This window comes from Megalops cyprinoides, chromosome 7, assembly GCF_013368585.1.
Source record: "Megalops cyprinoides isolate fMegCyp1 chromosome 7, fMegCyp1.pri, whole genome shotgun sequence".
Classification (NCBI taxonomy): domain Eukaryota; kingdom Metazoa; phylum Chordata; class Actinopteri; order Elopiformes; family Megalopidae; genus Megalops; species Megalops cyprinoides.
The window spans coordinates 32,189,292-32,322,630 of NC_050589.1; the positions used below are offsets into that span (position 1 = coordinate 32,189,292).

At 45.9% G+C, this 133,339-nt stretch overlaps 4 protein-coding genes across 6 annotated transcripts; 3 read left to right on the plus strand and 1 right to left on the minus strand.

The window, feature by feature from the left end:
* Positions 1 to 8,369: 8,369 nt before the first annotated feature.
* Positions 8,370 to 53,286, plus strand: itga5 (integrin, alpha 5 (fibronectin receptor, alpha polypeptide)). Its single transcript, XM_036533344.1, has 30 exons — positions 8,370 to 8,800; positions 23,519 to 23,649; positions 27,317 to 27,417; positions 28,359 to 28,482; positions 28,672 to 28,733; positions 28,863 to 28,908; positions 29,010 to 29,135; positions 29,368 to 29,412; positions 29,661 to 29,704; positions 30,052 to 30,108; positions 30,720 to 30,772; positions 31,301 to 31,509; positions 31,808 to 31,999; positions 32,594 to 32,639; positions 33,314 to 33,427; positions 35,712 to 35,767; positions 36,109 to 36,260; positions 36,357 to 36,494; positions 39,728 to 39,795; positions 41,795 to 41,945; positions 42,325 to 42,417; positions 44,012 to 44,091; positions 44,570 to 44,650; positions 44,896 to 45,001; positions 45,296 to 45,454; positions 46,805 to 46,912; positions 49,583 to 49,696; positions 50,732 to 50,833; positions 51,252 to 51,374; positions 51,733 to 53,286. The coding sequence occupies exons 1-30, from the start codon at positions 8,592 to 8,594 to the stop codon at positions 51,814 to 51,816; spliced, it is 3,174 nt and encodes a 1,057-aa protein (XP_036389237.1). The 5' UTR covers positions 8,370 to 8,591; the 3' UTR covers positions 51,817 to 53,286.
* Positions 53,287 to 59,206: 5,920 nt separating this feature from the next.
* Positions 59,207 to 95,247, minus strand: rapgef3 (Rap guanine nucleotide exchange factor (GEF) 3). 3 transcript variants are annotated; one of them, XM_036532962.1, is made up of 28 exons: positions 95,162 to 95,247; positions 90,982 to 91,067; positions 82,902 to 82,946; positions 75,246 to 75,352; positions 74,472 to 74,593; positions 73,880 to 74,057; positions 73,294 to 73,378; positions 73,122 to 73,182; positions 72,143 to 72,219; positions 71,633 to 71,779; positions 71,321 to 71,433; positions 70,947 to 71,035; positions 69,849 to 69,927; positions 68,841 to 68,991; positions 68,328 to 68,410; positions 67,757 to 67,787; positions 67,129 to 67,207; positions 66,735 to 66,872; positions 66,209 to 66,306; positions 65,697 to 65,822; positions 64,527 to 64,708; positions 63,750 to 63,840; positions 62,985 to 63,035; positions 62,587 to 62,674; positions 61,743 to 61,807; positions 61,294 to 61,348; positions 60,885 to 60,956; positions 59,207 to 60,612 (listed from the first exon to the last, which is right to left on the minus strand). In XM_036532962.1, exons 2-28 carry the CDS (start codon positions 91,051 to 91,053, stop codon positions 60,494 to 60,496), a joined length of 2,604 nt encoding a protein of 867 aa, XP_036388855.1. In that variant the 5' UTR covers positions 91,054 to 91,067; positions 95,162 to 95,247; the 3' UTR covers positions 59,207 to 60,493. The 3 variants fall into 3 exon arrangements, with proteins under 3 accessions (XP_036388855.1, XP_036388854.1, XP_036388853.1); XM_036532961.1 differs by lacking the exon at positions 95,162 to 95,247 and adding an exon at positions 92,272 to 92,502; XM_036532960.1 differs by lacking the exons at positions 90,982 to 91,067; positions 95,162 to 95,247 and adding an exon at positions 88,107 to 88,425.
* Positions 95,248 to 97,350: 2,103 nt separating this feature from the next.
* On the plus strand, positions 97,351 to 102,361 carry slc48a1a (solute carrier family 48 member 1a). Its single transcript, XM_036533933.1, has 3 exons — positions 97,351 to 97,813; positions 100,185 to 100,352; positions 101,996 to 102,361. Exons 1-3 carry the CDS (start codon positions 97,684 to 97,686, stop codon positions 102,130 to 102,132), a joined length of 435 nt encoding a protein of 144 aa, XP_036389826.1. The 5' UTR covers positions 97,351 to 97,683; the 3' UTR covers positions 102,133 to 102,361.
* A 16,345-nt stretch (positions 102,362 to 118,706) lies between these two features.
* LOC118781207 (twist-related protein 2-like) lies at positions 118,707 to 119,533 on the plus strand. The gene has a single exon (XM_036534138.1). The coding sequence runs from the start codon at positions 118,961 to 118,963 to the stop codon at positions 119,531 to 119,533; it is 573 nt and encodes a 190-aa protein (XP_036390031.1). The 5' UTR covers positions 118,707 to 118,960.
* Positions 119,534 to 133,339: the final 13,806 nt, after the last annotated feature.

Consider the following 133,339-nt stretch of genomic DNA (forward strand, 5'->3'; position numbering starts at 1 on the left):
GAACAGGTCGGGTGAACAGAGCCCTAGGCTGTCAGTGAAGTATAAATACGTACATAAAAATGTGGACACATCTGAGTGGTTCATTAGGAATGTCAGTCCATTGCTGTTAATAATTGTCAGCTTTTAAAAATATTAATACCTGACATTTACTTAAACAGACATTGGGATGTTGGGTATGTCATATACAGCATACCTCACTCCTGTACAGCAGCAAGAGTCAGGCCCTTTTTGGGGTTCGCTACAGAAATAGCCACAATGATTCAAAGGTCTGACTCATCAGGAACATTAACATCTGTGCCATCTAACTTCATGCAGAATATGGACACAGTCTCCTATGGCCACACAATAAATGTCCAAACCGTTTCCACCCTCTGTGTCATTCTATCTCCTCTCTTTTTCTCCTGTGTGTTACCTTATTGAAAATGTTCAGGTATCCCAAATTATGTATCTCACCATTGCGTACATGCACACACACACATACATGCACACACATGCATATACACACACATACACACACACACACAAACACATACATGCACACACACACCATCATGTACTTTGCACGTCACGATGATTTCCTCAAATCAGTGAGTCACTGATGACACATGATGGAGTTCATGAAGCCTCATGAGGCTTGGTCTGGTGTGTCAGAATTTAATTATCAGCCCCTTTCCTCATCAGCAGATTCACAGATCCGTCTGACACAGCCTGACCCGCGCTGTGCAGAAGCCAGTACAAGTCTTCGACGCACACACTGTCTGCAAGTCTCTCTGCAAGTGTAGCTGAATGCAGGCGCACGGGTAGGCGTGTAAAAGTCTGCTGCGGAAGATGACATCACCCCCCTGGAGTCAGAATAAGCACGGCTATTTACAATGGCCATTTCCCGTAGCTTGGGGGCCTCGGTGTTGTGCGGCATGTACAGCCGGGTCGCGGGTCAGAACCCGAAGCAGACCTTTCCTGCTGCAGGAAAGACATGCCAGTGCCGGGCTGCTGGTGGCTCAATGCGGCGTGGCCCTGGCAGCATCTGGTGCCGGCATGCGTCCGCACGCCCATAAACCTCGGCACGGTTCAACCCTCCCCGCTGCCCCGGGGCCTGGGGACCCACGCTGGCCCGCGCGGAGAATGCCAAACTGCTCACGGAGTTTACAGCTCCGCTCTTTTACAGCCTCTTCAAGAGAGCTGCGCCGACGGATGTGCGTAAATGCACATGTACAATGCGTGTGTGTGTTCGTGGCGGTTTTAACGAGGTGCCCCGACGCAGAACAGTTTGGATCATCTTTCTGGCATGCAAAGTCCAGCGGAAGACAGCTCGTGTTCTGCTGTGCAGTAAAAGCATTTTTGGGAGATACAGCACTGTGCAGGTGCTGTTCCTTTATTAGTGCATCCACCTTCCTGGCAGCACTCACCCCCAGGGGTGATGCTTACCCTCAGTAACAGCCTGTCATGCAGCCCCAAAAAAAGCTGCTGGGAACATGGGGACCAATCAATAACGGTGATAATGACGGCCACTGCAGGGTCAATGTGTTATTTTTCATAGGATTTTGTAGGCGGGTGATTGTCATTCACACTCTATGCACGATTACATGTTTAAAATTCTTTTATATCCCCCTGTTCACTTCCCAGACCCCTGTGTTAGTACACATACGTGTTTACAGAATCAAATTCAACCTTTTAAATGATACTGAGTTCACTCAAAATAAGGTGATGGCAAGAGCTGTGTGATTACAGTTACTGGTAAGAAGGCTTGTCTCATTGTCCACCTACATTGAACTGTGATGACGTCAGCAGCAATCTTCTCTGCAAACACCCTTCATTTTCCTCTACGGTGACCTGAACAGTGAGAAGCTTCCCTTCCGCAATAATAATCTGCTTCTTATCTTCTTTTCTTATTGCCAGAAAATGCCTCCCACAAAACTGGAAACGCAAAACCAACACCTCCATCAACCCTTGGCATCAAATAATGATTTATTATGTGCACATGGAAAAAATCACTATGACAGCTCGCCAACACCTGTCTGAATTCTATGAAACTTGGGACTTGGAACTTGTTGATACTTTTTTTTAAACAAAAAGCCCAATATTATAGTTCACTCTTGGGAAAAAAGGAAAGGTTTTGCTACTCTATTAAAAAAAATTCTTGGTACGTCCCAAATTGAACCTAAATATAACATGACTGGACACAGATATCTGGTATCCGTCAGGTTTTTTTTTTTTTTTTTTTTTAGCAAAAAGAAAAATGAATAACAGAATGAAAAGGAACAGAAAAAAAAACTGCCAGAGGAAGGTTTGGATGTGAAAGTCTTCTCTTTGTGACTTTTATTCAGTTTACTTACAGCAGGCTGGATAATTTATATATGTAAAAAAAACCTAGTGAAAAATCTGATAGGGAGACATTGGCAATGCAAGGAAAGGGAACACAAGATGTCTTTAACTGGGGTTAACAGCCAGGGCACAGGCGGAGGCACTGTAGCATTTCATTGGTGGTCATTAATTTAACGAGTCAGGGAGAGAGAAGCAGTGGCAATCAACCTCACCTTCCTCTAAAGAGACAGGGGTGTTGCCACTTTCACAACAGTGGAATTTTCAAAAATGCAAATAGATATGTTTTAGCTACGGGGGGGGGGGGGGGGGGGGGAACTGTAGCTTCATGTTTGAACGGTTTATATAGATAAAAAATACTGAATACAATTTCAGAAGACTAACAGATTTCGTCAATACAAATGTTAGAAAAGGAAGGCTTGTCTGTTCGGCCGTGGCCCAGCTTTAGCAGGCCAGAAACCTGCCCCTCTCCTTAATAACTAATGAATGGTCTAGCTCACAATGTCAGCATCTGTCTGGAGCAATCAGCAACACATCCCCACCCTTCCTCCTAAGACATGGAAAGGGTGAAACAGAAAAGAATAAGAAAGATGATTTCAAAGGAAAGAGAGAGAGAGTGAGCAGCCAGAAACAGGAGGTGCAGTCCAGTCTTTACATTGGAGGAATTTCCTGTCTGTAAGATGTATATCACTGTAGTAGAGGAAAAGAAGAGGGGAGTGAGACAGTCAGGAGAAAAAAGCAGAGAATTTGGCCAACCTGTGTGTGCGTGTGTGTGTGTGTGTGTGTGTGTGTGTGCGTGTTTATGTATGTATGTATGTGTGAGTGTGTGTACATGTGTGTGTGTGTTTGTGTTTATGTGTGTGTGTGTGTACGTATATGTGTGCGTGTTTGTGTATGTATGTGTGTGTGAGTGTGTGTGCATGTGTTTGTGTTTATGTGTGTGTGTGTATGTATGTGTGTGCACGTTTGTGTATGTATGTGTGAGTGTGTGTGCATGTGTGTGTGTGTGTTTGTGTTTATGTGTGTGTGTGTACGTATGTGTGTGCACGTTTGTGTATGTATGTGTGTGTGTGTGTGGGGAGGGTGTAAAAGGTAAGAGGGGAGTGGATAGGTGAGAGCTTAGGTCAAGGCCTGCATTTATCCTTACATACTCTTAGATTGACCCCCCATCTTGGACACAGAGCAAAGTAAAATGTCCTCTTATCCATTGTGCACATTGCTTAAAACTGTTGCAGCAGTGTGCCATTATCCGTCTAGTTACTACAACTGTTTGCTATCTGTTCCGCATTGTCTGTGCACAAAAGCAGAGGAACAAACAGGCAGCATGAGCTGGCTTTGCCTTTGGATGATTTCCTCGTGTGCACAGCCCATGCTGCTTGTTGTGTTCTTGTTTACTGGCTTATATTGAAGAAGTCTTTGCTCTGAGAGTTGAAAGCCTTGGGGTGGGAAAAGAGGGGGTGGTGGCTGCCTCATGTCTGATGCTTATCAGAGACACACTCCACCCATCCCCCCCCTGGTGTGCAGGCACTGCTTGTCTGTCTTAGCTGTGTATTTATAAAGCAAGGAACAACAGCGGCTTTTTTCCAAGGGTGGGGAAATAACCAGTGAATTAACAGTGAGGATAGCACACACGATTTCATGCCCTCCTTCTGAGCTCTGTCACGGATCATGTTTATGAGCATGAAAATTCGAATGTAAAGGGTTAAGTATGCATGGAATATTCCACCATTCCTCCGGCAGGTTTTCTGCAATTACTGTAACTTTTCAAATGTTAGACAGAGGAAATTTAAATGCTTAGTTAATGTTGTGAATTCCTGGAGGACACCGTTTCAAATCCAAATTTAGAAAAAATTGAGCATAAAGACTTTGAACAACCATTATGTTTCCGCTGGATGGTAGTGTACTGTGTAATGTGAAATGCAAGCCATTGAATCATATGGGACTAACATAAAATGATTTTTCGTTGTGAAGTACACAAATATCCATAGTAAAGCTAAACAAGTGCTTGACATTATGCGGATGGGATTCCGGGATGGCTATTATTATGCGGCTCCAGCATATAGAAAGCAAGAGCCTGCTTAAATTTCCCTTCTGCAATGCAGTTGTCTCGATTGCGATCTGAATGGGGTATATGCATCCCTGTGTGTGATCTGTGTTTTAAAAAAAGAGCCCAGCTGTTTGGAACGCTCCAAAGAGGACCTCAGAACACTTGCAATGTTTTGTTGAGCTCTTAGCTGGTTTCCATGACTGCGCTTTGGTGATGTCACAGTTCCTCTGCCCTCTTTTTTCTTTTTTTTTTTTGAAAATACTCCTCACAGATTGGGTGGAGTCCTACAGGGACGCGGAGGTTCCAAAAAAGCCAAAGAGGCGATCCACGGACGTTGTTATGGCAAACAAATATCTGCAACAAAGTGGCAGGTGTGTCAATGATGTATCAAAATGGAAAACAGCTGGTAGTTCTTAGAATGCTTACTTCATCTGCAAGGGGGTCTGCCGTATGGGAGCGTTGCGCGTTGGGCTCCTAAACAAAGGGCAGCTCTTATCACTTGTTTGTAATTATTTGTGCTGACTTGTGCCAAGACGATGACTCAAAAACACGGACAGCAACAGATCTTGAAAGCACAGCCGAGCTGAACATCTGTGCTTGAGGTGAAACTCTGGGAATCACGGGGTGATGGATGGATGCCATACCCAGCTTGTAATTAAAAAAGAACCCCATTTATGTGCCATGTTTGTATTGGGCAGCTGATTTATCGTGGTTTGGCGTGTTTTAGCGCTATGAAAAAGTATCTTGTGCTTTCCGGTGTAAGAGTTCCTTGTAGATAGAACCCCCCTCGAGACATGGGACTGAGTCAGCCCCCTGTGGCTTGTGATCAGAGATCTTACCAGGGCGTGATGACTGATCTCCCCACATTTGTCTCTGTCTAGTCAAGCAAAGACTGGCCACGAGCATTAGAAGGCCCTGCTTTTCCACAGGGGAAATACAGAGGTATGCATATTGCAGTAAAACACTCAGACATGCTTCAATTAGGCCTCTGACTCATCTGCTGGTACACTCAGCAACAATGCCTCCTGTGGAGTGGAATGCATCTTGCATTGCCCTGTCATTTTGATACTGCAATTGAAAGATTATGAAATAAACCGCATATATTTGTGAGGGAGGCAGCGATGTGGGCTGCGGGGGGTTGGGAGGGTTGCAATGGGGAGGATGTTGTTGTGTCTGTCCAAATTTCAGATTTGGACTTGTCACAGACTTATTCATTGGGATATTAACTGCCAAAGTCAACAGAAAGCATGTACACAGGCACGCATGCACACACACACACACACACACACACACACATACACACACACACACAAAAGCAGGGTTGATTTGCAACACTGCAACAGCTGGAATCTGTAGGGATCTGTAGCCCTAGACAATTTCAGCTGTAAAATAACCTCCGTGAGTATCAGCTGCAAATATTAAGCTGACAATTATCACCAGTATCCATTACAGTTTCCTCACACAAGAGTGTTAAAAAAGCGGCCCAGCCGCCGCGGACAAGGCCTGGCTTATGCTCCGAGCGGGCCATGATGGTACTCTACGCACCACATCAGACCCTCTCCAAGGCAATGACTATTTTAAGTCTCTGCTTTGGTCTCCGGAGCACCAGAGGTAGCCTTTCAAGGACAAAAGCAGCAACTCCTTTTAGATGAATGCCTCTCTGAACCCCTACTCAGTGGACGTGTTTATGGAAATCGCCCCCCCCCAGCCTTCCTCTTGTTGCTGATGATGCAGTTTAGCCACGCTGAACATGCCCCCCCGAGGAATGACAACATTCCTACAACCAGCAAACAGACAAGAATCCTAGGCTACAAAAAACTTGAGCAGCATCCAGTGGCATTACCTAATCTTTTCCTGTTGTTTCAGCCGAACACGTGCAGTACCAGTGCTGGACTCTTCTCTTTTCTGCTGTCCCGAGAGCTTATCCCTCAGCAGAACCGATGCAGCTTTGATGCATGAGTCTGTGTCACACTTCACGCTTAGGAATTGAGTGTTGAACAAGTGATATGAACTGGAGTTTATGGACGTATATGAATAAGAGGAGGGGGTGGTGTGTCAGTGTGTATGTGGGTAGTTTAAAGTGCATAGCTGCATGTTGTTGCACGTGCATTCTGGGAGAGTTTATTCTCTCAGTTTTCTCCAGGCCAAGGTACAAGAACACTGCGCCATTGGACACAGATGTAGGAATGCAGGTTATTATTTTTTCATTGCTAAGCAGAACTTTTACAAAAGGGGCACATTTCTGTTTGTGAAAAATGGATATCCACAGCAACAAAAGGACACAATGTCCTTGATCAGTGTTGGGTGAATATCAGAGTGTGAGGTTATTACTGTACTTATATAACGGAAAACAGTTTTCCATGTTTTCCAAAAATATATACCTAGTCGTAGCTGCATAGCTCTATACATTTATCTCATAGTTTGTTCGAAGTTCTTATTAATTAACTGTTGTGAGCAAATAACAATCTCCGTTAGAATTCAAAATCCGAAATTTCAATACAAATTAACCATAAAATTTACCAAAACAGTGAAATTGGCCTATACAATTCCATTTGTGAGAAACCTTTGCAACTGTTCCGGCGTCACTATAAATTAAACTGTGCCTGTTCACGGTGTCAGTGACGCCTCTGCTGACTGGGTTTAGACTGAAAACGTGGGAAGCACCCGGCGATCTACAGAAACAGCGCTGGGAGTCAACACTTTGCCCCGACAGCTGCGAATTTTCCCTGCCATCTCTGTTCCGCTCCGCAAGACACTATACCCACCCCCTTCCCAAACGGACTCCCCATCCCCTCCATCTAGGACAGGAAAAAACTACCTCCTAAATCCGGTTATGCACCCAGTCCTGACGTCATTCTGATGGTCCAGCCAAGTCTGGCCTCCCTGCCCAATCCCTTGGCTAAGAGTGATTCAGCTAAACCAACATGCGCTAATTCCAGCAGCTGGGTGGCTTTTAAAGGTCTGATTTCACTGAGGTCGAGATATTTGCGGAGGGCCACTTTAAAACTGCGTGGGTCTCCTATGACTTAAACCTTAATAAACCCTAATAACCCTGGAGAGACGTCTCTCTTCTTTCATCTCTCCCAGTCTCTGTCCTTCACCTTTATGAGGTGAAGTCCGGAAGGCAGCCCTAGATCAAACCACTGTCATACAGCATTACCATAACTTTGCCTTGTGTATAGATTAACCACGTGTTTATTGTATATTCTATGTTCTGTTTGGAATTCAGTTTTGGCTACCATTACAAGCGATAAGCCATCGGACGTAGTGTTTGTTGCTTTTGTTTCCTTAGAAACTGTAATAAAAAAAATCCTATTCTAACGCATGTTGTCTGTTTTGCCACTAAAATGGCCAAGGGAATGCGTTGAAAAGGTTCTGTTAGTCACACTCGTTACGTCAACGAGGGCACTTCCCCAGTCCTGTCGTGGCAACGTGAAAGCGCGGATTAGGAGGTCAGTGGATGCAGCTATATTATCCGACCACTGTGCGCTGATGGTTAATAATTTCTCGCCTTATCGGGGGGAATGAGTTGGGAGACAAAATACGGTTTCTTCTGTTGCTTAGAACGGCACACGTTATACAGCCGTTGTTTGGGTAACAAAGAAATGTTCGAGGATGACTTTTTCTCCAATTTATCATATTTTCCTTAACAACACAATAAAAGATCTAATTGCCCGACGACCTGTCCTAATTAAAAACACTTTTGAGTCCATTCCCTATGTTGACTCACTGACAAACCACAAACCAACCACAAACAACAAAATGGGGTTAAAATTGTCAGACAGCTTTATATTATACAACGGTACAGATTGACCGGACGTACATACAGGCCAAAAATGCCCAAATGAGACTAATTCCTGGAGAGACTATTGGGAATTTCTCCCACTCCCCCCTCCCTCTTCCTTTTTGTGAATCGAAAGCTCCACCTCTCAAGAAGTTTGTCATGGGTTAGGGAACTCCCTCCTTTCAATGCCTCTTCAATTAGCTAAGTGAGAGGGGAGAAGAGAGGAGAGGAGTGGAGTCAGAGAAAGAAAGAAAAGTCAAGGCAAGCTGAACGTTTATGAGAGTTAAGGACTGCTCGTGTGGTCGTGTATCGGCATGCAGAACTTCAGATAGCATTGAGTGGACGCTAACAAAAGGACACCATCTTTTGAACATATTAAATCTAAGAGCACAGCGGTTAAAAGTAAATAAACGCGTCTAGTGGATTCACCTAACCGTAGAGATGGGCTTAAAAAGACACCGTTCGAAAACGCCAGCAGATTTATGCGCTCAGAGCTCTCGATTCTGTGCGCTTCGCGGCGTATTGATCGCAGTTCTCCTGCCGCTGAGCGCTGCATTTAATTTGGATGTGGAGAACCCCACTGTTTATAACGGACCAAACGGGAGCTACTTCGGATATTCCGTGGAATTTTACTTGAATGATTTGGCAAGGTGAGTGTCAGCCTTTGAAATGTATAGTGGCCTTTCGTTGAAACAATCGCTTTGTATGATTTGCGCTAATGCATGAATCTGTCTTTCGAAGGGGGTTGGGGGGGATACTGTTCTCCAGACTGGGGTTAAATATTTTCCCCCATATTTTCCTCTACGTCAACTTCTGAAGTCCAAGTAAGAGCATTTGCACATCAGCGAGAACAGTGTACATCAGCTAAACGTTTGTTGTGAAATTCCTATACCACCTTTACACGTCGACGCAAACACGAACCTTTCTTTGAATGGTAAAATATCAGATATCGAAACATTAACACGTTACCACATTTGTATGTTCATTTTATGATCTGGTTGAACAAACACACCGATTGTCTGATAATTTTACTTATTCTGGCGTTTTGTAATCCAGTTTGCTAAATCCCCGAAATTGACTGATATCCAGTTTTCAGAGTTAAAATGATGTTCACCACAGAGCAGGAAGACTTGATGACTTTTAATGACTTGTTCGGAGCTCGTAGTTAAATAGCAAGTTTCCCTGTTGGAAGCGTTTCATTCATTGTCGTCATATGTAGCGTCCTGGAGGTCTCCGTGATAATTCACAGGGAACAACGGCGGTCATTGAAATTGATGTTATTCAACAATGGACGTATGGAGAACAAGAGTGAAACCGCTGTCCGTTAGATGTGTTTATGTAATATGTTTGTGGGATTTGTGGTTTTACAGTATTGCACTACTGCAGTTTCGCCGTTTTTACATGTACTCTGTCAGCAGCATTCTGTGCCCGAAGTAGGTATGCCGCTCCTTTGAGACACAGTTATATGAGGTTGCTCACTGAAATCCAGTAGGGTTTCTCTAATTCTCCATTTAAACTTGAGCAAGATTTCTTTGGCTCCCGGTGGATCAAAGACAGTCGCCTACACCGTATGACTCCCCATTCAAAAGTCATATACTAAGAGTGAGCTACCAACATGTTTCAGGTATTTGGCTTGTTTTGGTGCGCTTGTAGGGTTATAGGGTAATGGTGTACTTTAATGAAAACAAAGGAGTAATGTAATGAAAACTACCAATAATCTGAGCAATTTACAGTCTCTGGATTCTTCCATGCTGTGTGTAGTACATGGTGTTTCCAGTACAGTTAAGAGTTTTACAGATGAGGGTTGTGCTCTCTTTGTGTGTATGTGTGCAGAATGTGTATGTAAGCATTTTCCTGTTAGTCAAAGCTAAATGTAAGGGTTCGGTTCTGTCTGAGTTGCTGGTGTGTTCTTTTGTTCTGCATCTAGAGTCTAGGCTGTAGCCAGTGGTGGAAGTGCCCACCCCCCACCTGTTTTTCTCCTCAGAAGTCTCAACTGTCCCAAATCATCTGATTTGTCCCAAGATTCAGAATCATGTGCACCAAATATTATCATTTAGCAATTATAGTGATTTATGAAGGAAATGAACTCAGTGAGCGGTGTGATCACTGGCAGGAAGGCTTTGTCATGGCACGGTGCATTGAGTGTGGATTGCTTTTTGAACCAGAAGTTATTTGTGGAGTTTGGAGCGATGCTGCGTAACCAGGCCCCCCCGCCCCCCCTGCCACAGATGAAGCGGTCTGTGCTTTCTGATTGCGATCTGCCCAGGACAGGTTTGAAGATGTCCTGACCCTAGACTCTCCCTGAACCTCACCTGTACCTCTGACCCTGTGGTGTAATTGCCCATGCCGTTGATGTCCACTCATGTTGCTGCTTGTACAGCGGTCGCGGGGGCGGGGGGGGGGGGGCGTTTTGGGCCTCCTTTCCTCTCTGGCTGCCCGTGTGTTGGCGCTTGGCGGCAGTACTGTAACGTCAGAGCGCCTGTCCCAGACGTGGCCTGCGCCTCCAGCTGTCCGCCTGCCAACACAAGCGTTCCGTCAGCGCGCAGCCAGAGGCTTCTGCGGCCCGGGCCTCGTCAGGCAGGGCTGTACCCGTAAATTACACCCTCATCTGCGTGCCTAATAAACCAGCGCCAGTTCTGGGGGGGGCGAGAGACGTGCAACCCGCGGCGTGGTGCCGGTGAGGTGTACAGGAGCTGCCGCATCAGGTAGCTAACAGCCTCTCGTGCTGAGCAGAACGTGATGTTGGCCTGCAGTTGTAGTCGTTAGCCAGAACAGACCCTGGCCCGGGCCAGATTCGACGGGGAGTTTTGGCCGTGTTTGCGTCTGCCCAGCCGTGTCCTCACTGCAGGCTTTAGCCAGGCTTTACGCTGAGGGCGCTGTCAGGGTCTCTAATTTCACTACCTTTTTCCTTCTTTTGTCTCTCGGTCGGCAGACAGGGTTTTTTTTTTTGCACTCAGTTTAATGGAACTGGTAATGGTCCACATTTATTTGGCAGAGGGTGTCTTGAAAGCTGTATGATTTAGGATGTGACATCAGCAGAGACTGTATGTGTGTGTGTGTGTGTGTGTTTGGGGGGGTGGGGGGTGTAAAGCTTCCCCCAGGTCTGCTGATGTAATTCTGCAGGGCTTTAAACCCCATCCCGCCCCCCCGCCCCCCACACATGCTCTCCGTGGGCCTCGACCTTATGAAGTATGAAGTCATGGTGAGAGCCGCAGTCATCCCGCCGATGACATCATCTGAACTTTTAACTGCTGAAACGTCATGGGGAGGGGGAGTTGTGGGGAGCAGGGGCATGAGGGGTTTGAGTGGAGTACGAAGGGGCCTTAAAACAAACCCGCGCATTGCATTTCATTGCTGTTGTCTTTGGACGTATGGACGCTATGCGGTGAGGTAGTGCAGTTTAAAACTTTTTTGTGCGCTTTCATATGAAAAGTCAAGATATGTTTGTGTTTTGCTTTTCATTTTGAACGTGACTGTTACCCCTCTGACAGAGCTGAGCTGAGGGATAAGGACAACTTTAGAGTCCCTTTCATAGTTCACTCACGTTTTCAAATTTCTCATATGTTTAACCCTTTTTATCCCTCATGTTAAAATGTAGGAGCTACTCTTTTTTTCTGAGAATCAGCCAGCTGTTACAGAGAAAGGTTGAATTGAAAACTAACTTCGAAGCTCCCATATATGTAAACTGCTTCAGTGTATTGCTAAATCAGTAGTGGATATCTGGCCATTACCCGTGTTGTAAGAGGAGTTCAGGGGCTAGCTCTGCCTCTGGGGGATTTTCCTCATAATGGGCAGGTTGAGCAAAACTGATGCAAGATATGCCGCATGGCCAAATGCAGCCCTGACCTGTGTGCTGGTTGGGAGAGTCCACACTTGAAAACACAGTGAGTTTGCCAAAGACAAGCTTCTCACAGCCAGGAGTGTGAAGGCCCCCTCTCACTCCTCTCTCTGTATAACCTTTTCCTTGTCTCTCTTTCTCTCTCTCTCTCTGGTTCTCTCACACTGACAGCTTGTTATCTCGGATTAAACCTTGCTTTAAATATGGTTCTGTCATTTTTAATAAAGCTGAGGTTAGCGGATAGATCTCCATGGAAAGTCATTATAGGATAGGGGTTGGTGGGGGGGGGGGTGTAAACACAGGGGAGAGGCACTTTTAGACAGATGTGTGTTCAACTGTGCATCACACTAGAGTTTCAGGTCCTGAAGCCTTTCTGGTGCTACTCCACACACCACACAAAGGTGCAAAATCTCATTATGTTTTAGTCAGTGGAAAATTCCATCAGAATGTGAGTTTCTCTGCTGCTTACCGCAGTGCACTTAAAGTGCAGATTAGAGCTGTGATTTGAGGTACAGGTGAAGAGTACAAAGACTCATGTTTTCAGTGCTGGGATTACTGTAATCTAGCCTTCTCCCGAACCCCTCATTTCTGTAAAAGTATGGACACAGTTCACACACATCACAAATGGTTGCAGCATGACACGCAGAGTGTTAGGTCATCCTCATTCATGCTGGTGGTCCCTTTCCTCGATTCTGCCTAGTTCTGGGGGTCACTGTTAAGCCAATATTTACCCAGGGCCTGTAACCCTCTACCCTGGTGCTGCAGAGACGTTATTTGCTCACTGTCTCTTCTCTCTGGTCTTCACCTACAAATTGGACGGGCCGAGTTTGTTGTTTCAATTAATGTCCTTATCTGTCTGTGGACTTCTTCAGAAACGGGCGGTCAGGGGGTTGTCTGGAGGAGAGGGGGGAAGGGCGCGTGTGCCGTTGAGCTATTCTTCACCACTCTGGAGTGGTTGCTGTTCCCTGCTCGGTGATTAGTGCTTTCTGCGCACACTGGACAATGGGGCTCTTTGTACACTGCTAAAATAGGTTTGCTGTTTGGAGAAACTTTCCATGTGACTTCGTTCTTTGCTTATTTTATTTTATTTATTTTTTTTTAAATGTCCGGCTTATACCATTTGTGTCTTTCCCCCCTCTAAGTGTCTGCCTCTTGATTGCCGGGCCTGTCCAATTTTTGCCACCCAGAAGCACAAGGGCACGTTGTTTGAAGGACGCGTTTCTGCACAAAATGGTGGAGGTAATCGAGTTTAACCCCGAGGCCCGTCTGGTTTCGCCGCGTGCACAGAAACGGGCAGCTCGGAATAATGGGCTCCTGTGTGCCGCGGAGGAGAGAGACCTGACGTCGGGTAGTGATCAGCGCTTGGCTCTGCGGTCTCATGGTGCTGTGTGGGAATGCCCCGGGCTAGCACACAGGCGTAGTGGGGCCATTGTTCAGGGCCGTCCTGCCGCATAGATAGGTAGATGTAATCTCCCGCTCCCGTCATTCCTGGTTTGTTTTGCCCTATTAGGGTAAAAAGGCACCAATTGTGCTGGCGATAACGGCCCCTCCCTTCTCCAGGAAAACTGACGTGGCCAGCGTCATCTCCTCCCCCAGGTTAGGAGACAAAAAAGGTCAGGCTGAGGCTGGGAATGCTGGGAGGCTGAGCTGTAACGGCCAGAGTGCCCCCCCCCCCTCCCCCGCCCATCACCAACGGACAACCTGTGCCCACGTGTGAAGGGCTGGTCTCCTTTGAGGAGGCTCTCTCCACAGGCTGTGTTGGAGTAGGTGAGGTGTGAAGTGAATCTGCTTTAAATGCCCTAGATGCTCTGAGTGCATTCCTAAGGGGTGTGAAAATACAAGGGGGGGGGTTGTGGAGGAAGTGGCTGCGGGGGTGGGGGTATCTGGAACAGGGACGCTGGAAGAGAGAAACCTCAGACCGCATTTGCACTGTCGCCTCGGTTGCCCAAAGTATCCCCTTCTCCGCACCCGCGACCGCGCAACAACAAAATGACACGGTTGCTGGGTTTGTCGCACATGCCGCAGTGCTGGGCTTTCTGCTCGGCTCTGTCACACATGAACGAGAGGCCAAGCACAAACCGTCATAAATGCCATTAGGAACGAAACGAGAAGCTATGCGGCCAGGCAGAAGGTCAAGGCAAAAAAAAAAATGCGCTGTTAATCATAACTTTTGGCACAGAATGGCATGGCAGCCACGTTTCCAGCTACGAGCTGCATCTTGCTTGTTGATCTGCCGGGGAAGGGCCTGTCGACAGAAGAAAGATTTGTGTTTTTATTTGGCCGCTCCAGATCAAACGGTTAGCTGAAGTGATTCTGCTGAGAGGCAGAAGCCAAGTGTATGAGTTTTAAAGCCCCGCTGCTCCTCGTGATCCCACTGTTATTCCACATGGAGAGTGCCCGCAGATAGCTGCTCCCAGAAGCCAGCGCTCCTCAGAGCGGGACTAAGCTTCCAAATGGTTTGAGAGAAAGAGAGAGAGTGGGGAAAAAGGGGGGAAAAGAAGGAAGAGAGAGTGCATCTTCAGGGCAGTTAGTTGGGGGAGGAAAAATGCTCCGGGGCTGCCAAGGAAAATAGAGATGTGGAGGCGGCGGAGGGCTGAGCGTCAGGTAAACTGCTTCTTTGTCCAGCTTGTTGCTCTGCTGATGAGATTACAGCCGGAGCTGAGGCCCACTCTGAGAGAGGAGCGCGAGCGTGGCCGGGGGCTTTCCCCGTCGCACTGTCAGCGCTCCGCACAGGGGCCCGGCCTGGGACCCGCTCAGGTAAACGCAGGGCGGTGGTGTGGTTGCACCACAGTGTCGCACACACACAGACACACTCGCTGTCACACACACACATACATACACACATATGCACTCACACACACGTACACAAACAAGTGTCAGTCTACTGTGTTCCTCCAGGCCAATGGGTGATCCTCTCTAGGATTTTGAACAAATACAGATGCATTCCGTTAAGGTCAACGGTGTCCACTATATCACCCCTGCAGTCACTGCCTGACTGATTTGCGATTTCCCTATCACAAGCCTTGCTAACCAGCCCATGGAAGACACAGCCATCACAGGCTAGGGTTCACAGTTTCTCAGTGCTCTTATGCTAAAGCGCAATTCCTGTATGTAATGCCTCCTTCCGTTTCCTTACACAAGTGCTGTGGGAACATTTACGCTTAGTAATTTAGCAGATGCTCTCATCCAGAGTGGCTTGCAAAGTAAGGTTCTCACTTTGTGTATCAGAAGGGCTTGTAAAGCTGAATGTTTTTGGAAAGTGAAGGCAGCAACACACTGTAACAGAGCAGGGCTGTAGCACCTGGTGTGCAGTAGAGCTGTTGATTGCCTGGAAGCAGACAAACCTCCTGCTGCAGTGGACGTGTATCCTTTGGGAGGAAATGCTTTCACGGTGACATTAAAATCCGGTCTTGGAAGAGAGGATTGTTTATCTGATAAACGTTTAATGGGAGCAGATAGTGTTTTTAATTGCTGCTCTGCATTAGGACAGTTTCAGAGCCAGCCACTGAAGTTGCAGTAGCTGAATCACTGAACGCAGGATGATTTTAACCCTTTGTTTGGTAGAGTTGCTGTGTGGTGGCGGTGTTCACATGCCGGCTGTGCTTTCCTCATGACGAACCGTCCACCACAATGGCTGACCTTTGTTTGGTTTACTAGAACACTGTAGCATCCCGTTATAATAAAAGGTGTCTTCTACACCTTCCCCCACATGTCTTTCTGCTGTGTGATTGGCCAGCTGGGTTTGATATCTGTTCTCTTGCTTGCGGTCCCTATAGCCTATCTATCAGTGTCCTGGTGGACCAGCTGACTGGTACAAGCTGAAACTTTACACTACAGGATGGACTGCAACAATCACAGTTCTCATAAGTGAATGATTGCAGGTGTGGAGGACATGTTAGTTGACATGTGGCAGGGCTGCTGCCTTCCCTCCCTGCATCATCTGGGATTTAACCCCACAACCTTCCTCTTCATGCGCCATTGCGCTACCTGTGTCGGTCCGTTTGCAGACGGCCTTAATGCTGCGTGGCTCCTGCCCGCGCCCGCCCCCGTCCCCGCGCTGCCCCCCGCTCCGCTGCCAGCTGTGGGACCCCGCAGGGCGCTCGCTCAGCACGCCGTCCCAGCAGGCCCTGCAACACTCATCATCTGGCTCTCCGGAGGGCGGCGCGGGGCAACGAGGCGACGGGGGCCGGCCGCACGGTGCCAACGAGACAGACAGCCAGTCAGGAAGGCACCGGCGACTCTCGCTCCGCCGAGCCCCGCTGGCCCTGGTCCCGCCACCGCCTCGGCGAGAGAAAGAAGGAAAGAAAAAGAGAGAGGGGGAAGAAAAAAAAACCCTGCCGCATTCCCGCTTTAATGATCCACACGAGCATTTGGGACAGACGGGGAGAGAGACGAGCGGGGCGGGTGGCTCTGGAGGAACAAATCCTCCACGAGCAGGGAGGAACAGCTGATCTGCAGGACTGTGAGGCTGCAATCTTGTGGTCAGTCGGACCGTACCGTAGTCCGGCAGTCGCAATTGTTAGAAATGCACTGCGCCCGCGGCTCGTCTGCGTTTTGACCGCGCTCGACCGCGCTGTTGAGGGAATGTCCCTTCCACTCAGTCTCGCGCTGAGGCGCGGGGCGCAGGGCGTGAGTCCACCAGCAGGCCCTGGCAGGTGTTCAAAGCGGCAGAGCCGTTATTTCTGTTTAGATCTCTATCCGCCCTCTGTCTGGAGCGCTTCCAGACCCCTCTGCCGGGGACAGGCGCGCGGCGGGTTCACTTTGGGCTGCGGCGCGGCTAAATTCAGCTCTCCGGGCTCCATCACGCGTGATAATTCGATTTCGGTGTTGTTCTCTGTCACGGAAGCGCTCTGGTCTTCATGAGATTATGTTCGTCTCTGTGCGAACTGCACAGAGAGAGCAATGATTGGTGCGCCGGCCGCCTGCAGTGGCAGGGAAGGGTCTTTAGCAGACAATGCTGAAGCCCCAGACTCAGCAGGCGTGGGGTCAGAGGCCTCGTTGCCGAGTGGATTGGGATGCCACCACGTCCCACCGGCCGCAGCCATTAAGGGATCAGACGCTCGGTGTTGTTTATAGTGTCTTTGGAAACGGGCTGCCTTCAGATGTCGCAAACATGGGATCCTTGCCATTCTCTGCTGGAGCCTCTGTGGCCCAGAGCTCCATGGGGCTTGGGAAGGCCCTGCAGCCAGAGAGAATCTGCTCCCTTCCCCTCCTCGTCACGCGTGGCTGCAACCGCAGATAATCTGAATGCCGGGCTAAGATCACTGAAGTGAGTTTCCTTCCGTTTCTGCCGTCACGGTCCCTCCGGCTGTGGCCCATGCCTTGATCAGCGCTATGACATCACCGCGGAGGGTGGGCGACGTCGTTCGAAAGGCACAGTTTGCGATCCCTTCCCCTTTGAAAAGAACCCAAACGGCGTGGCTTCGGCTGGCTCTGAGCAATTATAATAGCGTTCGACTGACATAAGCCTCGCAGCTGGGAAGACAGCGATTAATGGTGGAAACGGAGGGGGGAAAAAATGTCTGTGGGAGGAGGAGGCATTTGATTACCTATTTCATCCTGATCGTAAAACTCCCTGGGGACCGCAAGGGCAGACAGACCCAGATAATAACTTCCCCCAATGGCTGGCGAGAAGGCAGAGTGGTTTAGCCTTACTTGTTCATTTGCTTTGTTTATGTATTGTTAATTTCCAGCCCCACTTAAAAAAAAAAACCTTGAAAATTTATGTTATTTTTTTTATTGTTTGCAATTACTTCTGATTGCGAGCCTCAAATGAGATTCCTTGCTGTGCCTCAGAGAACTCTGACTGGAATGGTTTTTGGGAGCAGCCAGTGTTTGCCTTCCCAACAAGCGCAGCCTAAATCAATTAGTGTAATTAACAGCAAATCCCTCAGTCTGGTGGTGAGGTCCATAAGTGGTAAGGGTGCATTTTTTAAGGGGGGACTTGGTGGGGGCGGTGGGCTTTAATTTGGGAGTGGTTTCAGGACCGCAAATATTGTTTTTCTTCTGCCTTCCCCCCCCCGGAAAATTGCTGAAGGGATCCATGCACATGATTTTACTGTCCTCCTGTTGCAACATGACTGCTGATGTTGCTAAATCATGAAAAGAAAAAAATAACCAAAAAAAACAACCTCTTGAAAGAATCCATGCAAAGGCATTCCTTGGAAAATAACACCTATCTTGAACTCTGTACCGCTATCTTGTGCAGGTTGCTGTATTGACCCTCTCCTCCATCAATCCACCTCTGACCTCTTACCTTTCAGAACGCAAAGCAACTGTCACTATGATCATTACAGCTCAGGACATAAGGGATGTCTGTCCACTCTGAGACAGCAGACTGCTTCTCCTTCACAGTCCTGCAGAGGGAATGTGGCCTCTGACCCAGTGCACTGCTTCTCCCTCAGCCTTACAGAGGAAATCTGGCGTCTGTAAGCCATTTGATTGCTCCTCTCTCATGGTCTTGTACCTGATCAAGCTGTTTTCCTGCCTTGCCCAAAAGGAGGAAAAAAAAAACCCAGGAAATGTAAGGCAAGCAAGGGAGCAGAAAGGAGTGGAGGAACAGAAAGGCTTTTATCTGTTTTGGGAGATGAAATGTGCTTAGGCTCTTGGCAGCTGCACAGAGAAACATTGAGAGTTTTGTAAGAATCAGTGAGCGGCTTAAATGGAATTCATGTTACGCATAACATACCTGAATTCTGGCATGGAGGGGTTTTCATTTCTGAACGTAAACTCCACCAATTATTCACCCATGTACTCTATCTGGGGCACTGTACCAGAGTGAGAATTGTAACGGGAACACAGGAACGGGAGTCATTTTTAGAGAAGTGCCTGACCTGTGACCATGGTGTCAGATCTCCCTGTGATCATGCTATTGTTCCTCTGAATGGCGACACTCAGAAGGTGATAGGTTTCAAACCAGCAGAGGCTATTAAACTTACCCATTTGTTCAGGGCCTAATTGCAGGCCTCATCGGGGTGCTCAGCGGGGGAATTGGGGGGGAGGGCGGGCAGGCAGGGCTAGACAGATTCTCGGCCAGGATAAAGACCCATTAAATGCTAATTGTTGCTTATTTGCACTCCTCGCAGATCACTATCAGTTTGTGATGATGGAGGGGGGGGGGGGGTGGAGGCAGGAAAGGGGTGTAGCGTGGAGTGTGGTTTCGGCTTTATCGCCGAAAGATTTTTTTTTCCTGCTTGTTGTTTTGAAGCGCTCGGAGGAAAAACAGGGTGTGTAAACAATCACCTCCCGTGCGCTTCCTCGCTTACCGTCTGAAAAACACGCGTAAACACCTGAAACCGTTCTTAAAATCATTCACGCCCTTTCTGTGGCCTCATGCTTTCAGTTCTGAAGAGGTCGTCCTTTGCAGTCAGTCCAGCTGCAGAAAACGCAGGGCCACTTCAGAAGCAGTGAAGGCTTTAAACAGCCGGCTAAATGGCATGGTGCTTGAGCTCTTGAGGAGAGGAGCTTGGGTGGAGATGGAGAAGCGGAGCTCTTAGCTCTGAGTGTCTCCCGCTGTGTGTGGCGGGGCCAGGACATGGATCGGCTGCAGTCCTGGGGCTCCTTCCAAGTCGACTGTTTAGATTTAAGTGTGCTGCTCGAGTCGCGTCACAATAGCTGTGCTGCTCGTTATCATAGCGGTTAAGCCATCAGTGGGGCTTCAATAACAGCCCAATGGTGTTTAACTAAGGCCACATTTCTTTATGTATCTTTTGCGTGCATGAGTGTGTGTTTACCCTACATATGAGCACCCTGCCAAATGGTTGTGTAGTGGGTGGACTTGATGTAATTATCCATTTTATTAGCGTGGGAATGTATAAACAGATTTAGTTGGGCAATTTAATTTGGCTTCTTTGCTTAACTTGCCACCTTGTTGTAGTATCCAGTTCATCCACTTGCTGCCTAGCTAACTAGGGGCCATATAACAATAGCAGACTATTAGAAATGGTGTGGATTAACAAACCCCACCTTCCCCCTTGAAGACCAATATTCTTCCAGTTAGATGCCTTCCCCATGGGGTCCTTTGCATAGAGGCTCGAATTATGAATTTCAGATGGTACCAGGCTGCTTCTGTTAGCTAAAGTTATTGACTGTTAAAAGCTATCAGTTGATAACCATTTCTGTTCATGAGTAGCTATTGATATGAACTCTTCCCCATCGCCTGATTGGTTGTGTAGGTCAAGTAAAAAGGTGTTGCTTAAGTTATACAATGAAAGTTATATTTCTCTTCTGAACTATGTGTGACACCTCAAGCAGAGGTTCAGGTTCTTAGCAGTTCACAGTGGCCACAGGTAGGCCAGGTAGATTTCGTGCAATGTGCGCGAATGTGTAAGTGCGTGTGTGGCTCAGGGAACGGAGTGAGGAGGGTGAGAGGGGGAGGGGGGGGGGAGCGAGTGAGCTGTACCTCTGCCAGCTCGGCCATGAAGACATCCTCCGCACTCTCTAGACATCCGGGCCCCAGATGGTCAACGTGGGAAATGTTGACGGTCAAGCTCTCTGGGAATGTCATTATTCACAGTCCGTTTTCTGCAGCTCTTCTGGGACTGTCCCGCTGCACAGATGGCCCAGAACGATGCGCACGTCTGAGCCGGGCTACTCCGAAGCTTCTTTTCCGTTGCAAAAACAACCTTGGTCTCCCACTCTTTTTTCCTTCCATTAGGGCTTGGGCAGTACACCAGTTCAGAGGTACTGTCCGCTATGGACACGTCATGGTCTGAAACCTGGTGGTCGCTGGAAAGTGTCTGAAAGTGTCACCTCTGTCTTCACCCTGCTAAAACTGCAACCCTCTGCCCCTCCCTGCCCACCACCACCACCACCACCACTACCAGTGTTGACTGCAACCACCTACCCACCTTTTCCCACATCATATCTTCCCCCTGAAACCGCACTCCCACTCTCTGGTGGCCCATCACCGCCACGCCACACTGGTGTTTTGTCTTCCCATTACGGGTGGGCCCCACTCTGGCTGGCCTCTTCCAATCACAACACAGGCACTTCCCTTTCTGTACCAATTCCCAGGACACCTTTCTGCACAAAAATATGACGTCTGCGAGGCTGCCTAATGAGTCCTTCAAGAGCGATTTGGAATTTGTATTTAGCAACGGCTGAATGCTGCTACTGTAGGAGAGCTCTTCAGGGGATTCTAAATATAGTTAACGTAAGTTTCCCTCGCGTATCACAGGGAGACAGAGGGCAGGAAATGGCGGTTCACGTTTCCTGTTTTAAGACTTCTCTCTTGCTCTCCCTTGCACGTCCTCGCCACTCCCACCCTCTCTCTCGTGGCAGCATGGCGATACTGGTACTGGTAATATAATTAAACGATGGCAGTGAGGTCATGGCTGAGCACTGCAAGAATTCGCCGAGCGCAGCGCCTTGAAAGACTTTCGAAATTACAGGATCTGGACGGTTACCGGCGCAGTCAGGGGAGAGAGACGCCGCAAAGCTTTGATCTGGTCTCATCCAGGGGATGGGTTTACCGTGGGCATGCCCATAAAGGGCTTGCTCTTGGCCTGTCACTGCCCTGCACAGATACACGCCTGCTGAAGTGCTGCTCGGCTGCGCATTGCAGGAAGCAAGGCACTTAATCACAAAGCTGCAGGTTTGAGTTCCAGGGCGGACGCCGCCGTTACACCCTGAAGCAAAGTGCTTAAGCGGTATTGCCTCGATAAATATCCAGCTGTCTAAATGGATGACATTAAAAAAAGCAGGCTCTGTAAGTCTTGCTAAGTAAGTCTGTGTAGTTAGCAAACATTAATGGCAGTATAGCAGACCTGCAGGCCATGCCTTTCCCAGAAGTGCCTGTTAAATGACTTGCCATTTCAGCAGTGTCTAAAGTGGTTTCAAGAAAAAAAGGCCTGGAAAATGACGTCTGCTTGTGTGTGTGTGTATATACATGCACGCGCATGTGTGTGTGTATGTGTGTGTGTGTGAGACAGAGAGAGACATGTGGACAAGTGGTAAGGGGTAAATAAGAGCACATGGCTACATGGTGTTCTGCAGTATAGTACAGCATTCCATTATCAAAGAAATCTGTTAGCTATTATATCATTAATCCTGACTGAATATGTAAGGGCAGTGTATTGGGTTAGTAGCATCGTAGCAGTGTAGTTAGTAGTGTATCCCATTAGTGGTTGTATTTAATAACGTTGCCTGGGTTATCCAAATAAATATATTTTTCCCTACATCTTCCTTACAGCACACTCAGAAATCAATCATAATGATGCACCCAGCTAAAAAGCATGTACCTAGCAAGAGCTTTTTGGTGTGTGTGTTCTTGCAGTTTGCATTATTAAATTGTCATTGTAATGCTGGTTTAGTCATTGATATGTATTTTTCAGGACACAGTTGATAGAGCTAGATATTTAAGATGTGCTAGCGATATGGATTTCCAGTATTTGTACCAGGAATAAGAAGCATTTTTACCATGATCATTCCTCTGTCCTTGGTCAGCATAAATGGAGACTGGGTTACTCATTGCAACAGGTAAATAATGTCTGTCCTGGCCACTGAGGCGCAACGGTGAACCTCAGGACCTGCTGTGTGCAGTGAGGCATTTCAGGGCAAAATTCTCCCCACAGCGAAGTTGCTCACTAATGTTGTAACTGCTCTGTGAAGGCGTACGTGTCACGGCCACACACCAGGGCGCTGCTGGTGACCTCTGACGTGACCCGGAGCTGCCGAACGCGGCTCCGCCGAGGTGTCGGCGATCTGGAGCGCCCCTTCCCTCGCTCACGGCTGCAGCCGCGGCACGCTAAGCGGACTCTGTGCGGTGGGTCTCCACTGCTCAGGGTCAGGGGGAGAGTTTCTGTGTACTGTCAGCCTGTTTGCACACTGATAGCCCCGTGTCATTTGAGCTGGTGTCCCAGATACGGCCGAGGCCGTACCAAGGACACTGCAGTACGGGCCTGAGTTTCGGGCGCAGAGGTGATGTAAGTGCTAGGAAAGAATGTTGGAATCAGTGTAAGAGTGAGACAGAGGGATTATGATTGAGCAGATTGACGTTTGGTATCTCTAAAAAAGTTAGTTATATGGACCTGGTTCTCACTTTGTGGTACATTCTGTATTAGCTAAATCTGTTGAATTTTCAGGTGTCATCAGTCATCTTTCATCATTATAGTAGCAATTAATTGTGTAAGTTTTGCCTCTATAACACTACCTTAGATTGGATTTCTTTATTTTCTGTTGTGCACGGAAATTTGCTTTGCATCAAACTTGCTCCTCCGTATCGCGCTCAAGTACAATTAAAACAACATACAACAATATTCAAAACACACAAGATTACGAGCTGGTATGAAAATTATATATAAAAATGAAAGAAACGTCCAATAAGCATTGAATAAAAATTCAATGGCCACACCGCACAACCAACAAATTCATGACAGTTAGGTGTGGTCCTACATAACCCCCAACCGTCGTGTTATTTCAGGTTTGGCGGAGTCAGTCATAGAAAATTGCCTCCATTCATTGAATTGCTCCCATCGACTTCAGCAACTTTATTGTGTTGACAGTGAATTTTTCCTTTCTTTGCAAACAGTGTCAGCGTCCTGATTGGTGCCCCCAAGGCGAATACCAGCCAACCGAACGTCATCGAGGGCGGGTCCGTGTACTACTGTCCCTGGAGCCTGAGCCAATCACAGTGCAGTGTCATTGAGTTTGACAGTCAAGGTAAGCTTTGTTTACCCGGGACCATTAAGTTCATGCGGAATGAGTTTAGGGTGAACTTGCAGAGAGGGGGCTGGTACCAACATCCTCAGCTTAACAATCAGACTGTTGACAGACGCTCTCTTGTTTCTGGTCCCTGCTTCCTGTAACACTAAAACGCACAGACCACCTCTCCGCATGTCTTATTGTGTTTGGTGAGTCAGAGGAGGTTGTGCAAGGGAAGGGTGGGGGGTAGGGGTTGTTAAGCACAGTTCCTGTTTTAAGCAATCATCTGAAAACCAGTGATCCATTACCTTTATACTAATGAGAGGACAGGGGTGGGGGGTTTGCGAAGGTTTGTCTAAAGCCTTTCGCAGAAGTGTGTGCCAAAGCGACATTTCCACAGAACGTGTTGGTGCTGGAAAACAAAGCCGATCTTTATAAGGTCATGTTGGGTAAAGTCCCCTGGGTTACGAGGGGAGGCTGGGAATGAAGGAGAAGGCTTTTTTTTGGTGGTTGGTAGGGAAGGTGATCTGCTTTGGGGTTAGAGGGGTGGTTGGGGTGGCTGGAAGCTGACAGTAAGTGCTTTGTGTGGATGGATCTGCAAAGCAGGCCTTGCCCCTTGAGTGGTTATGGCAGCTGACAACGCGCAGGCCTATAGGGGAGAATGGGAAAGGGCTGGGTAAAGGGGGTGGGGGGGGGGTTGTGGGGAGGCTGAGGGGAAGAAGGAGGCAGCGTTTATTTCGGTCCGCTCGCTGGCACACCCCACCTGCTTGTGTTCCAGAGTTCGGTTGTCGGGAAGACGTATTTGGCCGGGAGGGCTCCTCATGCGTTCAGTCGGGGCCCGAGAAATGAGAAGAGCGTGTAGAACACATGTACAGAGATGGTGAAATGTGCACTCCTCACTCTCATTCTCGCCAATCAGATTAGAAGCCAGAGCAGCAAAGGGAAGCACTCGCATGGACCTATCACTCTGCAGTTTTGGAAGCACATTTTGTCTGGTACCAAGTAAGGGTTTTCATAAAGGGACATGAGAATGAGCTGGCAAGCGGTCAGTGATTTGTAGTTCCAGCTGGACCCCCAAGTGAGTGATAAAAGTTGCGGCTGCTGCTTCACTGATAAGCTTGCCTTAAATCCTTTGTGTTCAATCACTTTGTTGATAGTCATGGCGAAGTGTTACTTTTTTTACTCCACTCCAGGTCACTGCCAGGCCGTTGCACATGCAGTCTCTGGCCTGTACTGTTAGCCGCTTAAATTAGGCCCACCTCATCAGAGGAAGGCCGTTGGTGCCCTGCCTCCTGTTTGAACCGCTTCCATCAGATAAGCGGGAGCTGAAAATGCAGCGACCCGGGGATCAGAGAGGAGAGGGAAAACAGGCCACTGACCCCCCCCCCCCCCCTTCCCTTCCCCTCCCTTCCCGCCGACACCTCCCCTGGGGCAGCCGATGTGATGACTGAATTTAGCCATTTGTCGCTGGCCTAATTTCGCCTCAACGCCCCCAGTAACCCCCCCGACAACTCTCCACATGCCCAGCAATCCCAGAGTAGTGCCCAGGACTGTTGAGATTAGTAGTAACCCCCCCCCCCCCAACTCCCCGCCCCACCCCACCCTTGCCAGACTCTCCACCAGCACTCCTCTGCCTTTTGAGTTCAAAGGGCAGAGTGTCTGCAGACACAGTCCAGACTCCCTCAGTCCCCAGAGGGCTGGGCAAAGTGGGGGGGGTGGGAGGGGGGGTGGAGTCAGCATTTCTCCACAAGTCCCTGCACTGACTTCAGGAGGAGAGCGTACGCCAGTGCTGGGGAAGCGGGTCCAAGCCACAGAGCTGGGCCGACCATCAGCTCCTATCAGACCGGGCTGCTTGGCGCGCTCTTTTCACACTTTAGCAGTTGTAGTCCCTCCAGGCTCTGGGCATTCCCCGGGACTTGGCCATCCATTCTCGGCCCAGCAAACTGGCCGGTCCCAGATCCCGATCCAGGAGAGCTTCTCGAGTCTGCTGCTGTCACACTGAGTGAATGAAAACCTTGGGGCCTGGAGAAGCGGGGCTTTGAGGTAGTAGAAGTGGTGACGTGGTGCTCAGGGATGTGCGTGGAAGCAGCTCAGACGCTCAACAGAGTCCTGAACTGGCCTTGATCAGCTGGCAGAGAGCTGAACCAGATAACAGTGAGCATTGTATGAAGGGCGTTCACTTCGAGCCACTGCTCTTCAAAGATATGCCATAAATATAACCCTTATGCAATATGCTAAAAGAGCCGAATGTCTGGCACGCCAATTGTTCTTGCGCTGTGGAGAAATGCCTGAATAATTAAGTGAGATCTTTGGTTGCTTATGCAGTGGATTCTCATTGCTGTGGTGGGCCCCTATTACTCAGATTATATTATGTAGGGCATGCTTCAAATTTGAAAAAAATGATGTGAATATTTTTTTTTTTTTTTTTAATAGCATTTTTACAGCAAACCCCCCACACCGCATGGGGACTATTTCATTAGATTAAACACGCATTACCGGTTATGGTCTTCTGGATGTGTGCGTTCCGGATCTCAAATACACAAATACAGGAAAGGCGGGACAGAGCCGCACGCGCACCCGAACCCGTGTCTGTCGCTCGTTCGGCGATGGGCGTCCACTGGGAACAGGCCGCCGGTCCCAGACGGCCTAAATGAGAGCAAGGAGGCCTGTTTTCCTTGGCAGGGCGCACAGAGGGCTGGCTATGGCGATACGGCAGATCCTCTGCAGTGTTATTAAAGGGCCTAATCCCCCTGCTTTCCTGCATGGGCACCGGGGAATCGGGCTCTCTGCGAGCAGGGGGCAGCTGATTGATGGGCGGCTGCAGGGAGGCCGAGGCGGGGCCCTGTTTTTCTTGGACTCGGGGTCCTCGTTTTTTTTTTCTTTTTTCTTTTTTTCCGAGGTGGAGAACGCTCCACGGCGGGCCCAGGGAGCGGCGGGCCGGCTTGGGAGGGGCGAGGGGATGATGTCATGCCACTTTCGCTTCCTCCCCCCGTGTGTTTCAGACTTTCCCCTCAGACGTCATCCGTCGGGGTGTGCTGGTGATTTGTGCGCAGAGCACGCCGGAGTCGCCAACAGCACTCAGGAATGTTTCAGAGGCCCTAAAGCTCTTGGTTCTCACAGACCCTTCCCAGCACCCCATCTGATCAGGATGGCTGATTGTTCAGATTGGAAAGCTGGTTTTGACTCTTGGCTCAGCCATCTGCGCCCGCGCTCCTGGTCCAGCTGCCTCCTCAGATGTTCCTCATGGCCACCTATTTCGTTACTTTCCTGCACAGCGTGGTGTAGAATGAGGGGCATGCGTTGGTTTGGCTGGCCAGGTGGCCACACAGATGCGGGGTCAGCAGGGTCAGGACTGCTGCTGGCACGAAGACGTGCGAATCGGTCACGCCACCTGACCGCCCCTGGTCACGTTTGAATGTTGACCCCCTCCTCGGTACCTCTGGGACACAGCGCCTTGTTGTCAGACTGTGAAGGTTATAGATTTCCCTGACTTTTGACCCCTCTTTTCTAATAGTAAGCCTCAGCCAGTCACAATGCACCATATGTATAGGGATGAAGGGAATTATGGGGCAGCTGCTTCAGGTAACAGAGGGATGTGGGAACCTTACTGTGGGGGGGGGGGGGGGGTGGCGGGTTGTATCCTGACCTGTATTTATTCTTATTTCTCTGTTGTCCTTGGCTACAGGGGACCGCAGTTTCAAGGTTGATGACACTGACGTCCAGGTGGAGTTCAAGTCCCACCAGTGGTTTGGTGCCACAGTGCGCTCCCATGGCAGCAGCATCCTGGTAAGGTGCAAGTTCAGTAAAGATAGCATGAACAAGCACAGAGCTCTGTGTTTACATTGCATGCTTACTGTGCACTCTATCTGCGCTTAAGAGAGAAAGCCAACATGACTGTAAGTGTGGGTCTCCAAACTCAGATTCAGTTCTTGCACTGAGATAAAAAAATATATATATTGGTTATTGAATTGGCTACGCTTTCTGTATTTTTCATTTTGTAATGTTTCTCGCAGAAACGCACAAAAAATAAAAACACGAGATTTATTTGTTGCAGTGTTTGTTTATGGGAAGCCTGTGTGCATAGAAACATCCTGATTCCCTGTCCCACCATCACAATAAACACACCTCCATCAGCCTGGCCCGCTTTGGTCACAGCAAATACTGTATTGGCAAGAGAGCCCAGGATCCGGTCCTAAACTGGGCCGAGGTGCATCTGGCTGTATTGAGGGCACAGAGCTGAGTGCAGGCAGTGCGATCGGCCCTCCCAGTGCTTTTTCTAGGGCTTTCTGACAGGTCAGAGGATTCCCCCCTCCCCTCCTCTCACGCATGCCGACCTCTGACCTTTTGGAATGTTCATATCTCTGCCTTGTCTGAGTTCAGCAATTTAGATCAAGGCCAGATTGTTCGCCAAACGAGCGATGCCTCTGCTTGCTAAGACAAAAAATGATGAGGCTATGACTACAGTTTGCCAATCTGAATACCAGTGCACACCCCACACACATTCTGTAGAGTGGTGGGTAACTTTGACTCCATCTCCTGGTGTGCCCTCGTGGGGTGGCAAGTGTTGCATAGTGGTAAGGAGCAGTAAATATCCAGCTGTATAAATGGATAACATGTACAGATAGTCATGTACGTATGTACCTTCAAACCTAAATTGAAGGTACATATGTAAGTTGCTCTGGATAAGATCGTCTGCTAAGTGACAATAATGTAATGTAATGTCTCAGGCATGTGCCCCGCTCTACTACTGGAGGACTAAAAACGACGAACCGCAATCTGATGCCACAGGAACTTGTTACCTCTCAGTGAATAACTTCACCAAATTTGTGGAGTACGCCCCCTGTCGGACAGGTAAGGCACTGCTCTTCTGCTTCTGCATGGTATGGTAGTTTGGGCAGCAGGCGAATTTAGTGCTACAAAGAGTTTGCAGGAGGGATGAAAGGCAGAAGTTACACCTCTAAGATGTTGGTGCAGGAATCAATTTCTTTTTCCTAAAGCAACAGGGTATGGAACAGTGACTGATCTCTGTCTTTATTCCAGAAAGGAAAGGTCATGAAGGTCAGGGGTACTGCCAGGGTGGATTCAGTGCTGACTTTACTAAGGTAAAATACCAATCCCATTCTTACTTGAGATGAACCCATGAAATGCTGTCTATGTGGGCAGCCCTGAGCTATCCATGAAGTTTTAAAAGTCCCTGGCCTGCTTGCTGACATACTTTGTATGTTTTTCAGAGTGGAGAGGTGGTTGTGGGAGGACCAGGAAGTTACTTCTGGCAAGGTGAGCAAAAGAAGTGCTCATAATAAATGGTTAACTTTAGGGACTCTTCCATTCTGCGTGTAAACTGAGCGAGTGGATATCCTGTTTTGTTGCTCTCTCAGGTCAGCTGATCGCAGCCACACAAGAGGATATCGTGAAGGCCTACTACCCCCAATACTTCCTGCTCTATGTGAATGGGCAGAAAAAGACCAGTCAAGCGCAAGGCCAATATGATGACAGCTACCTGGGTAACGCCATACATTTTGGCTCTTCTGTCCATGTCTACATCTTCCCCATAACTTCCTGATAACTCAGCCTAAGCCCCTCCAAACGTTGTCCTCCCTAGGAATGTGGCTTGCTCTCGTTGCTCATTGCTCATTCCTGTTCCTTGTCATTTGAAAAGCCCCCTTTTCCTGTATGCACAGCACAACTTGGCCAAGGCTGCATGTCATATTTTACCTGGTTTGTGCTTTCTTGCAGGCTACTCTGTGGCAGTAGGAGAGTTCAATGGAGATACAGTGGAAGGTGAGACTATCAATGTTGTAGATGCACTTAGGTGCGATTAGGTCCGGGCCAAATGTGATCTGAATAATTGCTGACTCCCCTTTAGTGTAAAGTGACTCTGCTGCTGTACCAGCTGCCTCTTGGGGAATTGCGCACGTCTCCTTTTTGGCTGCTGGAATCCCCAATGCTCCCGAGAATTTCAGCCATCCCACAGTTTCCACTCTTAAATCTCTGTTATCCTTGTTTTTTCCTGTCTGTGTGTCTTGCAGATTTTGTGGCAGGTGTCCCAAAAGGAGTCATGCTCTACGGCTTGGTAAGGACCCTTTGCTTACTTTGTTCCCTAAGATGAGGGAAATGGAGAGAGTGGAATATTATAGGGGGGGGGGGGTTGTAGGGTGAAAGAGGCAGAGAGAAACAAAGATATGTACACACTTTATTGAGATGTTAGCCCCAGCAGAGTGGTGACATTTGAATGTATGGCATCACTAAAGAGAGGGGAGATATGCACTTTATTTGTAAGAGAGGCCTCTTATGCATACCAGCATTTTTGGTTAATTTGTTGCAGTCACTAATCAGGTCAGTGATCTGATCATTTTTAAATGGTATTGTCTTTGTGGTCATCCATCTTGACCAATGTTCCCTGCCTTTGCTCTTTGTCAGGTGTCTATATTTAACGGCGATGATTTGAAGTCGATGCTAAACTTCACCGGTGAGCAGGTGAGTTTGCGGCCTTGTTCTTTCGATGCTTGGGTGCTCGGGTTTGGTGGTGTTTGGGGTGCAGCTTTGTTTCCTCGGAGACCTGAATGCATGCTTCTTTTCCTCACAGTCAGTTATCAGCTCACACCCCCGGGTTTGGACTGTGACTATCTGCAAATATCTGCATATCTCATTTACTCCACTAACTGTGTTGGTTGGGCGTGCTGCAGTGTGTGGTTGACCGAAAAGCACAGTTACAGAGACAAATGCAGAAACAATTTTGGAAAGTGAACTTTATCGTCCTGTAAAATAAATTGGTGGGATGTCTTTTAATGAGAACAGCTGAATAAATAAGAATAATAATGAAAAAAAAAATCAGCATTTCTTTACCAAAACATCTAGGAATTCAGAATGTCTTGGTATACTTGAAGCTTTACATATGCATTTGCAAAAAAAGGGCTAAGTTTGGGGAGTACTCTCACGATCCCATGATTAGCTTTGCTCTGTTGGGGGTTGGGTGGGTACACGGAAGGCCTGTGAGCAGAGAGAGAGTGAAGGCAGCGGAGATGGGAGCCACCCCCATGCTGCTTGTTTGATTACTGAAAGGTGATGCCTGCTCTAATGTCTTCCAGATGGGCTCCTACTTCGGATACGCCGTGGCAACCACTGACATCAACAAAGATGGGTGAGTGAGTGGGCACTGTAGACGGTGGGGACTTCTCAGACCATGACTGGCAGTACATTGTGACAAGGAAATGGCTCTTGTAACCAAAGAGTTGCACATTTGAATCCTAGGTGAAGCACTGCTTAGGAGCAAAGTACCTGGGAGCAAAGCAATTAACTCTTAATTGATTATTCACACCTGTATGCTGTATGAATGAGTATGAATATGTAAAGAAACAGAGGCCATGTAGGTCACCCCTAAGCACATCTTGTTTAGCAAATAAATAACAATAAAACACCCTTTTCTAATTTGCACTGTAGATTGGAAATTTCTGGTGATCAATGATTCTTCTTCACTAGGCTAACCTGGCTTTTCAAGCTGTTTTGAACCTCTCTAATGGTAGAACTTATATTCTTGGTTCTGGAGCTGGTGGTAGTTATCAATGCTAATAGTTAATGAATGGTGCACTAGCTGAGTAAAACGCAGTGCTGGTGTTGCTTCTTCACTGACCCGGTTCTCTTTTCCATGTGCCTGTGCATCTGTTCCCAGTCTGGAGGACCTGCTGGTAGGCGCGCCCATGTACATGGTGCGGGGGTCGGGCGGGCGGCTGGAGGAGATGGGTCGGGTCTATGTCTACCTGCAGCGTGGCCCCCTGGAGATGGAGCCCAGCCTCCCTCACCTCACGGGGACGCAGGAGTACGGGAGGTTCGGGAGCTCCATCGCCCCCCTCGGAGACCTCAACCAGGACGGGTTTAATGGTGAGAAACCTGGGCCAGGGTGGGGAGGGGGGCGTGGGTGCAGACAGGTCTGTCTAAAAAGGCAGTCTCATCCAGGATTGGGGACATCTCTATCCCCAGTCCTGACACTAACATTAAACATGTCACTAATCCTAAACCTAAATTGAAGTTGAATTTGTAAAGGCAAGGTAGAACTATGTCACGTCCATGGATAGCTTTGGATAGCACCAGAAGGAGGTTATCTACTTACCTCGCACCATTTGGGTAGAGGTAGGATGTTCCTGGCTCTTGATCTTGCTACTTTTTGTCTCTCCTTCAGATGTGGCCATCAGCTGTCCCTTTGGTGGCAAAGACCAGCAGGGAGTGGTCCTCATCTACAACGGACATGCTGGAGGGCTCAAGGACAAGCCATCTCAAGTAGTAGCAGGCCAATGGGCGTCTGCTGGCATACCCCCCAGCTTTGGCTACGCCATCCGAGGAAACAAAGACCTGGACATGAACGGCTACCCAGGTGAGTGCTTTCCCAGTCCGCTCCTTAAACCCTGCGGTCCCGTTAACCTAACGGAGTCTGCTCAGCTCCCACCTCTTCAGACGATAGCCCCGTGTTTCCCCCTCTTTATAATCATTTTGCTCTCCAAGCGCAATGTTATGAGTTTAATTGTCTTGGAACCAGCGTCCTTCTAATAACTCATGTGATTTTTCTTCTAATGATCCACAATTTTTATTGGCTGCGGGTCTCTGGCTCATTGGCTGACCAGTTGTGCGAACCGCTACTACAGTAACAATATTTTACTGCTGGAGAGCCGTAGAACAGGGCCTGTTCAGTTCTTGTCTTACATGGCATGGAATTTTCCCACTGCTTGTTTTTAATAACTGCTTACATATTCGCTGTGATTCCACATTAGAATGTGATTTTATTTTTCAAAATTATTTACAATGTAATTATTGTGAGAAAGTGAACCGTGGTAGTATTACCTACTGCTGCATGCCAGCACAACAGTAAAGCTAGCATTGCTGGTATATGCTTATGTAATACACTGTACCTTTGATTGATAGAAAATTCCTGCAGCTTATCTGTATTGGTTTCTCCTGACATTTTCCTCAGATCTCATCGTGGGTGCATTTGGAGTTGACAAGGCTGTTCTGTACAGGTAAGCCCCCTGGAAGGCAATCTGTAATATGGTTTGGGTCTTCTGGATAAACTGTCAGGTGAAGTGAGCTGAGACCGGGGTTCGTCTTCCTCTGTACAGTGGCGCCTAACCAAACACACATGTTACGGGGTGCCATCGATATCACATTTGCATTCCAGGCCCCCCTCTTCTCGCCCCTCAGCACAGCACTGACCTCTGAACAGTTCTCAGCGAGTCACGCGATGATCAGATCAGGGCTGGTGCGTGTGTGTGTGTGTGTGCATGTTTGCGTGTACAAGGGAGGGCAGGTGGGTAGGACCGAATGTAGTCTACATTATAACATCGTGTTACATGTTATGTTACTACATTATGTCTCTTGTGAATCACTATGTCAGACCTACTGTAGTCACTGTTTTTACAGTAGTCTGATGATAGATTCTTTTCTTTTGGCTTTTTTTTCCTATTAGCTTTTACCCAGCGTCTTTACCACTGGGTATCTGCTGAAGTCATTCAGGTTATGTTTCTTGCTGAAGCGTATGACAGCACGCTTTTTGGTACCGTGTATGAAATTCCATGCTTACAAGCCCAGTTGCATAATCGCTGCTCCGCACTGCTTCGATGGCATACCTGTCTCAGACTGAATGCCCGTGAATCCAGCCTTTTCAAGTCACCTGTCCCATTTCTGTTTCCGGCAGGGCTCGGCCTATTGTCAACACCAGCGCCTCGCTGACGGTGTACCCCACCATGATCAACCCAGAGGAGAAGAACTGCATGGTGAACCATGGGAACGACAGCATCCCTGTCTCCTGGTATGTGTGGGACACGCCCCCTGCTTCCTGTGCTCATGTGGCCCATTGAAATGTTTTGTCTGGCTGCTGAACTTCTTGGTTGCTGAGAACAGCAGCTATACTTGGTGCACCTCCGCTGGGGACTGGTTCCTTCATTTGTGGAGACGTGATTTAACCCTTTCGTGCGTACGGTGCAACCAATGTGATTAGAGCACTAGATTGGAAAAAATCTAGCTAACGTTAGCTAGGAGGAAACAGTGACTTAACGTTACAGAGTACAGTAAATGCGGCGGTGAAAACTATAAGAAGCTTAATAACGCTAATGAAAACATAACGAACCATGTAACATAACACGCTCGCTACATAGCATAAAATAAGTCACGTGTGAAAGGGTTAAGGAATGACTAAACCCAGTTATATTGTGATATCCACACTGCTGTTCATCCACAAAGATGGAGGGCATTGATAATGACAGTGATCTCTGTAAAGAAAAGAAAAGGACCATTAACCTGCTGTGTTTTTGGTCCATCCAATGTCTTTCCATGGAGGTCATTATCAAACACTTTCTGCCTTCATGTCAAGCTTCATTTTGATGTTATGTTAAACTATAATTTAAAGGAAAGCTATTGGTAGTTTCAGAGAACAGCTCCTGTTTGTCTTTGACACACAGGCTCTGCGGAAAAACTGCAGTTGTGTAGAGGAAACTTATGGGCCTGCTGTCTCTTACACTTCTCTATTCCCATGACCCTCATACAGGGAGTGTTTTTTTTGTTTGAGAATGAATTGAGGAAGGAAAATCCGTAATGCAGTTTTCCACTTTAAATGCCTTTCTTTTTGTGCTCCTCAGGAGATTCCTTGAAATCGAATTGGAAATGAAATAATGGAATTGCACTCAAACAGAATAGCTTTAGAATATGGCTTGGCTGTACTAGTGAACTGCAACATGAGTCAACACTGTGCCTCTGTGTCTGGCCTCCCTGTCCCTGCTCGATAAAAGAAACTCTTGTGTGTGTGTATACACATGTGCTTTGGACACAGTTTGTGTTGCCTGGAAACAAGAGGAGAGTGAGGGCGGGGCCAGATGTGGGGGTAGGGGAGCGGAGCGAGAGAGGCGGATTGGAAGTCGCTTTGAATGAGATATTGTTTGGTAGTGAGGCACAGCTGGGAAACATCAGGGCAAACTCACGTGCGTGCGCACACACACACACACACACGCACACACACACACACACACACACACACACACACACATACACACACACACACACATGGGCCTGTATACACATGTGCACTATTACACAAATACACATGGAAATTGTACACATGTTCTCTCTCTTGCCTCTTACCCTCTCTCTCTCTCTGTCTCTTTCCCCTGCTCTCTCTTTCTCCCCTTTCTCCCTCCTGCTGCCCTCCCCTCTCTCTCTCTCTGTCTCTCACACTCTCTCTCTGTCTCTCTCTCTCTCTCTCTCTCTCTCTCTCTCTCTCCCCATCTCTCTCTCTCTCTCTCTCTCCCTTTCTCTCTCTCTCTCTCTCTCTCTCTCTCTCTCTCTCTCTCTCTCCCCCTCCTGCTGCCCTCCCCTCTCTCTCTCTCTGTCTCTCACACTCTCTCTCTGTCTCTCACTCTCTCTCTCTCTCTCTCTCCCCTTCTCTCTCTCTCTCTCTCTCCCTTTCTCTCTCACTCTCTCTGTCTCTCTCTCTCTCTCTCTCTCCCCCTCCTGCTGCCCTCCCCTCTCTCTCTCTCTCTCTCTCTCTCTCTCTCCCTTTCTCTCTCACTCTCTCTCTCTGTCTCTCTCTCTCCCCTCTCTCCCTCTTGCTGTCCTCCCCTCTCTCTTGTTCTCCCTGTCTGGACTGGTGTGGCTCTGACTGTAGCTGTGGTTGTAAAGCGATACGGTTGAGAGGGGCTGGGTTTGGACTCTGGCGTGCGTGGCTGATGTCACGGGTTCTCTCCACTGGACCATACAGACGCCCAGCGCTGGCTGTCCTGCTGGGAAACTCCAGCGGCCGCTCGCATTCGCTGTAATGGAAGCGATGCTGTGGGAGATGAGCTGCTTAATTTACTGGCCTGTTGCCTCGGCCTGCCCTGCGTGCGCACCGAAGCTGCGTCACGCTGGACACTTGAGCAATCGCTCACACAACAGGCGTCAGTGTCTGTCGTTAGGCACAGTACATTTCTGCTTTTTTCTACTTATTTCACAAGCACTTTGGCTTTGCAATCCGGCAGGAAAGGGCTGGAGGGTGTGATACGTACCCCGTGATTGTGGAGCTCATGACAACATCAGGTCTCTGTCTCTCCTTTTCCCCACAGTGTCAACCTCAGCTTCTGCCTCTCAGCCAATGGGAAGCACGTGCCCGACGATCTAGGTGAGCTCACCCGCGTCACAAGACCAGCTACCAGCCAGTCGCCATGGCTGTCCACCAGAACCTTTCCTAAACTGCACAAGTACACCATAACTGACTGAAGCCAGTATGCAGTCCTACTGAAGTTAACAAACCATTCAGTTCCATGTCCTGGTTAATTATTAGAAATGATCAGATGCTCTGCTAGGTTTCCAGGAACCTCCACAGCCCCGTGCCCCTCGCACTTTTCACTTACTGTCACTCTGCTCGTGTGGGCATCTTGAATCCTCTTTGCAAAACTGGCCCTTGATATGTCATGCTCAAATTTCTGTGTGTGTGTATGTGTGCACATGCGTGTGTTTCAGGCTTTCTGGTTGAGGTGCAGCTGGATCATCTGAAACAGAAGGGCGCGATAAAGAGGGCACTGTTTTTGGACACCCAACAGCCTGTCCTGCAGAAGATGGTGAAGGTGGCCAATGGGGCCCGCATATGCCACGAAACCAAGATATACCTGCGGGTCAGTACCAAAAAACCTCTCCTGCCCCTCTAACTCACTGCCTGCCTTGACCCTAACAGGCCCTGCCTTTCCTCCCCATTTGGTCTCCCCCTGCAGGATGAAAAAGAATTTCGGGACAAACTCTCCTCCATCTATATGGGTCTCCGCTTTCATCTGGACCCCAACGCACCAGTGGACTCCCATGGCCTCAAACCCATCCTTAACTACCAGACCCAGGAGCTCATCGAGCAGAAGGTACATCAGCACTAGAGATGCTGACTCTTACCCCTTTGGGAACAACAGGGATTTGTCTACATTGGCTGCTCTTGATACGAACGGTCATTCTTCACAAATTCTTGGCACTGGTCTCAAAAAGACTCCGCTTGGCTTGTTTTACTTGACACTTTCTGAAATTTGTTGCTATTGTACAGGTGACGGCAGACATTCTACCGAGATTAGCCCCCCCCCCCCCCCTTAAAGAATGAGCAAGTGCTTCTTTCACAGCTAAAATACAGCTGGGAAAAGGAGTACAATGTCTGGAAAGCAGTGTTAAACAGGAAAATTCAAAGCATGTTTCCTGGAAGGGTTTTTTCACATGCTCCTCCAGGATTAGTGTTCAGGACTTCTTTGTTAATGGTTTATAATAGCGGTTTATATGTGTTACACCAGTGCAAGAGAACAGTGGGGGCGAAGAGCTGTGCATTGGGTGGGGCCGTCCAAGGCCATGGTCCATCTGGTTGAGATTTGTTTGTGTTTTGCCAGTTTTCTCTGGTAGTAAGCAGCCTGGCTCAGCCTGAGGGCTGCCCTCAGTGGTGCTGCTCACCATATGTGAGCTATGACCGCTGGATTGGAGCATTGGGGAGGGAAGACAGTAAATGCAATGTGATCCCCCTCTCTCTCCCTCTCTCTCACTCTCTCTCCTACCTCTCTCTCCTTCTCCTCGGCTCTCTGGGATTTTGCTGACCCCCATCTCAGCCTTTATCTGTACCACAGTGGAAAGAATAGGAGCTCACGTATGCTGTGTCGGTTAGAATGCTGCAGTCTAGACCTGAGGGTCATGTGTTCAGTTTCCAGGGCGTGCATCGCCGATGCGCTCATTCCTAAACGCTCAGACACCCACCTGTGTAAACGATGTACAGTGTAGAAAATGTGCTAAATAACACAATATGTCAGACGCACAACACTCCTGTGGAGAAAAAAACGGGACATGAGTTAGAGAGAATGCGTGGGGGAAGGTGACAAGATGTTATGGCTCTGAAAGACTTGCACCACCTCAGCATGACTTGGTTCCCATGCGTTTCATTATCGTCTGAGCGCATCAAGTTCGCGCTGCTCTTGTGCCGAGTCAGAATGAGAGATCAAAGCTGCCTCTCGGCAGACTTTCACACGGTAATTTGCACCACATGTTGCCTCCAGTCCGGAGCATAATAATAGATTCCCAAGACAAAGATGTACGATGATGGTGAAGGATTAAGAGGGTGTGGCATTGGTGTATTCTAAACACATACACACACACACACACACACACTCAAAGATGTACACAGACAATTTTACCAGGGGGATTATAGTACTCCAGATTGTTTAAAACAAGCACTAATATTATGTAAAGCCAGGTCTCTAGTTTTCTGTATGATTGCTGAAAAGGGATGTGCAGTTTAAGCAGCAAACTTGGTAAGAGATTTTCACACATGCTCCATTTAGTGGAATTCTTGCTCTGTAGCATATGTTTGTCATTTGGCAGGTGTGTTTATCCAAAGTTCATTTAAAAAAAAGCTTTGTAACATATTTAAAATGTTGGTATTTTGTATTTCTGTAATTCACTACCTCAGAAGGGCGTTCTCAAGCGCTCATGCACAGTAACCATAATCCTACTGGATTTGAAACACTCATGTCACGATCGCACAGCCCAGGTTACTGTAGTCTGCGTAACGTAGGGCTTTCTCTCTGCGCGGCCTTTTTCGATTTGCAGTGCTACACTTTGGTCCACCCAACGCCTGCAGTGACGGGACTCCCCCCCCTGACTTGGGGGTCGTTGTTGTTTCTGTCCTGTTTTAGCAGCGTGGACGGACTGGGCCTATCTCCGGAAACCTGAAAGCGAGCTTCAGGGCAGGCCGACCGGGTTCGCGGTGGAAGTTCCCTCCGTATCCCCAATTAGAATCCCTTTAATTACAGGGAGGGCGGAGCGCTTTGATACGGCCGCTCCACAGCTTCTGCACAGCTTCCCCTCAGCGTTGGGGCCGCCTCTCTGGGATCGGCCTTTTTAATTTCTCTTTCATTTTATATTTATCATCATCATCATCTCGCTGTTGCGCATCACACCGGGAAGCAATTACAGATGGCGGTTTTTTTTTCACCGCTGTCAGCATTATGGGGGGAGCGTCTCTCTCTCTCTCTCTCTCTCTCGCACTCTCTCTCGCACTCTTTCTAGTCCTGAACCTCTCCCTCTGCCCTCTTGGTCCCCTCTCCTCCTCCCTTCCCCTCTCCCCTCTCCCCTCTCTGTCACTGATTCATGTGTGATCCCTGTGTTATCTGATGTGTGGTGCGCTGGGCGGTGTCACGTGTGGCAAGCGTGTGGTGCGCTCGTGGGCCCCTGTCATGTGGCGAGCACCATGCGTGTCGTTGGCTTCGCAGACGGCACGGACGGCCCATGTTTACCGTTCAGCCTGAAGGGGGGTGGCGGGACTCGAATTTCAGGGTCACGCAGCAGCGGGGGGGGGGGGGGGCGCAAGACGGATGGGGGTAACCACGCACAGGCGCGGTGTTCTGTGATGCGCCGAAACTTGTTTTTCGTTATTTGGGGTGGATCTTGGATCATTCTGGTCTGTTTGTTGCACATGGCATGTTGAGGAATGGGTCTACCTGATCAGTGCAGACAGAGGTTTCTGATTAGCGGTAACAGTCAAATCAAACGGTACGTTTAGCTGAGTGCATTAGTCATTCTTACACATCTCCCGCCAGCTGGAATGATCTTGTCTGTTTGATTTGGCACCAGACATTGGTCCTGTTTTTATGTCCTCTGGAACAGGCATTTTAGATTTATGGTTCAGAAGCTTTGTCAAGGGGGCGTTTTTCATGAAGGTGGAATTGTAAATGTCTGTCTTATCTAAAATATTTGACTTAACGCAATTTTTGATCCACTCACACACTTAATGGTACTTTTGATTCAAAACAACACATGACTTGCTGCCTCAGTGTTTGATGTGTATATATACCGTTTTATGTGCTGTCCTTTCATGAAATGACTCCTACAAACACATAACTGACAAGTGACCTAATGAAAGAGTCTGGCTTGTGAGGTAGCTTTGAACGTACAACTGAAAAGTTTGATTTTAGAGTGAGGCCATCGGTTCCCTTATCTTTATCTATTCAATCTGTTTGTTTTAAATCCACTCGCGGCCGAGGTCCTGTTATCCTTCTCCTCCTCCCCTGCTCTCTCGGCCTCTGTGCATGACTTCATCCCGCTGATCAAGTGTCTCTGCTTCTTTCAGGCCCAGATTTTACTGGACTGCGGAGAAGACAACATTTGTGTCCCCGATCTGAAGCTGACAGTGCACGGGTGAGTCTGTTCATCCCTTCGTTTCATTACTCATTTTCGGACCTATTTATACCGTCTCGGTTGTTTTTGTAGTGGAGCGGCCCTGGGTAGAGCATGTCATACCAATCGTCACAGCAGTCGTCGGAGATTAAGCCCTCCGTGTGTTATAGCGTGGGACATCCTGTCCCATCTGGGCCACCATAGAGAAGAGGACACCACACCCACCTCCACCCATGTAAATGAGAAATGTCAGTTCCTGCTGCTGCTGTTAAGAATAGCCGCGAACGTGAAGGTTAAGGCCGTACACGCCAGACGATCTTCGGCGCTGTCAGAAGTAGTCTCGCCCGAGGTTTCACTCGTGCTCTCTGGCAGCTGTTAATGGATAAATAAGATCAGCGAGGGCAGCTGGTCGTAGTAGGCTGTGTGGGTGGGGCGTCGGGGAGGGCGGCGTAGGGGGAGGGAGGAGAAAAGATGGAGGGGATGGAGATGAAGGAGGCTGATCTGGAAAATGAAAGGGAATGTGGCTCTGGAGCACTTTCGGTCCCTTTGTAGCTGCTGCAGAACTTTGCCGCACTTTGATTAAATAAATCTGTGTGCATTTTTTTCCCTTTTTTAACTAAAATAACATCATGGCCCCTTTTTCTGCCCTTTCATTTTCCTCCTGTTTGTTTTTTTTATTTGTTTGGACTCAGGTTGCAGCTTTTCCATGATACATCAATCACGAAGGTTTGAATGTGATTATTAATGGTATAATGTGTACTTTGGCTCAGCAACAAGATCTTGTATGTGTCCTACGTCACATGGAACCAAGCTGGTCTCCCTCACAAATTATTATCTTTGTAAGAACTTAGTAATAATGTCTTTAACCTAAACTGGTAAACTTACACTCCACTTCAAGGCTTTCTTTTGTTGGAGCTGGCCTGAAAAGCACAGCATATGAACTCTGAGTTTCCCCCAGGGGAAGGGGAAAAGGGTTAAAAAACTTTTGCCCTTGCAGCCTCAGTTAATTTTGCTTTTCGCTGCCACAGGCACATTTCTATTAGGCAGAAGGGCTCGCTTTAGGTTTGCTGTTGGAGGGATCTTACATTGTTTTTCTTAATCGTCTCGTTTAAAAAGTGTGACTCTCCCCAAGCTGGAAGCCTGCAGCCCGCTGCTCCCCAGGCTGGCCGAGGCCCGGCGTTGGGAATAATGAGCGCGCGGCTTCCTACGCGCGGTTTAACTAGGCCCGGCTGTAATTGGAATCGTCTGTGTGGCCCTCGCGAGGAATTTCTCATTGTGTTCGGAGCGGTGGAGGGAAGGAAGGGGAGGGGGTAGAGGGAAGAAAAGGGTGGTGTGCTACAGCACTGGTGTCTGCTCCGTTGCATGTATGACTTTATTACTACATTGGAAGAGTGGAAGGGGGAAGGGCTTCCTGAGAGAAATCATACTGATGTGTTTTGGGTCACGTCCCGGCGCTGAATGTAACGGGCACGAGTAGCGGAAAAGCCCAACGGGGCGGGGGGGGGGGGGGGGGGGCGAGTGAAAAGGGAAAAAGAGAGCAGAGCTGGTGTTTAAAATCGGCTTAGTGGTCAAAGGGCGGATTGCAGATCAGAGTGGCAAGCTCAGGTAGCTCCAGTTCGGGGGCGGGAACACTGACGCAGGAAGTTGAACGCTGGTTTCTCGTATTGGTTCGTGGAGGGCTAAAAAAATTTTGTGTGGCTCTCTGCAGGGGTAATGGGGTCCAGCTGCTGCAACAGTTTGTTTCAGTCTTGTTTTACAGTTATTTGCTCGATCAGATCGATTGGAGCAGCGACATGCACAGAAACTACAGTTAAAAGCATTGATCATTTTTGAGATTCTGTTGATTTTATGAACTAATGAACTATTGAATGAACTAGATTAAATTTTGCAGATCCCTTTAAATGTTTCCTCAGGGCCTTTTGAGTAAAAGGATGACTATATTTTGCACGGACACCACTCTTTAATTTTTCCATATTTGCCACCACTCCATTCATATTTATCGCTCTGGCTGTGGGTACAGTGACAGGAAGGAAGTCTACCTGGGTGACGACAACTCTCTGACCCTGACCTTCAACGCGAGAAACGAGGGTGAGGGAGGGGCGTACGAGGCCGAGCTGTACGTGGTGCTGCCCCCCGAGGCCGACTACAGCGGAATAGCACGCAATAACGAGGTGAGGGTTTGAATGACTCTCTCTGTCCCAACTATACAATTCGGCCATTCAAACCCATATTGTTCCAGAGCTCCTCAAATACGTCAAAGCGTATGCACGGCTTTGTTTGAGCTTTTGAAGGGATTATAATGGCTCTATTGCTTTCTTCATAACTTCCATTAACATTATGCAAGAAGCTCTGCTGTCATGACATCAACGTTCTATTCATCAAAATATTCTGGAATTCTGTTTCATAATGGTGAATAATGACTCCTGACACTTGTGTTAATCATTTGACTTCTAAGCTGTCATTGACATGGTTGATTTTAAACTCTATCGTTTTGGAAGTAAAATCCCCTCTCCAGTGCTGTGTGCTTAACCATGTGTATATGTGTTCCAGAGCCTGACCCAGCTGACATGCACCTATGAGACTGAGAACCAGACCCGCTACCTCAGCTGTGACCTGGGAAATCCCATGAAGTCTGGCACGAGTGTAAGGATCCGGCCCTTTTTCCTACTGTTCTGAGACCTTGGCACTTATGGGGGCGGAACACACATCGGTCTAGAAGGAGGAAAAAATGACAAATAGATGACAGAAGTAGCCAAGTAGTACTAACATTTACTGAGTAAACTATTCTCCAGTTGTTGAAAGCACAGCTTGACTTTTTATCTCCGGGATTGTCTTATTTATTTAATTTTGGTCAGGCCGGGGTGTGTGTGTGTGTGTGTGTGTGTGGGTGTGTGTGTGTGTGTGTGGGGGGGGGGGGGGGGGGGGGGGTAGGATGGGACGGTACGAGTGAGCTCTGTCCATGTGTTGGCAAGCTTTTCCAGAGACAGGAAGAATCCTGCAGGGTAACAGGAAGTTGCCCTCTGTTGGGTCCCTCTCTCTGCTGGAGTTTCCCCCCCATAAACTGCACGGTGACACAGCCGTGGGTTGTGGTCTTTTTTGAATGTGTCTGCATTGGATGGCTGTTAATGAGAATCTGGGGGTGGGTGGTGGTCACAGACATGTCTTTTAAATTGCAAACGTGTCTCTTCTGAACACTGCTATGTATACGCTTCTGCTATTTCAAGTTACTCATAAGCCTACGTGGTCAGTTGCGCAGATCCTGACCCTGGGGGAGAGAGATCTCCAGCTGTGAAAAGTGCAAGCAATGGGATTCCTACTGGCCACAGAGGCACCTGGAGAGAGAGCTCTGCTGGGGGCCTCTGTGCTGTAATCCCTGGTGCAGCAAACGCAGACACGTCATACTTGCATTAGTTTGGGTAAATCGAGAAAGACACGTTTTAATGAGCAGCATTTTGTTCTCCACACTCACGCACACACGCACACGTGTACGCAGGCACGCAATAAAATAAAAAGCTTATATTGGGAGATCACATTTCTCCTGATTGCAGTTACTTGCTGCGTAGATGCTTGTGGTTCGGGCAGGGAATAAAAAGCACATTAAATGGCAATTAAAGAAGCCAGTGAGATCTCATAAGCCGGCGCTGTCTGGGTCTGCCCAGGTGTGCCACAGCTGCGTGGCAGGGAGACAGGGCGCGCAGGGAGGCGCTGGGTGCGAGAGCGGAGCCTAGAAACCGGGACACGACAACAGCTGCGCTCTGGACCACCAGTGGATTTCTGGGATAGCTCTCGCTTCCCAAGGGAATCAGCGTGTCTGCAGATTTGGCCGCTCAGTCTTTAGTTTCTCTCAGTTTGGTCTCTCAGCTGCTCTCTTTCGGTCTGTCTTTGTGTGTGTGTGTTTGTATGTTTGTGTGTTTGTTTGTGTGTGTCTGTGTCTTTGTGTGTGCATATGTGTGTGTGTCTCTCTGCATCCCTGTCCTAGTCGATCAATCAAATTGCCTCACACAGCAGTGGGAAATATCATAGTGTTGTATAAGTTATAGTAGAAATGTTACAACACTGCAGTGCAATAATTTGCTGATGTGAGACATTGTAAGCCACAGGCTATTTCCACATAGAAGCAAACATTTGGGGAGTAATGTTGAGCCTTTTGTCTGCCTGTTTGTTTTTCTGTCTGTCTGTGTGTCTGCCTGTCTGTCCTCTTTCCCAGCTTTAACCCTTATTGTTTGTGTCTCGGCAGTTGTGGGCAGGCCTGCGCTTCACTGTACCACGTCTTAAGGACACACGCAGGACGGTGCAGTTTGAACTACAGATACGCAGGTAAAGACTTACTGCTTGTTTATGTGCGAGGTCTGTGCAGATCCACTGAGCTTTACATGACCTGGATGGGCATGCCAGTAATTAGGCTGACTTATAGTAAGTGTGGATCTGCACAGTGTAATTTGTTAACTCACGCAACTAAAGTCCTTGCATGGTTATTATGTTAAAGAATGCCTGTGCATGTTTTTACGTGGTTGTATGGACACCATTTGTGGTCTCTAACAGTTTTTAATCCATGAATAATATCTAAAGCAACAAAGAATGCTGTGATTTCACTATGTTTGTGTGTGCATAGTATGGTCTTGCAGCGCACATTGTTTGTGCTTAATCTTATCAATTTTGAATTGTACTCTTGAGCTGTACCTTTATTTTCAGTACGTTTCAATAATGTGTTCTCAGATTAAAGGTAAATAATGGCTGTCTTGGATAAGCGGTAATGTTCTGAAAGGCTGTAATTTGTTCCTCTTTTTGCCCTCAGTAAAAATGAGAACAACTCACAGAGCGAGGTGGTACCCTACAAGCTGGAGGTGGCTGTGGTGGCTGATGTCATCTTGCAGGGGTGAGTCTGTAGGGGAATCAGTTTTTACCCCATTCACATTGCCAAAAGAAGGGAGATGCTGTGCGCTGGTGCTGACTAGAAACATATTGCGTATAGCATGGCCTTGCTCTTGGGGGCCTTAAAGTTTGTTTTGTTTGTGTGTGTATGTGTGTGAGAGAGAGAGCTTGTGCCTGCATGGGTATTAGTGTGTCTTTATTCCCCTCCATACTTCCCATTCTCACTCTCTTTCTCTTTGTGTCTGAAAGTGTGTCTCGGCCAGACAAGGTCATCTTCCCTCCCTCAAACTGGAAAGCGACAAAGAGCAAGCAGGTGGAGCAGGACATCGGCCCTGCGGTTGAGCACATATATGAGGTAAGAAGTCAAAGTTTCTCACTGAGTGCAATAGACTAACTGTTATAATAACTGAGTTAGACAGTAAAAGTCTTTCTGTCATAGCATGAGACTAACTTTTAGGTGGGGAGTCAATCTCTCTGTTAGTGAGGCTGAGGAACTTAGTATTGCTGACTCTTTTTTTGAGGACTAGAGGCCACAGTGTGTGGCTTACCCTGGTCTGTGCTCTCAGTTTATTTTACATAAGTGTCCACTTTCCTCTCTCTCCTCCTGTCCCCCCCCCCTGCTGTCACTCCCTGTTCCCCCCCTTCTCAGCTGGTGAATAATGGGCCCAGCATGATAAGCCACTCCCTCCTGGAGCTTCGATGCCCCAAGATGATCCAGGGTCACGAGCTCATGTACCCCTTGGAGGTGATCACCGAGGGGCCCCTCAACTGCAGCACCAACCGTACCATCAACCCCAGGAACCTGAAGGTGAGTGTCCAGACATGCCTGGGACATGGGCCAGAGTCAATGAGAAGTGGAACAGTTTAAGTGTATACAGGGAAAAGACCACACATTAACTGCGTTAACATAGTGGTTTTGAAATCTGGCTGGTTTGAAATCTGCTGTACAGACAGGATTCTCTGTTTGGGTGATGCTTGCTCGTTTTGGGTCTTTTGAAATAAGAAATTTAAATGGAGAGCTTGGCCTTGTATCCTCATTCGGTCTCACAGCATAGTGTAAATGTGCATGTCCCCCTGCCCTGCTGTACTGAAACACACATGGAGAAGTCTCCCGAAGTCTGAAGCCGGAGTCTCAAAGGAGAAGGGCGTCGCTGTGGCCTGTGTGTTTGTGAACCTCCAGAGCTTCTGAGAGACCTCTCTCGGGTGGCGTCGCGGGTTATGAGTCACCCAGCGATTAATGATCCTCTAACCCAGCGCCTGCGCTTTAATTAATCTGGGGTTTGGCACAGTGCAGCGCACCGCTTATAAACGCTCGCTCGCTTTGAGCCCAAGGTCATTTACTTTGGGTTCGGTGTGAGCCCCACTGTGCATATGACAGCTACCACCGCTAGCCGTAAGCTGCCTCACATGCTAGCGTAAGTTGCCTCACATGCTAGCGTAAGTTGTCTCACATGCTAGCGTAAGTTGCCTCACGTGCTAGCGATAGCTGCCTCACGTGCTAGCGGAAGCTGCCTCACGTGCTAGCGGAAGCTGCCTCACATGCTAGCCGTAAGCTGCCTCACATGCTAGCGGAAGCAGCCTTACATGCTAGCGGAAGCTGCCTCACATGCTAGCGGAAACTGCCTCACATGCTAGCGGAAGCTGCCTCCATGTTTGCTGTTATCTGCTGATTCAGTGGGTGTGTGGAGCGGAGTGGGGTTGTGACCTGGCATTAGTCTGTCAAGCAGGCCTGCTGTGGAAAGTCCCATGTTGTCTAACAGATAGATAATCATGATATTGCAGTCTCCCTCATCCTCTCCATACATTCCTACATTCAGTTTGATTTGCAATCCAGCATGGGCTGGTTGTGATTATGAGGGGACTGTAGTGTTGGCAAGTGTTTTCCATGTCTGGATTGGAACACAGGCCTTTCTTTCCATGTCTGGATTACAGCATTGGCTGGTGTTTTCTGTGTCTGGATTGGAGTGCTGGCAAGTGTTGTAAGGGTCCAGGTTAGAGCACTGGCCTGTTTTGTGTGGGGATAGAGTGTCATCCAGGTCTTTGGAGCACTGGCTCGTCTTGTTCGGGTCTAGGTTGGAACGCTGGCCTGTATTGTGTAGGGCTGTTGTCTGGGTCCATGTCTGGCCCACAGGACTGAAAGTGTTCCTCGTTTTCACAGCTACAGCAGTCTCCCACGGATCAACCACCCCAGATAACTCCCAGCCCTGACCACCACATCGAGAAGAGGGAGACCCACAAAGACCAGCTGTCAGAGCTGGGAAACCTGGTGAGTCCCCGCAAGTAAGGGAGGGAAAGAGAGTGAGTGAGAGAGTGGTAGAGTGGTAGAGTGGTAGAGTGGTAGAGTGGTAGAGTGGTAGAGTGAGAGAGTGAGAGAGTGAGAGAGTGAGAGAGTGAGAGAGTGAGAGAGTGAGAGAGTGAGAGAGTGAGAGAGTGAGAGAGTGAGAGAGTGAGTGAGTGAGTGAGTGAGTGAGTGAGGGAAGAAGGGAGAGAGTGAGTGAGTCAGTGAGGGAGGGAGAGGGAGGGGAATGTATTATTAATACAAAAGATTGAGTCTGCTTGTTGGGCCTGCACAGTGTTCTACCAAATGTCAAAACCGATATGTAGTCATTTATGTGAAATGATGATGGCAAAACAGAAAATGAGCGTGAGAAGGAGGGCGGAAGAAAGAGAGAGAATTCCAGCTTTTGTGTGGAGTCGCTGTCCATGCGTGATTCCTTCCCCAGCAGTGCCTGGGGCTTAGTGAGATAGCCAAGGACGCAGAGCTAACCTTGAGTAACCCCAGCGAGGGAGGGGGGTGTGGGGGGTACAGTGTTAATTAAGTGATGGGGGGGCAGACAGAGGGTTCCAGGTGTGTTATTTTACAAGAGGAGCCGGGAGGCCTGAGAAGGGTGGTGCCGGCTGTCTCCTCTCGGGGTCGTCGATCACAGGCTTTCATTAACCCCGTGCGCTCCTGTGCTGCGCCGTGCCGGCTCCTTGGCCTGGTGGCCTCTAATCCTCGGAGCCTGTTGCCGTCAGCGGGGGCGGCAGTGGCCCCCGGCGGACAGTAGCCCCTCTGAGCCGGGCAGCTCCAGGTGCCTCTCGTTCCGCCCGAGTACCTGCGCGCGTGAAAAGGACCTTTGTCTTTGTCTAAGCCCATCACTGTTAACTGCCCACATTTATCCACTCTGTCTGATGACACACGGCTCGTGTGGGCCCCTGAGGGCTGTTTTCTGGATGGCAGAATCGGTACACTATCAGTGGTTTACCTTCCAGTTATCATTTAACAGGTGTGTCCAATTGGTTCTTGAAATTGATTTTACATTTCCTAAAAAAAAGCCAAAGTGGGCCTAGGAGGCCTGTTCCGAGCAGCAGCTACGCTGACGGTGGGCTACCACATAACTTCATCTTATAAGGCCACGGCTGAGCGGTATCACAGTAAATAATGGATAACACTGTAAAGAACTGTAACTTATGTAAGTTGCTTTGGATAAAAGCGTCTGCCAAATGAATAAATGAAAATGTAAATGTAAATAAGGCTCACGTGTGACTCCAAAACAAACTCACAACAAGTCAGAGGCACTTCACTAGGCTAAACTTTTTTTTGCTTTCCCAACTCTTCATTTCCTTATAGCTGACATTTACTGAATGCTTCATACAAATATGGGAGGATGGAGGCTATGATTTGTAATGGCCTTGAATGAGAGAAAAGGAATGCTGGTGTGTGTGTGCGTGCGTGTGTGCGTGTTTGGGGGATTCTGCAGGAGCCAATGCGAGGTGCCCTCACAGCTTCTAGCAGGTTGAGTTAAACTGGAGTCCTGTGTTCTCTCCCCAATGCCAACAAAAGTTAATGATCTCAGGCTGTGAGCCGTCTTCTGTGAGCCAGCTCCTGTCCCTGGAGGACCTCGTTAGAAAAGTCACAGCTGACCGGCTGTTGAGTCACACGTGAGCCTTATTTACTGTGATACCGCTCAGCCGTGGCCTTATAAGATGAAGTTATGTGGTAGCCCACTGTCAGAGTAGCTGCTGCTCGGAACAGGCCTCCTAGGCCCCGCCCCCTCACCCCACAGGGCTGCTGCACTCAGGGATGGAGTGTGTTTGGCCGGGGACCGTAAACAGGCTGTCCCCCAGGCCTCACGGCTCGGAGCCGGCCTCTCCGCCCTGGTGTCTGTGAGCCCTGCTGGCAGGCGGCGAGTGGACCTGACAGGACCTCGTCTCTTACCCCGCTCATGCCCTTATAAAGCTCTGCCCCGCCAATGCCCAGGGGCACTGCTCCCCTCCCCCAGTCCCCTCAGGAATCTGTGGGACTGCCTTCCCCGTGCCCGTGCTCCCGACATAAGTAAATAACAAAAATTCATCACCGTGAAGGGTACGTCAGCCGCGCGGCCTGGGGTGGTCCGTCTGCTCCCACTGCGTTAAAGGGCTTAGTCAGTGAAAGGTTTCTCAGAGAGTGCGCCCGGCGTCCTAACGAGGGCATAATCAAGAGCATGTATTCGCGCAGCCTTGTAAAATGGGCTGGTTTCAGCGGTGAGGCAATGATTTTGATAGCAATGCCTGCCTGTAAATTTTTACAGTCTCATGACATTCCCTCTCCCTCTCCTAATTTGAAGCAGCCCTCCATGGGGATGACATTGGGGGACTTGTTGTTCCTTTGGCCCGTAACACTAAAACGGCTGAATGCTCTTCGTCTCTGCTCCCCACCTCTCTCTCTCCCTCTCTCTCGCACCCTCCCCCATCCCTCCCTTTGTGTATCTCTCCCTTTATGTGAATACATTAGTCCATCTCTCGCACTCAAATTCAAATGTCTTTATTGGTATGGCCTACAAAGCAGATCTCAGGCGAGGGATAGGGTTAGATGGAAAGGTAGTGGGCGGAATGCTTTCAGATAATTCCAGTCAGGCAAAGGGGTGGAAACAGGAGATACCGCATGTTCACAGTCCACGTGCCGTTCCTTTTTCAGTCCTGCACCAACGTGGACTGCTGGATGCTGCAGTGTCACGTAGGCCTGCTGGAGAGGGGGACCAGCGTCATCCTCAAAGTGCGCTCCCGAATTTGGGCCGAGACCTTCGTAGAGGTGAGGAGGGGAATCGGGAGGAGTGGGGTGTTGGGATAGCTGGGCGAGATGGGGCCTCTTGATAAGGGCTCATGTGACTTCTAATAGTTCTGTAAGCTGCCTTGCGCAGGGGCCTCTGCCAAGTAAGTCAATGATGAACGAGATGTTGATGGTGATAACAAACATGCTTCTCTAGTTACTAGGCGTGGCATTGAGGAAGAGAACTATGGAATTTTGTATTTCTCTCCATATATCTTTTGCATGTCTGTATACATTTCTGTACGTGTGTCAACCACAGTTTGTCTCTGTATGGTTAAATGCCATTCCCTCGGATAAAACTCTGATTCGAATGTTTCTGAAAGCAGCAATAAATAAATCTCAAGACTTCAAACCACAAATGAGAGGCTTTAAAAACTAAATTGCCCTTCCCTCTCACACACGATTATGAAACCTGAAATGTCAGTATTAACAGTCTGAAGCCTCTGCCACATGCTATGAGTGTGTTTGGCTAGATTGAGACAAAGCAGCAAGACTGCAGTGTTTGGAAGCAGCGCTGTGTGTGTGAGTGATAGCTGGGGTCAGAGGTCATTTAGACACAGGAGCACTTTGACAAAACCTTACATGCTCACTGCTGCTCAAGCCAATGTCGGCCTTGTGTGTGTAAGTGCATTGAAAATTCATTAGCTTGTGGTCTGAGAGTTGTCATAGGATTGGAATGTCAGAGTGATTTGGTGAAAATGACTGGGCCAGACGGTTGTAGTGATTTATTGAGCCAATGTTTCCCTCTTCTGGGCAATCTGTGAATTGCACCATGGTACAGGCAATTTCCCTGTGCCATGTATTGAGCCATTGAGCCAACACTTGGCACTGGTTGAACCACTTATGTGTATTTTCTGAATGCAATCAGCCGTGGCCTAGATGTAAATATAAGCCTCAGGCACATGTGGTGAAGATGATAAATGATAACAGAAGTATACACATGTACATTGATGGAGCGGGTTTTCTTAAAGCTACATCTAATGCTAAGCCCGTTGCCTTTTCTTGCTGTGGCCACAGAGGGCGTACAAACAGTATGTGCTGGAGTGCTCTGCCCGGTACAGCGTGCAGAAGATGCCCTATGCCATACCACCCAAGGAGGCCCCCAGCGGAGCTAAGAAGGTAGGTTCCCATGTTATTAAGAAAGTGGTTAATGTTTATTGTAGCATTAATGTCTTACAGTCTAAACGCAGTGATCTTCATACTTAATTTGAAGTGTTATTAGTTATTAATTTACTAACCATGCATCCATGGCATCTTACATTGCTTAGATTTTCTTTACATGTTATTTATTCAGCTATTTTCAGATAAGTTCCTTGGTTAATGGTACAGCTACAGTGCCCTGCTGTGGAGTTGAACCTGCTGTCTTTGGGTCACTAACCACTACACCGCAGTGCCATCCACTCACTGAGTAAAAAGTGCTGTGTAAGGAGTGGCCCTGCTCAGAGTTAAGGGCAGAGTGCAGGGCGGTGTGACCGTGGAGGACAGCCGCTGCGCCGATGGGGGGCGGTGGTGACGCTCTGTGGTTTGTGTGGCGCAGGTGGTGACCCCGGTGGTGTGGAACAAGCCGGACAGCCAGTACGCCGTGCCGCTGTGGATCATCATCCTGGCCATCCTGGCGGGGCTGCTGCTGCTGGCGCTGCTCATCTACGTCCTGTACAAGGTAAGCAGCGCGGCGCCAGGCTCTGTGCCAGAGAGGGACGCAGCCTCCCTGCTGCGCAGCCAGCGAAACCGTTAGCAGGGAGAATATGGAGCCAATTAAGGCTGTTCAAATAAAACTGCACTCTGACTGAGGGACTAATGAGACTGCTCTGCTCTGCCTTCCTAGGCCTCTTAATGTAGTAAAATGTGTGTAACTGAACACACGGTCACCTGCAGTTAATGTAGCCTGATAATTGAATCGGCTATGTAATTAAGGGTTGTGGCTGGAACCACACCCAGCAGGATCTCCCATCTGTGGCAGTCCAGGGCCGAGGCTGGCCGTCCGTGATCTCACCCCTCTCCCCTCTTGTCTCCCACAGCTGGGCTTCTTCAAGCGATCCCTACCGTACGGCACCGCCATGGAGAAGGCGCAGCTCAAACCCCAGGCAGCGTCCGAGGCCTAAACGCAGGAGCAGCTACCCAGATCACGCCAAAAGAATCTTTTACTCTTCGAATTGGAAAAAGCCGAATAATTCACCCACAAGATTGCAAAAGGAAACTGCGAAACTGTGTAATGACAGCCTGCAGTTGAAGATTTAGGAGAAAAGACCACTGGAACTCCCACTGTGCTGCACTAAAAAGAAAAAAAAAACCCAAAGAACTCATAACCAAATGAATGTTTTTAATTTAATTTTTGTTAGTTTTAATTTTTTGATTAGGAGCATTGGGGTTTGGTCTCCGAATATTGAGAACTTCTGCCAAACCACAGCTAGCTCCTTTTCAGGGTTATAGGGTCATTTGTTGTGAGGGTGAATATAGCCGTGATCTGCTTACTGGTGTGTCACCCTGGGAAAGGTGTGGAGGCAAACGGAATCTCTCCAAACACTCACATTCATCAATGACTCTCTTGGTTTCATCCTGCACTTGTTCTTTTCTTGTGTTTTTTTTTTTTCTCGCTTGCAGTTACTCAAGAAACAGGATATTTTTTAAAATTTTCTAATCACTGTTGGTGCTAAAAATCAAGTTCACTGCTTCACGCAGCCAATGACTGAATGTTTCCAGTAGTGGGTGGAGGGGGCTAAACTCTGGAGTTCCCAAGCAAGGATAGCTCCCACAAATGAAACCAAAGACCCAGAAAACCAAGGCTTTTAAAATATCAGGGCCAATGCCGTGCGTCCACTGAGGGGACACTCATCACCAAAGACTCTAATCCTTCCGTCCTCCAAAGGCATTGTGTTTGGACTGGTCTCTTAAAGTGCTGAACATGGTCGAATGCTTAGATCAGTTCCTCTAAGTGCCTTTTAGACTTGCTTGTCTTTAGACGAGCCAGGCCTGAGTGGTGAAAGTTATTGTTATATTGTAAATTTTTTAGTTGGTTTGGATAAATCTGGAGGGCTTAAAGATACTGGGCTGTCATTCAAGAGGACTGCATTGAATATGAAACTGCATTGTAGTGCGAAAGGCATGTTTGTATTATACACTATCAGGTCAGGGGTCCTCCAGGGGCCTCAGGAGCTTCGGCGGCAATTCGCCACTTTCAGAATCAGCTCACTTTCAGGTCCCTGGTGGAGAACGCAACACTTGGAGAGTTTTTAACTTGGTGCCACCAGGAAGTCTACTGATGAAAGATATTGACAGCAAGAAGCGGAATGCCTGATGCCGTCTGATTCCAGCTCTCTCATTCTTCCTCATTACCTAATTGTCATACACTCATTCACACAAAGTCACCTGGGGCATGACTGGAGCAAAAAAAAAGGACTCTTGTCAGATCTTGTGAAACCCTTGAGTTGCTGTGGAGTGTTCTTATTCAGGATATGTTCTTGCAGGCAGGCCGAACCACAACCTGAGGGCACCATGCCCGCAATGCATGATGGGCATGGAAGTGACTTGTGATGACCTTGTGTTGCATTAGAATTTGAGGCGTAGACAATCAAGAAGAGGGGTGGCGGGGGGTGGGGGTGGGGGGAGGGGAACACAGCAGACATCCTAAAAAAACCGTCCTGCCCGATAAAAGTACAGGAACGGTGAGTTTTACTTGTGCACTGTGGCGAACGCTTATTGAACGCAGCAGTGACGCTGCAGATACCAAAGAGCGCAGGGAAACCTCTGAAAAACTGGACTGAGCTCTGACGGCTGTGCGCAGCTCAGTGCAAACGCGAGGAGAGGGCCGCAGAAGAAGGCCGGCATCTTAAACAGTGCATGCGCTCCTCGCCGCGTCTCGTCTCGTCTCGCGCTCATGTCGACATGCTTCCACTGCTGCAAAACCGGGTAGCAGTGTGTGTGTGTGTGCGTGTGCATGGAAAGTTGGCCGAGATCGGCGGCCGTGTCACCGGGGATTGGCGCCAACAGACTGAGAGTGCCAGGAACGGTCTTAAAAAAAAAAAAAAAAACATGGCCGTGGCTTCATCCAGGGATCGAAAATGAAAGTGCGTCTTGGGGTTCATGCTTCTGCTTTGCGTGTGCATGTGTGTGTGTGTGTGTGGGATTCCGTGCGATTGTGTGTTTGTATGTTTGTTTCTGTGTGTGTGTGAGAGAGAGCGAGAGATAGTGGGAAAGTGTTTTTCCCGATTGCTTTGTCCTCTTCATTTTTTACAACAGATTATATTGCCTAATCAGGGACAGATGAAACGGTCTACCAGAAGTGCTTAGTCTAGCCCCACTCCAGACTGCACATGCTCCATCACTGCAAGTATCTGGAGTGGCTGATCGTTTACTTGACTAGGAAAGGGCTCTAGCGTATTGGAATAAAGTATATCTGTCAGTGCCGCATGTAAAGGGACAGCAGCTGGGTGATGGGGAAACGTTAAACTGTTGTAAGTGCAATATTATTTTATTTCTTCACTTCCGTGTCTAGCAGAGGGATTCGACTTTTCACAGGCTGACCCAAGTGCCTTCCCCCTCCCCCAGAAAAAGTCACGGGGCATAGTTTTGGGGACAGTCTGACTCACCAGGCCGAAGAATTTTTGAACAATTTTGTCACCTCGATAGGCAACAAAACCAGTCCCTTTTTAGCCTTACCTTTTCTCTCAAGGAATCTGAATTTAGGACCTCCTGTTAGCTTATGTTACCAAATACAGATAGGGGCAGATCAAGAATAATTTGGTTGTGTTTTGACCTGCATTAATCACTTGTGTGCCCATAAGAAGTTTCATATGCAAAACCAAAGGCTTCACCCTGCCATTCTCAGTGGATTTCTCAGTATTTTGTATTTAAATTGTTTTTTTGTTAGTACTGTACAGATTGGAAACTACAAGCAATTATTTATACTGCTACACATTTTTCGGAAAATAAACATTTTTAAAGATTTTCAGTAGGAGAAAGCACTGGGTCTGTCCTTGTTTTTAGGATGTATCTTCCCTTTCTTTTTTGGAGTTGTAAATATGTATCTGATCAGTAGAATATTTGAAAATTCAATGAAAAAAATTGATTTGTCGTGAAATTTCCTCTCCCCATATTGGGGGAAATGTTATTGTTTTATGAGTATTTGTATTGTATTTTACTGTTTGCCTTCCAAATAAAATTTCCATTTTTACTAAGATGTCAGATTGTTTCGTATTTTTATTTTGTACACATATTAACTTAGAAGGGAGTAAAAAGGGAAGTGGTGGTGTAATTGAATTTATCAGCGCTTTTCAGTTGTTTGCTGGTTTGAAGATAAAAACCATAAGACGAAATGTTTTTACAAATATCTCCCAAACCGAATAGCTTTACAACAAAGTACTCAGCACTGTCTTTGATCCTCGGTGAAGAGGACTGCCATTAGCTCACAGCAATGGCTTTCTTTTTAGACACGAATCGACGTACGTAATTGCCGCAAAAAGATCACCATGTTTCGGTGCAATTATAGTAACCTGATCTAGTAGTTGTTAGTCATTAGTGTGTGCTTTGGGTGGGCGTGGGTCACCAGGGCACCACAACGCCTTGTTCGTGCCATCTGCTTAATAGAGCTTGATGGGACGACACGCGGACAAATGGTGGAGAAAACAATAGCGCTCAGTTCATTGTGCTTTTATCAAAAGTTTATAATATTTTACGCTAAAAACACGAAGGCAGTCGACGGATTGACGCTGTTCTGGAGTAAGTAGCCGATGTTTTAAAGTGAGTAGCTAAACTATTCATTGCGCACGATGCGTCTACACCTGGAAAACATGGCCTCATTTCCATTGTCGAATATTTTCTGATAGCGCGTATAAATCACTTCACTAAAGCAGGATATCACTAGATAGTTTATTTTACTTAGTTTTAAGAATTACCTGTACCTGTACCTACTAAATTATTATTCTGGATGACTTGGATGTTTAACAAAATGACAGTAAAAGACAATAATAACCCTATTTGAACGGCTAAGGTTTTCACTTATTACTGTGCAGCCAAGTTACAATATAGTAGTATAGTAGTGGACATGCAACTTATTCAGTAACGCATTCAGTTTACGTGTATGTTTTGTGTCGTGCGTAGAGACATGCTCTCACAGGAAACATTAAGAAACAAAAGCTATGCATTATTTTGCAAACTTCTGCCAAAACTCACTGAAATACGACCATGTGCATGTGAGCAGGATGCAAAGCATGATTATAATAAATGAATACCTCTATAAATAGGCAATGCAGAACATTCCTATTTCTCCTAAAAAAAAAAAATATGTCTGACCTTGAATGGACTGAATTATGTTCAGACATTGGATTCAAGTGGATGAGCTGTGTAGGAAAGTAACTGCAGAATGTCATCCATAGGTCGTAATGACATAGTATCTGACGTTATCTGTAAAGCCTATCTATCATTCTTCACCTCATATTTTATACTGATGTGTTATCTTGCTCTAGCAACAGAATGCAATTTTCCGTTTGATTGCTGTGGTGATTTGGGACAAGAGTTGCACCCGAGACAGACTATTACAGGAATGAATCTTCTTAAAAACTGTTTTCATCTATCTTACAAGTGACCTAGTCAGACTCCTGCTTATTTCCTACGCCAGCCTGAGGCCCCAAAATAGGTAACATTTTGCTCAATGGTATCAAATTCTGTACTTGTGTGAAGAGACTGGGCCGTTTCCCAGTGTTCATTTGATACATGCTGTTCTTTGTTTTACCCGTTGTTGGGAACTCTCTGCTCTCGTGTCAGTTTTACTCAGCTTGTGTTGGGAGAGTGAGGTGCCATGAACGTCAAAATGGTTACAGCTGTCATGTTTTATTAGTGACTAATTGGCAAAAATAGCTTTGTTTTACTGTTAAGAGAAGTCTTTTGATTGGTTCATGTGAGTAGGTGATTGACAGCGCTTGGTAACCCTGCCCACTATCGGGGTTCATGAAGACTCACTCTCCCATCATGGTCTGTGTTGTGCTCTTTCAAAGAAGCTTGCTCTGGATTTTAGAGGTCCAACCACTGAGGCCACATGGGTCCCTCCCAGCATTCCATCATACTCCTGGTTATCATGGTAACCATGCTCCTCCTCCTTGTGGGATTGGTACTGTGGGTTTTCCATTACTGCAGGTAAGTAGCATCTGATCAACATATTCATTCACCTGTTACTTGAGGAGAGTGAGATTTTTTTGCATTTCTGCATGCTTTAAATGCGGGGGGGGGGTGTTTATGATGGGAAGGAATGGTAAATTTTTATGGTAAAGTTTTATAAAACAACAGGAGCTCTGCCTCTTTATTCCAACCTCCAGGTTAGGTAATTTGAATAAAATGTGCATCAACGCAGTGAATTGTTGTTCTGGCATAGTCACAGTCTCTCTCTGTTTAAATGCTACTATTCTTAGTAAAGGTTAAACAAGCTTGGGTTAAACAAGCATTGCAGAGCACAGGTTCTTCACTAATAAGTCATGTCATGTTAAGCTGTGTTGCATCCATGTAGTAGTTACCCTTGCTACCAGAATTCCACCATATTATGCCTCGCTTTGCTCTTGCATTTATATCCAAAGCCAAATGCTCTTTGTTTAAGAGGTGTTGTAACAAGCAGACCCTCCTGAGAGATGGGACAGGCTGTCTGTGAAGGCTGACGGGTTTGCTTGTGTGGTCTTAACAGAGCGCAGCGCCTGAGACGGAAGAGGCTGGTGCCAGGGTGGACAGGGGCATGGCGCGCACCCAGAGACCAGGCCACCTCTACCACCAGCCTCGGCGCGGCTCTGGCGCTTCTGCTCACACGGCGCGGGTCCCCCGGCAGCGTCACGCGCGGCTTTAGCAACTGGACCGAGCTGTCGGGCTGCAGGAAGAGCACAGGGGACTGCAGCCCCCAGACGCTAAGCGGCGGAGTCCGGGACTCCTGCAGCATTGGCCTCACGACGGACGACGCGAGCTCTGTCCGGGACTCCAACAGGCTGCTGCACACGGCGGTGTCTCCCCCGCTGGCCTGCTGGAGGCCAGGGCTCGAGCCCAGCCTCGTCAGCGGGGTGCAGAAGATGCCCGGCTCCACCACCACCCTCGGCAGCGGAGGGTCCGCCTCCTCCTCCCAGCAGCAGGAGGGCAGGTTAAGCTCCTCGCTCCGAAGTCCTGAAATTCACCAGCATCCCTCCCTGCCTGCTCCGGTGGAATCTCCCGTGCTGGACTTGTCTGCCATGGAGGCTGACCACGTGCCCAGCTTGCGGAGGGAACTTAGTTACCTCTCCCCGTCGAGTCCTCTGCTGCACTGGCAGCCCCCGGCTGAGTCGCCAGCTTTGCCCAGAGATAAGCAGCCGGCAGCGGTGTTTGCGAGTCAGGAGAGGTTGCAGAGAAGTGGGAACAAGTCCGGGCGACTCTCCGGGCTCTCCGGGGTTCTGGAGTCGAGCTCTGTGCCCAGCACCCTGACCCGCGGCCCAGAGGCGACCTCCCCCAGTCGCCCCAGAACCAGGGGGGAGGCAGGGGTGCAGGCAGTGTCGGAGCGCTCCCTGCTGGAGAGAGCCAGGTCCAGCTTCCTGTTTCAGCGCTCCAGGGCGTGGTTCATCTCCTGGGCGGACAGCGCGACCAAGCCGGGGAGTGTGGGGAGGGGCGGGGGTAGCGTGGACTCGGGGGTGGACCTGCAGGACAAAGCATGTTATCCCAAAGAGGCAAGGCGCGGTGGTGTCCAAGGGGACCAGCCCAATGACTCTAGTGCCCTTTGCAAGGCTGAGACAGGGTCCAGGCTAGGCTGCATGGGGTTTCCTGGGTCATTTGGGAATGGGACAGACTCGGGGGGAACAGAGACTGAGCTGGAGAGGGGTGCTGGGAGGGGGAGCGAGGTGGTGATCTGCCCCAGGGAAGCTGCTGTCAAGCTGGGAGGAGCCAGTGGACGAAGCCTCTGGCAGAAGTGGGAGGAGAGGCCTCTCATAGCCATTAACTGAAGAAGATATGATGACACTTTTAAATATTTCAATTTTTTTCTGTTTCTATGTGCGTGTCTGTCTGTGTGTGTGTGTGTGTGTGTGTGTGTGTGTGTGTGTGTGTGTGTGTGTGCGCGTACCTGTGTGTGGTGTCCTGCACAATTATCCCCCACAATTGCATCACTTACTTACTTTTGCCACCTGTTGCAATCTTCCACCTTATTTGGATAAGCAAAACCACTGTACTTACAGATTCTTGGATTGTGTGCTTTTTATTGCGGTGACATTAATATTCATCTCATGTGCATGGAATTTTTTAATTGTTTCATGACTGTTGTCTCTAATTTAATGTTATCCAGCCTAAATAAAATGGCTCATATTTTCCTCAACACTGAATCAAAATCCAACATGTATTGTGTATTGTGTATGTATGTAAACATTTTACAACTTGTGTTCTTCACATTCTTTGTGAGTTGTGTGAATAAACACAATACACTGACTTTTTTTAACAATTTATTTTAAAAAAATAAACTCTTGCACACTTAGTATGAAATAGGCTTTACATATGTCAGTTTTTATATTAAGTGAGACTACAAAATGTTGTGCTGTTCTTGTATGCATTTTCTTTCTAATAAAAAGTGAAAACTACTGGTAACTGAACATGTTTCCCCACAGTGCTTCAAAGCCTCCTTAGCGATGGAGCTCGCAGTAACACTGTTAAATTGGCTGACAATACGGCACTGGATAATATATAAATAACAGCTAATGCCGATGGTGTAGTTACTCTCACTAATGTAGTGTGTTGCAGTACGGGCATAGCTTTTTTTGGGTAAGCGGTCATTCAGGACGGAAACATCTACTAAGGCACTGAGGGACGTTATTCTCTCTGGCAGCTGTAATGGACTGAAAACAAGACCGTATAACATGTAGGCCACAGAAGTAAACATATGGACTGTTAGTTTAGAGGGATTTCCACAACATCACATGTTTCTGTAATGCCCTCATTGTACTGAGAGAAGCTGGGAAATTACACAGTCTGTTTAACAGAGGGGGTGCGGCCTTTGGCTAGTGAGTTATCACAAAATTAGAGATTGTTTCTTTGATTATGTTGTCCTGCTTTTTTTGTGTGGCTCATAGCTTTGCCAGGCGAGTGTGGGAGCTAGCCACTATGTAAAATGGTATTGTGATATTTATATATTAAATCTGAATTTGAGTTAAGCAGTGTATACCTAATTGGAAACTACCCAGGTTTTGGCAATGGACAAGCTCCCAGATCAGTAAAGCGGGGCTGACTAGGTAGGTAGCTTGCTTAAGTTATGCCACTTTGTTTTGCTCTAGAAACCATTAAGTGAGGAAATTCCTGCACTTGTGGGCCTTGGCAATCAATTCCTGGAATTCCTTTAGTATGAAATATGAAATATTTTTGTACAAAATGAGATTCCGGCTATCACAAATGAATGAATTTATGGCCGGTTACATCTTGGTTTTTGTCTCTCCTTGTATCAGAAGTGCAGTTGTGGACACAGCAGTGGCAGGAAGCCAGCATTCAGGGAAGTTAGGGATGCTTGTTGAGTTTTGTTTTGAATCCAGTACAGTTGCCAAGAGACTATGGGCCCTGGGCATAAAGGTATTCAACATCAGTTTTTCAGGCCCTGGCCACGTTCCAGGGCATTCCGAGGGCCAGCTTGAATGTGTCCACTGGGTTACCTGTAGAACACTGAACACTGTGGCGTCTTCCCAAATGCTTTTGTACAAAGAGAGCTCCGCGGTGCTCAGCTCTGGAGGGGGGAGGAGGTGCGCGTTGCGAGTCTTCCTCCTTTGGTTTTTGGGGCTGAGTGAAGGGTAAAGATGGCCGCCCCAGGCTCTAGCGCTCCACCGCTCTGGACAGCTGCGTCAGTGTTCGCTGGTTGTCGATCACCTTGAGGTTCTGGATGTACTGATGCACGATGGTGGGACTCCGCAGGGAGAGGGACTGATCAGAATCTTGACAGAGGGAAGGTGGTGAGGAAAAAGGGGGAACAAGGAAATGCAAGAAAAAAAGGGAACATCTATAAGCTCTCCTTTTATTTGCCAGCATGACAGCCATGCAGACTGCTTCAGCAGAATGGATTTGTCACTCCCTGTATCACATGTTTGTAATACAAAATTAGAAAGAAGAAAGTTTGTGGAATAAAGACAACAGTGATTGCAAGTGTGTCTTGGTTATGCTGCTTGACAGATGTGAGGAGCTGTAAGTGGTTTATGGCGCCACTTACAGGTGGAGACTCGAACTGCAGGAGTGTCCAGGAACATCCGATCTGTCAGGCCTTTCTGTGGGGATGCAGGTACTGTTGGAGAGCAGATAGGGGAGACATTTAAAACACCACCAGCTGGCACAAGGCTGTCCTCCTTTATCTGTTTTGCACATCACTGCTGTGTCACAGTCAAAAATGGTGTGAACAGGAGCTGCTTTCTGCTCTTTCATGTGCATGAAAAGGTAGGGCTTCAACCTCTTGACTGGTATAGACGGTTATGCATACTTGGTGATGCAATAACGCAAAACAAAGTGGCTTCGCCTGACGTCACAGGAATGCTGGCCTCCGTGTGACCTCCTGGCTTGGCGAAGAGGTTTCGCATACTTTGGGAGCTAGCGATGTGTATCACAAAGGCCTCGGCCGACTGTACCGTAAGGCTGGCTCCTGCACTCTCGCACGATCTTCACGGTCTTGGCGATCATGCGCTGCAGGGGGCGACACAGGAGAGGGATGACATCACACACAAAGGTGACACACACAGAGATGACACAGCCGCTTTGCTCTCATTTCCCTGCTGAGCGCCCTTTTTACCAAAGCCAGGAGTGAGCCGCTCACAGTGCAATTCATTCAGGTGATAAATCTGACTCTGGAGTCATCTTAAAAAGACTTCCAATGGGGATTAGCAGGATCATATTACAGATTAAGCTGCAAGTAAGTCATATAATAATTTTTTTTTTCACACTCTAAAACTAAATCCGCCCCAGTCAAAATGTAGGCAGAACAAGGCAAGTGCTGAGTGATGAGAATCTCTATTACCGAGGCTGTTCATGTACACATGATGCTCAACTGTCTGCCAAACCCTCACCCTACGACACTCACCATTTTCTCAAAATTGACCAGGTTTTCAACGTAGTTCTTATTGCCTTCATGGATGAAAGTCATGTCTATATAGGAAGCAGGGTATGAGAAGACAGACAGATTTTAAGATGACATTAGGATACGCCTCATTTATGTTTCTTGTCACAGTTCCTGCCTTAAAACATAAGATTCCAAGAGGTTTTTTCAGCAAACATGCAAAAACAGAAAGAAATGTTATAAATTGACAATATAAATGTGACATAATTTGATATTTGCCCCCAATTACTACAGTAACAAAGACTGTGACCACAACATCGCCACCTTGTGGGCAAAGTTCCTCCTGACGATAACCTGTTTCATACCGCTTCCTTCATGAGCACCACTCCACAAAATGTGAATGCCCCACTTCATCACAATAACATTGAACGTAAGAGGGAATTGTAATGAAATATTGTTCTCATATAAATCAATAGATGGGGCGAATCAGGTAAAAAATGTAAAAGCAAACATTCGTTAGCCTAAGAATAATAACGCACAGTTTCAAAATCTCTGACAATGTGTTAATACTTGCTGTTCAAGGGGCAACATCTTAGAAGACAAAGGCTAAATTCAAACACACTTCAGCATAAAGGAAATCATTCCCCTCTCTCTTCTTCACGAAAACACCAGAAATGTAACTTGCTCTACAAATGACAGTAGTTTGAGCTTAACTGTCAAAGTTGACAAATCCAAAACTCTTGGTGTAGAGCTACTTGTCCCGCTTCATGTTCACTCTGCTGTCGGTGAAGAACGCAACGTGCCACTAGTTTGAGGACTTGCACACCTCTTGTGATTGGTGCCGGAGCCGTGACGACGAGGGGCTTACCTTTAAGCAGTAGGGGCATGAACGGGATGTAGGGCGGGCTGAGTTTGGCGACGGCGAGCCGGTACGCTCTGTGGTTGCGAGAGGGATCCTGAGGGGCAGACACACGTACACATGTGTTCACATTGTTATTTTGCATTTTATCATTCAGCAGATGGTCTTACTCAGAGAGACTTGAAATGTAAGAGAACTACGTGTGTTTCATAAAGTCATGTAGTGTGTGGGCACATTGTGAAAAAAAAACAGCTTTTTGCGCTTGAATTCTACAGCTCTGTGCAGAACGCACTCCTTTTTTGTATTTTTGGCACTACAGATTGATGCAGATATACTTTAAGTAAAGGATCAAGCAAAACAGGGATTTAGCAGCTGCAAATAGAAGTATCTTTAGTATTGTGACTTACCATTAATCTTTCGTAAGCACAATACATCCTCTTTGTCTTGCTTGGCACTCTCTGTCAGACAGGATAAAAACATTAATTCTTGTTCCTATATAAGTCTTCCTGGTAATATTTTTGTTTTGACAAACCCGCACGAGCTGTAATCTTCCCTTTCTTCTCCAAAGCAAGCATGTGCGTTCCACTGCACTCTTTTCATATTCTGCCGACAAGCTCAAACTCTTGGCGCAGCAAATATGAGGCATCTGTTTTATGCTTTCCCCCCTTGTGAAACCCTCCTTTTTGGAATTTCCAATTCTATATTAGGCTCGTCTCGATGCAACAACCCCTGCTCTCACACAGGAGTGTCAGGGGAAGTGAATGCATTTTGCGATACACTAACACGCCTGCACACACTGTTCTGCACACTAGTGCCACAGTGCACCACAGTGAAGCGAACACCGATTGGAGGGTAGGCGTGTGTTGACAGATGTCACTGGAGGGTCTCTTAGGGGCCTGATGACTCACAGGGGTGGCTGAGAGTGGCACCTCAGTGGAACGAAGCAAATTTTTTGCTGTGGGCTCCAATTCATTGGATGATGGCTGATGACACAGTTGGGCCCGAACCCGGGCTGGAGGGCACAGCCAGCACTTTGAATAATCACCTTAGCTGACCAAGCCACTCAGAAGCATGGAATGTTAATCAATTAATATAAAATGAACATCAAGGTTTGTAGAATGAAAAGAGACAAAGCTTCACTTAAACCCTCCCTCCCTTCCTCAAACCCTCACCTCCCACGTTTTGGAGAGCCTCTGCACTGCGCTGTTACTCAGTCCAAACATCACTGCGAAGAAGGAGTTGAGGTTTTTCTGCTCCTTAAGTCTGAAATGAGACACACACAGACTTCATACAGCACAAGCCAGATAACTGCAGAGAAAACCAAGGGATTGACTTAGCTCATAATTAAATGTGGATCGCCCCACATAGTTAATTTGCAGATGGCTGAGTCTAAGCAACCGTCAAAATGAATATGGTGTAATTAGGGGGGAATGGTTGACATTTTGATCATGCTAGCTTCTGGTTAAGGCAGGTGGGTTCAGAAAGAGGTAGATTCACCTAAAGGGGTGGATTCACCAATAAATAAACTTCACGCAAGCAACTGTTACTACCAAAGCAGTTAAATGGCACTCTGAGGTATACTGTCAGCGAATGTCGGTCATCTTAATCTGTTTCCTTCCATCAAGCTCAATTGTAAAGGGTTACATAAGATGGTAGGGTTGGGTAAAGCTTGAATTTCATGAAAGCCGGAAGTGGAATTCAGAACAACATTTCTACAATTGCCACAACATTTATGGTCGTCTTGAATGGAGGCTGTTTGCGGAACTCTTGTTCCCTGTTCCAGTCATTACTGAATTACAGTTCAGTTGTCATTGAATGTAATGTCCCCTCTGTGAATCCCCCCAAAGGAGTCCATGAACAAATTGAGCTGAACAGCAGCTGCATTGCAGGTAATTCTCAAACATCCCGTTTAAGGAGCCGCTGGGAACACGGGGCCTTGCGAGACTCACACGATGGCGATCTTGATGAATTTCTTCAGCAGGGCGGCACGCTTGACGAGGTCCCCGCAGAGGCACAGCTCGGTCACCACCCAGTACTGCACCTCGTTAAAGCGCCGGACGAAGCGCTCCAGGTTGGCCGTGGTGGTGCCCGGGAACTTGTGCCGGCCGAAAATGTAGTAGACCAGCTCCACCTGAGGGGGGCGCCAGTGGAGGATGCCATTAGCGGAAGACATATCTGTTGCATCATGTATCAGTCAAGGAGCTGAGCTCGTAATGCAATGGTTTTGCAGGTTCGAGTCCTAGAAGGTATACTAGCATTGTGCCCTTTGAGTAATTAACTAAACCAGAATTGCTTGAGTAAATATCCAGCTGTGTAAATGGATAGCAAGTAAAAAAAACAAAAGCTTTGTCAGACGCCTTGGATTAGAGTGTCTGCAAATAAATAGTATTTTATTTAACCACGCTGAGGAAAACACATTCATTTGCCTGGAATTTATGTAGAGTTTGGGAAACCGATTCTCAGGAAAACAGAGCTGGAGAAACCGATGCAATCGAAATGCAACGACCATTGTTCTGAATAAACGCAAACTGTTGTGTGGGAAATAAACATAAAGCTGAAATTTGTTTCTCAAAAACAAAGCACATTTTGGTTAGACTGAGTCTGGGACAAAGAGAGACCACAGCATGCCTTGTCCACTGTTTTATTCTTTTGATTTGGCCAATTCTATTGAATTCTGATTTTGATGGAGAGAGAAGAAACAACCTTGGATTATTTTATGTTACTTTGAGTGAAAGAGAGAATTGAACTCCAAACAACATAAAAGCAGCAATCAATAGTTGTAATGCAGGACAAGAACAACTTCAGAATCCATGCACACGCAAGCAAACTGCAGGAAGCAGCTGTCCTTCTGCTTCTCTGGAGTCGTCACATGGCAATCTGATAGAGACACGAGCCTTATCAGATCCCAGATTCCAGAGAGAAGATGCCTGCGACAAAATGCTTGAGTGACAGTCAACCCCCCCCGGACGTACTCACCTGTGTCTGAGTCACTCAAGGCTCGTACCTGTCTGTGAGTAGCGATAAGAGGAGTGGAAGGGGGGGGGGGGGGGTCTACCTGCATGCATGCACTGGCTGGCGCCTGCAGCTGACAGTCACCTGTTTCGCAGGCTGGCCCTCACCTCGTGCATGGCTCCGAACAGCTCCCAGTCATAGTTGCTGAGCTGGCTGGCGATGTCCTTGGAGCTCATCTGCTCCAGGGTGTCCATGGTCCCCACTTCTGGTCCCTGCTGCTCCTTCAGGGGCATCTGGGAGGACCAGATCACCCTTGTAATTCCATACCCTCATCCTAAAATTCTACTTCTGCTGAAATCACCGCTCCAAAACAGAGGTCTCTCTTGAGATATGCTCCTCCTAAACCACATTAATGCTTGCTACGTTATTCATTCATTCATCCAACTCTTGGTCAATAATATTGTGTGTGCGTGTGTAGTGTATATGTGTTTGGGAAGTCATTCTACATTGTATGCTACCGCACAGCAGGCTGGTTTTTTGGTTAACTACTTTTAAAGGTGAGTTTGAGAGCACAGTTTATTAAATAAATATGCAATTAAAAGTATGCCACCGGTGGCCTCGACCTATGGCGCAGGCAGTGTAAGAGGGGTGAGACTGAAGAGGCGACCGGTAGCCGTACCAGCTGCTCCACTTGACTGGCAGTGCAGAGGAAGAGCCTCTCGTTGACCCCCAGCGATGTGTAGACCGCCGTGGCATCCAGTTTGAGCTGTGCCCTGTCTGAGATCAACACAAAGGACAGACAGTCACACACACAGCCAGCCTGTGCAATGGCAAGCATGCATGACCACACGTGACATTGTTGTTTAACTTTACTCTCGTCACGTGACCTTTCAGTGATTACGTAATGGGAATAACAGTTCTGGGTGAATGAAATAAAAAGGAATTGGTCTGCATGGTGTGATGAAATAAGGAAAAGCTTGACAACCTACACAACGGTTTTTTTTGTAGGGTGTTGTGTACTAAGACTAACGGTGTGAAGACTAAACCTGTTAACAGTGGCTTAACAGAGCTCCTCCAGGGAAGTAATGGACTGTAAACAACGAACTTGCCATTTTTCTATTAAAGTATAAAAAGGTGGTTCCCTGTGAAATGTAAATGTGGGTTATCATGTTTACAATCGGCACCTTTAATATGTAGCTGATTACCTCCTGCAGAGTTCATTTTGACCAGGACATGGTCTCCTCCTGGGTTGACTAAGGAAGACATCAAGTCCTGAACAGAGGTATTGACCGGGAGCATCAGGGTAATGGAGCTATGGTCAAGTCGGAAGATCTCATACAGGACTGAAAACAAGAAATTGTAAGAGAGGATGAGACGGAGGACTGGGTTTAGTGTTAGGGACATTCATATTAAATTTATTCTCGGATACAATAGTTTAATGTCAAATTTAGAAGTCTGTGTGTCTTCAAGATCCAGACTAATAAGTGAAACACGATCCTCTGATACAAGAATGATAACAGTTGAGGAAGCATTGACCGTAGAGAATGGCTTTTCCAAGGAACTGAATGAATCATGTGAAAAGGCAGCACACATTCAGACCTTTGTCCTGCGCTCTGATTGGCTGGCACTTCCCCACTGGCTCCTCATGATTGGAGAACCAGTCAAATTGGTGGTTGAGCTTAAGGGAAGAAAACAAAGGCTGGTCAGAGAAGAACACATGAAGCTAAAAAAGGGACACTGGATTCCTATCTTTCTTTAAATGAAAGCAGTGAAAGAAAGAACAGTTTTCTGAAGAAAACAAATACACCACATTACCAATAATGTCCTTAAGTATGGAGACGCATGGTAAACTAGCTGCATTTGAGAGGAGCCAGGCAAAGGTTAGAAATATGAGAACACTCCCTACTACTGAATATTCATCAGATTATCACACTTGAATATATAAAGACAAATGAGATGGAAAGTCACGAACAGAGTGATCAACGACAAACCAAAGAGCAATTACGAAAATGTGGGTCTCTTTTTTTCGTCTCTGTCTGAGAAATGCAGATAAACCTTATCCCAGACATCAGGTTCTTTTTCCACAGGAAGTCAGGGCCGGTTGACCTTTACTTTTCCACAGGCTCCTGTGTTTGCCGTGCAGGGCCGTAAAGGTCGGAGCCTCGTTGCGTCTTTTTCTTATCTGACGGACCGTCTTGTAAAAGAAAATGCAGGGCTGTGAGCTAACCTTTGAGAGTGTTTGGTATCCATTTTCCAGCCTGAAACAGAATGCACGTTGAGAAATCAAAACTTGTTACGCTTGACTTGATAGACATGTTGAAGCCAATCAGTTGGTGGTGATCAGCTATAATACAAGAGCATGTGTCTGGTTTGTGCACTGTAATATAATGTGCAGTGTATGTACTGAACGAGTGCAGTCGAACAAATGTGTTACCCTCGGTCAGTGTCACACCTGTGTGGGCATGAGGTGTGTGTGTGTGTGTGTGTGTGTGTGTGACACACAGAGATGTATGCATGTGAATATGTGTTAGTGAGGGAGAGAGACATATATATATATATATATATATATATATATATGTAAGTGTGCGCACGAGCATGTGCAATTATTGTATGTGAGAGAGATTCTACAGTATATATGTGATTGTGTGTATGAGTATGTGAGTATTCGTATGTGTATGAAAGAGACATATGTATGTGAGTATGTACATGAGTATGGATGTGTGTATATGAATATGTATGTAAGTATGGGTGTGTGTATGTGTGAGTATGTATATGAGTATATGAGTGTATTTACTCACACTCGGGTTCTTCTCCTGTCCCGTAGCTGTTCCTTCAGCATGCTGGACAGCCGAGAGTCTCCCATCACCTCTCCCCGCAGCTTCTGTTAGCCCCAGCCCACAGACACCCGCAACACAAACACGGAGTCAGCCTCATCGCTGAACTAGTGTGTGCATGTGAGGGCTTAGATCAAAAAGCAGCTAATGGCATTTCTGCATCACAATGGAACCAAGGGAAAGCTTTTGCTGCTGCATGTAAAAATTCGTAAACCAGCCTCACAAGCACCACTGACCTTGTGTATGCCAGGCATGTCCAGCTGAACTCTTTCTCTGGGTTCCTTTTCAAATAGTTTTAATCCCTTCCCATGAAAAATGTTCTTAATTTCGAGCCTGAACTACATTAGATATACATGATAAATCGTAGCTGTAAGGTTACAGTACTGGTTGTTTTGCAGAGAACAGCCCAAAGTGCACTTAGATGACCTCAAAAGGCTATCTGTCCACAGCAGTAAGCGCCCCCACCCCTCCCCTCACCTCCAGGAACTCCTGCGCGGGTGGGTCGTCCTTGAGGAGCGGGCCGTACAGAACCACCCACTGGGCCACCAGCCGGATAATCTTCTGCTTCTTGTTGAGGGAGTAGGCCGCCTTCTCCAGCTCCGAGCCTTCAGACGGCTCCACGTGGTAGGTGCACAGAGGGTTAAGGCGCCATCATCGCTCACACAGACCCATGTACACGCTGAGGGCATACTGGCTCTGTTACTGCTGCCACTGGTATGGGAACACACACCAGCGCGCTACCCAGGTTTTTAAGACTGCGCACGCAAACACACACACGCAATCCGAAAGACCACAACAGTTAAAAACCCCATAGCCGGCTGCCCGCTGTGGCTCTCTCCCTTGCTCTGGAGTTTCCAGTAACATCCCGACATCAATCTGTTTTCCGACTTAAAAATCACACACGCTGCATTTTTTGCCGGAACGCTGAATAACATGCGCGAGCTCTCCGTCGCGCGCCACAAATATTCCCCTGTAGAGCTTTGAGAAAAGCCTTGCCAGCCTGACGTTAGCAGAGCCTCTGCCCATGTGGAGTCAGAAATAGACCTTTTGTAGCTTCACTACCCTTGACTGTAATGACTGTGAGACAAGGGAAAATGCTATGAGGGTTTTAGAGAGAATGAGAGTTGAGAGAGATGACAAGAGGTGTAATTAGACAGAACCAACTGGAGTGAGAGAGAATATTTTTTTCTTTTCTTTTAATCAGCTATTTTATGTTTATATCATTGTAAGTAACCAGTTATTGTGGTCTTGGGATATTGTTTTAACCTCGTTTCTCCTGGTTGGCATGCATGTGCTTTGGCAGCATGTATGTTTTCCATTCCAATTAAGCAAAATACACTTGGAAATTGAAAATTGAGATAGAGAGTACACAGCAATGAAAATGAATGTGAGACCCAGTGAGAGAGAGACAGAGAATGAGAGTGTGACAGAGAATGAGAGAGAGAGAGAGAGAGAGACAGAGTAACGCTTGTATTGGGAGGATATTGGTGCTGCAGGGCTGGGCAGAGCTGGCTGGAGGGCATGAAGACCTGGTGAGTCAGGAGGAAGTCACTCACGCAGGGGTCTGCGGACACAGAGCACACATTTCTCACTAACGAGTGCTAATGGGACAAATTGTGGGTTTTCCTGTGCTGCAGGAAAACAACCGCAACAATCTGGATCATCTGACTGGCTTTTAGAACAGTAAAAATAAACAAGGCAAGAATCCGATGTGCTTAACTCTCCACTCTGTCTGTTTATTTGATGACGGAAAAGTTCGCTTTTCCTTTCTTGAGATGCTGCCCCAGAAATAAGTGAATTTCCCTTAAATGAAGGGTGCTATGGAACAGTGCTGGGCAATTCTGGCTGCAGAAAACCAGAGTCCTTTCAAACAGCAACTGATTTACACCTGGGACACCATGTTACTTTCCCTCTGTTCCGAATAAAGACTTGATTTCATTTACTGTTGGAGGCACAACAAAACAGCCACTACGGCTAACTCTCATCACTGGATTTCCCATCCCTGCTTTAGAAACCTAAAAACCTGGCCACAAATGTCCCAAAGCTTACCACGCTACTGCATCTTGTAAACTGTTTTCATTTAATCTGTTCAAAAGCAAAGACCCGATTATTTCCCTTTGAGCAATTGTTATTAACTACAAAAGCTACTCTGTGATGATGCAGCTTAGCACTGGCAAACTCACAGCATGGCTGAACGTTTAGTGCCATTTCCCCAGACTGTTCATCACCATAATGCAAACCTTTTATATAAAACACATTTAATTTGATGATCAAAGGGGGAGATCTGTTAACTTCACTAGTAATTACATATCTTAGACGAGAGAGTCCTCTACCATATGACATACTGTTTGTGTCAGGAAAAAAACATTATGACAGTGATGGGAGAGTGAGGCATCATTAATAACAAAATGGGTGGGCCTACCATATACTGTCCATCCCTGGTCTCTATAAACCAACCAAAAGGCTGTGCTCTCCATGACAAAACACTGTGCTTGTTTGAAGTCGGTGAGTTCATGAACCTGCATTCTCCCATCGCTACATTAAGGCCATGGAAAGCATGGCATACACGAGTCATGGACGAACCTATGGGGTCGCTGATGTTGGTGTCCAGCCTCACAGTCTCAAGAAAGTGCTCTAGAATCTTTTCTGGGGTTCCTGACATCACAGTGTACCTGTGGTGAATAGAAAAAGTCAGCAACATCGCAGATGACATCAATAATTTAACTGCATGCTTGCCTGTATAACTGCAGCATGGTCACAAAAAATGATGGCTTTCATAACAGTCATACACCGCAACCAGCCTCTGAATGTGAATTGATATGTGAATGCACTTGACATGACAGAATCTATGAATGGAGCATATGTGTTTCCCGAGCAGCAGGGTTTGTGTTGTTAGTGTGCCTTTTTAGATTTGGGCAGCTTAAATGCACACGCTACATGGTGGACATGTTTCTTACTTGTTACTGTTGCCTGACGATCCCTGATTGGCTGACTCAGTGCCGCAGCTCTTTTCTAGCACCAGCACTGACTTGCCATGTTCCTCCAGACGCACTGTGTTGGCCTCCACATCCTGAGACACACACACACACACACAAACACACATACACACATATAGTATAGACCATGAACTGACTGGAAGTGATATCACCCCGATGAAGGCTTATGTGTAGTGGCATTTTTAAAAGTGTGTTGCTATCCTTATCTCAGTGTTGCTGTACTTTGCGGTGAGCTCAGAGCTGCGGCCAGGCCACCCTTTGATTCCTGCACACCTTGAGGATGCGTATGAAGTCCTGCTTGTCCACGCGCAGAAAGTGGCAGTTGTCCTCCCGCAGTATGATGGTGGCTGCGCGGGGCGCGTCATTCACCAGGGCCAGCTGCCCAAAGTCCTCACCCTCATGTAGTGTAGTCACCAGACCCTGAATCATGATCAGACACACACACACACACACAGATACACACACACACAGATACACACACACACACACACGTGGCAGACAGACAAACAAAAAACAAGAAAAAAGCCACCCTCTTTCTAAGAACTGCAGCTCTGACAGTATCCTGAATCATACACCCACAGGCGTATCTCTTCTAATTGAGTCAACTACTGAAAAAGTATCAGTACAGTTCCTTTGTGTCAGTACAGTACATGTGCTTGATATCTGGTCTGCCTTATATCCATTAGTGTCAGACTGCACATTAATATGTATGCATTAACAATGCAACAAATCACCATATGATAAAGACCTTCAGCCCTTAGAGAGGTAAACAGAGTTATTTACTTTCCCATGTGTGATAACATTGACGGAGCCCTTCCAGATGATGTACCAGGAGTTCCCCTTGTCCCCCTGGCTGAACACTGCAAAGCACACAGGCAGAGAAGGACCTGATTCAGCACACGGTGCATTCACTGTTCACCTCACCAGTGGGAGGGATACAGAAAACACATACAATGCCAATACTGTGACACTCTTTTTGCAGTACTGTGTCTGATTACACTTCCTGTTGCCTGTTTGTTCATAGTGTTGAAAAAGGATAAAGGCAAAGAATGACATATTCAGGATCAAGAATAATATTGGATATATAAATAGATATGTTGTACAAATGCTCTCAGATGCAAAAATCCCTGAATGCTATTCATGTACTAATACATGCCCTGCACAGAGTTTGCCTTCAAATTATTTTATGACACAGTAATAAATACAGCTTTGTACATGATGCAGAAGGCTGCTTGTGATTTAAGAGCGTAGCATGTGATCCATGGAGCAATGTGATGTGAGCTTTGCACTGCTTTTAGCATAATACCATGTAGGGCCTATTAAATTTGGCAGGTGGATCGCGCTGAACAAGGGTAATGACACTTAATGGGATTCTATGAGAAAACAGACCCCAGGGAAACTGTTTGGTTGTACATACCAAGCTCTGATAAAACAGCCTTTTCAGGGCTGTTGACTTTGTATGTGTTCGTTATTTGTCTGTTTGGCTATGTGTTGCCCCCAATCAGACAATCAAACTTAAACTAGAGTTCATTTTCAAACACCTGTTAATTCTTTTCCATAAAATAAAAACATTATTATTTAGTTACACAGACACCTTAAATGCTAAATGTGGGGGTAAAGTATTGATCATTTTGAGAACACTGAGAGCACAGCATTTGCTGTCATTTTAGTCACAGGCTCTCCACCAGTCTGACGGTGTGGAATCACGGTATGACGTTCACGCCCGCTGCGGTTCGAGCGTCACAGTTTGCGTCACACTCACAGACGGTTCCTGCCTTGGCGTGGGACTCGAAAACCAGCACGGCGGCCAGCTCCTTACGCACCTACAGGGAGAGATGACACCGGGACTCACTCATCGGTACTACTTTCTGGTGAGACGCAGAGCTCCGTCCAACCACGGGCTCTCGTGGTTTTGGAGGCCGGTCGGCACTCACCGAGCTGGAGAGGTGAGCGACGGCCTTGATGTGGAGCAGCTCCTCGTAGATCACCTCCAGGTCATCGGCTGTTCTCTGACTCGGACTGCAGGGAACAATGTCATTAGTCTACATGAAGAATGCACAATTTAAGCACTCGCATGTTTATCCTGTCCCTGACTGGACTTTACTTGTGAAATTATAAGGATAGAGAGTTCTGTATAATTCTGTTTCAGCTATTTATATGACTACTCAATGTGTGTGTGTCTGTGTTTGTGCTTGTGTGCACAGGTTGTGAAGATAATGGTGCCATTCAGTGTTATGGCACAAAGGATTATTCCCTGATAAAAATACTTGCTATCTTACTGATCCAATTTAACACACATGCCTAACTGATTAATCTATGCTCTTTGTGTTGATAAGCAAAAATACCCCCGGAAAAAAACCCAGGAAAGGAATTAGGCATACTACACAAACCAGAGAGACAGTTCTTCGAAATCAAATTCTTGGGACCTGCAAGTACCACTTTTCCAGGGTTTATGGTTTCAAAATAACCATTTTTGGTTGCCTTTGGGCAATATTGGCCCCCACTCTTAATGTCACTCACCTTTTGCGCAGTATCATGGTAAGAAGTGCATCTGGACCCATCTGGACCAATAGCGACAAACCCTCCTGAAGCTCCTCCTCTGAGTCCTTCTCATTGGTTGTGTGGTTCAAACCAAACTCCGCTTCAAGAAAGCGATAGAACTGGGTGTCTCTATCCTGGAAGTTCAGCTCTTGCTTAACTAAATTCAAGGGAAGGAGAAATAAACATTGAACTTTCTCACTTTCTTTAATCTTTTTCTGTGTTAATTTATCATTGGTTTTGATTTTTGGTACACTTGAAAGAGGTGATTTATCATCACAGAGGTTAGCCTTTATCACCACAGAGGGTAATGTTTACCTGTTGATGTGTAAATAATGTGTATTTAAACATCATTTACAGAACCATCAAAACAATACAGTCAGGGTGACCTAATCTCTCTCACTCTCTAGACACTTAGGACACCTAGTCTTTCAGCACGACACTCATGCTACACACTAAGTTGTGGAAGTTGCAGGTTTGATGCTTGAATCGATGGTGTGGCTCCAGGACATCTACCTGGAGCATCAGGTAATGTCCTGTTGACCTCCCCAACACCTGAGTGTGTCGCTCTCACCGTGAACAAGTATCCCCTCGTCCACCAGCACCTGCCACATGCCCACCGCCTGGCTCCGGGACTGCAGACAGTCACTCAACTTCATCAGCCAATCAACGAGCTCCTTCCCCGTGGAGCATTGTCTAGGAGGGACAGAGGGGGGTAGGTGAAAAGAGGGACCAAACCGGGAAGTAATACCAGGCTGTACAAGGCACAGCAGAGTCATGGGGACAGGAGCATTATGGGAAATACTGAGATCTGCTGTGTGGAATCTCAGACCAGATCTCACCCCAATGCCCCAATTTGAAGAACAAATTGAAAACCACACTACTTGCATGTTCTTTTCTTCTTACACATCATTTTTATACATTTTATTAATGGCTGAACTCCTGATGCTGTGATGTGTTGCATAAGTAATGTAACACTATCACAAATTTAGTTAACTAAAAGCAGTGTGAGTAGATGGAATCTGGGCCTTTGTATCAGTTTCCAGCAAGGATTAACAGGGACACAGAAGGCCTTTCATACTGATCAACACTGACAGGACTGCTGTATGCGAAGGTGCTTTGAGTTGTTAGTGGCATGGTGTTTACCATCTCTAAATGCATTAATCAAACATTAATCATCAGCACTTGATAACCTGGGTAGCATAATGTGTCACATCCAGAGGGTGTAACAGTAAACCATTAGTCATAGATAACACATGCATGAATGAAAACAGCACAAATGATTAAATGTGAAATGGTCTTGCATGGTGACAGCTCAGTTTTAACCACCTGAAGGTGTCTACATTACCTGTAGGTCTTCAGGTGGTACTTCCGATCCCTGATCAGGCCTGGGTTGCGCTCGATCAAGGCGCTATACACTGACCTGGCCGCTTTCAGGATGCGATCTGAGAGGAACTGAGAGAGAGGAACAAAAGAAGAACAAGCAAACAGGGAGATGAGCGGACAGAGGCACACACACCCCAAAGAAACAACCTCACTCTCTTTCAGCGAATACACAAATCAAGTATGTTCCAGCCCGGTTTATTGTGTGCCGTTTGAAAGAGACAACATTACATAATCGCGGCAGCAATGGGGGAAATGAGGAGTTTCTGATGACCGGGTGAAACAGAAACCATTCCAGAGACCGCCTAATGAGGGGTGATGTTCAGAGCGCAAACAAGAGCGGGGGGTAGAATTCAATGCGATTCACACTAATGTGCCTCCACAGCCAGTGGAAGAGCACCAAGGACAGAGCGCTGTGTGTGGTCGCGGTGGCGAGGCCGAGCGCTGGCGTCATGGCCGTGAGTGACGCATCGCGGGGGGGGGGGTCTGAGAGTGGGACCGCGCGTGGGCCGCTGAGGGGTGAGAAAGTGTCGCCGTTTCCGCACCGCGCCGCGCCGTCCCACCGCCGACACCTCACCTCCGCCACGCTCCTGCTGCCAGACGGAGGTGTGATTTAGCGCATCCCTCCTCCAGCCTCTCTGCTCTCGCTCCCTCTCTTCCTTCCTCCCTGCTTCTTTCAGCGGCTCCTTCTCTAATCGTCTTTTCTTGGTCTCCTTTCCTCTTTCTGACACCTCCCAACCTCTCTGTGCTGCAGGCTTCCTTTGGTCTCTCTTGCTTCCCCTCTCTCTCAGCTTTGCTCTCTCTACCTCTCACTTTCTTTCCCCCTCCTTTTCACTTTTACTTTCTATGTTTCCCTCCCTAATGCTCTCTCCTTCTCCCTCTGTCCCTCATTCTTCCTCACTCTCTCTCTCACCCTCGTTTCTTTTCTCTACTCAGCTTTTCCTCTCCCTCCTCATCTCTCTCTCTCTCTCCCATTCCAAGTCTCTCTCTCTCCCTGCCTTCCTCTCCTTGTCTCTCTCTCTCCCTCTCAGTTTCCCCCACTCCCTGTCTTGTGATTCCACGAGTGACTCACACAGTCGTCTGTTTGTTCTAGTGTTTCCTATGGAGTGGTGTTTATCCAAGGTGGTAGTCTTGGGATTCAGACTGGTCATAACAAAAAAACATGTGTCCAATCTCCTCTCCCCAGCGGAACTCCCAGCCACGCCGTTCCTGCCCCGCCCGGCCACTCATGGAAATGATTGCTCCGTGACCCGCGGCTGATGTGCCCACCCCTCCCCACTGTGATGATGAAAGAACTTGGCATGTCTGGGGCAAATTCTCTCATGCAAATGAACAAAGGAATTTACATGGCCTGGACAAAAAGAAACAAAAACACCCCCCACCCCCCCAAAAAAATGTTTCATTAAGACTAGCAGTAATCCTACTGTACACCCCCAGTGGGCCATTTTTGAAAAGGCACTCTAGCAAATGGAAGCATGCTAGGAGAGAGACTCGAACTACACAGAACAAACCTCTACTGCTACACAAATAAGTACCTGCTATTTTCTGATGGACCAATATATACATAACTGTATATAAAGTACATTAAGTGATTGAAACTTCATTGTCAATGGATTATCCCTTTATGGTCTTCACCTTCATCCTCCAGCCTCCCCCACCCCACTGCTTGGCCTCATGCTTCTCCTGGAGGCGTCACTCGGCTGTTTTGAGCAAAACTCACTGACGCAGAAATGAAAGGGTCACCAGGAATCGGGCTGGTTTCCCACTGCCTCTGCCCCACACACGGTGGATGGAGGTCACCGGCATCTAAATCTCTCCGATGGCAGGTTGGCTTTGCGCTCTCCTCTGGGACCGTGAAGGCCTCTGGTCTCTGCCAGATGGAGGTCAGGGATATTTCCGTGCTCCCCGTGGGAACGCTGCCACTTTCTCAGGAGAACACAGTCCAGCCCCTCTGGCCTCCGATCCAGAGGTACACAACACAACACAACAAAACACCACCAGAGGTACACGGCAACAGCAAGTCTCGAAGGGCCACGGTAGCACTGCTTTCATAGAGTTCTCATAACAGACAAACTAATGTAGCCCTGAAACCACCTCTGCAAGAGATGCTATGAGATGTGTCCTTTTCACCTCGCTGGATATTTCCATCTTCAAAGGGGACTCCACACTCTGAATCTAAGACTGAGTGAGCTGTTTCCTTAAGTATAGCTATAGTAGTTCAAAGACATTATCAGGTGTTGTTGTTGTTTACAATCAGTTACAGTTACTTCAGGTGGACTACAGTGAGTCACTGGGACCAAGCTTATATAGTTCAGATATTAGCTAAATCTGAGGAACTGACAAGACTGTAGTATTTTAAAGGTAGAAAAAGACTTTACTAATGGGGTGGAGTGTCCCTTTACAGACTTACACCCTTTATGGGTTGTTTTGGTATTTGAAAAGTTTATTTTGAGAACTTTTTCTCAAACGATTTACTGCCATCCAGCCTCCATTTTGGCTGGAGCTGGAGAGCTGGAGGCACACAGGTTCCCTGCCTTATAAAGGGAAGCCTTCAGAACTCTCTAGAATGCAGGCTACCCTCTCAGCTGCCTACATGAAGGACGTCTGAGTGTTATCTAGGGCTAAGTCTAACACTGAAGGGGAGGAGAATCAGCCATTGTTTAGGTTGCCTCAGGTTACAAAGTAAACGGTTCTTTCAAGTCACACAAGTTAGTGACAGAACACAGGCCACAGCGCTTCTGACATGAACAGTAGCTGCTTACAGCACTGTTTGACCCAGCAGGCAGCTCTCCGCCCTATTGTTTGAGTAAGTGCTACATGTGGATTATTTGTTTAAGAAAACCTGTCTTTGTTTAAAAGCCTCCACACAACAAAACGGTGTTACCTTGTTGGCTGGAGCTCGTCGAATGATCAGAAATGCTCTTGCAGCCCCTGCTTACTGCCAGATAGACACATTACAGTTTTAGCCCACATTTTAATTGCCCTTCCATGTTTGCTATTAACGCACCACCATTCGTGGTGAGAGTCTGTGGGCATGCTGACATTGTGCTTTGGGATAACACCTTATGTCATGTAGTTTGTCAGATCGTACAAGCAGTGATAATTGCACTTTCGAGCACCGTGGGAGTTGCGAGTGAATATAAAGGAGTAATTTTGTTTGTGGCTGTTCAGCGTTGGGTTTCATAAGCAGTGACAGACTGCCAAAAGCCAATGAAAAATAAGCATCCAATAACCTAATGTGCCACCAGAAAAGCAGCTGTTTCCAGTGTTTCCTGTAAAAACTCTACAACAAGCAGAGTGGAATAGGAAAGACAGAAAACATGGGAACTAAGCCATAAATACACTATGAGAAGATAAGAAATTCATTAAGCTATGGCAAGAGCTCTGAGTTCATTTAATTCACCTGCAATAAGCTACCATTACAATCAATGCAACCCTACAGGGAACAGAAATGGCCACATAGCTTGACAGAGGCAGGTTTGTTTGTGTGTCCTGGTGTTAATACTAGCACTTCATAACCATATAGGGCAGCATCAATAACCAGTCACATTTCTCCACAATTTGCTGAATTGCAGAGTCCTGAGGTAGTGACGCCCAAAACAGTTGCCCTCTTTCAAAATTCACATGCCACTTCCGCAGTCACACTGTAAAGTGTGTCAGGTTCAGTGCCCTCGTCTGCAATTCTCAAGAATCGTGACATTTATTCTAGGCCTTACCAACAGCTTTATCCCTTTTATAACTCCAGCACGAGTTCAGTTACAGTAAGCTGTAATTTGCTGTAAAGAAAGAAACCACCAGCCACGGAGTCCCAGTGTTTGTTTTTAACAGCACAGCTTCTTGGCTGAGAGGAGGAGGGGAAAAAAATATCTGAGCGCTTTTATTCTTCTGTGTGGAAACCGTGGGCTGGACTTTCCACAGCGGGTGAAACAGCCGCTGTCTCGACGGCTGGGCGACAATGGTGGGCTGCTTGGGCGCATCGAAAAACTCCATTACATACAGGGACTGACACTACAAAGGAAGTGGGCCCACTGTCGACAAGCTGTGTAGAGGTCAGGGCGGCCAGGGGACACGGCGCCTAAAGAACCAGCCTTAGAACCCAAAGGTTGAAGGTCAGGGCACCCAGCTGCTATTCTACCCGTGACAGTAAGCCTCAATCGCTTTGGTGCATAATGGGCCGTACAAATCAGCAGCGAAAATATGAGCTACTGCAAGTAGCCCTGAACAGAGGTATCTGCTGAGAAAATAAATGTTAACGTACAGCTGTGCTAGGATTTATCAACAAAGATCAACAAAGAGCATGCAAGGCTAAATGGGACTTTTGTGCATTCTCTGGAGAGCGCTTCCTGTTGTAGTGAAGGTCTCCTTGCACTGAGAGACGGTACAAAGGAATGCACAGTAGAAATCTATATGTGTTGATCTTTTGATGCCATGCACCTGACGCATGGACAGACCTATCCTTCAGCCAGCTGCAACCTTTAGACTCATGGCAGTGAGCAGCAATTGTATGCTCTCTCAGCACAATGGCAAGGTTGACTTTTTTTTTATATTATTCTTGTACAGCTCTAAACTCCGGTGGAACAGGGATTGTGTACATCTAACTGATGGCCTTGTGTTACTTTTCATGTTGCTCCAACCACTTATTTACTTAGTTGAAGCATGTACACTTTTTTCAAAATGCAATTCATTAAGAGAAATTCTGAGTTCACATATTATATAAAAAACCTCCCTGGATGACACAATTTGCGATTTATGACTCACTATTTTGTGGATATTGTTTAATATTAATAGGCCACTTCACCAAAGCATCAACTGGTCATGACATCTATATATATTTCTAAAGTATAACTCATAATTTTTATAATTCTGAGACATGAACACTATCTACAATAAAAAATAAATTTGCCTCGTGCAGTATAATCAGGAAATTCTAAATGTGGCCTCTAAACGACATAATGATAGCCTTTGTGTTTACCTGTTAGTTTTCAGAGGAAGAAAAAAGGAGACACAACTAACTGCATCTCAACAAAACACACACACATGCACACACACGCGCACACACACACGCACGCACGCACACACACACATGCACACACACACGCACACACACACGCATGCACACACACACACGTACACATACACACATGCACACACGCACACACACACATGCACACACGCACACATACACACATGCACACACATGCACACACAATTGCACACATGCACACACACACATGCACACATGTACACATACACACATGCACACGCACACACACACACGCACACACGCATGCACACACGCACACACACACGCATGCACACACACATGCACACACATACACATACACACATGCACACACGCACACGCACACACATGCAAACACGCACACATACACACACGCACACACACACACACACACACACACACACACACACACACACACACACACACACACACAAACACACACACATGCTCACAAGCATGTCAATGCCCAATGTCCCCCCCCAGTCTCAGTGCTGCACTTTCTTCATCTGCACTCTCTCTGTCCCGTCCAAAAAACACACACGTGTGCAGAAAACAAAACACTTGAGCAGTTAAGTGCATTCCAAGGCAGGCTAGAAATGCGGGGTGAACACTCCTCCGGCCCGCTTGCTGTCGGGTGAGACAGAACACGGAATTTTAATCAGCCCGCTGGCCGTTGATTTTTGTATTAAGCCTTCTGATCACAAAAATCCCAGCAACCCAGCTTCCCACCCCCCTCAGAAAAAAGAGGTTTTTCAAACTGAGCCTGCTGCATGTGTGAGTGCTGGTTTGCTGGTTCTTCTTTAAGGTAATAACAGTTTGCCCTGTTTTACAAGAGCAGGTGCTTAAGGACACTTTGCCTGTAGACACAGCTAAACCTGTGTGCACCTGCACAGTGTGCATTGTGCGTGAGGTGGGTGTGTGCACGGCTGCTCTGTGTGTGTGTGTGTGCGTCTGTGTATGTGTGTGTGTGTATATGTGTGTGTGTGTGTGTGTGTGTGTGTGTGTGTGTGTGTGTGTGTGCGCGTCTGTGTGTGTGTGTCTGTGTATGTGTGTGTGTGTGTGTGTGTGTGCATGGTGGTGGTGGTGAGGGGAGCACACAACCCAGGCAGAGTGAGGTCTCTCTCTCACTTCAGCCTTCTCTTATCGAAGTATGAGTTTTTCTTTGAGTTAACTGTTGAAGCAGCTTAGATAAAAGCCATGAGGCAGGGGTGTGTGTGTGTGTGTGTGTGTGTGTGTGTTGTGGATGTTGGACTGCCCTTTCGACTTCAGACTCCTTGTGACTCCTTTGCTTGCCTGTCCTGCCTGGAATTTGTTTTTAAAACATGCAGAAGCAGTTGTGGAGGATATTAGGAAAAAAAGGGCAAGTAGAGCAATTACAGAAGATGCAAGCACTGCAACTCTGGGAAGCTAACAGAGGCAGGCAAACAAATGTTGGAAAAAAAACCTGGCTCAGTCGCAATGAGGTAGAACAGAGCAGAACAGGCTTCCTGTCCCATGGGATTGTGGGAAATGAAAGGAGTAACTAGTAAAGAAGACTGTCTGTCTGTTTCGCTTTTTCTGACCCTCAATACACAGGGGGGATGGGGTAATGGAATTTCAACATGCCTCCGCATATGTTAGAAAAGATGGGGTGTTTACAGCTTTAGAGTTTGAAACAGAAGCAAAGCCCGATGAGTTGGACGATGAGAGCGCTAAATGTAACCCTGGCTCTAACGTACATAGTTTACATAGCAATATTGTTACAGCAAATTGTTCTGATTTACACTTGCCAGGGCCACATGGCAGTGCAGGCAATGGAGGTAATTATGACATAACACTATAAGATGACGTGTTATTGGCTATCAAGCACCACAACTCAGTGGCCAATCTCTTACGTATGAGTGTTAACTATCTACATTAAATATTTCCCTGGACTCAATCACTGTTTTCTGCACAGACATTGCTTCTGTTGTATCAGGATCAAGACCACTGAACACAAGCATTCACCTGAGGAAACTCACCCTGAGGTGTTCCATTGCGCTGACTGTGTACCACTAACAAGTTCCGTAACATGAGGGTCTACCCAGAATGCACTGCAGTGTGCTGTGACCCACTTACCCAGCCACTGCCACGTCAACCCCGGAAACACCATCAGAATCTTCTAACCAACCCACCTTTCTACCTAGATTACACAGAGTCTCTGTGCCACGTAGTGCCAACAGTCTTCAGCTCATTTCTATACAGCTATTGTGAAGAAGACCTTCAGTGTATCATCACTTAATACCTACATGTAACTGGATGCTGCAGTTCATTTGATCTATTCTGGAAAACAAAAATCAATAAGCTTTTGAGTGTGATCCCCAGGGCAGTGTTTTGTTGGACAGTGATTTTTACTGTAAATGCTTGGTACATCCAACCAAGCAACCAAGAAGTTTTGATTTCTCACAGTACCCTCCTTTGTGCCTTTTAGCCACATCCTGTTTGTATCTGTTCTGTGCTGTTTGTTCATCTAATTAAAAAGCAGGGAGTCTGGTTTTAGGCACAGGTGGGTCGGGGTGGGGAGTGAGACGCGGATCAAAGCAGGGTGACATCACAGCCCCAAAGACCTGTGGTACGCACCTGCTTCATGGTGTCCTGGGTGTCAAGGGCCTCTGGGAGTGGTGTCTATGGGGAAGAAACAGAGGGGATAAATTCAGTGTCACAGCATTAGTCCACAACCACACCAAGCCGCCGTGCTTTCAACTTATTCTGCTCACTGGAGTTTAGCGTGGAGTTAATGACCAGAATCTGCTAATTAAAAGCAGATTCTGGTCATTAACTCCACGCTAAACTCCAGTGAGCAGAAATATTCCCGAACCATTGTGGTTAGTCATTCGCAAGGCTTGAATGACAAGGTTTGCAGTCAACGATCCTTTCACACATTTTTACTTGCACTTTCGGCCTCACCCAAGTTTCTTTTTTTAACAACATGACACATTAGCTAACTTGCCAATTTGTTATGTGTTATGTGTGTTTTTTGCTCTATAAGAGCAATTATAAATGAATCACTATCCAGGGCATTCCTCTGGAAACTGGCTCCACTGGTTTTCAAAGTTTGAAGGCACATACAATAGAACCTGCACAGAACCTGTCAGGTGGGTCATGGCTGACTGCTGTTGTTTTTCAGAGCTGATATTAGCAGATCAGGGTGTTCACGCGTTATTAATTAACTTTTATTCTTTGTATATGTTTCATATGCACAGATTTACATCGTCTGAATGCAGCATGGAATGACCAGAGGTGGACACCCCGGCTTCAGAAAGTAAAAGTCCTACCGTGTATTTGTTCTAGCCAATTCACTAAACAAGGTGATTTCACTAATTAGCTCCTCTACCTAGCTGAAGAGTTGTGCTAATTAAATTCAGCTGGTGTAGTGCATGGGTGGAACAAATACGTGGCAGGACTTTTACTTTCTGAAGCCGGGGTGTCCACCTCTGGGAATGACTGATTTGTGTGTGTGTACCCTTACAAATTCATTTCTTCCTGTTGATGCTCACATCCTGTTGATGTGTGTGTGAAGACTACTCCTTGTTAATGTGGATGTGTCTGCCACAAGCTGGTCTGCTTGTTCGAATATCAGATTGACATTTTTCTCATTCTCAACGTGTGTGAGTGGTAAGGAAACTGATCTATACAATATCACCTGTCAGACTTGTCCCTCTCAGCACAATACTAGAAAGTCAGGCACAGGGTATGATGGGATTTTAACCCTTTGTGTTCTCACTGATGAACATAACCACGACCCCTTCAAATACAACAGCATACAAAATAGTGAACTTGCATACTGAACAATTTGGCTGTAAAGTGATAAATCTAGCTAACTGATATGAAATACGCCAGCACAAACAAAGTACCTTTGCAAATCATGCTCTCTCCATCATTTTGGTTACAGGTTTGAGATCCCTGGTGCTTTCACTTCATTGGCCTTGCCTTGCCTAGATGCTAGCCTGGTCTTTGTTGTGTGTCAAAAGATGAAAAATGCCATTTTTGACAATGTAAACAAAAAATCTTTTCCAATGCAACCTGAAGACTCTCCACTACCCTGCTTTCCAATAACTCTTTTGTTCACTTGTGTCTTTATGACCCTGTCTTTTATGACCCTCTCACACCCACCCTGCTTATGTTTCCAAGCCACCTGCTGCATGATATCACCTGACATTTCTCACTGAAGAGCTTTAGTTTTACACTGTCTTTTGGGGAAGCTTCTGCTAGAGCAAGTAACCTTTGCAGCATTGTGTTGCTGCTTGTATTTGGCCTACAGGCATCTAGATGTTTATCCAGACAGATAATGCACAGACTCCAGGTTCTCAGTGTTTCCTAGTATGGGGTTGCAGGCTCAGCACATGAACACAAAAGACAGGTCATACGTGATATCGCCGCTTGTCTACATTGTTCGTCTACCCCATTGTTCTCGCTGCCCGTCGACCTTGAGGATCTAAAATCAAGGTCTGGAAAGATTTGGTCTTTATTGGCCCACTTTGTTACGCCACATTTGGGACCTCTCAACAGAGCCGGGCTGGAATGGAAAGGGGAGTGACAGAGGCGCTGTGGTAGGATTCACAGGCCTCACAGTGTCTCTGCTCCAAAGTGCTGCTTCATCGGGACCTCTCTCATAATTCGTCTGGCCGTCTTTTCCCACTTGTAATGAATTGAGCTCTCTCCACCCTCTCCCACTATTGACAGAGTAAACTGTGCTGGGTCCATATCACATGCTGTTCCAGCACTACATTGCTCTGTTGTTTGCTGCACCCCCCCCCCCAACCCCATAAACCCCCCCCCCCCCTCCGGTTTCTCCTTTCTCACATGCAGTTCAGCTGCAGCTTGAGCTCCTCTGGCTCCCGGGCCGGTCAAGCGAATCGCTGACCGCGTACCGTGTCATTTTGCGTGCGTACACGGAGTTCGCGTTAATTGAGAAATGTAACGCGTGTTTGAGTGGGAGTGGGGCCGAATGGGGAGAAAACAAGGTTGAAGGGGGGGGGGGGTTACGTAAGAGTGTGGTGGGAAACACAGAGCGCCTTCTTCCCCCTTCTCCGACTCCCCACTCGGTTCACGGCTACTTTAGCGGGAGCTCAGCGGGGGGAGACGCGGTCGGCACTGGTTCCTCTCCAGGTGTCAGCACCAGAGCTGGAATGCCCACGCACAGCCACCGCTGCACGGTTTCTCTCTGATTACACACCAGCTCCTGCGAGGCTGCCGCAAGAAACGGAGCGCAATTTAAACTCCCGCCCCCACACCTCCTCAATTGGAAACAGAGATGGCTCCTGGTCTGAGCCTGCTTAATTGCTAATCTCTTCACACGTGCCGTTTGACTCCAGACAAGTCCAGACGCTGTAAAACCAGGGCGTGGACGCAGAAACCAAAAAGACATCAATGACATCGAGCAGTTTGACTGTAAAACTGCGACAGTGGCAGGGAGTGCAATGCTCCTAACACGTACAGTCCATGTGGCAATCAAATCAACCGTGCACTTTCACGTTTATGGTGTTGTTTCTTTCAGTTTTCATCCACGCCTCATCTTAGCCTTAGTGTTTTATCGGAAATATGTTAGAGGCAGTGGAGTAGATGTCTTCCACCCGGGCTGTGTTTCTCTGTACAGTGTGAACAGATGATGCAGAGCAATGAAAACAGTTACCATCAGGACCAGCATCTCTGTGTAACTGGGCATCATCAATGCTTTTTGTGTGGCAGGTTTCTGCTTATCTGACCTAATGTGTCGGCCCTCTTGATTTCAAGATGCTCTGAAACATGTCATTGTCAGAGAGACAATAGACGGTAGACATTTAGGACTTTTCTTAAATGTTTTTTTAACGCTTTCACTCATACATGTTATAAAGGCAGGAGTCATGTTCTGGGTGAAACCACAGGGCCGTCTGCTGTCTTCCACGGAGAAGGGATGGTTTTTGCCAGAGTTACCACAACATCCTGTGCTGTAACGGAGGTGTGCGAGCGTGTCAGATCAGGAGCTATGGTTTGGAACGCCGGCTGTTATATAACGAATACCAGTGGCTTCATACGCCTGGGTGTGTGCTTGCCTTAGGTTGCCTTGGATCCAGGAGTGCTGGTTTGTGTCAGGATCCTCTCCACCTTTATCCCTTGCTTGAATTCCTCATACAGTTTCACCGACGGCTGCTACCGCTACCAAGCCCGAGCTATTTCCGAGTATTTACAAACACTGCGGGGCAGTGGTGCGGGTTATTGTTTATTGCTTCTCAAAAAGTGGTATTTGCTCAAAGATATTTAGCACAGGGGTCACGTGATGCTGGAAGCTCGCACTGTCTTGGTTAAAGCAAACTGGAGACAGCACTGACATGGCAACACATGCTGCTGCTTTGATCCAAACGCCTTTTTCCGAGTCTTAGCTTTAACGCTCGCAAGAAACTTTGTCTACCCTCTTTAACAGCAGAGGAGTTTAACTCCTGTAATTGATAACTAATTTGGATTATCAAATGACCGAGAAGGAAAAACCTAACAAGGGCTAAGGCACTATGCCATACAAAGCTGTCTTTGATTTTTCCTAAGGTGAAAGGGGCGTGAATCAAACCTCACTGCTTATGGTGTACAACAAACAATACACTATTAATAACCACGCTGTATTAAAAACTTTGGCTCGGCTGAACTTCTTTCCGCACTCCCACGCCCACACAAAGACAATAGATCATTTCACTCCGCACACCACTCGCCTGGTGAGCCCGGCTGTTTTCGGACACTTATTTTATCAGTGGCATCAGAGGATGTGGTTGACCTTCCACCCTCCCCCACCTCGCCCCCCTTTTCTCCCCCCCACTACCGCTCTTCGCCTTCTACTGTCTCGCCCCACAACGGAATTTGAGTGGAACTTTCTCAGTAGCAGCTCAGCTGAGGATGAAATCAGGAGAGAGGTGAGGCCATCTACGAGCTGTAATGATTTTGGCCTCCCAGCTGCTCTCTTTGTCTATTGTGTCGAAATGAAACATTACATACAGGCATATTAGTGACTGGATTTAAAAATAGGCCATGGTGCACTCATTTTAACACGTGCAGTGCTGGAATGCTTTGAGAAGCATGGTGCTGTGTAAAGACTATTGTCTGGTTTTACACAGACTGTCTGAGATTTAAAGCTTACTCACAGTGTCATGGGTTTTCTTGTATGGTTCAGGTGCTGATACTTTCACTGCTTTCCCCTTGTGCCCCCCACATGCCTGTCATAATCGCTAGCAAATTGGGATTGCCATTAAAGAGTTTAATGACGGGAATCCTTTCTGCAGAGCCCCGTGATCTGTTTGTGAAACATGTAGGCTACCTGTGCCATTTCCACACACTTATGTTCCTTAGATTCAGGCCAATGAAAATTGTGATAAAGTCGTAACGTGTAATGACATTTTGACGTTTTATAGCCCATTACAAATTGTTTATTCTGCTCTGCTGCTGTTTTCGAGCCCACGTGCGTTCATTCGAGTCTGGAATGTTAATGACACATCGCTTCGTTCCATCGGCACTGTCTAATGCCACCCCCCCGCCCCCCCCCCCCCCCCCCATTTAGAATACCCTGAGCAAAGAAATATTACACATAATTACATTCCAGAAACTCTATGTGAATTAACTGATTAGCATAAACATGGAACCGATGTTTTAAATAATGAGGTTCTGAGTTTTTTTTAAAGACAGTCTTACATTATTTTGCTTTTAAATGATCCATTGTAGTATTTTACACCCCAAAACATTCTCCCAACAATTTCAAAAATGTACACACATAACAATGATGATAATATTAATAAATAAACGACAACAACAAAAGCCATAGCATACCCAGCTGATGCCTCGAATTTTCGGTGTTTCCATAGAGTAGCGGTCTGGGTAAACACGATAATTGTAACTCCTGAAGAGATGCATTTTTTGTTGTTTTCAGATCAATATAACAAGGGAATATCACTTGCTCGATTAATAAAGCTGTAGCCGTAAAACATGACGAAGACTGTACTTCCCAACATCTCTCACCCTCTCCTTTGGAAGGGAGGGACTCGGTATTCCATCAGAACACGTCGCATACCATCAAAACACATCGCATTCCGTTAGAACGCAGCACCCGCATTCTCAGTAACAGGTAGACGCTCTGCACTTGAACGCAGCCGAGACGGAACTGCGCTCTCGGTACAGCTCAACGTCACCACACTGGTGGGAGCTGCCGCTCCAACTCATGCGCCTGCCCATTCGGCGAGCCCACGAGTCACAAGCGCACTACGCCTGAACTGCACGCGGTTGTAAATTATAATTACAATATGCTGTCATTTCCTAACCAAATATAAAAAAAAAATCCCCGAATTCTTCTTCTTTTGGCATATAAATTCCCAACGTTTTACGTTTGCATTAATTAAAGGTTCGAGGAAGGATTCCAGTTTCAACATGACTCGTTAATGTTTAGGATGCCAACGTCAGACATACCTGTGCCATTCATCAGTAGGACTTTCAGCAATGTCTAACAAGAAAATCTCAAGATCGCATATTCTTTGCATCTTTTGCGTGTCATGTGGCATGAAAACAACAATTTGAATCCAGAGCTGCGGTCTATTAAGTCATTTCAGGGGATTAATTTCTTATAGGCTAACGACTTTTCAACTAATTAATTAAATTTCAGTTCATTTCATGAACGGAAACGGGAGTGACCTCAACTCTGTTATAATATTTAATTCCAAATTCCAGCTAAATCTAAGTACGGCACAAAACAGTTATGGTAACATGTGTGTTTATTTCCGTATTTGAGTTAAAATTAATGTTATGGGTGAATACCGGACATGGCTGTCTTCAGCTCATCTCCTCCGCAGTGGCAGGTGCTGATGTATATCAAGGCCAGAGCTTTCCGCAGAGGCAATTAAACACTAAGGAAGCGTGTTAGCAGGTACATTAGGCCAGGCGAGTTAATGAGGTCCCAGGAAACGACAGGCTCAGACGGCGTTCGCCCTTGATATGCTGATATGCGCTGGTTGTAAATACCGTGTGTCTGAGAAAAAGAACAGAACCAAAAACGCACTGTTCTGGACAGCAGACATGTTCTGGTGGGTGATACCCGTGCTTACTGACTCACTCAAAAGAAACTCCGCGAGGAGGATTGACTATTCGCCCGACCAAAATCGCTGTTAAAGTTGCGGGAGACGTATTTCTCGTAATACGAGTATGCGAGGGATGGCATTCCAGGAAATCCACCCAAGTGGAAATTTAACTTAGTATGGATGAAGACAAAATAATAAACCGAATAAAGGCATGCAAATGAATGCATTCAATATAGAAATATTCGGTTTAATTACATACAGTCACACGCCATTCTGAGGATCGTGTGAACGCGCACATTTAGAAAAGTAAAACGTCATTCCAGGGTTCTGGAAGTCTGGGTCCAAACTGTGGAGTGAAACTATATGAAGCTAGTTTGCTAGTACATTATAATAAATTCATACGCTTACAGAGTTAAATCGAGTTCTGTTATCCGAGGAAATAAAAAAAGAACAGGAATTTTTATTATTGCATAAGGGCGCGCGATGTGGCACACACATTTATAGAGCTCAAGAACGGTGGCTTCCAAGCACTCCGAGGAGGCGCCGAGAGTCATTACTGTGGTGAGCTCCCGGGCTCTTATCTGCACGGTCGCAGCCCCTTGCCAAACCCTTCAGAAACGCTGCATGGAGGCGCTGAGATAACTAGAAGCCCCGAGAGTAGCCTAGGAAGCGAATCATGAGCAGGCCAAGGAAACATTTCATCACGAGTAAATTTTTCTACCGGACAAACAATTCACAACACCATGTCCAGTATATAAAAATACAATACTCCATTGATGAAAATGATAAATATTTGTATTTGCATACTGAAAGACGTACTGTTAAACTGCGGCCCTACACGTTAGCATCGTGCAGACACACCTGAAACCTATGTTGGGGCAGTAGGGTTGACATGAGATATGAGAGTGAGACTGTGGAAGAAGTGCCTCACATCTAGGTCAACTATTATCAAGGCAGTCCAAATTTTATATTGGTTGCACTTAAACAATTTGGTCCCTGCTCCCAGCAACACTGATCTCAGATCAGTTACCAGCAAGTCAACAGGTTCCGTGATATCCAGTCCTCAGATGTGAGCATTGCTATGGGGCTATGGTGCTCTTTGGAAAACACGGTGTTAACACCCCCCTATCCCTTCTGTCCTGCCTCATCTGGCTCTGTCCCCCAGATCACTACAGGACTGTCCCTTTATCTGTCTCTGGTCAGCGATAAGAACTCCAGAAGCCCAACAACAGATAAACCTCAAAAACATGGTAAACTCCTAAACGTACACCTCACGTGCAAGGGAACACTCTACGACACCGCTGTGTGCTGACAAGTGACTCGTTTTATCTGCAGGAATGTGCACCTGCTCTTCATCTGTGCCAAAGTGTCATATTTCCACTCATGCACCAAATGAGGATCTCATCTTGGGATGTTTTGGGAACTCTGGTACGATATTGTTTAACACCCCGCCCTTCTTTGTTGTTGAAGTTTCTCTAAAAATAGCCCTTCAAAGACCACCAACATGTTCCTCCCCCCTCCCCCCAAGGAACCTTGTATTGTTCTCTCAGCTTCTGCCACCATTTGTTCCAATAACGCACTTGCTGTGTTTATGATATTTCTGAGTAAAAATAACCATTTGGGCCATGAAAACTTACTTCCTCCAGCCCTGCTGTCAGTCTCCTTGTTGTAAGCAGGGTGGACTGGATGAAGGTGTCCGCCGAGCACATTTCTGTTCCAGGGACTAGTGGGAGACACAAGAAGGGGGAGGGTGAGAGGGGGTGAGCGTTTCCATTGCCTTTGTACAGGAACACGAGCACAAGCACAAAGATGTCTTTTTTTTATTCCCTCTGGAGGGAACTCTTCCACTGACGCGAGGCTCAGGAGGGGGACAGAGTTCAGAGATACAGATCTTGGAATTTCAGGCCGGACCCTCGTCTTTGTCTCCCCCCCACCGTTCGCGTCGCTTTAATTCTCAGGGCCGCACCGTTGCATAACCTCTGTTTAGACCCCAGCCATTGTGTGCTAATGAGCGCTGCCCTTCCTGAGCTGCAGATCCTGTCAGAGCCCCCCCCCACTCCCTGCCGCGGGCTCTCCCCTCCTGTTTATCTGGTGCTTATATTACCCACCTCTGTTTACCTGAACACTGATCACGCTGCCTTTTCCACTGCAGAACTGGAACCGGGCTGGCATGTACTGGAGCCAAAGCTGGCTGACCCTGGTGCAGCACGATTGCTTTTCCATGGCATTACCCACAACCAGAGCTGTAGCGCATGGTGCAACACTGAGTGCTGTCTCTTTAAATGCCTCTTTATCGATTTCACACGCGCCTCTGCATAGTTTTTAGCGCAAAAAACTGAGAGAAGCAATGCAGCCGTGCAGCTGGCCGACTTCACCCACAGCTCGTTTGTAAGATGACCAGCATCAGTGAGGCTGGTGGTGAGAAATGATCCGAGTCAGCATGGAAGAGAGCAGAGTGGATAACCACCTAAGACAGTGAGCTGGTCAGGTTCCTGCTCTACTGTTTAACCAACCCAGCCTGTTCCAGCTTTGCAATGGGAGAGGGGTATTAGAAGATACCTCACTTGCTGTGGGGTCAGGCTCTACCTCATACAGCTGACCTGAAAGTAGCTTTGCTGCCTGTTTCACCTTTATCCACATATGTCTCCTATCACTCTTATCTCTCTGTGTATGTGGGTGTTTTCTCTCACTCTGCTCCAAACCCGCTGAATACCATATGCTTGGTGAAATGTTGTTCAAAATTCTCTGAATACATATTCTTTGATGGACTTTGGTACCTTACCAGTGAGTTGTCCTATAAAGAAATATAAATATAGCAGAAGAAAAGCATATTGCCAATTTAAAATATTTCCAGAGAAAATGTCACACTCAAGGTTTAGAAAGGAAATAGCCCATCTACCCCGGGAATCTAAACTAAGATCTCTTACCAGTGTAGCTTTGTGCAGTCCGTTCCTTTTTATTTAGACATGGGATGCTATGTCCGTGATAATCCCCCTCAAGAACAATCAGAAATGATGAAAAACCATCAAAAGTGACAAAAAAATCTGAAGTGATTGAAAGCCACTGGAAATGACGAGCGATGGCAATACACTCAGCCCTCAAGAAGCGGCAACACGCGCTGAGCCTTCAGTGAGGTGAGACTGCAGTCGCTCCACTGGCCTCCGTTTCCAGAATGCCTTCCAGGGACTGCACGATGCCAGTTTAAGAATGTTTAGAGAAAAGGAATCTCGTTTTCCTGCTTACGAACTCCCCCGGGGAATGTAAACATTGCAGTTTTTTTCTGTTTTTCTGATAAGGAGTGGCACATTGTGTTGTTGGGTGAAATCAGGTAGGGCCTACAATGTAATTGTCTTTGTATACACTGCAGAGATCAAAATTATAAGGGCAACAATTACAATTTTTGAAATTCCTCTTGTTTTGATATACGGCTTGGTTTATTGGCCACATCGGCGTTTCATGTTTGATTAGCTGGTGGTGTTGGACTTGCTTATTGCCATTGCCAGCTGAGAGACTTTTCAAAGGCATTCAGTGGAAGATGCACTTGCTGTAGTTGTTCAGCTGCTGTTCAGTGTCATTCTCACCTGTTAATCCCCTGCCAAATTAGAGAACCTAAACTTTTATGATACAGTACTTTGCCAAAAATCTCTCAAGCACTTAAGAAAAGACAAGAACAATTCCTACTACATCTCAACTTGAGGTAGAGAATATTGCCACCTAGTGAATTTATAGAATTACTGCAGTGAACAGTTCTTTTCTGGATTTGATTTGTGGATGCCCTTTGTCCTCCAAGCTGCACAATAAAGTCATTGAATCTTTACAACTTCGATTCATGTATAGAGTTAAATGTTTGTTCCAAATGACTATTTCACAGTGCATGCTCCTACTCAAAGCATCAGGTGTATCAACATTATATGTTTGTGATAAAAACATCTTGAAGCCAGGCTTGCAGGAAAAATTACACAAATTATTATGTAATGAGAGGATTTCACACTGAATAGAAAGGGACAGATATCCACGATTAATGAAACAACACAACAATGCTTTTTTACATAATGCTGTTGTTCCTTGGTGGTAGGTTGTTCAGTGGAGAGCAGTGGAAAACTATGTGTGTGTGTGTGTGTGTGTGTGTGTGTGTGTGTGTGTGTGTGCGTGTGTGTGTCTGCTTCTGTGTAGTCCCTCTGGGAAGGGAGGGAGATTTCCTGAATCACATCTCCACCCTTGCGGGACCCGCGAGCTCTCTTTGTCATCCCTCTCTGTTAGCACTTTGCTTTTCTCTCACACACACCACCCATGTGCACACACATACGCACCGCCCTCCTCTCTCTCAGTGTGAGCACAGCTCTCTCTCCTATTTCTCCTCCCTGTCCTTTCCTCCTGAACCCCTCTCTTGCTCTCCATCCACCTCTGTCTCTGTACCTACATTCCCTCCATACTTCCCCTCTCGTCTCTCACCCCTCGTTTCCTTCCTCTCTTCCCTCTGCTCCAGTGAACGAGTGCTGAGAACAGATATCACAGGCAGTTTATTCATCTGACCTCTCATTTGCAGAGGTGGGGAGGGCAGTAGGTATGAGACGACAGGAATGGAGGGATGTTTTTAAGGTGTGTGGAGGTGAGAGAGAGAGAAAAGGAAGAGTGAGAACTGGACCAGAGAGAGAGGGTGAGAGCTCTGAACCAGATATCCTTCTTGTGGGTCCCTTGAGTTAGCCCACTCCCTTAAACTGGCACACAGAGTCATCCTGTTCCTCCTCTCCACATTAATAAAATTACAGCTGTGTTAACAATCACAGCCATGCCAACAGCACGCTTGGTATAAATGATTCAAACAAAACTGACAAGAAAACCTCAAGGTTCTTTCGCTTTGCCTCATGTACTGAAACTCTCATCCAGACTACATGATTGGAAAGCATGTGACATCTTGTTAGAACATTCTGAGCTTCTTTTAAAAATAAGACATTCTTACACTCAAACTTTTTATAAACAGTTGAAGTAAACACTTTAGATCAGCACTAAATCCCTACGGGTATTGACGTATGTGACATGGCTTTCTGATTTATAATTAGCAGAGATTTTACTCATGTACTCATGTTCTACTCATAAATCATTTTTTGTACCACAGCATTTAGCAAACTGTAGGTGGTGTAAATGAACTTAAGTATCCAAATAAACTGAGAGGACCAGCTTTGGAAAGAAAGACTGGGGTTTAGATCATGTATATTTGTCTTTAATGGCAATTTAGAGCCAGGACTTTAGTTTGATATTTTATCAAGAGGCTACCTCCTACAGCACAGTGTTCCCCTCACTATATCAGATAACATGGACAAACAACTGCTTTTGGTCATTTCTGGTTTAGGGCTGTATTGATTTTAATTGCTTCTTGAAACATACTCATATTATTTTCAAAACCCCCAAGAGATTACAGTAGCTTTAATCTGGGAGTCATGAAAATGGGAGGATAGATTTCAAAAGAAAGTCACTAGACTGCTGATGTGTAATTATGATACCTTAAATACAACTGAAATAGTCTGTCATTTCCCCAGTGCTGGAGTGGCACTGACCTAGATTAAATATTTGCCAATGTCAGAATTTCTTTCATTTACTTTGAAACAGCTCTTGACACAACCATATTTGTTCTGAAACACTTTCCCAACATTAAAACAATGTATGCATAAATGTCACAGTACTCTATTTAACATGAGCATAATAAAATCTGGATTAAGTGTACATTCGTACTTGACTGCGGCAAACCTGCTTTGACATTCCTTTTTTGTTCATGCTACCTGAAATCTGCGTCTCACCAGGAAAAGAGTGCACACGTACCTGAGATGTCTCCTTTCACTGCTGCCTGGAAACCTTAACAAAGTTCTGAAAGGTCTCTCTTTGTTCACCTCGCTGGCAGAGGTACCCACAGGGTTGTGTTAGTTGTGTCTGCGGGTTTGGAGCGTACGTGTATTCTAGAACCCCCTCAGCTTCCTGCTGCTCTCTGATTGGAGGTCAGTGGCATACTGGGGCCAGAGGGACTCTTTGGTGGGAAGGCAGCTGGTGCTGGCACTGCCAGAGGATGGGCTTTTTTTCTTTTTTTTTTTTTTACACTGAAAAAGAGAAACATTTACAATGCATGGGACTAACAGTCTGTGCTGATGAAAGGTGAGGAGTTGGCAGAGACCACCTGCTTCTCAGCAATAGCACTCGTGCTTCAAATGTGTTCTTTCATTTTTGTATCTGCTCACAACGATCACGAACTGGTCAGAGCTGTCCGCATGTGCCAAGAGTATTCACACTGACCTTACAACATGAGATGAAGTTGCATTATTAACAGTACTCATAAACTTGAAGCTGTTTGAATCTTTGATATGTTGAATGTTTTATGATATTTGAGGACTAAATTGAGTGGAGGAATTATAAGAGCCCAGATGCAAGAAAGCAGAGGTTCAGATGTCTCGTGTGTTTGGTCTTTGGTGCTACACACTTTGATTAAGAACATGCAGATGCACAAAGATAGGAGATGCATTTAAATTTGCATCATAGTGTTACCTCAGATATTGTTATTTAAGAACTGAATTAGTGTGGTCTAAGGATTTAAGGAACTGGTTTTGTAATTATAAGGTTGGAGGTTTGAATCCAAGGTGGACCTCCTGAGCATGGGACATAACCTGAATTTTATCCATCTGCTGTTCACATGCAAAATGTAAGCTGTTTACAGTTAGTTGTCCAAATTGTTCTAGTTAGGGGTATCTTCTAAGCAAATAACTGCCGATGAAATGATGAATGCAGTGTACAGTTTTCAAGTCTACACTGAACACAGCCTCCTTTGGGTCTGCTACTTTCAGTGGATTGTGGTGTGACATGTCTTTACTTTGCTACAGGCTAATTGGACAGCTCAGTGCATCCATGATGAGAGGAAGTCATCACATGTTGTCCACTAAAAATCCTACAAGTAAGACAGACAGAGACAATCTAAAATACATTGGCAGTCACAGCTGAAGGCAATACTGTGATGTTGCTAATGCAAAGCAAGGATGTGGTTTTTACTTGTGTAAAAGAACAAAAAAAGCCTGCAACAGTCTGAACTATCTGTCTTATCTGATGGAAAACTTTGAGCTTGTACTGTCTACCACACAAACCACATGGCATTCTGAAGTGAACTGTCTATTACTGGTGTGAGAACATTGTAACAAAAACACATTTACATATACAGTTTTTAGACGTTCAGTCTAAACTGAAAATTACATCTTGGCAGGATATTTCACTCATAAATCAAATTTATATCGTATAATTTATTGGTGTCAAATATTTCCTCAAAAATCCACTCCGAATAAGAGCACAGTGACCTGCACTATCACCTGACTTCACCTGTCTAAAATTTGTGGTAAAAAATTGATCCTAGGCCACTGTGACTGATAATAAATCTGTTTGAAATGCGCTCTCTCAGGACGACAAGGTGCTGCTACCGTGTATTTAACATTCTAGGTAGGTTGAGATTGACGTGAAAGTGAAATCTTCAGTGTTAATTAAAACAGTGTAGTATTTCTTCCAAGATCATAGATGGCGCTGTTCAGGCGGGATTCTCATTCCTCTGCTCGGGTAGGCTAGAATCTTGACTTCAGAGGTAAAACAAAGATGTGTTAATAATGCAAGATATTATACTGTAAGAGTTTTCTTGGGTGGGTTTATACAGGGCTTCGTTTCAAATCTCTTAAAATCTTTCAGAGATGGAAAACATACAAAAACATATAAAACGGCAGTTCGTAGCTGTGTCTTGATTTGCGGCAGTTCAAAGCATTCCAATCATTATTAATTTATCATTCACACTATAGTGGTATGCAAACAACACAAAATAACAAAGTCCAGTTTCAATAAAAATTGATAAACTCATGCCCACTTTACCGTACATATCCGCAAATATGGGTTTTGGCTGTTGGCTGCGAAGCGGTTGCACGTTTTGTCTGCGTGCAGCTTCGAATACAGTTGAGCGTGGAAATGAGGCCGGAGTATATGGTCTTGGGCAAGGAACAATCTTTGTTCCTTAGCTTCGACGGATTAAAACGGTATATTGTAGCACACTAATAACATTGTAGTGACCGAATGGTCGGGTGGTTTGCGATTTTACTAGCAAGGGGTTCATATCAGTATGTTTATTGCATAAAACATCCGGGCTGACGTTGATAACAACTTGTATTTTTGGAGACGTCGCTGCTGGTATTTCATAACCACTTTCAGTATATGAGCGGCTGTCGGTTCATCTTTGTTAGATATTAGCTAGCTGTCCAACGTAACTTGTAAAGCTTTTTTTGTTTGTTTGTTTGAATTATTTATTGCATATAACTATCCAGATAACCCTAATGGGTGTCAATAAGACGTATATCAGTATAGGCTATGCCACTTTTGGCATGATAGTAGGGTTTTCGGCTTTTCTTGTGTGGAACATTGCATATAAACAACCATGGACGGCGGCTATGGGCGGTTTGTCAGGTAGCTATACGTTATTCATCTTGATTATTATTGTAGAAAAACATTCCCTGTCTGGCGTTGTGTTGTGACCCTGTCTTAGTTTAAACGATCCGAATGTTTATTTTAATAAGAATTGTTCTCTGTGATTAATTGTTAGCTAGCTAGCTAGCGAGTGTTTTCATTACATGAAAGACAATACGTATAGCTGTAGTGTGTACTTTCTGTTCTATTTTGTTTGTAACGTAATGGTACGTTAGCTTGATTGCTAGCTAGCTAGCAGGATATTTTACGTCGGCAAACTATCGTATAGTGTCACTTAATGTCATTTTACAGCTTCATTATTACCTGGTCATTTTGAACGCTTAAACTTTGTACTGTCTGGAATAATTCAAATTCCATGACCTTTTGCTTATTCTTAGAAGGCTATAGCCAACTTTAAATAGATCATTTTTTATATTACGTTTAGTTTGATAGTTGGAATGTTCAGTGTGTCTGTTTACTGAGGTTAAGCGAGTAATCAAAGAGCAGTGTTTTTCAATGTTGTTATCCGCAGTGCTTCCTTTTATTTTGACAGTAATACCCTCACATAAAACACAGAATGTAGAAAATATTTTTCTGCACTACAGGAGTAACCAACATTCTCCAAACTGGTGGAGTAAGTGAAGACCATGTAATTCAGGGACACAAGGCTCACTGTAGAAAATCTGTAGCAATTACCAGTGGTAATTTATATCAGAATCACAATGGATAATTCAGTGGGAGATTTCACACGTTTCACACGGAAAGACTCCAACTGATCATCTTTTACGCAATGCTGTACCGTTTGACCTCTTAACGGTGAAGACTTTGGTCAGATGGTTTCACAGCAATTTTGAAAGAAATGCTGTTGTAAGCAACTCTCCATGCTTGAATGGGCCTCTCCCATTTTGTTCTTGATTGGATGTCTTTTGAAATGTGATGTTCTTCCATTCAGGGGTAATCAGTGTAAGATGACTAGAACCAATGATGACTAGAAGATGACTTAAGAACTCTTGCTATTGAAAAAAAAAATCCAGCCCAGATCCCTGACTTTAAAAAAAAAAAACACTCTCCTTCTCTGGTAGGCCTACACTTTTGCCCACAGTATGATGTCTTGATGGGGGGATGGAGTTCTAGCACCTGACTTTTCAAAGCTGATGAATGCGATTAGACAATTGCACGCAGAGGAAAGAAAAGCCACGTGTTTCAAGGCTGAACACGGCTCTGTCTGCAGCCCACGGAGGGAGAATAATAATAAGAATCACGTTTCTCTGAGAGCCTCTCAGTCTCCACAGAAACTGCCACAGGTCTTTACAGCCTCTCAACAAACAAATGCAAAATGGAGAAAATAAACTGGAGCCCACTTCCTGTGAGGCGGGGGAAATGGAGGCCGCCGCAGTGCATAGAGGAAGTGAGGAGCGGCGGTGCCATGGATTAAGCTGAGAAAGGATTGTGCTCCGTCTGGGAGCTCCCCGCTAGTCCCGCTGTCCCCGCACACATACGCATGTTCTGTGTGCTGAGTCACATTGTCGTCTCCCGCTGCTCCTGAAAAGGCAACTGGGGTCGTCCCGTGGCAAAAGAAAACCCAGGGAACGTGTTCAGTTGGACACCGAGCTGTAAATTAACCGAAATTTGAAAGTGCATCAAATCTGTGTTCATAGTGGCCAGCCCTGTTATTCAGATGTGTTGTTGAACAAGGATTCTTTATCAATACTCAGATGAGTAGTGTACAGGCTATTCATAATTTTTTCCATACAAAGCATGATTCCACTGCCTTACACTTGCTAGTGTCATAGTAGGAGAAACATTAATACTTTTTATTGGGCTGAAAGCAGGGACAGCTATATACATTTTACTGTGTTATTGCATTGACTCTTGCCCTGGAGAGGGAATACAAAAATGCTGTGGGAAACCGCGAGGAGGAAAACTTAAGTGCTGTGGTTTGAAGAAAGAAGGCTGGGCCCATTCTCAGAGCAACACTATTACACTCAAGCAGCAATGGATAATAGCATTAGCAATAATCATTTCAGTTTGGCGGTTCAATTTCCGCAGTTGTGTAACAACGCAAGGAAAGGGGAAAGCATTAAACAGAGACGAGTGCATCCGTGTGCTGATTCCCACAGGGCAGAAGTGGCTGAGTGACAAGACAGAAGTCACATCAGACTTTGCGATAGCAAGAAAAGAAAAAAGGCCATGTGCCGATATTGCTTTTTATAGTGGAGTGTGACTTTCTTTTAAAACCAACCCATATCACCTGTTGGCTATCAAGACATGTTGAGCACCAAATCCTTGAAAAGTATTCGGAATTGTTAATGACCTTATTAATGACACGCTGATTATTAATGACATGCTGTTTGTGTGTTCGTGTTCACAGGTGTGCTGGCGCTCTGGGCTCTCATCACCCATGTCATGTACCTGCAGGACTACTGGCGCACCTGGCTGAAGGGCCTGAAGTTCTTCCTCTTCATCAGCGTCGTCTTCTCCCTGCTGGCCGTGGTGGCCTTCGCCACCTTCCTCTCCCTCGCCATTACGAACAAGCAGAGTAGGTCCCTCCCCGCCCCCTCAGATCCCGTCATTCTTATATTTCCTTATACCAATAACACCTCCATCAGGTCGACGGCTTTTCTCAACCATAACCCCACTCATATATCGTAACCTTCTCTTTATCAAGTCCTCTTGACTTACAATGCCCATTTTTCCACTGTAGGTCTGAAACCAGGCTGGCCTGCGTAGTCATGTTTAAAGTGGTTTTCAGTTATCCCTCTGGTGCTGACCCTCATTCCAGCCCGTTACTGGTGCTGTTAGTTACTATTGCAGCTGCTGACCTACTTACATGCAAGCTGTGGACGGACTCTACAGGCTGACTAAATGCATTGCTTATGTTTGCGTGTGTGCGTTAAGAACTTAGATTACATTGCAGGCGCTGTTATGCAGATCGACTCATGCATCTTACGTTTTCTACATTACCCATTCATACAGCAGGATGTTTACTGAGGTTATTTAGGTTAAGCACCTTGCCAAAGGGTACAATGGCAGTGACCCACCAGGAAATCAAACCGGGAAGCTTTTGGGTTATAGGCGGCAGTGTAGCATAGTGCCAAGGAGCAGGGCTCGTAACCAAAAGGTTGCTGGTTCGATTCCTCTCAGGGGTACTGCTGCTGTACCCTTGCAGAAAGTACTTAATTCGGAATTGCCTCAGTAAATGACCAGCTGTTTAAATGGATAACATGTAAAAAAGTGTAACATATGTAAATCAGTCTGGATTAGAGTGTCTGCTAAATTGACAGTAATGTAATTTAATGTTACGAACCCTATTCCTTACTGCATCAGCTAGGGAGAACACCACCATCAGTGATCACGGTAAACACCTACAGCAGTAATACAGCATGGCATCTAGTTTTATAGGGAAAACCACAGCCTTGGACTGCAGAGTAAATCCAGGCAGTCATCTCAGTCTGGGACTATGCCAGAATTCAGAGTGATGTCCTGTGCTACTGCTCTGGTACTCCAGGTGATGAAAGTCTTTAATGGTCTCGAAAGTCTTTATTGGATGAACTTTTGTTGATTTGCAAGTCACTCTGGATAAGGGTGTCTACTAAGTGACAGTATGAAATATACAAATGGACATTGTGAGGTACATAGTCATTTGGCTTTGTCTCCACCTGGCAAGATGCAAGCACTGTAGTGGAACGGGGGTGTGGCTAGCACTGCGGGAAGTGCTTTTGACTATATGAGAACATATGAACCAGAGCAGTCCGGTCAAAATGGTGTCCATCAGCCACATTTAGCTGTTGTTAATGGCAATGGTGGCCATGCTTAAAAAGACCATTTCCAGGTGAGGTAATTCCAGGTAACCTTCGCTACCAAGTCTTCAGTTTTGTTGAAATGGTTACGCCGCGTGTGGTGTGTTTATGGAACCCGCAAAGACAAAGTAGCTTGGTGTGTAAGTCATTGGAACTATCTATGAATAGAAATGAAAGTAAACACTGAACCTATCCAGCCTTGTCTCCAATCAGGGCCTTCTGGTGGAAACAAGCTGCACCTAAGTAAGTGCAAAGTAACAAAAAATGAAATAAATAATCGTAAATAAACATCCTTTCAGCGCAGCGTGAGTGTCAGTACTCTCAGGCTTCATAGGAAGGGGGTGAAACGTTTGGGTTTGGTGCATTGTCCTTTGTGTCACAGGCCTCACTGACCCCAGGAGCTACTACCTGTCTGGCGTTTGGAGCTTCCTGAGCCTGAAGTGGGCCTTCCTGCTGGGCCTCTACTCCCACCGCTACCGCCAGGAGTTCGCCGACATCAGCATCCTCAGCGACTTCTGAGCGCGCCCCCGTGGTCCGGGGCGGTTTCCGAGCAACCACGGGCGGGAGGCGTGGACCGAGAGGGGGGGCTAGGAGGGGACGGTGAAGGGATGACGGTAGGATGGGGCGAGGGGGAGGGGGCGTGGTCTCCCGTCCTCCTCCCCAGCTCCACCCTGACCCCACCCTCATTCTGTCCAACGCCGGGGTCTGGAGTGAGACACAGCCCTGCTCTTCCTGCCTGCTCTGTCTATGTAAAAAGATTTTTCAAATCTGTGTGTATGTATGCATGTATGTAGGTATGTATGCTTATATGTGTGCATGTATGTATGTGAGAATGTATGCTTGTATGTTTGTACGTATGTATGTCTGTGTGTATGTATGTATGTATGTATGGATGTCTTCATTGCGTATGCACACTTACATATATATACACACAACAATAAAACACAAACACAAAGGAAATTAACTCTATGTTATATGTTTCATATCCTACGTAGTTTGAGTTTTTCTTTTTACTGTGATCTACCTTGTTTTTCATCCCTGTGTAATTAATTCTCTCACAGTACTTTCCATCACAGTTAAAAGGCAGAAAGGATCTTTTCCTACTGGCCTACACTGCCCTATGTTTTGCAGTGGTTGTAGCCCCAAAACCCTCTTTCTGATGGCTAACTGTATAGTAGACACAGTAGGTTCAGAAGGAATACAAGGGATGGATTAATTTTAATCGGGATTTCAAAAGCCTATTTGTAGAAGGGCTTACACGGGTGGCTCAGGACACAGACACTGGGGTTGTTTAGCAATTTATATCTTTGAAGATTAGATTGTGGCTATTATTGACTTTACATGATACCTGTTCATTGGGATCTTTTTATACCCTGTACCCATGGCATTTTTTATTATGAGTGTTTTTTTTTTACTTGATAAGAAAACTCATTTGCGTATGTGTCAGCTTAATATCCTTGTGACACAGCTGCAGGGATGATGATGGTATTCTCAATGCATAGGAGTTTGGGCCATTCCACGTTTTAGAAGCAGGTTAGTGTACTGAGCGGCTCGCATGCTGTATGCCAACCTGCATATACTAAGACCTGGAACGCCTCAAACTGCTGTGAATTGGGAGTGCTCTTTCCATCCTGGCTACCCGTCATCCAGACACATAGTATCTTGCCTTGTGTAGTAGTTGGCGTGTGGTCTTCCTGATGCAATTTCACTTTTTTACCACAAGGAGGAGTCAGCGGAATTAATTTTGCCTTTCATGTCTTGTAATTCTGTGTGTTTGAGTGTGCAGGAACTTTTAATGCTGTTTGAATCTGAGCTGTCATTTACATACAGTAACATATCCCAGATCACCTAAAATTGTTTTATGAACATATGAATGCACTTTATTAATGTGAATCAATTATTAACACTTGGGGGGAGGGGCAAACTAGTTTGGCTTCGTATTCTGAATGAAGAATTTGGGGTGGTTTATGGTAGGCATTTATTTTTAAGTGAGGTGCTACCGAAATGGAGGTTTGTGTGAAAGCTTTGAGGTGGGGTTTTTGTGAACAGTGGGCCAGGACAATGACACTTCCCTTGAGTTCCAGTTAGAGCCACATCAAGCTTCACAAACGCCAGAAACTGGCACTGGAGCCATCATGGTCATCCTCAATGTATGATTTTATCCTTTTTAAAATTTGTCTGAGTCTTCTTGTGGGACAGTGTGGTCTTGCTTAGAGTGAGTGCTCTGTGTGCCGCATCTCTGGGTTTGGCTGGTGAGCCTTTTGCGAATGTTCCAGAATGTTCCAGAACGTTTCAGAATGTCTCCGAATGTGTCGCGCCGCTACACTGTGTTAGCTGTGGGGTAGCTGGCGTTTCATCGACCATAAGAGTGCAATACTGTCCGAGGGGCTGGGAGAAGCCTGCAGCCCTGCTGTTGTGTAGAGCCCAAAGCACTACTCCACAATTAGGGGCTACTACCAAAGGGGGAATTCGCTGAATTATCGCTATTGTTAGTTTAAACACCGTAAATAAAAAAGGCATTATGTCACAGTTTGGAGGATCTTCTGGATTGTTGGGTCCATCGATTGTACTTCTCAGACCAAGAACTAACAAAAGACATTTTACTGGCATATATTACTGGTCATTTGTCATCTTACTATGTCTCAGTATCCATCTCCAAAGATTTTTTTTTAAATAGTGCATGCTTGTGAGTAATGCCATTATTATATCATGTTAGTTTTGCATTTTATTTGATTGTATATGACATAACAGCTTTTCAGAAAAAAAATGTTTCCACAACTTTTGTTGTTTGATCTGTACGATTTTAACAGTTTTTCCCTCTCCAACTGGGCTATCTCATTGCACATCTGTAACATGTCATATTGTAATAAAACAAATAATTCCATCAATGGAATATGTGTAAACCTTGTGTGTGTAACGGTATACGACAGAGAGGGAAAGTATTAAAATATTCTTCTATTAAATGGTCTTCCATTTTCTTTACTTTTGTACCAGCCATTAATTTTCATAGAGTTTGTGCTGGGTTTTTTCCCCACAGTTAAACGCCAACAAAAATAGTATCTCACTGACAGACGAGTCCCCCTAAACAACAACAGTGCTTTTATTTACCACCAGATGGTAAAATGGCTACATAAGATTATCCACAGTAGTTGTCACAGACACATGGCCCTTGTCATGCCTGTTCTACTGGTATTTTTAAAATTCTGAAGACACTATTTAGGATAAATAGTGTTTGCACAACAATCAGAAATATACATACTACGGTTGGTCGTAGATTTGTTCTGAGGAATTCCAGTTGGTTTGATTGACAAAATGGACAGCAGCCTTTGCAGTCTACTACCTATTTTAATGATCTCACTTTTACAGACACAAACAACCAAAAGAACAATTTTGAAAATAAAAAACCGTCGTTTTAATTATTCGAGAGGGCTTTCCCCTTGTGATGCTTTTACCTATTAATAATAGTGTTTTTGAAATTGAAGTTGTTTATAAAAAGCATGTGAAGTGAGTGCCCTCTAGTGGACAAAATATGGGCAAAACTCACAAAAATCATGTGGTCCATGGATGTAGTGGACGTTTCCCTCAAATCACCTGATAGAAATACAGAAAATAGCTTGGGTTTGCTGCACTTTTGTGCCACATAGTTGCATTTGTTATGTGGGTAGTTGTAAACTTTGACTTACTTCAGTTGGAGGTATCGAACAAAGTGTCTTAGAAAGTGCAAAAAAACCCTTTGACTATAACGGATTTATTTCCGTATATAACTGGACTTTTGTCGAGAGTAAGAGTTTTTAGACTTTCACATTGACGCTTCTGAATACTGATATTATCATAAACACGCTCGAACACAAGTCTGACTCACGGCTGAAAATTTTGAGAAACTTTTACTACACACTATTAATCAGTCTGTATTGTGCAATACAGGCAGTAAAAACGACTGTCTACAAAGACGGGCCAAGATGTTCAGAAATTTTGTCGGGGTCAACCAAAATGTTGATACTACTATCAGGATCCCAGACTGTGTAAAGCGCTCCAGTCAGTTCAGCCGTGTGAACAGTGTATCTTCCAGATGGCGTTACCTGTAGAGCCGCACACTGCCGGTCCAGGGTCATGCATTTCTTTCTTATTCCCAAATGAGGTGTTGTAATGTGTAGGTAAAATCAGAAAAAAAAACCCGACAAACTGTCGGGGTCAACTTCTGATATAATTTACATACATAATGTCTTTACTTCTATTTCAGTCACAATGTATGCAACGGGCAATGGAAAACAGAAAGAGAACGCTGAAACGGTAACAACAGAAACCACAAAATCATTCAGCACGACCTGCACCACAACTGCGCGTGTGAAATGGCAATGGGAACAACTTGAACATGCGTGGGGTAACTGGGGTGGTGTTTTGGTGGTGGAACATGTCATTATAATGCAGTGAAAGGGCACTGGGGTTGGGAAACGCGGAGTCGGCTTTACTGGGGGATTTGTAATCAAAAGGGGTTTGCCGTTTCCCAGTACACATTAAAAAACCGCGCTGGCACCGCAGGCAACTGTAAGCGCAGGGTAATAACCTGCTCTTTGAAGTTGGGCAATTATTAGATGTGTCCTCGGTCGTTTTCCCTCTGGAAGCGGGGGAAAATGGTGGCGGCCAGAGAGCATTAATGTAACGGCCCAGACATGGAAGCGACAACTCTTTTACAGTTCAATAAAATAAAATAAAAAATGTGTGAATACAGTACGTCTCTGTTCTACGACCCTTTGTCTCAATTATGAAATGTGTGTATCTGCAGTAATTACCCTTTTCAATATTCTGTTGGCAAAATGCTTTCCCAGACTAGCGTACCCCATTGACGTCATGTGTCCGGACACCTCCCGAAGCAAGTAGCTTGCTGAATTACTGAAAATTAATCCTACGGTATTTCCCACAATTTTGGTTGGGCAGACAAGTAAATACTGACGGAAATTGTTGGTTTTTAATACAAATTAAGGCACCTGAAGAATTTCACCCAGCCACTGATCTGTGCAGCTGATTTTGGAGAGAATCAGAACAATAACAAAATTTTCGGAGAATGATTAAGGTACTGCTATTGGTATTCAAGAAACAAAAGTTGAACCAATTTATCACAGAACGAATATGATTCCCAGCACCTATTTACAATTGTTCTTTGTTCTTTTGGAATTTTGGAATGTAGGGATTTAACTACCTGAGAAAACACTCAACCCTATCTATTTCTTTGCATGGAAATACAAATTAGGTTGAATGCGCTGGATGTCAGAAACTGCATTATTAAGAAAGGGGAGTTTTGAAAGGATGTTTAATTAAAATTTTACTTTGTACTCTCTGTTGTGGTTAATATCAGAAGGAAGCGCTGGAGATCTCATTCTGGCAGTTACAATGAAGGCGAGAAAGAACAAACAGAAGTGGAGCCTTCACTTCCCCACAGGCCATTACCAAGAGCGTTACTGACAACACTGACACATGGAGTAATTATTGGAAAGTCTTTAAATAATAGCAGTTCAGTTACTGTCACAAGGAGCATATTTACTTACAACACAATAAAGCTCACTATCCATTTTCTACAATATATTCAGAGTACCCTACCTTAAATGTGACTCATTGCCTACATGTGAAGCAGGGTGTATTTCTGAAATGAATACCTCACTCAGGTCTACACCAGCAGTGACCCACCTTGGATTAAAACATGTAACCTGTGGTTACATTACATTTTGAATTGCAGACGATCTTATCCAGAGGAGCCTGCATAACTTACAGTTGCTATGCAATCGATATAGCTTGATATTTACTGAAACCATTTACTCAGAGTTAAGTAACTTGCCCAGGGTTAAAAGGGTGGCCTACTGGCGTATCGAACCAGCAACCTTTGGGCTATAAGTCCTGCTCCTACACCACACTGCTTCTTGTGGTTACCAGGCCAGTTCCAAACTCGCTGTCAGTCCCCTGAGCTTCTCAAACAAAGAGGCAAACATCAGTGCAAGTTTTATTTTTCGGGGCGCTGTGCACACGCAGGACGAAATCTCCGGGAAAGCAGTGCCCTGCGAGCTCTGCAGAAATGCCCGCTCAGACCTCCCCGCTGGGGCCAGGATGTTTTTAATAAAGACCCCGACGAGGGGGGTGGGGGGGTGGGGTGGGGGAGGGATGCAGCGCGGCCTTTAATGGAGCGCCAGAGGAGCCCGTCACCCACACCGCACTAACGATTGGGACAGGCCCCTCGTTAAGGCTAATGACACGGCCCTCAGACGCCCACTCACGGGCTGAACACTCTGGACCTTCCGCCCACTGGAGTTTAGGTAATCCTTAATGGGGGGAGAAGGGGGTTGTTTTTGTTGTTGTCGGTGATGTCATCATAAGGCGAAGACCTAAACATTAAAAGGCCCTTGCAAACTCTAAAGCCATCCATGTGACATGCAAAACAGAACAGCATAAAACAGAATAGCAAGTTATCTACTTTCAAACTGCAGTAAAACATAGCATTTCAGTCACAACCATGTAATTTTTTTATTTTTGTTTTAATTAAAATTTTTATTTTAAAGATATTTAGTGTATGTTTTAGGACAAATAGGTTTGCCTAAATGTGTTTGTAAGTATTTTTTGCTCTGTGCTAGCAGAGACCTGTGTTTACTTTTGGTTGTTCACAGGCACAGTGCAAAGGTTATGTTATTTTGGGACAATCATGGGATGACTTGATGGCCAATGTTTTACGGGTAATTGATGTCTCAGTGCTGTGTCACCTTCCTCTCCTGTATGCTGGGCTCGATGTAAAACATGGAACAGATTTTCAAAGTCTGGAATAATTAAATGCATTGACTGCTAAGCTTTTCTCCCTCATTGATCTGTATGTCAGCCTGACAATGTTGCAGGATATATGTCGTAATGTTTTTCATTTAGTAAAAAAGTAAAAAATATGCATTACAAAGGGAGGGATCTTCAAAATGTCAAATTAACATTTAATTTTCATAACCATATAATATTCTTGGCCATGAAGTGAGCTCGATGCATTGTGAACCCCACTCACTTTTGTTTGACACATACTGTATGTATGTGAGTATATCAGCATACATATTTATATGTATTTGTGTTTGCATATGTGTGTGTGTGCATGTGTGTGTGTGTGGGAGAGGGGAAGTATTGGAAAGATTCATTCAGCCCTGCAGATATTTTGGTTTATAAAAATTTGCTTAAAAAAAGTCAATTCAAAAATCCCCATCTTGAATCAGTAGAGAAACAGATGCTCGCTCTGACATTAAAAGCGCTTTTGAAAAGGCAGCTTCAAAACGATTTCCGTGGAAGGAACTTCCGAAAACGCAGAACAAAGCCCGCAGATATTTAAGCAATATCCATTGCAATTTACTGTTTTATTTACAAACCGAAACACATGTCTCCGGACCTTTCCTTTCTTCTCCTCTTTCTGTTTTTCCCCTCTTTCCCCTCCACTGTTCCACATTTTCTTTTTTCTCTTTCATAACATCAAGAGGGGCAAAGCTGATTAACCCTTCAGGTGCAGGGCTGCCTGCAGATGACTTCAGACCCCATTATTTTCTGTTGAGCGCACTTTTTCCGTAGTGCTGTGGTCACAAAAATCCCACCTGAAACGCTTTAATAAGGCCTTTTAATAAGATGTGGGCGCCTTGCTATTTTTGAACACAAAAGGGGCATACAACAGAACCTATTTTGAAGTGGCTTCAAACAGAGAACCAAGTGGGTGACATTTGCAGCTTCCTGCAGAGCTCACCGAAGTGACATGGGTATGCAGTATACTGTATGTTCATTACATTACATGGTTATACTGTATACCGTATGCTACAATACGTTACATGGATATGCGTGTGAGAAGGCCCCATTTAGTCTGAAGTTTAACCCTTCGCTATTATGGCTGAAGCAACAGGACAGGAGAGCGACATGGCTGCAATTCTTCTGCTTGCCTCACAAGGCTCTGATTTTATTATTTTTTTTTTGTTTTATCATGAGATGAATTCCATCACAGCTGGGATCCTGGGCTTCACCCAATCTGGCCACCCAGTACTTGCTCAACCATACGACTGCAATTAGCCGCATTAGATGAATTATAATTACGCACTTTCCTTTTGAAAGGAAAAATAGAATATGATTGCGCTGCTTTTGAAGATAGCGGGGTGTAAACGGACACTGGGAGTGGACACTGCGATGGAAGGCTCTCTGTTGCCCGTCACACGCTGAGGGGGGGTGGGGGGGGGGTGGGAAAGCTTTGTTCTGCGTGTCTCTGTGAGCTGCTCTTTCCCATTTCCCTTTATCTAAAAGACAAGCACTTCAGTCTGGCTGTGCATCTGATTCCACCTCAAGTGGGACTCATTAACTTCCAGAGCCGGCGATCAATTGTGTGTGTGCGTGTGTGTGTGCGTGTGTGTGTGTGCTTGTGAGTGTTTGTGTGTGTGTGTGCGTGTGCGCATTGATGTGTGTGTATGTGCATATTTGTTCTGTTACGTTTTCAGTCAGAGAAACAGACACTCAGTTGAAAACTTGGGGTTTGACGTGGCAACATTGGGCATCATGGGGTGGAGTATATCATGTTCATACATAGATACCACAGTATAGTAAATCTGACTCTCTAAGTGTGTGTGTGTGTGTGTGTGTGTGTGTATATCTATATATATATATATATATACACACACACATATAGGCATGATGTACTGTATTTGATAGAGGGGGAGTTAGGCTGGGCTCCTGCTTGGCTGTGAACCTTGGGCTGGGTCTGCAGCACGGGCCCAGGGCTTAAACGCTGTAATAGGAGCTCTCCCACAATATCAGCCAAATTACACATGAAAGCAGGGACTTTCGGGGGAAGCTCACACACCAAATATTATGATGAATTAGGGCCTAATATTGGGACATAACTCTGCAGACTGAAATAACACAGGTTAGCACGCATCACTAAGAATAGACATGAAGGTTGATGTTTTTTCTCCCCTACCTTCAGACAGCATTGCAAGGCTTTTCCCTCCAGTCCTTTCCCTCTGTGTTTCTGGCCATCTGTGCCCGAGGAACAAACAGACAGGAGGCTTCACAGCGCCGCCGCGTCAGGAACGTCTCATTTATTACGGCTTGCTTGTCTCAAACTCCTCCGCTGACAGGGTGTGGTCAGTCAGGCACCGCGCCTGTTTTCGGATCTGTGCATGTTGCGGTGGCTCTAGTCCTGCTTCTCTGGGTTATAAATGACAGAGAACATGTTCACTGATAGGTACTGATAGTGACAGATAGATAGGCAGATGATAGATAGCCGCACACATATCAATTCATAATAGAGATAATATGTACAAAAAACACTACCAACAGTGGCACCAATAAAATAGAAAAGTGCCGCTTAGAGTTTCCCAAATAATATCATACATGTATGGGAAAACAACTGCCATACCTGCTGACTGTAAACATAACCACGCTGACCTGGGTCAGGGCTGTGATTTTGCGGTGAGGTAGAAGAATGCTTGATAGATGCCCAAAACCGGTCCAATACTGAAGATGCATTCTATCTCAAACCATCCAGAGTCTGTTGGTCCGCTGAATAGCCTAGTAAATGACTCCGCAATTTTATTTGGAATTGCAGTATTAGGGGCATGGTTTGGCTTCAGGATGTCAGAAGAACAATGATTTCAAAACTTTGTGAGATTCAGTGGTAGACCTTGCGGGGTTGCGCAGTTTCTCTTGTGCAACTGCGCTCAGATATTTTTTTTTTCAGGATGGTTCTGTTCCTGCAGCATAGCTGAGAGGTTTATCATTGAGTTTTATTCATTTTGCCAATAAGTGAACAACCAGCCTTCCACTGGAGGATTCATTTAACCACCCATTTCCTTTCACCGTGGCGACCTGACAGATGACTCAGATCATTGCTATCACTGCAACATTTGCTTTCCATAGGCTTTGTAGACGCTAATTCATTTCTATCCTGCTAAGCAAATAATGTAAAGCAATTATGAAATCATATGAATAATTTATTGTACAAATTAATTTTTTTTCACTGTGACAAAACACTGTAGAATGCTTACAGTAACATCAATCATACTGTTCAGAGTGGAAAAGCCGACTATTATAAGCAAGAACATGTTCTGCTTTTTTTCTTATCACAAAGAAATAATCGCCCTCTGCTTGAGAATGTGATACTGAGTATCTACCTACCTCCCCCCTGACCTCCATGTCATGTCACCTTGTCCCTACCCCCACTGTGTTCTCTAAGAACCCCCCCTCTCTGGTTGCCCACAGGAAGTGCTACTCCACCAGGGGAAATGGATCCCAGATGTGTATGTGTCCTAGCACTCCTGGGTTGGGGGGCAGGGAGGAGGAAGGGTGCACAATATTTGAGAGAGCAGGGGGGTTATTTTCAGCTGGAGTGAAGAACCCCACCCCTCCAAGTCATTTTAGAGGTGGTGGTGGGGAGTGGGGGGTCCTAATTTGTGGGTGCTGTGGGTCTTTGTAAAGTAGTTGACAGCCTCTTCAACCTCCGAGATCGTCAGGGAGAATTTTGGCCCCTTGTCTCATGCACTATTTGAAGCCTATTTTCATCCACAAAAAATGGTGCATTGTACGGACGCTACTCATGTCTACTATATTTTCAGGAAAAAACGCTGTTTTAATCTGACTCATTCCCTAACCCTTTTATACATGGTGAGTTTAGTTGAATCAAGCTGGGTGGGAGTTCCACACTGAGGCCTGCCACAGCAGGTTCCTTCTTGGTTTTCAGCCCCACAAAGTTTGGTACAGAGTTGTGATGTGGTGCATTTTTCCCCAAACAGTTCTGCCATTTGAATGGATCCATCAGTTACATCCTTCTCCCTACAGTGTTCATTATTAACTGTTGCTTTTGTGCTACCACATAGAGTTACAAATATTTAGACCATGTGGTTTTCCCTGGACTTGTTGGAAACTGTTAATTACAGAAGTGCTTTGGTATGTGTTTTCATTCAGAGAAAAGCTCCCAGACTCGTTAAGGGCCGCTGTTGTTGTTTTCAAGAGTCGCTCTAAAAGGTCTGAGGTTTTTCGACAGAAACGTCATAAAAAGAGAAAAACCTTCTTCTGCTCCAGAACCAGCCTATTCCTCTTTCAAGCTGTGAGTTTAGTGTTTTTGCTCTGAGTCACAGTGATTTTTCTGCCACAAACAAGATAAATTGACTCCTGTTACATAGGATTTTTCTTTCCAGAATAAACTGTTGGTAAATCAGAGATCAAAGTGGCACGTTGTAGAGTAAAACAGAATTATTGCTCCAACAATGTTTTATAGCGGAAATGATTTTTTAAAGGTGTATCAGTTGAATTTTAGTTGATTCAGCAAATCACCCATATTCAGATTTGGTAAGTTGCACATATTTTCCAGGACTCACATTGATCTTGGCCATAACGCAGTGTCTTCAGGAAAGTTATGACTTAGGATTTGTAACTGGAAGGTTGCAAGTTTTATTCCCAAGTGAGGTACAGCCTTTGTTCTCTTGAATGAAGCACTTAACATGAATTTGAATGAACAACCAGCTGTATAAATGTACATGTAAAATGCCCACAGCTACTCTATGTAAGTTGCCTTGAATTAGGGCGTCAGATAAGCAAATAATAATAAAATATCATGCAGTATAGTTTTTGAGAAAACAAAAACACAGGCACATCCAAAAATTAGTACAGGTGTGTAGTAACAAAACATAACAGAAAAATCAACGCATCCACACAATGTTCAAATTCTCTCATTGATGAATACCGCTTAGGTCAAAACTTTGTTCTAATGTAATGCACCACTTGGAAACATTTAAACAGTTTGCGGGTTCATCCCTTCTTCTTGCTCTACCCGACAAAGTTGTCCAGTCTGTGCTTTGGCTTTGTGTTGTTTAAAATGAGCTCCATTACTACATGACACTGCCAGATTAGCAATAATGTCTTCTCATATGTTTGGGCGATATTCCCCTTTGTCACAGTATGTCCCATCATTATATTTTCTGGTTGAAGTTTCATGGAGTTTTACGGCCGTTTGATTGTTCTGTGCGATGGCCATCTGTGTGCCGGAGAAAAACGGGAGGGGTGAATTTTAAAAATGGAAGGAGAAGAAAAGGGAACATTTGGAGTGTTAGTGAAACATTATGTCACGTCTCTGACGAGGAAATGAAACGTGCGGCATCAATCAGACTCTGCTGGGGGAGATCAAAGGGCGCTCGGCGCTCCTGCATCTGGTTCTGTTTGGGGAGCTTTTTTCGTCCTCTTCTCTTCTTTCCTTTCGGCTTTTCTCTCGCTCTCTTTCTTTCTTTTTTTTTTTTTTAATTTCTCCTCGGCGCGAGGGCCCTCCGTGATTGTCCTGTCAGGCATTCTTTCACGTTTCCGTGACAACGGCGGCGTGGCACGCGAGGTGAGGGGCCGGGAGAAGACGGGCGCCGCTGCGCCGGTCTCGATCGCCGCTCATCCGGCCCGTGTCCGCGCATACCCATGATCCTCAGGGAGGTGACGGGCGAGTGATGCAGCTGGACACGCCGCGGCCGTAATTTCACATGCGCTCTGCTCAATATCTATTGTCAATATCCCTGCACCTCTTCCTGACCCACCTTACTGTACTTTCCTGCTCAGTCACTCACAGCACTGGCGTGGCATGTAGTCTGCTGGCTTAAACCACTCTCTCTGTTGCCTGTGCAGTGTCACTGGTGCTTGTTTACACTGTGTTTGAGTCTGAGAGTGCATGCATTGTGTGCCAGATTGTGTGTATATGCAGTGTGTATGTGAGTGCATGTGAATGCGTGTGTACTTGTGAGGCTAACTGTAGACATGTGCACACATGTGCTTGTGTGTGTTTGCATGCAGCAAGCTTATATGTTTGTGTATGTGCATGTGTATACAGTGTATGTGTGTGTGTGTATATGTGTGTGTATGTGCGTGCGTGCGTGCGCGCGTGTATGCGTGTGTGTATGTAATCCCCACGTGTGATAACATTCCAGAGGCCCTCTGGATGGAAATATTTAGACTGGGCCCTCGCTTTAGCGTGCAGTTCAGATAGAAGCAGGCCCGGATTTTATTTTTTCAGACTTTCAAGAATTTCTCCAGGGGGTTTTTTTCATACAACTAAGAGCATTGTGACTCAGGCTTGCCCCTCTGCGAAGAATGTGCTGTGTATATGTGTGTTTATATCAGCGTTAATACTCATTTCCAGGCGCACTTTTGTTTTTCCATGTTTACTTTCCTGGGCGGTTCATCATAATTGTCACGTGGAAATAGTTTGATCAATGACAGGTGCTGGAAGCTGCCCTGCTTAAAAACTAAACCTGAGATGGACATCGCAAAAATTCCACCATTGTGTATACAAAAGTCTTAACTGACACCGCCTCTACAACGCTTGGCCCATTAGTCATGGCGTTGAATTAACATGATTACTCTGTTATTGAATCTGTTGTATGTTTACTTGGCAGGATTTTTGCTGTATAGAAGAATTAATGTTACAAGCGTATTTGCACTGTACTTTCAGGGGCCTGTGTAAAGCCTATGATATACTGCAGAAACAAGGCATGCTTTACATGGTCCTTTGCGGAGAGAAAAAGCACTAGGACAGTTAGTGCTTTGGTCAGTACGGAATCTCCCTGCCCCACCTGTCTCCCTTTAGTATTGTCTATTGTCCCAGGCCGGTTGCCCCGCCTCCAGACTGACAGAACCAGGCCAAGAACAACGCCGGCCGGGCCAAGGTGGGATCACGAATCCTCAGGGCCTGACTTACTTCAACACACGCGCCCCCAATGCTCAGGAACAAACACAGCGGCTTTCCATCGCCTGGCGGGATCCTCTCCGCGATTTCCGTTGCATTTCAATGCGTGATCCCCGTCTCATTGGTGTGCATAAGACCATACGCAGTGACAGTGGATTTAAAAAAATGGGTTGCTCGCTTTTTCATTCTCCTCACAGAAATCCCCAAGCTTTCACTTGACACACTCCACACAGTTTGATATATTTTGTGGTGGTGGTGGAGGTGGTGGTGGGGGGGGGGGTTTCACCTGTGTGGCCCCGTTTTTGTTGCCATACTCATCGGCATGTGGCCGAGCGCAATATTCAGAGTGTTTCAGTGGGAGCCGGGCTGAATGTCTGCTGCTTTGCTAAACTGTTTTGGCAGGCATAAAGGTGTCACTTTGCAATACGTATCAATCTCGGTTTTGTGGGGGTACTTCTAAGCTTCCCTCGCTGTTTTTGTTGAATGGCAAGGCATGGACCACAATGGTGAGCCTGAGGGTAGTGTAATGTTAAATTTCAATCTCTGACAGGAAAGAGGAAACTATGACGCACGTTGTGAAAGTACTGTATGTGTTTGTATGCAGTTGTCTGGGCATTGTATTTGTTTGTTTGTAGTTGTGTAGGTACTGTATGTGTTTGTGTATAGTTGTGTGGGTTCTGCATGTGTTTGTGTGTAGTTGTGTGGGTACTGTTTGTGTTTATGTCTAGTTGTGCAGGTACTGTATGTGTTTGCGTGTACAGTAGTTGTGCACTGCATACTTGATAAGATCAGAATGTTAACCTGCTCCTAGCCAGCCTAGCCTAGCCTGTTCCAAGACAGTAGGATTATTCTGTGAAAGAAAGCTAATTATATTACCTCAAGCCTTATGGAGACGCATTCCCTGACCCAAGTCAGTTCAGTATTCCCCAGCTCATACTTCAGTTCTATGCACAAATTTCTACACTTAAAATAAAGCTTTATTGAAATTCATGTCCAGATTTTTTAAAGGCATGTTTGCGTGTGCATGGTATTTGCTGTTTGTGCAGTGTTTTGGCCTGGGGCGAGTGCTACCCTGGCCCCCGTGTGTGAGTGTGTTATTGCAATCACTCTGGTCAGAATGATGTAGGCTGCGGGCATGTTTCATGTCTGTGTCGGTATTCTGTCCCAGAGGATGAAACAATGACCTAACCCCCCCTCCGACTGAATGAGAACTCTCATTCTTTCCTTTACTTGAGCTAATTGCTCTTAAACTCCACTGCCTTTCGGTGCCGGCCGGATTCCCTTCATCCAGCCACTTAGAACCAAGCGCCAAAACCCTAGTAAAACAATGCAGCAAATGTGAACATGCTGTCTGCGAGTTCACACACACACACACACACACATATTTTTTGTTGCTTGCCATCTAGTACTTACAGTGCTGTTGGGATGGAAGGCCTTCTGCAGGGGCCAGGAGTTGTCCAGATGACCAGATGAGAGCTGTTTGGTAGAGCGAGGGAACATCTGTTCTGCCACCATGGGGCACAGCTGACAGGCTTCTCACCCCTGCGCGTGAAGGTCAGGAGGTTAGGAGGGGTTCAGGGTCTCTCCCATCAGCTGTGTCCCACAGCTCCAAATGTCCCGGGACGTGATATCATACAAGGAGAACATATTTAGTCTGGGAGCTCTGTGCGGAGGGGTCATTATTAATGTCCTTTGTGTATTCTGAATTCTGCTTGCACCCTGCCCTGGCAAAACAAAGCTAGCTGTGTTGCACCACTATGTGCTATCAGCCATCGTTGGTGAATGACAGATCTTAAATTCTGTCCTGTAAGACTCAGCCTGTTCCAGTAAGGAGTCATTCCGGAGCCCACCTGTCAGTGATAATTAACAGACAGATACAGAAAATTTGATAATTCAGCTATTGTGCCATTACAGACGTTATTGCCCACACCACCGGCAGGAAGAGTAAAGGCTATTTGATTGTCCCTGTCAGTGCATCTGTCTGTCTCTCTGCCTGATTGTGAGCAGGAAAGCTTTAAAAATGACATGAAAGTGTTTGAAAGAAACTTGTAGAAATGATTACATACAGGAGAGGGATAATTTGATTTTAAAGATGACTCAACAGTTATTAACGTCAGGGGAAGTATGCACTCTACCAAGTGCTCCTCCGGTAATACAGTGTCTTAACAGTGTCATTAACTATCCATATGCAGTAGCTATGCAGCTGTCATCTGTTTTTATGGTCTTTGTCCATGTATGCAGATATTTATAAAAGAGAACAATATAACATAGATTTTGTTTGTAGGGGTGCCACTCTAGATTTTCCTGATACAGTAAAAAGTTTTTTTCCTGATAACAGTACAAGTCAGTCTCAACAGACTAAACACAAGTCTGCAGTGTGTTTCGCCTAATGGCAAAAATAATTCATTCATATTTTCAACCAGACAGAGGCAGAAGCACAGCATTAAACAAGTGACGAAATTACAGCTTTTCGCAACATTTTTACAGCAAAAAAAAAATTTGTAAAAGCACATTCACTGAAACTTCTCTGTTTCACATCATCTCTGCTCTTGGCACATGTGCCTGTAAGATCATGTCCCAGGTGCACCCACTTCATGCTCCACAAATTTCATGTTTATATCCACGGCCCTGTTCATCTGAGAAGGTTTCTCCCTTTGAGTTTTCCATTGTGAAGGCGCCCGGCCCCACCCCCACTCCTGCTCTGTACGTCCGCTGAAAGCGCTCTGCAGGCCTCCAGATTGATCTCTGTGTTGGGGGCTGGGTGATACTACCGCATTGGACCCGGCTGTATGCTAACAGTGTTAGTAATGCTAATGGTGGGCCATATATTTAAAGAGCAACTTAAGATGTGCATAAAGCCAGAATAAGGGGAAACACAGAGAGAGAAATACAGATAGACAGAAAGAGGAGAAGAAAGAGGAAAGACAGAGACAGAGAGAGAGGGAGACGGAAAGAAGGAGGTAGAAACTTTGAAATGAAAGGTGCATATTGCTTTTCTAGTTCTAAAATGTCTAAATTTGAACAGTTGTTCTTGACCAAAAAGGCTGGTGTGGCGTAGGATTGAGAAGCTGGGACGGGAGAGGGAGGGGGGAGCTGGTGGAGAGGTGGATTGTTTTTTCGCGAAATCTGGAACCTATAAACTTCAGACAACTTCTGGTAAAACTTCAGCCACGCTTCTGCTGATTGGCCCATCCGGCTGCTTCTGCCCCACTTCCCACCAACCACCGACCCCGTCCACTTCCTGCTGTCCCGGGCCTGGACACACCCATAGGAACCTGACTCAGCCAATCAGCGCTCCGGTCCAGCTGTGGATCTAAGGGCCCCTCCCACACGCATTATAAGAGTGGTCGACGTCGGGCCGAGGAGAGCAGATGCTTGTGGTGGTCGACCTGCTTTGAGATGGGAAGCTGCTCGCAGAGTCAAGCGACATGCATGTTGTCATAGCGAGAGAGCGCTGCCCTGCTTCGGTGTAGCTGACGCACGGATATCCAGCTTTTTTTTTTTGTCGCCCCCAGGCTTTGACGTTACGTGAAACTCGAGAGTGTGTGTTGGTGCCAGCGTGCCCTGGCGTGCGGAGGGGCAGGCAGAGTGACGGACAGAGAGACGGAGAGTGCACAGCCCAGGAGGGAGCGCAGGGTCGACGCGGCCATGAGGGAGGAGCTCTCCGGGGCCGACTCCCCCGAGGGGGGCCGGGTGGCCAGCGAGGAGGAGCTGGAGCGCGGGCCCAAGACGGGCAGCGGGCGCAAGCGGGTGCCGTACCCCAAGAAAGACGGCGCTGAGGAGAAGGGGGCGGGCAGCCCGCTCAGCACGGCGGCGCCGTCCGGGCCCAAGCGGCTGAAGAAGAGCCCCCCGGCGGCGGCGGCGGCGGCGGCGGCCGTGCCGGCGGCCCCCGGGTCCGACGCGGGGTCCCGGCAGCCCTTCGAGGACCTGCACACCCAGCGCGTGATCGCCAACGTCCGCGAGCGCCAGCGTACGCAGTCGCTGAACGACGCCTTCGCCTCCCTGCGCAAGATCATCCCGACCCTGCCCTCCGACAAGCTGAGCAAGATCCAGATCCTCAAGCTGGCCTCGCGCTACATCGACTTCCTCTACCAGGTGCTGCAGAGCGACGAGATGGACAGCAAGCTGGCCAGCTGCAACTACCTGGCGCACGAGAGACTCAGCTACGCCTTCTCTGTCTGGAGGATGGAGGGGGCCTGGTCAATGTCTGCCACCCATTAGCCACCCCGCCCCCCCCCCCCCCCTTCCCCCCTTCCCCCCTTCCCACTCATCACCCCCTCAACCCCTCCCTCACCCTCACCCTCACCCTGCCCCACCCCTCCCCTTCGGCCCAGTGATCCCTCCCACCTCTCCAACCCCACCTGACCTCCTCAGCCGCACCTCTCCAGGTATTTACACCTAATTCCCGCACCTCCACTCTCACATCACATCTGCACCACACCATTCCACCTCGGAAATCACATACCGCATACTTACACCTGAGAGCCATTTCTGATTTATGTTCTTCTTATTTTTTTGTGACATTTATTTCAGTGACTTATTTTTGTGTGCCCTTAGTGGCCTGTGGAAATGTATGTTTCATGTGGTAATATGAGAATATGAGGGGTCTCTGGAGACTTGAGAATGACACATATTGAATATTCATAATTCATTCACATCATTTATTTCTAATCAGATTTGACCATTTTTATCAGCTTATCCAACATTATTGTTAAAGGTCATGATGATTTGCAACAGACTGCTTTGCTCATGAACTCTAGCAATCCTGGTTGATTGACAGGAATGAGAATTGCTGTGATCATAGTCTATAATTAATAAAAAGAATAAAGAGAAGTATGAGCAGGACTAGGAAACACCAGCTCATTTTTATTTGAGGATAATGTTATAGTGGACAGTCAAACTCTCCTGAACCCCCTGAACCAGAGTAAAATACATATCCTTGACAATCATCTTCTCCCTTGCTCGGAATCTTCATCAGTGCCATGGGTGCTTATGAGCATCTGATTCCAGGTCTGCCACAGTGGAGGTCACATGCATTTACATGACCCTACAACTGATCAGAGAGCAGTGCAAATTCGCAGTCTTTGTGAGCTTGACAGGATAGAAACATTACTCTCAGCGAGACTTGAGAAAGATATCACTGCACAAAAGCGCCGTAGACTGATATGGTACAACGTTATCATGAGGACATAACATTTTTCATTGTCCTATGGTAGATGCAGGTATTGGACTGAAATAACTGATTTGCTGGGTATTGTTGGAAGGTTAGACATCTGTTTTTATCTCTTTATTTATTTAATCTGGAGAATTTATTTAGAGCTTCCCTACAGGGCCACCACTGCAAGCTATGTATAGTCCTGTCAGAGCATAACAAGGGTGTCGGTAAAAAAGCAAAAAACAGCAAAACAAAGAAACACATATTTGGCTATGTTAATGTTGTGTGTGAAACTATGTATGAAAATGCGGAGAAGTGATCTGTGCACGGCAAAATTTAGAGCAATCCTTATAGAGCTGAGAACTTCAAACGCTGGCGTTCTGAGAACAGAAGTGATTGTTGAGATCGTAAATTTGGATAATGGCACATAATGTTGCTGTTCCTCCTGGTGTGTAACTTGTCCGTAGATCACCTCATCTCAGATCGCTTTAAAGCAACCGGCTATTTAAATCATGTAATTAGTTTAATCTTCAAGTGAGGGCATTCGAAAATCATACATACCCATAACATAAATGGTAATGATGACACCATGCAGAAGAAATAGAGATAAGAATAAAATGGCAATATCATGGGTCATTACTGACATTGTTAAATTTGGTGTAAACTTTGGCTTAAATTTAGTACAAGAGAAAAAGTCCCGGGTTCACTCAACAGTCGTCCTTAACTTTGACTGAAAATTAAATTCAAACGTTACTCTTTTTCTACATGACCGCAGTTTGTTGATCTCAACAATTTCCAAATTGAATTCAAAAATTGTTTCTGTTGAAAGCACCTACATTCATTTATAAGTTGAAGTTTAGGACAGATGATGATTTAATCCATTTATACTGACACAATAATTACTAGTCAGAATTATTCATTTATTTTCACTAAGTTTATTTGGCGTGCTATGTCTGTTTGATTTGATTTTATTGATCAATCATTTACAATTAAACTTTTAAAAGCATTTTATGATTTTTTTAATGTGATGAAACAAATGTTCATGAGTAATAATTAGTACAAATAAGAGATATTAAATATATCCAAATCTGATCTGTACCTGAGGGTATCTGTAATGTGTTACCCTATATTTAAGTTTGCATGTGAACTGTACTGAATAATTTTCCACTAAATATTGCTAATATATTCTGCTGATATGCTGATTGATTAAAAGTGAACCAAACTGATTATTTGAATAAACCCACAGACAGAAAATAAGGTTTAAAAACATCAAAAACCTTCATGGAACTTTTTTTGTAGACACTGAAATCATGTAATGTTGGTCTTTCTCCTTCTCTTTGATCTTCCCCTACAGCCAAACCCTTTGGAAAACCACATTATTAAAATCATTTCAGCTTTCATTTTTTTTTCCCAAACCATTCGTGTCATACATGTGGTTCACCAAGAACTACTGATCACGGTGACTGCAGTAATAATAATAATAATAATAATAATAATAATAATAATAATCTTATTGCACATAAAAGTCACTATATTTTATTCGAATTATTTGGTTACTCATATTTTATGTATCTGACATCAAACATCCATTTCACTGTAAAGATTAATATGTGCAGGTAATATCTGGTTTGCTGAAAAAATCTTCCATTTGCAGTTCTATTTTTGCAAGCTGAAATGAAAAGCCGCCTTTGTATCCCTGCCATAGTGTCTAACGCGTCGTAACTGTGGAGATGCAGCAACACTGTGATGGATGTTATTCTGTGCCGTGTTTATCCACCCAAAGCAGAGGAATGGTGTCTCTGGTGCTTGGGGCTAGGGAAACCGCTTGGTAAAAAGAACGAGGTGTTTTCTGATTCCCTCTCCCCCCAGTGTCAAGGCCCGGTATCGGATAGCTCCTGAGCACAGCCTCTCCTGTTAGCCTGGCCACGTGTTTGTGGTTTGCCGTTTGAAGTCGCACAATTTAGCCTCTTTGTGAGCAGCCCAGTAAAAGACCAGACGGCACTATTATTAAACAGACCGCACGGGGTAATATTTCCCCAGCAATGGAGGGATTTTTTTTTTTGCGAGATGTACTGTCAGCACAGAATACTCCTGTGCTCTCCTGTTTCTTATTTTCTTTTTTTTGGTGGAAACAAGGGGGAAACACTTGTAAGATTCCTTGATTAAAGGAGTGAGCAGAGGGACAAAATCACGATATCCAACCGCTTTGTAAATAACCTCCGCAGACCAAAAAGGTTGTAAAGTGTGAAAAGTGAAAAAAGTTTGTTTCCGAAGAGCTAATGGTTGAATTAGGTGGGACGTCCCCGGTGCCGCCTGTGTGATTTTGGTCCGGGGGGAACAGTGGGGGATGGGGCCGTGACTGTGGATGTTCATTCATTTAAAGCCAGCTGGTTATTGTATAGATGGAGCAGGAGTGTGAGCTGAAAGGGAGAGGTGAGGTCTCCTGCTGTGTCCTCGCCACAGGAGCTCCTGTCCAGCGTGAGGCAGTCAGGGTTTGCAGGGCCCAGGCTGGCAGGAACCTTTAGATTGGAAACAGTTGCGAGGTGTCACACAGGTGTGTGTGCACTGGTGTGTGTTCAGGGAGAGGGCAGAGAACTGAACTGAATGTGTGTGCCTGCGTGTCTCATATGTGTGTTTGCACCTGTGTGTGTGTGTGTGTGCCTATGTGTCCCATATGTGTGTTTGTATATGTGCGCGCGTGTGTGTGTGTGTGTGTGTGTGTGTGTGTGTGTGTGTGCACGCGCGTGTGTGTGTGCTTGCATCCCCCCTCTCTCTCAGACCTCCATCCTTTTCAGGTGCCACAGCGACAGTGATCTTTTGTTTTTAAGCATTTCAAAAATATTCTCCCAGGCTTACTGAACCAATTATTATTGTGCAACAAAGAGGATAGAAAGCCTTTCAGGGCTGGAATTAGCAAGAAAATAGGGGGAAAAAATCAATTTATTCCCAGAGCTAGTATATTGGATCGTAAAACTGCCAGTGTGCAAATTTGTGTTTAAACATATTGTAGGAACTAAACTAGTTCGACAAGAACAAAAAGAATTCAAACAACGGGCAAACACAAGAAGTATTTCATTCCGTGAGGTCTGGAGTGGAGCTATCAGAATTAGGCACTAAAAACTACCAGAAAAATGTCCAGTATTGAACTTCATAATAAAAGGGTTAGCAGGTAAAATCTGTATTAGACCTCTACAACTGGAATCCAGTCCCTAGTCCAACGTCAGGAAGATGTTCAACAAGATATGGTACATGTGTGTACAACCAGAGCTTCTTTTCTATGTACTTCTTAGTCTGTTCTTTTAGAAAAAACACCAACTTCGTACATTGTCTCAAACTGAAACTTTTTAAATATTATTAGTATAATTAATAATCTCATTACTGTTACTATTATTTGTTTGCTCAGGAGACACATCTTACAGAACCTGTATTTAACATATTCTTCCTTTATACAGCAGGATGCCAGTGCAGTTTAGGTTAGGCATCTTCCTCAAGGGTGCCACAGCAAGGTCCATCCCAGGACTCAAACCTGCAACCCTCTCTTTACAAACCACACTGTTCCTTAACCATTACTCTTCATTACCAGAATGTAGTGCCCCACACTCCAGCAGAGAACTGGAGCGCAACACAATATACAACATGCAATATAGGCGATGCTGAATGACAGTTTCCGGGCTGTATATAGCCGGGCCTACAGAGGGTTCATATCACCGTGTGAAGGAAAAGCTGTCTTTTATTTGTCAGCTCTGCGGTTTGCGTGCGCGAAAGCTCGTGTGATTTATTGTGCCTGGATTGGACGGAGCCTCGCCTGGCAGGGAGGCAACAATGCGTTCTGTTCAGTTCGTCTTCCAAGCCGGGTCGTCACAGCTCGGTTCCAGCCCTGCCGACGTCGGATCGCCGCCGCCGCCGCGCGTATTTTTATGGGGGGGCGGCTCAGGCCGGGCCAGGCAGATGCGCTACCATGGGACGCGGGAAAACAATGCTGGCCCTGACACGTATGCGAGGCAGCCGAGCCAAAAATAAGCCTATAAACACCGAGGCCCTCTGCGCGGCGGGACAGACGTCAGATCTGCAGTATGCTGCAGGTGCAGAAGCCCTGTACGTTTGGCACCTTTGGCAAGACACTGAGAACCATTCTAATACTACACCTTGTAGACCTTTTAACACATTGAGCAATGAAGAAAAATTAAGATAGAAGCATAATGATGACACACATACAATAGTACTAGAGGTTATACTCTGGAATCCTAGCACAGTTTCGCTTACAATAACCTTATCTTATGGTCTTAGGGTCGTGTCTTATTCACCCCATTATAAGCACATTTCTGTAAGCGATGTAAGTTATGGACAGTTATTTGAAGCATTTAAATTTACATTTAGTCATTTAGCCGATGTGCATATCCAGAGAGACTTGCTAAGTCAGAGAACAATGTTCCTCTAATAAAATTGCAGTAAATTGTAACTGTTATTTATTTGTGGTCCCTGCCCCTTGCCATGGTGCAGCACAATCGCAATGGCATCAGCTTTATTGGTAGGACGTTCCTACTCCAGCGCACCAGCCTTTTTCACTTTATTAATCGGGAGCTGCATGCATTCATGTGAGTTTATTACTTGGGCCTGCCAAAGTAGCCTCACAGATCCAATCTTACACAGTGACAGAATTCTTGATATCTGCCTTTGAATTGTCTCATTGGAAGACTCCCTGAAAAAGGACGAATGTTAATGCAAATTCATAATAATCAACAAAAATAAATAAATCATATATAAAGTTCCCACTACTTGTAACACCATCAATAGCTTAAGTAGCAAACGAAATTGCATGCAGATGCTTGTTTAAATAGATTTCTCATCGTTTGGCTAAACTGCTGTTCAATTTCTCTCTGTAAAAATTAATCCTTCAATTAGCGGGATCCAAAAAGCCTAACTGAAGGCCTTGGTGGGCTGGAAAGTCTGGTTTTCATCTTCAATCAAATTTCCAGGCTTAATTAATTACCTGAATTCCCAGTGTTCACTAATGAAAAGGGATTTAATCTTTTTCTTATATTACTAATAAAAGCCTGATGTTTTACTGAATATACTATATCTACTAAAATGTGTGATGGGTACCACATAGTTGATATAAACCTGATTACCTTCCAGTTGTTGCCCACAGATGTATATCTATAAATCTTTACATTACATATACACTGCATAAATCTCTTTCGATATATAATCTTCAAATCTTTCCCTATCTTTCCTTGTTGTTGCTAGCTTAGACAACGTAATCATCCTAAGAACACATAAAGAAAACTCTAACACTATCTTAGAAGCCTCCAGCCCAAATGTTACAGGGTACGTCTGTGTTCTTGCAAGTGGATTTTTTTTTTTTTTTTCACAAAATGTCATTGTTATATTCTGAACACTGGGGATGCGAAGACAGCACCTCATCACTTTGTAACAACAATGCCTCAATCACTATTTCCGTGCATTTACTAAGATGGCGCCGTAATGGCTGATACTATGTTAAATAGGTGTGTACCTACATTTCCCTCTCTAAATTTTAAGAGAGGGACCCCAATTTCAACCTGAAACACTTCAGAACGTCTCCATCACCAGGAATACTGCGTCAGTGATAATGGTGGGATTACTTCAACCTGTGTTAGTTTTGAGATCAGTGCCGTGCGTCTCCTGGGTTTATTTTCGCAGCGCAGGCCTGGCGCTGGTGTGTTTCCTGTGTCTGTCCCAGAGCTGAGGAGAGGGCCCCTCGGCTCTTTGAAGGCCCTCCAGGCGCACGCTTGTGTCCGTCAACTCTCAGCCTGGCCACCACTCAACATCCTCTCGTCATCGACAGAGTTATCAGAGCTGTTAACGTGGGCTTAGTGGAGACCTGACCACACAGAAGACAATTTTCCCTTCTTATTTCATAATTCAGATTCACAACTTTACACAACATTCAGGCATTTCTGCCTTTGACAACCCTGAATTCACGGTGGTAGTTTTCATGTTTTCAGATATACATGTGACATACAGTTGTTCACTGAATGTGCAGCATTCATGTTTATAATCCTTTAGCTGCATAATTACTCCTCCTGTTGGTCATGGTAAGGTAATAAGAACTGAGTTGGACGCTGTTTTCTGACTCACGAACAAAATCATCATATGCAGCGCCCATTAGCGCTGTGTTTTACTGCTTGTGTTTATGATGTCTGGGAAAATAAAACTATTGTTTTGGAGCACTGCCGGACAATAATTCTATATTTTTATTGCAGTGAATAAAAAGACAATTACAAAAAAAAAAAAAAAAACTGCAAAGACAAGAAGATTCGATATTGTATATCAGCCCTGCAGCTGGAACTCTTAATTTGACCATAACTATGAGCTTAAGTTTACGATAAAAGAACACAACTGCACTGAAATCAAACGATACAAAGAGATTCAAAACATGGTATGGAATCTGTGACATGTTCGCTGTGGTGCGTGACGAACAACGGTAAATGCTAGCAAAGGCAAGAAAGAGGGATAAATCTGCTACCGATTTTGCACGAAAAAAACATTTAGATTCACATGGAAATATTATGTCAAACTCACAATCATGAACATCTTCATGAGAATACAATAACAGTATCGTTGATGTTACACTTTGAGAAACGTTATCCCTCAACGTTATCCACACGCATTCTGGCATCTATCAAAACACTGCCACAATTTGAACATAATGTTCTGTCTCAATACACTTTATGAGTCATGTGGCATATTAGCCAAACCCAGAAGTTTCTCCTTTTGCGAAATTCACCAAAGTGGACCAATCTGCTGCATCTCCTTGCTGTTTGTCTTAGTGTTCGCCCTTTTAAATGGGTCTTTACAGGGAGGTGAATGGATTCCGATTCGATACGTTCGCTACAGGAGTCGCTCTCAGGACAACACTTCTTGATATCAGCAGGATGCACAGCCCTCGCTGTGAGGGATGCGCCACGGTCCAGCGAGAGACGCGCACTAATTTGTGCGGTCGTTTAGATCTGGATTCGAATACCTCAAGCGCAAAGGAACGGCTAATTCGTTTCAGGAGAAACTCACCTCTGCGTGCCCACCTACTGTTATTAAAGCGGAGGAAACTGAATGAGTGGAGTTCAAACACCTCAGTAAAAGTACTGGCAGGATACTTTGCCGGGACAAATGCACCCAGATGCTGTGTAAGCAAGGCCAAGGAACGGCCTTTATTTTCGAAGGAAACCTAATATTTCTCATGCAGACACAGACAAACATGTAACGGTTTCTTCGAACAAGTTCTGCGCGTTGCGACTCACGGCACAATGTCCCGGGGCAGTGATTTCAGCGGTTCTGCAGTTATGTAGCAGTGTTATGAGCCATGCTGTAGAGTTTCGACTCAGGCTGAAGAAGTGTGGAGCGGTTTTGTGAATGTGTGTAACTGCCGAGCAACATTTTGTCATGTTGTATAGCACCATACCAGTGCTGTGCGTTACGTCGTAGGCTATAGTTGTGTGGCAGTGTGCTGAGTCACGTTGTACACTTGTGCATTGGGCTGGGAGTGAGTTTGCAGTTGTGTAGCTGTGTGGGACCATTTTAAGACAAGTTGCATAGCTGTGTGGCAGCGTTGCGAGTCATGTTTCATGACTGTGTGGTGGTGCTATGAGCCATGCGGTAATCATACAGCTGAGCAGCACTTTTGTGAATCATATTGCACAGTTGTGGCAATGCTGTGAGGCTCAGAGGCGAACCCTCGGTGTAGAAGCATCCGAAAGCTCATCCAGAGCAGTGCACGCGGACTCTTACAGGTTCCGTCCGTTAAACCGGCTCCTGCCCGGCGCAAGAGAAAACAAGCAATTCCTGGCAATTTGTGTATTATGGTGTAATTACATCCATCTGATATCTGAAAACCCACACACATACTTACTGGGCTCTCTCTCTCTCTTGGCATGGAAAGGAAAGGCTGTAATTAGACACGAGAGAGGGAGAATGAGCGAGAGAGAGAGAGAGAGAATGAGCGAGAGGGAGAGAGAGAGAGAGAGAGAGAGAATGAGCGAGAGGGAGAGAGAGAGATCCAGCTCAAATATTCGCTTGTTAAACAGAAAAAAAGACGTTGGGAAATTTGTTCTTTTTTTCTCTCGGTGTAAAGTGTAACAGTGTTTCTTGTTTGATTTGTTTTTGTTCTGTTCACATTGTGTTGTCAGATTCCTGGCTAAATGGCTCTCTCCCTCTTACACACTAACAGACACACGCACGCATGCACACACTCACACTCTCTCACACAAACGCTTGTGAGAACCATGTACAAACGTTATTTAATAGGTAATAGCTGTCTAAATGTGTTTCATAAGGTGCATGCGTCTGCCCTGTTGTGTAGTTTTATTTACACACTGTCTTAGTTTTATTTGGACAGTGAAAATGTAGCTGCAGAACCCATCACTGGCTACTATACAAACGTTTAAATTGGACTCTGCACAAGGGTGAGTCAAGTAGGATAAGACTTTTAAGAGAGTCCAATCTGATTGTCTATGAAATGATGAAATTTACCATTGTGTCAAATTTAGACTTTGCTCCAAACTGACAGACTGCTTCTTTTCTCATGTCTTTGTCTCTGTCTCTGAAGCTTCACCTCGACCTCTGGACAACGTTCCTTCAGCATCAAGACAGCATCAAGAGAAATGTCTCCACTCTGACATGGGACGGTTACACGGCCCCCCCTCCTTCAACAGAAACACTCTATCCCTCCCCTACCCTGTCTTCAAGACATGCCTGAACACTCATGCATCAATTAATGCAAGCGAGGCTGAAATCGGTCTGACTCTTCAAATGTATTGGCAAGAGGACACAGACCTACTCACAGTGGCTACTCACAGGCTGTGAGAGAGGGTAAATGGAACCACAAGGGGGCGCTGTGAGAAACTGGTCCCACCTCTGCCTTTCTGAGGAGACCAAATGGTTTGGACCTATGCCCTTAAAATGAACATGGTTTTGTGAGACCAGCATTTCTAGAGGCCTGGCCACCCCTGCCAGTCGATGCCAATGGTCTTTTGAATACCACTTTCATATTAATAATTCTCAAATAAACTTGACCTTGAAAGGAATATTCGTATGAATGCTGTAGCTTACTGGTGAATGTTTACATATGTACCTTGGGAGATGAAGAGATGCTAATGTTTTTATGCTAGCAATGTTAACGAATGCTGCATGCTAATAAGCTAATTGTAGCAGCATTCTCGACATCCCCTTCCAGATTCACAGGAATGCAGTAAATGTTACAAACGAGCTTGAATTCAATATTGCTTTTTTAACTTCTCATTTTTGTCAGTCTTGTGTGGACTGACTTGCATATATAGATGTTGAACAGTTAATAGTTAAGAGAAAGAACAAAATGTAAGACTAATGCAAAGTCACAGAATAACCGCGGTGCTGTAATAAAAATTGTATTCTGGACTCTGGGTATGATTGCTCAGATAGTGTTATATTCTGCATGTGCTGTGAATTCCATGAAGTGGCAACTGTAGCCCTGCAAAGTCTAGTAGGCTCCTAGAGGTTTTTGATAGCCTCTTTCAAATGCAGTAGTTTCTCAACAAAAACTAGAATGACTATGAGTATTTCTGTGATATGTTACAAATGGTGTGCTACGTGTGGTTGATTTCTTGCTACGACACATTCACAGGACTGATGGAAAGTGATGGCTTCAGACAGACTTTGGATTGGTAGTTAAGATGTGATGTTGTGGTAACCAGAGCTACCTGATGCTCTGTTTGAGAAAACTGATCTGGGTACAGTCTGTGGCCTTCTTGTTCCATCACACCATCCACTTCCTCCAGTTTGATTTCCCAGTTTTTTTCCCTTTCTGTTCTGTGCACCAGTGGGGTCCTGGAGACCTGTAGTTCAGGGGGTTTTAGAGATGCCTCTCAACCAGCAGCTGACTGATAGTGGGAACAACAAGTGATTCTGGTTCCCTGTGCAATCAGTAATCTCTAAAAAGAGGTTAGAATCTATGCTGAAACATAACCAAAGACCTATGGATCTGCAGTGGACACCACAACTGTACAACGTACCTGTAGGCCTGCTTGTGGTTTGGTACATCACATTTCTGTGGGAAATAAAATTGATTTGCCTGCAGAGGCTGTCTTAGTGTATATATCCTATTCCTCTTCTATACTCTCTTTGCACCAGACATTAATGCACACAGGACAGGCTATAACAAATCAGGCCCATAACAAACACATGAGAAGGCCATCATCAGTGTGCTCTTACTGGTCTGAGAAGGAGTCGCTGGATGGATTCCTGTTACTGCAAACACTGGATGTTAAGTGCCATATGATTTGAGTCTGATCGACATCCTTCCATACCAGGAAGGCAGAAGTTTGGTTCTTACATTTTAGGCAACAATGTGGAGAGACCAAAAAACCGACATTAACAACCTTGCCCCAATCACAAATACTAAAAACTGAAATGCTGCAGCTATTTTTTTACATATTCATTGTATAAACAGAGTTTGTGTTCTTTTATAAGTTCACAACAACAGAAGTTGTGCAAGTGTTCCTAAGGGGGTTGGCTATTCCTCTGATCTTTGGAACCCACTGTCCAGACCAGAACAATACCAGGTTTCGCAACATGATGCTGCACTCTAACAAACAAATGCCAGTTTGATGGCTATTTGAATTTAGGTAATAGCCTGTGCTTGCTACGCTTTTGGGCATACTGAATTTTCTGCTCTCAGCTGTATTATCCATTGCAACTGAATATAGAACAGAAAGCCATTACAACTTTATTTTTCTAATAAGGGTTTATGTGTCTTAAAATGCACATTGGTGTAATTTACATCCATATTCTTTCTCAGCCAAGTCATTCTAATTAAATACTTAAATACTTTCCGAAATATGTCAAAGAAGCCAAAATCATGATTTGATAACCATTTCAATGACTATCTAATGCAGTAAAACCATAAACACATATTATAAAAATGTTGGTTTTAGTTTTACAGCATGCATTTGTTAACACAAAACTACGAACAAAGAAACGCAATAAAAAAAGAAAATTTAAACCTAATGCCTGAGTGTCCCAGAATGTCATGTATCACACCAAAATGTTAAACCCTGCATCACAGCATTGGCTCCAACACTTGTATTACTGTAAAGTTGCTCTTTTTAACATGCATTCTCTGTTTTTGGTATGCCTTTATGTGTTTATGTAGGCTATGTTTCTGTCTGACAATGATCATGTACTACGTACATGTATCTAACTGGGCCTTGACCACATATTTTTTGCAGTCAAACAATGTTTGACTGTGAGTCTCAGGGATACCGGTAGCTTGGATGTATAGTGCCAAATGAGTGTCCCTCGCCAAGGCTGCACGTGAATGCTGATTATGACTTTCCCCTGATTTTTCTGTTCTAGGTGACCTTTTTAAGAACAAAGCACACGACAAAAAAAATGCGCTCATCCCGTCTGCCACATCAGGGCAGAAAAATGACAAACTCCTCCACGCCACACCACTTTCTCTCTCCCATCGCAGTCACTCCAGAGCCGGGCTTTCCCCCCTGTGATCTTAGCCCGGAGGTTAGGGTGCCAGGTCCCACTGTAACCCAGACATCCATAATTACTTCATTAAGTCTGTGTTTCTGCTGAGCCAGGCCCGAGACGCAGTTAATTGCAAATAAAGTCTTTTTTTTTATGTAAGGCTTCAAAATATTTATTGGTAGTCTGGATGGAAGAACTGAGAAAGCGTGCGCTACCACACATGGGCCTTCCGTCTCTCCTTCTACAGTGCGGTTATGAGTTGCTTGTGTTTATTGGTGGGGTGAGGATTGAGGCCCAAGTTGTGTATATCCCCACTATAGAATAAGGGGGGCTGAGGTGACCTGACACGGGGCAGAATACCCGACTGCAAATTTTATGAGACAAACAACCGCTCATATGTGTCACGTCTCTGGATAGAACTTTTTACAAACCTCAGGAACTTCAGAACTGTGCTACTGTGACAGGCATGAAGTCAAATTTTAAAGTAATTTCAGGATGTTTCAAGACCGCCTGTGAGTCTGCCTGATACATATTAGCAATTCAATCTAATATTTTACCACGGGGCATAACTTTGGGGTATTAGGTTTAGAGTCTGGTCTGGTGGTAAATCATGCTCTGGTTTTTATGGAAACTAGCTCCCGATTCTTTAAGGCAAGTAATAAATACCCTAGACACGTATGTAAACAGTTATCAACTGTTATTAATCTATCAACATAGACAAGTTATTTCCTTCCTTATCAGTGGTGAGGTGACTAGCACAACATCTGGCCATATCAACCAGCCTTCCACATTAACAAGCTCCATGAGTTAACGTCAGTGTTGGAATGCACTCAGTGACGCTTCTGGATACAAACTTACACAACAAATACATTGAACGCACCACACATTTAGGGTCAACAGGAATGTTTTCCCTTTTAATAAAGAAGAGAAAATAAACAGTACAAAATAGACATTCTCGTCTGTACATACAGAAGAAACAAAAGGAAAACAGACATAATGTAACAGTAAAGAATGAAAAAAGATTCAAAAAGTCTTCTTTCTTTCAGTTTTTTTTTGTTTTGTTTTAAGCTCCAGTTAACAAGGGCTAACTTTACACAGCTCAAGGCACGTTGGTGAAGTCGTTTGGTCTTGGTAGCTATTTACAGCACCTATGGTAAAAACAACTATCTGTTTTTTCTTTAAAAAAGACAAAGCACAGATGTGATTAAGACAAAAAAGGCCTAGTGGCCTCGCAAAGGCTACACGGCAGAGGTAATGTACATTACAAACATTGTCTAAATGTTACTTCAAAGACGGCAGAGAGAAAGATCGGCTCCTTCAGAAGCACCAAAGTGTAGAGGGAAAGGGTCCACACAGCAGTGCCGCAGTTGGTTCTAGGAGAT

Bases quoted from the DNA above. Each gene is read 5' to 3' on its own strand.
- LOC118781207 (XM_036534138.1), top strand. From the start codon at position 118,961: ATGAGGGAGGAGCTCTCCGGGGCCGACTCCCCCGAGGGGGGCCGGGTG.
- itga5 (XM_036533344.1), top strand. From the start codon at position 8,592: ATGGGCTTAAAAAGACACCGTTCGAAAACGCCAGCAGATTTATGCGCT. The intron at 29,413-29,660 runs GTGAGACTATCA...TGTGTCTTGCAG, and splicing joins CAATGGAGATACAGTGGAAG to ATTTTGTGGCAGGTGTCCCA. The intron at 51,375-51,732 runs GTAAGCAGCGCG...TGTCTCCCACAG, and splicing joins TCATCTACGTCCTGTACAAG to CTGGGCTTCTTCAAGCGATC.
- rapgef3 (XM_036532960.1), bottom strand. From the start codon at position 88,190: ATGCATCTCTTCAGGAGTTACAATTATCGTGTTTACCCAGACCGCTAC. The intron at 62,675-62,984 runs GTAAGTCACAAT...TCTGCCCCTCAG, and splicing joins GTGCTTACGAAAGATTAATG to GATCCCTCTCGCAACCACAG. The intron at 61,349-61,742 runs GTGAGTGTCGTA...CGCCCCCTGCAG, and splicing joins TGGTCAATTTTGAGAAAATG to CGCATGATCGCCAAGACCGT.
- slc48a1a (XM_036533933.1), top strand. From the start codon at position 97,684: ATGGGTGTCAATAAGACGTATATCAGTATAGGCTATGCCACTTTTGGC. The intron at 97,814-100,184 runs GTAGCTATACGT...TCGTGTTCACAG, and splicing joins GGCTATGGGCGGTTTGTCAG to GTGTGCTGGCGCTCTGGGCT. The intron at 100,353-101,995 runs GTAGGTCCCTCC...TTTGTGTCACAG, and splicing joins CGCCATTACGAACAAGCAGA to GCCTCACTGACCCCAGGAGC.